The 144,179-nt window shown below is 45.7% G+C and overlaps 2 protein-coding genes across 2 annotated transcripts; both read right to left on the bottom strand.

Annotated features, from left to right (window-relative positions):
- Positions 1 to 62,548: 62,548 nt before the first annotated feature.
- LOC137570444 (C-C motif chemokine 3-like) lies at positions 62,549 to 69,834 on the bottom strand. Its single transcript, XM_068279113.1, has 4 exons — positions 69,727 to 69,834; positions 67,551 to 67,662; positions 65,905 to 65,982; positions 62,549 to 63,971 (listed from the first exon to the last, which is right to left on the bottom strand). The coding sequence occupies exons 1-4, from the start codon at positions 69,794 to 69,796 to the stop codon at positions 63,893 to 63,895; spliced, it is 339 nt and encodes a 112-aa protein (XP_068135214.1). The 5' UTR covers positions 69,797 to 69,834; the 3' UTR covers positions 62,549 to 63,892.
- A 13,409-nt stretch (positions 69,835 to 83,243) lies between these two features.
- Positions 83,244 to 133,442, bottom strand: LOC137570443 (C-C motif chemokine 24-like). The gene is made up of 6 exons (XM_068279112.1): positions 133,374 to 133,442; positions 132,655 to 132,859; positions 89,675 to 89,861; positions 86,757 to 86,868; positions 85,675 to 85,752; positions 83,244 to 83,540 (listed from the first exon to the last, which is right to left on the bottom strand). The coding sequence occupies exons 3-6, from the start codon at positions 89,742 to 89,744 to the stop codon at positions 83,483 to 83,485; spliced, it is 318 nt and encodes a 105-aa protein (XP_068135213.1). The 5' UTR covers positions 89,745 to 89,861; positions 132,655 to 132,859; positions 133,374 to 133,442; the 3' UTR covers positions 83,244 to 83,482.
- Between the last annotated feature and the right edge of the window lie 10,737 nt (positions 133,443 to 144,179).

Here is a 144,179-nt window from a genome sequence, read left to right as displayed (position 1 = left end):
AAGGCCTTCCATTGTAACTGGTCAAAAAACCTTTCAAGTTCAACATCTAGGTTGAAGAAGTCAGGTACAGCTGTGGGGCTAAAGGAAGGTTCCCTAGATTTCTATATACATGAAGCTAGTGGGTACCACAGACAGGAGCAGCAGGAGGAGTAAGTAGATGCACCCTGGCGGTGGGAGCAGCACAGGCAGCAGGAGAAAAGAGGTGGAGAAGGAGTGTAACGTGTGGCAGGCAGCATAGATAGACCACAATGGCACCTAGTTTTTGTACCACGGCACAGTTAAAACATTACAAATGAGAGGTTCCAGGAAGCGGTCGTACTGCCACAGTTGGGGCCTCCCCACAACTTGGACAGCACAGTTATCAGCCCAGACACTTCCCAAAAAATTACACAGCAATTGTGTTTAGATAGTCCACCATGGCACCTAGTGTTGGTACCATGGCACAGTTAAAACATTACAAATGAGAGGTTCCAGGAAGCGGTCGTACTGCCACAGTTGGGGCCTCCCCACAACTCGGACAGCACAGTTATCAGCCCAGACACTTCCCAAAAAATTACACAGCAATTGTGTTTAGATAGTCCACCATGGCACCTAGTGTTGGTACCATGGCACAGTTAAAACATTACAAATGAGAGGTTCCAGGAAGCTGTTGTACTGCCAAAGTTGGGGCCTCCCCACAACTCGGACAGCACAGTTTTCAGCCCAGACACCTCCAAAAAAATTACACAGCAACTGTGTTTAGATAGTCCACCATGGCACCTAGTGTACCACGGCTCAGGTAAAACATTACAAATGAGAGGTTCCAGGAAGCGGTCGTACTGCCACAGTTGGGGCCTCCCCACAACTCAGACAGCACAGTTATCAGCCCAGACACTTTCAAAAAAATTACACAGCAATTGTGTTTAGATAGTCCACCATGGCACCTAGTGTTGGTACCACGGCTCAGTTAAAACATTACAAATGAGAGGTTCCAGGAAGCGGTTTTACTGCCGAAGTTAGGGCCTCCCCATAACTCGGACAGCACAGTTATTAGCCCAGCCACCTCCCAAAAAATTACAAAGCAATTTTGTTTAGATAGATCATGGCACCTAGTGTATTGGTACCACGGCTGTAAAAAATTTTTGAACCAGACTTATTAGTCATGGAGCCAGAAGGTTGTGGTGGTAAAGGGTGGTAAGGCAGGCATAGTGATTTCCAGCCACTTCATGTCCCCCTCTTGCCAACAACAGGGGCCAGGAATTCACCAACCACCCAAGCCTGGTTTATTTTGAGAAACATCAGTCTTTCCACAGACTGGGTGGACAGACGAGAGTGCTTCTCGGTTACCACGCCACCGGCAGCACTAAAGCACCTTTCAGACAGCACGCTGGAAGGGGGGCAAGCAAGGACTTCCAGGGAGTACTGCGCCAGCTCACTCCAAATATCCAGGTGCTTGACCCAATAATCCAAGGGGTCCAAAGGGGTGTCGTTGTCAAGCCCGCTGTAGGACCCCATGTCGTCTGCCACCATCCAGGTAAGGCACTGGTTCTGGCTTGGATAGTCGGCAGCTGCACCGGCGTGGAGTAGAGCACCTTTGTGAGAGACAGCAGGTCTGTTGTGCGCCTGCTGATGCTGGATGCAGGCACCTGCTGCTGTGCTGGGTGGACTGTGACAGCAGGAGGGGTGGAAGTCTGGGGGAAGGCTTCCTCTAAGCGCCTAACCAGGGACCGCTGCAAGTCCCTCATTCGGCGCACAGGGTCCCTCCTGCAGGCAGGAACTGATGCAGCTTCCCCTTTAGCCATGGGTCCAGCATCAGGGTGATCCAGATGTCCTCCCGAGCACGCATCTGCTTCACCCTTGGGTCACTGCACAGGCACTGCAGCATGTGCACTGCCATGGGGAAGAGGGCTGCCATCTTTGCTGACACATAATCATCACCCCCAAAGCCGACAGTGCTGTCCTCCTCCTCTGATTCCTGAGCCTCCTCCTGCTTTCTCCACCCCCGCACCACTGCAGCTTCACTTGACTGTGCCCCCTCATCTTCAAGGTCAGGGACCTCCAACTCCTCCAACTCCTCAACCTCATCCTCCTGACGCACATAGGTGGACTATGAAGGTGGCTGCTGCTCTTGCTGGATCAAGGCTGTTTCTCCCACTTCCAGCAGAGCATAGAGGGCCTTGTCCAGCATGCACACCAGGGGCACCCACTCACACAGCGACGCACAGTTCCAGCTGACCATGTTGGTGGCCTCCAGGAAGGGTGCCAGCACCAAGCACACCAGCTTCATTTTTCCCCATTCAGCATTGAGGATGATGTCCGGGAGGTGGGTGGTGCCTGTCCCGAACACGGTGGCGTCTGCGGTGGCTTTGGCCAGGTACTGGTTGATAGCCTGCCTCTGTTCAACCAGACGTTTCAACATGGCCAGGGTGGAATTCCACCATGTTGGAACGTCTATGATCAGACGGTGCCGTGGCAGGTTCAGCTCCTTATGCACGCCTTCCAGGGATGCTGAGGTACCACCCGAGCGGCGGAAATGACCCACCGTTTTCCTAGCCGCTTTCCTAGCCATCAGCTGCATCACAGGCTCGGCGTCTTTCTCCTCCAAATTTGCACTGCAGACCCTGCTGAAAAATGGCCACTACACGCTGCTGCGCCTCTGCAGCGTGACTCCCCCTAACAGCTGGACGCCCAGTGCGTCCACGGCCAATGGCTAGCGACGGAATGGACACTGGTGCGGAAGAACTGCTGACGGTGCCAGCAATGTTCCCTCTCTTCTTGGCCTTGCTGCCCTTCCCCCGGCTTTCAGTTCCAGCAGACATAGTGCAAGTTTGTGTGATGATGATGTCACCAGATGGATGTGGGGTACATGCACTTTATTGAAATCGGTGAAATCGGTGTTGGACTTTAATGATTCAGCAGGGAGTGACAGATAGCAGAGTAGAAGACAGTGTGCACACTAACGGTCTATCTGTCATGCACACTGACACTCAGCAGCGCAGCAGAAATGCAGTAATCTGTAGTAGTAAGCTAACACAGACGGTACTACTCTAACAACTAACAACTAGCACTGCAGTACTAAATAAATACTATTCCCTAACCCTATACTGAAGCTAAGGCTAATATAGCACAGGCCTGGCCTGTGTGCACAACAGCACACACAGACACCTAACTAGCAGAGCTGCTGCAGCACAGGGACTGTCACACACACTAACTAAAATAAAAATACAAGCTAGCTAACTATTGTTTAAGTGTAAGGGTCGTACCCAAGTCGGCTTCCCATGCTATCATTGTTGGGATCTTTACAATTTCTAGCGGTTGGGATATAACTGAGTAGAGGTAAGAGATAAGTCCGCCCTCCAGAGTTCTCTGGTCGCACCAGTGTTCATAGGTAGTGCGTGGTGAGATAGGGAGCGTGGATTGGCTCTATGTATTTAAAAAATGATACATTTGTAGGGCCCTAAAATATTCTTTAGGTGGGAATGATGTATAGGAACAAAATGTTGTCCAATTTGGAAGGCGATTGTCAACCAGGAAGTTGGAGATGGTTAAAAAGTTGTGTGAAATCCACCACTGGAAGGGTCGTGATTCACAACAAGGCGGAAAGTTAGGATTTCCAAAAATTGGCATCTGTAGAGGGACGACAGATTGAAGATTTTTGACAAATCTGAGTTTCTTCCAAATAGTGAGAGAGTAGGCCGACAAAGGTGATTGTGTTTTATATTTAGCTGGAGTGAGTTGAGGAGACTACTGGAGGGCAGCTAGATTAATTGGAGCCAGGAGATCATTCTCAATATCTGCCTAAACAGGGCGGTTGTTGGTAGAGTGTAACTGTGCCAGTTGGGCAATTTGGGCTGCTCTATAGTAGCTAAATAAGTCAGGGACACCCAATCCTCCCCTCTCCCGGTTAAGATGCATGATGTTCTGTTTTATTCTCTGCAGCAATATTTTTGAATCAGATGCCCCATGGTCTGACCCGGGGAAGAGAGAGAGAGAGAGAGAGAGAGAGAGAGAGAGAGAGAGAGAGAGAGAGGAAAGATAGGAAAAAAAGAGAGAAGGTGAAAACAGTGAAGTGAGTCCCCTTTGGATTCCAATGTAATCTAGATGGTTAGTGTCCTGGTCTTTCCTTTACCCCTTTGGCTGCATGTAGTGAGTTTTGGATTATGCGCGTGGGTCTAGCCATGGGTGAGCATGGGAAATTGCACGGACCCTTCCGAGTATCTTTATCAAACCTGCATTGAGGAACCCCCCACACCACCAGTCAAATCTTCATCACATCTCAAGTGTGGCATGCCATGAAGAGTTGAAGATCAACAGACATATTTTAATTTCTCAAATGAACATGGTGCATTCTTACATCAATAATCATTCTTTATGTTAATATTTGAAGATAAGCAACATAATCCTTTAGAGAATGGACATGCAATATAGCCCAATGTAACCATTTTACAGACTAACCAGCAAGCTCATGGTGACCCAGAACTCATTGGAGTGTGTAAGGGACTACAATGGTCCTAAAAGCCCCCTTACTAAGATGTTACGAAAAACAAAAGTTTGCTTTCCTAAAACAGAAAGAATTTGCGATAATTCAGGTTGGAGTGAGCTTGAGATGTCTCCCAGAGCAACACTGCTGAATATATGCAAATTAACCATTGTACCCTTAGAAGCTAAACACACCTCCAGAACCGCTGGAATGCAATGATGTGTCAGCTTGTTAATTTATACAGAGCCATAATAATCCAACATGCATACAGACTGTTTCGGATTGTTTGATCCTCATCAGTGCATGGCATGGATTAATTTGGCTCTATGGAATAGGGCTTGTGAATCCGAGAGGCACAGACTAACCAGCAAGCTCATGGTGACCCAGAACTCATTGGAGTGTGTAAGGGACTACAATGGTCCTAAAAGCCCCCTTACTAAGATGTTAAGAAAAACAAAAGTTTGCTTTCCTAAAACAGAAAGAATTTGCGATAATTCAGGTTGGAGTGAGCTTGAGATGTCTCCCAGAGCAACACTGCTGAATATATGCAAATTAACCATTGTACCCTTAGAAGCTAAACACACCTCCAGAACCGCTGGAATGCAATGATGTGTCAGCTTGTTAATTTATACAGAGCCATAATAATCCAACATGCATACAGACTGTTTCGGATTGTTTGATCCTCATCAGTGCATGGCATGGATTAATTTGGCTCTATGGAATAGGGCTTGTGAATCCGAAAGGCACAGACTAACCAGCAAGCTCATGGTGACCCAGAACTCATTGGAGTGTGTAAGGGACTACAATGGTCCTAAAAGCCCCCTTACTAAGATGTTAAGAAAAACAAAAGTTTGCTTTCCTAAAAACCATTTTAAGCAGGTCAATGCATTTAATCAAATGCATCTGTACAAAAGGCCAAAAAGATGGGCTTAAAGAGACACTGAAGTGAAAAAAAAAATATGATATAATGAATTGGTTGTGTACTATGAATAATTACTAGAAGATTAGCAGCAAAGAAAATATTCTCATACTTTTATTTTCAGGTATATAGTGTTTTTTCTAACATTGCATTATTCTACAATATGTGCAGATTACACAACACTCAGCATTCAAAATGATTCTTTCAGAGCAGTCTGTGAAGTAATGACCTCTCCTCTAGCAGAGAAAAAGTAAACAGTTCACTTACAGTTGAGATAATAAAAGTCAGATAACAGCCCTCTCCACGACTAACTTAGTCGGAGAGCTTAATGGCTTGTTTGCATAGAGATAACAACTGGAGTTTCTCAACTCTTCCTGTACTGGAAACAATTAGACTGATGTATCTGATCTTAATGTTTTATTTCTTAGCTGTATTACACATACAAATCATAATATCATCATTTTTTTTTCGCTTCAGTGTCTCTTTAAGAGGATGTAATAGCAACAAGAGATTTGTTACCAAAGAGAGACAGTTAGGAGTTATACTGATAGGGGGGCTTGTTCAAACTTGTGTATTACATGCAGTATCTGCGCTTTTTTGAGAGTGCTGAGGCCAGAGGTGACCTAGAAGACTGTCTTTAAATACTAAACAGAGATGGTTTCCTGTAAATAAAAAAAAACGGTGCACAATACTAAGTCACACATCTTATTCACACAGCCACAGTCTAAGTAAGTTCCTCTTCTTGGTGTTACTTTCTACACAACATAGTGAAGCTGATTACTGCTTGTGACCACAGAACAGACATGTCTGGAAAGAGAGATTGTTCTTGGTGTGCCTAAAGGCTTAGTTCAGGGGCACTTTTTAATTAATTTATAGAAATTTCTAGGGAAAAAAAATCCTTTTTTTTAAAGCGTCCATAAGAACGCAAAATCCTTGCAAAACGGATTCCCAGGTCCATCCCTTTGTGTTGTACTGCCGCATGGTTGCTCCCTTCTCCCTGTATATGGGAAGTTTAACCCAACTGGGTGTGACTACTAAGCATAAGCTATCAGTCACACAGGAGACATGGCTACAGTGGGCAGAGCAGTTAGCTACCACCTACTTAACTTGTACCAAAGTCACAACAGTCTAGATAAGACTAAAGGGAATGCCTGCACTGAGCAGGCATAGACAGCTTGTGCAGGCTTAAGGACTGATACCACTGCTGTTGACAATTGATGGTTACTATTGGCATATATCATATGCCAAAATGGTGATGGAAAATGTGTATGGGGCTAGGTGTATCAGTTGAACTTAAAGCAGCCCGAGCACCTGGGCCTGAAAAATTATAAAATTATCCTCCCCATAAGAGAGGATCATAAAAGGTGGTAGGTAAAGAATGCGGTGGGTCAGCAATGCTGTGCAAGCTATTGATTTATGTGCATATCAACATGTTAAATCACAAATCCGGTAAACGTGACATCACACATACCTGTGCCTAGATGGAGGTTTGTGGTGGGTGTGGTGGACGAGTAGCCTGATGGCTGTTTTGTGCTTATGAGATTCCTCAGGTGCTGTTTCTCTCATAATAGAGTGTACCATTGGGGAAATGGGGGTTGAGCGTCATTTCTTACATACATTGGACTTCTACTCTAGCCCACTGTCCACATGGGATTCACCATCTTCCCCAAATACCAACCGCAGTTTGAAGCTACTGGCGGTGTTGCATGCTTCTGGCCACCACAATGCATGCTGGGAGATGTAGTCCCTCGATATGAGCACATCTGGCATGCATTGCGGTGGTCTGAGGTGCATGACACCATGGCGAGAGCTTTGAACTGCGGTCACTCCCTGGGGGACATGGTAAACCTCATAAAGAAGGGGGGCCAGAGGAGCAGCTTACCATAGGTAGGTAATGATGCTCACCCCAACCCACTTCCCCTACACTGTATTTGTTTTCTTTTATAATTTTTTTAGGTCCAGGTACTGTACTTGTTTGCTTTTAAAGAGATACTGAAGCGAACAAAAATTGCTATTTTTACCTGGTAGTTCGCTTCAGTACTCTCAGTAGATCTAAACCGCCACATCCCCGAGCTAAAACAAGGACTTTAGACCCCCCAAATCTACGGGGGGCAATCCGGGCAGCGCTTCCTGAAAGAGGCAGAGCTTTCTGCTGTAGCTCTGCCTCTATTGATGTCAATCACCGCGGTTCGCTGCCTCTCCCCGTCCCTCTAAGTCTTCCTTCACAGAGAGGGGTGGGGAGAGGCGGAGATCCGCATGGGATTGACGTCAGTAGAGGCAGAGCTGCAGCTCAAAGCTCTGCCTCCCCGGGCAGCAAAATCCACGACCAAGAAAGTTGTAGATGTTTGCCCCGGGATTTGGGGGGTATAAAGTCCTCGTTTTGGCCCGGGGATGCGGCGGTTTACATCTACTGAGACTACTGAAGTGAACTACCAGGTAAAAATAGCAATTTTTGTTTGCTTTCGAGTCTCTTTAAGAGTGGAAGGGTTAGTGTTAGTAACTTTGCTTATTGGGAGTCATCACCCAAACTCATGACGCCAAATTCATACATGCCCTGCTGTGGTCCCAGCAACTTGTTCCTGTATGCATGTATCATTGCCCATCATTTAGAGAGATTGACCATGATCTAAGAGTGCTCAAGACATAAAAAAAATAGGCAAAAATTGACTATATTATTCGTTTATAAGTATATATAAGTACCGAAAGGGTGCGTTAAATAACGGGAGTATCGGAAGACAAAGGGGGAAAAAAAACCAAGCCTTTCACCACTGTGCCATCCGCCCGTTCCTGACTCCAACCTGCTGGTCCGTGATTAGTAAATGTATATATGTGTTTAAAAAGCCGTTCAAAGTAATGAATGATTGCTGACATCAGTGAGATGCCTGTGGTCATTCACCAAGCGAAAGTAAAAACATACACAGCACTTCCTGTGTACTGTTCACAGTAGTTGGGATTAAGTGTGGAGACATATAATGGTCAGTAAGTAAAAACACATTCACATACACTAAAATACATAAAAAAAAAAAATTAAATCCTTCTTTAGTCATCAACACCTTCAACCCCCCTCCCCCATAGTTACTGGCCGTATAAGAAAACACACATCATCAATGAATCTCACACTAGCATGTTCCCAGTTAGTCTCGGGTATGTGCATAATGAGGATTTTTTGGCAGAAATATGAATTCAAATGCCATTCTGCTTTAGTTTTAGGTACCGTATTTTTTTTTTAATATAATACACACTGGGGGGGGGGAGTAGGTTTGCCTTTAATACCAAATATACAGTAAAAAGTGATGCAGAGTGCACAGGGAAGCACATACTGCCTCCTGCTGCCGAGCTTCTCTCTCGTCGCTCCGGTCCTGCTTCTATACACGTGCCTCTCCTCCTCTCTGGTGTCTGCATCTTCTGATATCCGGGTACACTGCGGCTGCCTGTCGGAATACAGCTTTGGTCATATGTATTAGTACACCGCCTGGTCTGTTGGGCACAGGGCGAGCCGAATGATGGCTCACCCTGCTGCTGCTGAATCACTGGACGGCATTAAATACCATTCTCCCACCGAGTCATAGCAACTCTAAAGGAAGAAGTAATTCAGGGTCTGGCGATTGCCGGAATCCCCGAATTACCCTTACGCAGGGACCAAACTATGGGGTTTAAACTATAGCTGTGTCGTCATCTGGCGCTACACACCTCTGTGCATGCGCCAAGACAACCTGCTTCATAGCTCCGGTCCTCCTTCCTGGTCGGCTCGCACTTACGCATTAATGGTTCCCTCATACTGCGTGACCCTAGCAGTGCACATGGATGCCGTATTTATATGAAATTTTCTCCCCAGGCAATATTTTCACACCATATCTATAACAAACATTTTAAGCCCTCAGCAAGAAAGAAAATACTTAAAGGGGTTCTTCCGCGAATGAGGAAAAAAAATCAAAATGGTTTATGCATAATCTATTAAAAATCCTTCTAAAATAGTGTGAAAAGTTTTTTAAAAAAATGAATGGTTTCACCAATACAACATGTAATGTATACAGTGACGGCTGAGGTGACTGTGAGGCTAATCCATTTGTTAGAGGTGGTTTTTTTGTTACTGTCATTTCACAAGCTGCTCCCTACCTAGTTTTCATTGCTGTAATGCAGGGCTATGATGAAGTGCTGTGCAATGGCAGTTACAGCTGAATAACGGCTGTGCTGCTCTGTAGTTTCTGCTTGTACTTCCTTACAGAGCTGACTCCCCTCCCCCCCCCTCTCTGTACTGTACTGTACTGAACTGTAGCTCAGGCAGCTAACTTGCCGTGCAATGGATAGGAAGTCCTCTGCACAGACGCTGAAGTCTGGTTGCCCGGCAACGAGGTAAACACGTGATTTGCTCCGAAGAGCTGCCCGACCTCTGCCTACAGGGAGAGGCGGGGGGAGGGGGGTCAGCTCTGTGAGGAAGTACAAGCAGAAACTACAGAGCAGCACAGCCGTTATTTTAATAGCTGTAACTGCCATTGCACAGCACTTCATCATAGCCCTGCATTACAGCAATGAAAACTAGGTAGGGAGCAGCTTATGAAGTGAAAGTAACAAAAAAAACACCCCTAACAAATGGATTAGCCTCACAGTCCCGTCAGCCGTCACTGTATACATTACATGTTGTATTGGTGAAACCATTCATTTTTTTGAAAAAATTTTCACACTATTTTAGAAGGATTTTTAATAGAACATGCATAAACCATTTTGATTTTTTTTCCTCATTCGCGGAAGAACCCCTTTAAATAAGTATATTGCCTTTTTTATTGACATTTTAGTACTTTTTTCGGTTGCCAAGTTCTGAAAAGTTATTTTTGTAGAGAAGATAAAAATGATCACCTAGTAGAAAATATGAGAGAAAGTAAATTGCGTAAAGACCCTGACCCTGATCTCTCATTGTCTCTCCTTACCTGTTCATTTTATGATGTATCTCTTCTAAGTTTAAGTGGAAAAAAATAGGTTTGAAGAAATAATTCATACATTTTGGAAGGAGTGAATAAGGGTTATGAATTTGGTCTTGCTGTATGTGTCCACACACTTCCTGTTCCTTGGACCTCCATGACTTTTATTTGAACCTCGGATATCTCAACGATAGGAAATGATGAGCAACAGTGGCATATGGACCACCATAGCAGCTGCTATGAGGCCCATAGCCAAGGGGGGCCCTGTGTTAGTAGTCAGCAGCGATAAGGGGGTCTGCGGTGAGCCTCATGGAGACCCACAGCAGGACACGTGAAGTATAGGTAACCAGATGTTAGTCTTTAATTATTGTTAAAGGATACCAGAAAAGGCTCTGGTAAAATGAAACTTGCAATGGGTAGGGAGAGAAAATTAGATACTTACCGCGTCTGTCGTTTCCCGCAGTCAGCAGTCAATCTTCTCCTATTCCTCCCAGTGTCCTGGCGACTTGGCTGGCCTTTAACCTGGATAATCTTCGCTTCTGCCCAGCGCATAATGATGGGCAGAAGTACACACACTCCCGCGCCTCCTCTGCCCTAGCATCTGCGCTCCACTGAAAAGCAAGCATCAGGCGCTGAGTGATTAGCATCTGAGGTTTGCTTTTCAGTGGAGCGCAGACGCTAAGTCGCTAGGACATTATGCGCTGGGCAGAAGCAAAGGATTATCCAGGTTAAAGGTCAGCCAAGTCGCCAGGACACTGGGAGGAATAGCAGAAGACCAGCCGCTGACTGCGGGGAATGACAGAAGCGGTAAGTATCTAATTTTCTCTCCCTACCCATTGAAGGTTGCATTTTATTAGTGCCTTTGGGTATCCTTTAATTGGTTGTCCTTTGATTATTAATAAAGTTTGATATTTTTTCAAGTAATTATTGTGCTATATGGACTATTTTGTCTTATATATACATGGTTTAGGATGTCCATGGCAATATTTATAAGTGTGACTTGGCTCATAAATTTTGGTTTTAATGACTTCTCCAGGAAAATTTTCGGGAGAGGGGCAACCAAAATGTTGTTATTGGGCCCCATGATTTCTAGCTGCAACCTTGATGAGCAACAATAAAACGTGACAGTTCATACTTCTAATTCTTCTCCACTCTATAACTCTATCATTTCTATTGAAGAAGAAATGTATACACTTCTTGTCAGGGTGTGAAGTGAGGAAAATTCTCTGATTACAGACAAGATAAAATCCTCAAAAACATCTAACCTCCTCTTTTTTTGTAGAATAACCAGGAGTTGGGCTACACCTCAGACCGCATTGCTGAAGGATCTCAGCCTCCAGCCTGTTTAGCATCAATGCAAATTAACATTTATAAAGATCAAATACGGCATTTATATATAGAATTGCCTGTGCAATTTACTAGAGACCCGGGCCCATATGCAATTAACTTTTTCTCCTCCATTTTCTCCTAAGAGATATTTTCAGACTTGTCAATAATACATTTAAAACCACCAGCAAGCAAGAAAATGCTCAAAGTAATTTTGATACTACATTTTCAACTACTTTGTGGAACTTTTTAAATTGGAAAATGATGAAAGGTTATTTTAAATAGATGATAAAAAATGTATCTTGGAGAAAAAGTTAATTGCACATAAGCCCCAATTAACTTTTTCTCCGGAGTTTTCTCCTAGGTGATATTTTCACAGCTTGTTGTCATTATAAAATGCATTTCAAACCACCAGCAACTGAGAAAATACTCACAATAATTTTGATAGTACTTTTTCAGCTACTTTTTGGTACTTTTCCAATTGCAAATTGCTGAAAAGCTATTTAAAAAAGAAGTTGAAAAATGATCTCTTAGGAGAAAACTCAGGAGAAAAGAAATAATTTCATATGGGGACTGTGTTTCTGAGCCACTGCAATGTATAACTATGAAAACTAAAGTTACTTTTTGTGTTACAGTTTATACATTTGTACTTGCAAGGTTTCATTTATCACCTACTATGTTTTTTTTTTCAACCATCAGAAAACCTTTAAACTTTCCATGCTGAGCTCCTACATGTAGAGGTGTTATTCCACTAGTGTTGTAATATATGGTGTTGCTTCTTAACAAAAGAAGCAAACAGAAAACAAAAAGTGTAAAGTCCAATATTGCCTAAACATAGTGAGGAAACACTTCTTTGACAATTAAATCTGTGCAGTGACACCTTGTGGTACTCAAGCATTATTGCATGCAGAAATACAGAATAGTTTATTACATTTTTGTAGAACAGAATGCTCTGCAGTGTGCAGTGTTGGACTGGGAGGCGGAAAAGCTGAGGAAATCCACTTGCTGGCCAAGCAGAAATAATCAGGTGTTGCTGCTCACAGTGAAGACTTGCTACAGGTTTCTATTGGGAGTTATAACGCAGGGTTACTGCTGCTTGGCCAGCAGGTGGATTTCCTCAGCTTTTACACATCCCAGTCTGTTTAATGACTCTGTAAAGTTTTTGTACATATTGCTATACCCTTTCAGAGATACTGAGGACTGGAGTAGGATGCCCCTAATGTACATCTTTATTAAATGCAGTGTTTAGTGCGGAGTACCACCAGCCTCCCCCTGCTCCATGTGTGTAAGTTAACATCATCTCAACCAACTGAATGAAACTAGATTTCTGGTGCCCCTCTGGACTTCAAACTTCACTACACACCATTTTTTTTTTTTTTTTTGCAATAGTGAAGAACAGCAGCAAAATGGAGGCCTTACACAATACAATCTTGATGGTGCAGACAGCGGAGTAACTATAATTCATGGGGCCCCTCAGCAAAAACTTTGATGGGGCCACCGATGTTCACATCTTTCCCTTGTCTACCCCTGGCAGGGGCAAACGCAGGATTTTTAAGGGGGGGGGGGGTTCCTGAAAGGTCCAGAAGTACGTATGTCCCCAAGTGCTTCCGAATACAGGTGGCTCCATACTGCCCATGCACAAAAGTGCGCTGGCATATTACGGAGCTGCCTATCTTTGGAAGTACTCAAGGACACGAGTGTTTCTGAGGGCTTCTGGTAGCAGCAAATGTGAACGGGGTACAGCGCTGGAATAAACTCCCCAAGAGAGGAACAGGAGATAGACTTAGTTTGGACAATTCAGTGGAATATGCTACATAGTGTCACAAAGCGCAAGCGATACCCATATGATGCAGGGATATATGCATCTGCGGAAGATGGCGGCGCTATATAAATACTAAATAATAATATTTTGCCTCACCAGGATTGCACTTTTATTTAGTTTTCCTGTATGACAATAACACACAGCCAGCTCTAGGGAAAGAGGGAAACAAAGGTGAATGAAGGATGCTGGTGCACACCAAGAGTGCTTCTGAGCGTTTTTCAAATCAACAGTGATTTGAAAAGCGCTTGACTAATGTTACCCTATGTGGGTGTTCCCACAGCAGCGTTGTGATTTTTTCAAAATCGCAGGTATACTGCATGTAGCATGTTTTTGAGCAATTCATTCAAAAATCGCTCTGAAAATCACTTCACAAAATCACACTCACAAATTGCTAGCGATTGCTATTGTCATTTTGGCGTGCACTAGCCCAGAGAGAGGAGTGGAGAAATTGAGAATAGCCTGAGATGGAGCAGAGAGCTTATCTGTATTGCAGTCCCACATCAGACAGGCTACTTGCCTGTAATCGGACTCCTGTCCCTGTCAGTCTCTCACACAAGTCAGAAAGAAGCCCTCCTGGAGTCTAGGGCCTGTCAAAAACTTTTCAGCTTGTTAAACACCTTACTCACACATGCAGTCATTATAACAATGGGGAGAGACCAGACAGATGTTTGCCCACGGACCCTGAGTCCAGGCAAGCTCTGCATCATGCTGTGCATATTTACCAGCTTGCCTGCACTCTAATTTCATCATGTTGGACACTTCTGTGCTGTGGAGAGTCCAGGACTCCATAATCAACATTCTCTCACTACAGGCTGCATCTTCTTGTGAGGGAAGCTGGGCTGCCTCTCTCATTCTATTAGCTGGAGGGAGGCACCAGAAGTAAGAAGGGAGGGAGAATGAGGCTGTTTATATTATGCGGGCTTCCCTGGCTGAATACACAGCTCAGTGCAGGGGGGAGGTTCCAGACACCCCGAATAGCCCCCTCAGTTCGCCAGTGCCTGGTGACCATCACAGTCAGGTGGCCCATCTCACAACAGTCATAAAACAAGTGTGGACATCATATTCTTTACACCCACAACAAGTGTAACTTCAAAAACACCTGATCTGAAGGATGGACTCTTGTATCTTAGGGCCTGTCCCACTACACGCATATTGAATGCAAAAAAACTGACTCCAATTAATGTCTATGGGCCTGTTTCCACTAAATGCGATTTTTCTGATGCAGATTTTCCCATAGGCATTCATTGGAGTCAGTTTTTCTGCATCCATTCTGCATCCAATCTGCGTGTAATGGAAACAGGCTCTTAGGGCCAGTGCACACCAAACACCTCTAGCAGATCTGCAAAAGGCTAGAGGTTTTTGAAGCAGATTTCAGAGAGATTCTAGGCATGTTTAGAGACATTTTCTAAACATGCCTAGCATTTTTTGCAGTGTTTTTGTGTAGTAGATTACAAATATTGTTAAAGTAAAAGCTGTTACTGAACAGCTTCAGTAATAAAACGCCTGGAAAACTGCTCTGATCTAGCGTTTTTCAGAGCGGTTTTCCACTTTCCTATACTTTAACAGTGAGGCAGAAATGCCTCAGAAATCCAAAAAATGCTGCAGCCCCCAAGTTTGCGTTTGTGGAAAAAACGACCCGCTTTGATGTACACCAGCCCATTCACTTTCATTAGCCAAGCGGTTTTCCCCCTGCAAGCATTTTAAAAAATGCTCCAGAACCGCTCTGGTGTGCACCAGCCCTTAAAGAGTAAAGTAGTAGCTGGTACGCCCTTACAGCTCTTGCCCCCTCCCCCATGCAGTGGCAAGATTAATCAACCTAGATTGTATGGTGTATGGCCAGCCTTACAGGTATAAACATTTTAGATGCCCTCAATAGAACTGAAGTAAGAGGTATACGGAGGCTGCCATATTGATTTCCTTTGAATCAATACCAGTTGCCTGGCAGCCCTGCTGGTCTATTTCTCTGCAGTAGTATCTGAATAACACCAGAAACAAGCATGCAGCTAGTCTTGTCAGATCTGACTTTAAAGTCTGAAACACCTAATCTGCTACATGCTTGTTCAGGGGCTATGGCTAATAGTATTAGAGGCAGAGGATCAGCAGGGCTGCCAGGCAACTGGTATTGCTTAAAAGGAAATAAATATGGCAGCCTTCGTGTACCTCTCACATCAGTTCCCCTTTAAATAAAAACTCTGTCTGAACACTGAATAGTGTAAAAAGTATAAGCTTATCAAGGGAAAATAATGCACTGCAAACTTTAGTGTGAGGGCAAGTATTTGGAAACATGCAACCTCCGCAGGGCTGGATTTACCATAAGGCACTGTAGGGGCATGCCTATAAACGCCTTATGTGGCAGAGGCGGCTCTCCTTTCTTCCCAAATGTCCCCTCTCTTAGCAGAGCTGGAGGATGATGTCACTCACCACCCGACTCTATTCAAGAGTGCCTCTTGTGAGAGTAACGTGGTGGGCAGTGTCGATATTGCATCCTCCTCTCTGCACCGCCCCAGCTGCAGCACAGATCAGCTTTGCACTTTGGCCACACACACTGCCCATAATTATTGCAATTTTTATTAAAGCAGGATGATTACCCATACTATGCCAGGGGGAAAAACACATATATCAGAATCAGAATCAGAAAAAGTAGATAAATACTTCAAGTACTTACATAACATACTTATTGTACTGTCCACATTTTGATTTCAGTGAATTTTATATAGTAAATGAAGAGAATTCTGTTCCTGGTGGGAACCATGTCTTTTGCTCATAGTTTGAGGCTAAATCCTGATGTCATTTCTGCCCTTTACTTTTTTCTTTTCTCCTCCAATCGCTAAGCCACCTCAGCCTTGCTTGTAAACACAAGTGAGCAGAGGATCATGTTTCAGCTAGGTAGCTAGGCAGGTAAATAAAGGGAAGAGGAGAATATATTATAGATAAAAAGAACTCCCAGCATGCTACTGAATGGCAATGGCTATTAAAGGGCCAGTGCTCCTAAGGTATGTGATATTCCAAACCAAAACAGCAGAAAAAGTTTTGAACATTTTGAATACAGGATAAGTATCTTTATCACTTAATACACTCAGACCAATTGCTGTTGAAATTAGATTTTTATGGGGACAATCCCGCTTTAAAGTTGAGGGGGCCTTTTCCAAGATTTGGCTGGGCAGGTCCACTCTTTGATTTACACCACTGCTAGGTTCATGCACATTTAGCTCTTTATGTGATATAAGAAAATAAGGGCCTGGATTGGGGTGTGTGGCCTTTGTTGAGGGGCGGGGTTTAGGGCACTAAAATCTCTGTGCCTACAAGCTCCTGAAGTGTAAATCCGGCCCTGAACCTCCGTATTGTAAAAGTTGCCTACAGACTTAGAATCTGAATTATAATAATGCTGTAATTTCTTTAGGAATGGAAATTTTACAGCAAAAAAGTTCTGCTTTATGACACCTGATGTCCTGTAGCGGTACTGCAGGCTGTCAGTGCGCGGTGCCCATGGAGGAGTCAGCTTTCCAGGCTCTCTTTGCCTCTGTGTTTTCCTGGACCCCCTGGATGAGCGGCTGGTCACTAGTAGAGTTGAGCCGAAATTTTCGTAATTTCGAATTACTATAATTACGCATGCGAAATTTGCGATTACGATGCGAAATTACAGTAGCGTAATTGCCATTAAAATCGTAATTGAAAATACCGTAAGCGTAATTTTCAACGCGTAATTTCGCGTTTCGTTCATGCCGTAATTTCGCATTAAACGCTACCGTAATTTCGCGTTAAACCGTAACGCTCCGTATAATATAAAAAAGCCGCCGACTTTAAGGGTTAATAGCAAAGCCCCCTTAAATGCTAAGAGCCTCAAATTTGGAGAATATATTAAGGAGATCAGGAGGAATAAGAGGAGAAATTGTTTTTTCAAAAAGACCTTATAGTTTTTGAGAAAATCGATGTTAAAGTTTCAAAGTAAAAATGTATACATTTAAAAGCCCGCCGACTTTAACGGTTAATAGCAAAGCCTGCTTAAAGTTTAGGAACACCAAATTCCTAGGGTATATTAAGGGGATCAGTGGAAATAAGAGGACATTTTTTTTTTCAAAAAGACCTTATAGTTTTTGAGAAAATCTATTTTTAAATTTCAAGGGCAAAAATGTCTTTTAAATGCGGAAAATGTCCGTTTTTTTTGCACAGATAACAATAGTGTATTATTTTCATAGATTCCCCCAAGTGGGAAGAGTTTTACTTACTTCGTTCTGAGTGTGGGAAATATAAAAAAAAATGACGTGGGGTCCCCCCTCCCAGACCCCTTTAACCCCTTGTCCCCCATGCAGGCTGGGATAGCCAGAATGCGGAGCACCGGCCGCGTGGGGCTCCGTACCCTGACTATACCAGCCCGCATGGTCCATGGATTGGGGGGTCTCGGAAGGGGAGGGGCAGCCAAGTTTTCCCCTCCCCCTCCGTGCCCTTGTCCAATCCAAGGACAAGGGGCTCTTCTCCACCTCCGATGGGCGGTGGAGGTGGAGGCCGCGATTTCCTGGGGGCGGGGGGGGGGTTCATGGTGGAATCTGGGAGTCCCCTTTAAAAAGGGGTCCCCCAGATGCCCACCCCCCCTCCCAGGAGAAATGAGTATAGAGGTACTTGTACCCCTTACCCATTTCCTTTAAGAGTTAAAAGTAAATAAACACACAAACACTTAGAAAAAGTACTTTAATTGAACAAAAAACATAACCACGAAAAAAGTCCTTTAATATTCTTAATTAACCATTAATACTTACCTGTCCCTTTAAATAAATGATCCCTCGCAATATCCTCGGAAATGTTCTATCAGTTACAATGTAACAAAGTTATTACAATGTAACAACTTTGTTACATTGTAACTACGCCGCACCCGACGTCACTCGCCGCTCACCCGCCGCACGGACCCGACAGAGCTCTGAGCTATATAGCTCAGAGCTCTCTAAGCATCTTTGTATTTGGGCTCCAAGGAGCCCCATTGGTCCTTAGCAGACCCATGGGGTTCCGTCTGATTTGAAGGAACCCCATTGGTCTGCTAAGGACCAATGGGGCTCCTTGGAGCCCAAATACAAAGATGCTTAGAGAGCTCTGAGCTATATAGCTCAGAGCTCTGTCGGGTCCGGACTCCGTGCAGGACGCTAAGTTCCGCCGGCTCCGCTGCCCTCCCCGCCTCCCCCACATGTCACCCACATGTCACCCACATGTGGGTGATATGTGGGTGACAGATGTGGGCGGGGTGGACAGCGGGGGCCAGCGGGGACTTAGCGTCCTGCACGGACGCGTATGCGGCGGCTGAGCGGCGAGTGACGTCGGGTGCGGCGTAGTTACAATGTAACAAAGTTGTTACATTGTAATAACTTTGTTACATTGTAACTGATAGAACATTTCCGAGGATATTGCGAGGGATCATTTATTTAAAGGGACAGGTAAGTATTATTGGTTAATTAAGAATATTAAAGGACTTTTTTCGTGGTTATGTTTTTTGTTCAATTAAAATACTTTTTCTAAGTGTTTGTGTGTTTATTTACTTTTAACTCTTAAAGGAAATGGGTAAGGGGTACAAGTACCTCTATACTCATTTCTCCTGGGAGGGGGGTGGGCATCTGGGGGACCCCTTTTTAAAGGGGACTCCCAGATTCCACCATGAACCCCCCCCCCAGGAAATCGCAGCCTCCACCTCCACCGCCCATCGGAGGTGGAGAAGAGCCCCTTGTCCTTGGATTGGACAAGGGCTCGGAGGGGGAGGGGAAAGCTTGGCTGCCCCTCCCCTTCTGAGACCCCCCAATCCATGGACCATGCGGGCTGGTATAGTCAGGGTGCGGAGCCCCACGCAGCCGGTGCTCCGCATTCTGGCTATCCCAGCCTGCATGGGGGACAAGGGGTTGAAGAGGTCTGGGAGGGGGGACCCCACGTCGTTTTTTTTTATATTTCCCACACTCAGAACGAAGTAAGTAAAACTCTTCCCACTTGGGGGAATCTATGAAAATAATACACTATTGTTACCTGTGCAAAAAAAACGGACATTTTCCGCATTTAAAAGACATTTTTGCCCTTGAAACTTAAAAATCGATTTTCTCAAAAACTATAAGGTCTTTTTGAAAATTTATTTTCCTCTTATTCCCACTGATCCCCTTAATATACCCTAGGAATTTGGTGTTCCTAAACTTTAAGCAGGCTTTGCTATTAACCGTTAAAGTCAGCGGGTTTTTAACTGTATACATTTTTACTTTGAAACTTTAACATCGATTTTCTCAAAAACTATAAGGTCTTTTTGAAAAAAAAAAATTTCCTCTTATTCCTCCTGATCTCCTTAATATATTCTCCAAATTTGAGGCTCTTAGCATTTAAGGGGGCTTTGCTATTAACCCTTAAAGTCGGCGGCTACCTAACATTGATCCATGCGTCAACTTTTCCGCTTGGGAGCATGGCCATACGCATTAATTTCGTAATACCTACTGTAATGCGAAAATTACGCGAAAAAATTACGCTTACGCGAAATTTCGCGAAATCCTTCTTCATTACGATTATGTACTTACGGCCATAATCGTAATTACACTAATTACGCGAAATTTCTTGTGACCACTTGTGACCTGTGGCTGTGTGACTGTACCTAAAGAGTAAGGGTTTGTGAGTCCAAGGGGGTGGGGGGGAAGGGGGCACAATTTTTACACCCTCGGCCTGGGTGCAATTTAGCCTAGAAACTGCCCTGTGTAAACTCACAGGATAGTTAAAGCACTAAACAGTTTGGCTAACAACCTGCAAATTGAGGTAGGGTAATGTGACAAGAAAGGTGAGGACCCCCAAAACAAAAGCAGGTTTAGTTGCATTCACATACAGACTTTTGATTTATGGAACAGTCGTTTGTCACTGTTAGATCAGAAAGTGTCTGTATGGCCATTGGGCATCCTTTTTCCCCATCTTTTTTCAGCTGATTAGCAATCACCCAGGGTGGTCTTGCTGGCTGATTGCTTTGTTCTGGCATGCCAAAGGGAGGCCACTTCCACTTTCAGCTCCATCAAGCAGTATGCTGGAGGAGCCCAGCAAGCAAGCATTTGCAGACACTGATCAATGTCAGTCTGATGGCCAATAGGATCACCAATGATGGTTTTGATTATCAAAAGGGAGGCATGGTCATGCTCACATTCACAAGGTAGGACATCTTAGTGCAGGGCACATGTGGACAGAACACAGGCCAATCAAGGCATGGTCCCCTTCCACAAAAGCACTTCATTCGAACACACAGGAAATTTGGGCACAGGTGTCCTAATTTAGAAGTAAAAACATTTGTATGAAGTTCATATCTTTACTTCTCCCTTATTAAGATCAGTATCAGACTCATACTGAGTAAAATATTTGTGTGGGGGCAGTGTGTGTGTGTGTGAGAGGGGTGGGGGGTAGATTTGGGTGAGCCAACAGGAGGACAAGAGGTTAGTAGAGTGTGTGTGTGTGTGTGTGTGTGTGTGTGGGGGGGGGGGGGGAGATTTGGGTTAGCAGAAGTTAGTAGTGTGTGTGTGTGTGTGTGGGGGGGGATTTGGGTTAGCAGAGGTTAGTAGTGTGTGTGGGTGGGGGGGGGGGATTTGGGTTAGCAGAAGTTAGTAGTGTGTGTGTGTGTGTGGGGGGGGGGGGGATTTGGGTTAACAGAGGTTAGTAGTGTGTGTGTGTGTGTGTGTGCGGGGGGGGGGGGGTTGTTGTAGCAGAGGTTAGTAGAGTGTGTGTGTGGGGGGGGGGGGGATTTGGGTTAGCAGAGGTTAGTAGAGTGTGTGTGTGTGTGGAGGGGGGGGGGATTTGGGTTAGCAGAGGTTAGTAGAGTGTGTGTGTGTGTGGAGGGTGGGGGGATTTGGGTTAGCAGAGGTTAGTAGTGTGTGTGTGGAGGGGGATTTGGGTTAGCAGAGGTTAGTAGAGAGTGTGTGTGTGTGGGGGGGGGGATTTGGGTTAGCAGAGGTTAGTAGCGTGTGTGTGTGTAGGATTTGGTTTATCCACCAGGAGAGGTTAGTAGAGTGTGTGTGTGTATGTGTGTGATGTGGGCGGTTGGGGGGTTAGGCACCAGTGGGAGAGTTACAGCTACAGGCTCCTATGTAGATGTGCCTCCAAAGGTTGTGACGCTGCTACTGAGAATGCTGTGTTCTCAGTAGTAGGAGATGTTGCCCGTTGTTTATCCACTGAGCAGAAGCAGGCTCTCCATGAGACAATCCTTTATTGAGCCATATGTTTCCACAAAAAGTTTAGGCTAAACTTTTTGTGGAAATATATGGCTCAATAAACGAGCGTGTTTGATTGAACTATTGGCGTGCTGATACATTGGATTGCTGTACTTGATGGTGGCATTGTCTATGCCGCAATATCAAGCACTCTAAATACATTTGATGGAGTGCCTAACCACGACCATTGGATCTCAATGAGACAAAGGGCCCAATCCAATTCATCTTTTCTCCTAAGTTTTCGCCTAGGTGTTATTTTCACATCTTATCAACAGGGATGTTCAACTCAGGATTCGGATTTCATCCGGTTAAATCAAATCACCTGTGCGGGGTTGGCGGGGGTTAATATTACCCATCTGACGTCTTCTAAGGTCCATCCCTCGGCGCCTCCCACAATGTGGTCCACGCACATCACGTGACTACAAACACTTCCTCCATCAACCCGGAAGGAGGAAGTGTTTGTAGTCACGTGACCGCCGCGTGAGCCGCGTCGTGGGAGGCGCCGAGGAACGGACCTAAGAAGACATCAGATGGGTAAGATTAACCCCCCTGCCAACCCCGCACAGGTGATTTGATTTAACCGGATGAAATCTGAATAACAACTATTCGGATTTAATCTGAATCCGGAGTTGAGCATCCCTGCTTATCAATAAAAATGCCTTTTAAAGAGACTCTGAAGCGAACAAAAATTGATATTTTTACCTTCTAGTTCACTTCAGTAGTCTCATTATGTAAACTGCCACATCCCCGCCGCAAAACTAGAGCTTTAGACCCCCTAAATCCCAGGGCAAACATCCACGACCATCTTCGTCGTGTATTGTGCTGTCCTGAGTGGCAGAGCTTTTTTGCTTTAGCTCTGCCTCTCCTGACATCAATCGCCGCGCGGATCTCCGCCTCTCCCCCGCCCTTCTCTGTGAAGGAATAGTGAGAGGGGCGGGGAGAGGCGGAGATCCGCGGCAATTGACATCAGTAGAGGCAGTGCTGCAGCTGAAAGCTCTGCCTCTTTCAGGAAGCGCCGGCTGCATTGCCCTCTAAAGCCCTCGTTTTGTGGCGGGAATGCGGCGGTTTACATCTAATGACAGTACTGAAGCGAACTAGAAGGTAAAAATAGCAATTTTTGTTTGCTTCAGTCTTTCTTTAAGCCACCAGCAAGAAAAAACACTACTGATTCAGTAATAAATACACAGTTTTATACTCGTTATTTTAAACCCAAGATGGAATTTTATCTTCTGGGCTAGAATTGAATCGTGCCCAAAGAGCTTACAAGCCAGGAGCAAAAATCAATGTTGAGTTAAGATGCTGGAGCAGAGAGCACCTTAAGCCTTGAGCAAGGGGTCATCCCTAAAACAACGCTGTCGGTAGCTATGTGTTTGTCAGACTTTGATTTGCTCCTGGCTTGTAAGATCTCTGACTGTCATGGAGGACATTCACTGCTATTTCTGGCTTGTTGTTACAATATGCTTTTGATGTGAAGAGGAAGTAGCATTAAGGGCCTGTTTGCACTATGGCAAATTAACATGCATTATTTGCATGCAAATTTGCATAGCAAAGTATTTCAAGGGCTTATTTCCATTACAGACGAAATTCGCTTTCCCTGCAGGTGAAAAAAAAAAATAACCGCCTCTGTAACAATTTTCCTCGCTGTTTACACGTTTTCGCGTGTGGAAGCCAAAAGTAATGAATGGCGGTAGAAAATTGACAAAAAAATCAAACCGCTTACGCGTGCAAAATCACATGGAGAAAATGCTCACAAATGCATGTGAATTTGCATATGCATGTGAATTTGCATATGCATGCGAATCTGCAAGCGTTTTTTTCTATGCGAATTCACCTAGTTATAGTGGAAAGGTAGCCTGAGTGTTTAACTTATTATAACAATATATATTTGCACTTATGTACATTGTATCTAAATATTTCCTGTTTGATACAAATGTGTTTATTGTAGGCCCTCTAGTGCAGGGGGGCCCATTAGGTAGATCGTGATCTACCGGTAGATCACAAAGGACTTCATGCTAGATCCCGACCCCACTACATTTTCCGTTCTGTATATACAATTTTGCTCTGAAAACTGTACACAGGTAGATCATTTTGACTTGCTAATTATTTAAAGTAGCTCACAAGCCGAAAAAGTGTGGGCATCTCTGCTCTAGTGGATGTCCCCAAAACAGTTTTGTCTTTGTTTCTGTATAATTCAATGCAACTTATACTTCTCTTGCAAACTTGTTAATGCAGTTTCTTGTGGTATGAATGAATTAACTTTCCTTATATGGGTGGCTGAAATACACCCTTTACATTTTTAGCACAGGTTTACAGACTAGAGATGGCCCGAACGGTTCGTTGGCGAACGGTTCCCGGCAAACTTCCGGGGTTCGCGATCGCGGAGAACCGCAAACTTTTCCAGAAGTTCGGTTCGCCTCCATAGTGCATCATGAGGGTCAACTTTGACCCTCTACATCACAGTCAGTAGGCCCATTGTAGCCAATTAGGCTACACTCCCTCCTGGAGCCCCACCCCCCCTTATACAATGCAGGCAGCTTCAGGCTTTTCACTCACTCGTGTGCCTGCAGTAATTAGTGAAGGGATAGCTGCTGCAGACCCTCATAGGGAAAGCTTAGTTAGGCTCTTGTTAGGCTTGTTAGCTTGCTTCTTGCTGATTCTTATTGCTAAAAAAGCACCCCACAACAGTTCTTTTGAGAGCTAATCTTGTTCTTGTGATCTATCTTTTTTTCTGTGTGTCCCACTGACACTTGTGCTGCATAGACAGCCTCGGTAATTCCTACTGTGTGTGCCACTGCCATGCCCTGTGTGTGTGACAGGTGCACATTGTAATACCCACTGCATTTACCTACCTGTTGTTCAGGGCCGTTTCTTGCCCCGTTCAGCCGGTTCTGCTGAACGGGGCGCCGATGAGTGACAGATTGGGGGGCGCCAGGCCGTCCCTGTGGCCGCCGCCACTGCTCCCCCTCCCTCCCTCCTGGCGCCTCACTCAGACCTCGATCAGGCGGCGACCAATCGTGCGGGCGCTAGGACCCAGCGCCCGCACTATGCGGAAGTGACATCACTTCCGCATATAGAGCGGTTGCGTCCGGCGCCCGCCGGTACTGGTCGGGTCGCCGCTGATCCTGAGGTCTGCAAGGTAAGGGGGGAGCGGGAGCGGCGGCTGGGGGCTCCCTGTCACTTACTGCTCAAACGGGCTCCCTGTCACTCACTTCCTAAAGGTACTCCCTGTCACTCACTTCCTAAAGGGGCTCCCTGTCACTCACTTCCTAAAGGTACTCCCTGTCACTCACTTCCTAAAGGTACTCCCTGTCACTCACTTCCTAAAGGGGCTCCCTGTCACTCACTTCCTAAAGGGGCTCCCTGTCACTCACTTCCTAAAGGTGCTCCCTGTCACTCACTTCCTAAAGGGGCTCCCTGTCACTCACTTCCTAAAGGTACTCCCTGTCACTCACTTCCTAAAGGGGCTCCCTGTCACTCACTTCCTAAAGGTACTCCCTGTCACTCACTTCCTAAAGGGGCTCCCTGTCACTCACTTCCTAAAGGGGCTCCCTGTCACTCACTTCCTAAAGGTACTCCCTGTCACTCACTTCCTAAAGGGGCTCCCTGTCACTCACTTCCTAAAGGGGCTCCCTGTCACTCACTCACTTCCTAAAGGGGCTCCCTGTCACTCACTCACTTCCTAAAGGGGCTCCCTGTCACTCACTCACTCACTTCCTAAAGGGGCTCCCTGTCACTCACTCACTTCCTAAAGGGGCTCCCTGTCACTCACTCACTTCCTAAAGGGGCTCCCTGTCACTCACTCACTTCCTAAAGGGGCTCCCTGTCACTCACTTCCTAAAGGGGCTCCCTGTCACTCACTTCCTAAAGGGGCTCCCTGTCACTCACTTCCTAAAGGGGCTCCCTGTCACTCACTGCCTAAAGGGGCTCCCTGTCACTCACTGCCTAAAGGGGCTCCCTGTCACTCACTGCCTAAAGGGGCTCCCTGTCACTCACTGCCTAAAGGGGCTCCCTGTCACTCACTGCCTAAAGGGGCTCCCTGTCACTCACTGCCTAAAGGGGCTCCCTGTCACTCACTGCCTAAAGGGGCTCCCTGTCACTCACTGCCTAAAGGGGCTCCCTGTCACTCACTGCCTAAAGGGGCTCCCTGTCACTCACTGCCTAAAGGGGCTCCCTGTCACTCACTGCCTAAAGGGGCTCCCTGTCACTCACTGCCTAATGGGGGTCCAGGCTGGCTACATGTACTGGGGAAACTGGCTGTTTGTCATTATGTGCATTTACTGGTGAAAAGCTGTCTCTTATTATGTGCATTTACTGGTGAAAAGCAGTCTCTTATTATGTGCATTTACTGGTAAAAAGCAGTCTCTTATTATGTGCATTTACTGGTGAAAAGCTGTCTCTTATGTGCATTTACTGGTGAAAAGCGGTCTCTTATGTGCATTTACTGGTGAAAAGCGGTCTCTTATGTGCATTTACTGGTGAAAAGCGGTCTCTTATTATGTGCATTTACTGGTGAAACGCTGTCTCTTATGTGCATTTAGTGGGGAAATTTTGTCAGTAAAAATAATCTTTTGTCAGTAAATTTTTAGGTATTTGTCAGTAAAAAATAACGTGAAAGGTTGGCAACACTGGCAGGCTGCGCGGCGCAACGGGAAAGATACAGGCAGCCCACCTCACGCTTGGGCTTGGCGGGGGGAGGAGCCGACGACAGCGAGCGAGAGTACGGTGGCCGCAGGCAGCCATAAATACGCAGTGTGTGACTGCGTCGCACTCGCAGAGCCTCTCAACCTGAGTCAGTCCAGAGACTAGCAGACTGCCAGGCAGTCAAAGCCAGCCAGGAGCAAGCCCATGGAAGAGGGGTAGGAATGGGGTACCACATGCATGCGTAAAGAGGTGGAAGGTATGGGTGTGATTAGGCAGGACATGGGTGTGGTTATGTGGTTGGGCGCGGTTAATTTAACCACTCCCATAGGCGCCAGAGAAAATCTTGCTGCCAGGTGCCAGGCACCCCAGGCTCACCCCTGTGTGCAGCAGCAGTGTGCGGCGGAGCCCAGCCCCAGAAGGTGGAGTCTTTTTGGCCAGTTGGACTCGGGCTCCTCGCTGCCACTGCTGCTAGTTGGTGCCTTGGCCCTTGCTGCCGCTGCCCGCTAGCACCTCCATGGTCCCCTGCCCGGACCCCCACCGTTCCTGGCCCGGCGCCTTCTTCCAGTTCCACCTGCCATGAGATGGACCTCATGGTAAGTAGGCAGTAAGGCAGGCAGTCTATGTACAGCACTGCCTCTCTCTTTCTGATGTGGCTGCTGGGGGAGGGGGGCGCTCTTTTTGCCCTGGGCTGGTGGTCAGAACCCACCATGGTGATGGTCTAACAGTGTGACTCCCTGGCTGGGGGTAGGGGGGCACTCTTTTTGCCCTGGGCTGGTGGTCAGAGTCTGACCACCAACCAGCCCAGGGCAAAAAGAGTACCCCCCTTCCCCAGCCAGGGAGTCACAGTCAGACCATGGTGGGCTCTGACCACCAGCCCAGGGCAAAACGAGCACCCCCCCTACCACCCACAGCCAGGGAGTCAAAGTCAGACCATGGTGGTCTGACGGTCAAACCACCATGGTCTGACTGTGACTCCCTGGCTAGGGGGGGAGAGGGTCACACTTTTTTTCCCTGGACAGGTGGTCAGACCACCATACTGTGACTCCCTGGCTAGGGGGCGGAGGGGGTCACTCTTTTTTTCCCTGGGCAGGTGGTCAGACGCAGAGTAAAAAAATTAAAAATAAAATAAAAATGGTGAGTTGGTTTCAAGAAGCCTTTTGACATGATTTCACTTAGCAGCTTTGATTGGGGGGGGGGGGGGGGGGGGGGGGCAATTTTTTGACTCTCGAACTGGGTGAAATTTAGCCTAGAAACTGCCCTGCTGTTGTTCACTGTGCACCCACCTACCTACGTGAGCGCACGCAGTTTCACTGTGCCTGTCCGGTACCTGTCTGTGTGTGACAGGTGCACATTTGTAATACCAGTCATTGCATAATTGTTAGGAGTACCTGTGTGACCGCACACTGTGTAATATACCACTCCGAGCATACCTGTTAACTGCACCTGTGTAACAGCTGCACATTGTATTGTAATACCAGTCACTGCATACCTTTCACTGCATCTGTGACTGCACATTGTATTACACCTGGCAGAGTCAGTGCATACCTTTCACTTGAATGAACGGCAGACTTGCCCTCCATAAGATTCTCGTTGTAGGAACTGCACAGGCAGGAAAAAAAGTAAGAAAGTAATATGGAAAGTTTGTCAGTCACACAGTTGAATGAATGGCAGACTTGCCCTCCATAACATTCTCGTTGAAAGTACTGTAGAGCCAGCAGAAAATCTAATTTAAAAAAAATTGATGTAAGCTTTAACAATGGCAGAGAAAGAACCATCGAAAGTTGATAAGGCAGTCAGACATTACCTGACATCACTGAGGAAGAGCAATCTCGCCATGGTGCGCACGGTCATCACTACACAAACAGCTTTTTGTAGTCACTGCATACCTTTCACTGCATCTGTGACTGCACATTGTATTATACCTGGCAGTCAGTGCACACCTTTCACTTGAATGGATTGCAGACTTGCCCTCCATAACGGATTGTCGTTAAAGAATTTAAAGTTGATTCGTCTCATATACAACAGGGCCTCGAAAGTCCTCCTGTATTGTTATTTTTCATCACTACCTCCCTGAGTCGGGACTTGCAAGCCATGCCTGCTGCCTTCCTTAGATGTGCGGTGGAAGCCGTTTCTGCTCCTTTGCCCACAGCGTGCCTGCTGCCTTCCTTGGGTGTGTGGTGGTGGTAGCCATTTCTCAGGCTCCCACTCCGGACCGGAATCGAACCCTGATTCCCAGGCCATTACCCGTGGTCACCATGGTACTGAGAAAGTAATATGGAAACTTGTTTATCAGTCAAACAGTTGAATGAATGGCAGACTTGCCCTCCATAACAGATTCTCATTAACCACTTGAGGATCGTGGGCTTTAACCCCCTTAAGGACCAGGCACTTTTTTTCCATTCAGACCACTGCAGCTTTTACGGTTTATTGCTTGCTCATACAACCTACCACCTAAATGAATTTTGGCTCCTTTTCTTGTCACTTATAAAGCTTTCTTTTGGTGCTATTTGATTGCTGCTGCGATTTTTACTTTTTATTATATTCATCAAAAAAGACATGAATTTTGGCAAAAAAATTATTTTTTTTAACTTTCTGCGCTGACATTTTTCAAATAAAGTAAAATTTCTGTATACATGCAGCGCGAAAAATGTGGACAAACATGTTTTTGATGAAAAAAAACCCATTCAGCCTATATTTATTGGTTTGGGTAAAAGTTATAGCATTTACAAACTATGGTGCAAAAAGTGAATTTTCCCATTTTCAAGCATCTATTAGAGTTGGGCGAACAGTTCGGCTGTGTTAGCCGAACTCAGCCGAACTGTTCGGCTGCCCAACCTGTCATTTTGCTGTGGCTCTTACTACTTCCGGGTCGCAATGACCCGGAGTAGTACGTCTGCGCTGGCCCGGCGGAGCGCGTCCTAGATCGCGCTCCCGTTGCCGGGCACTCTCTGCGCATGTGTGTGACGTCATGAGTGACGTCACACACATGCGCAGAGAGTGCCCGGCAACGGGAGCGCGATCTAGGACGCGCTCCGCCGGGCCAGCGCAGACGTACTACTCCGGGTCATTGCGACCCGGAAGTAGTAAGAGCCACAGCAAATTGACAGGTTGGGCAGCCGAACAGTTCGGCTGCAGTTCGGCTAACACAGCCGAACTGTTCGCCCAACTCTAGCATCTATGACTTTTCTGACCCCCTGTCATGTTTCATGAGGGGCTAGAATTCCAGGATAGTATAAATACCTCCCAAATGACCCCATTTTGGAAAGAAGACATCCCAAAGTATTCACTGAGAGGCATAGTGAGTTCATAGAAGATATTATTTTTTGTCACAAGTAAGCGGAAAATGACACTTTGTGACAAAAAAAAAAGTTTCCATTTCTTCTAACTTGCGACAAAAAAAAATGAAATCTGCCACGGACTCACCATGCCCCTCTCTGAATACCTTGAAGTGTCTACTTTCCAAAATGGGGTCATTTGTGGGGTGTGTTTACTGTCCTGGCATTTTGGGGGTGCCTAATTGTAAGCACCCCTGTAAAGCCTAAAGGTGCTCATTGGACTTTGGACTCCTTAACGCAGTTAGGCTGCAAAAAAGTGCCACACATGTGGTATTTTCGTACTCAGAAGTAGTACAATGTGTTTTGAGGTGTATTTTTACACATACCCATGCTGGGTGGGAGAAATATCTCTGTAAATGACAATCTTTTGATTTTTTTTACACACCATTGTCCATTTACAGAGAGATTTCTCCCACCCAGCATGGGTATGTGTAAAAATACACCCCAAAACACATTGTACTACTTCTCCCGAGTACGGCGATGCCACATGTGTGGCACTTTTTTGCACCCTAACTGCGCTAAAGGGCCCAAAGTCCAATGAGTACCTTTAGGATTTCACAGGTCATTTTGCGGAATTTGATTTCCAGACTACTCCTCACGGTTTAGGGCCCCTAAAATGCCAGGGCAGTATAGGAACCCTGCAAATGACCCCATTTTAGAAAGAAGACACCCCAAGGTATTCCGTTAGGAGTATGGTGAGTTCATAGAAGATTTTATTTTTTGTCACAAGTTAGCAGAAATTGATTTGTATTGTTTTTTTTTCCACAAAGTGTCACTTTCAGCTAACTTGTGACAAAAAATAAAATCTTCTATTATACACTTTGTATGCGGCGATTGTCGGGTTAACATCCCGCCGGCGTTTCCGTATGGCCGGCGGGATGTTGCGGTGGGTGAGCGGAGCGAGGCGGCGGCGGAGGATCGCGTCACGGATGACGTGATCGCTCCGCCCATGCCCTTACAAGGACCGCCGCCTTTGGGCATGAGCTGGTCCTTGTGGGCTCCACTTCCTGGCCGCCCCTGTGCGTTAGGCGGTCGGGAAGTGGTTAAAGGCAAGTGGTGTCATCTCTGGCACACAGCACTCGGTCAAGGGTCCATCTGACCACAGATGTCTGGTCTGCAAAGCACAGTCAGGGCAGGTACATTACTTATACATAAGGATGCTCATTCGGATTCCGTGGAAATGAAATTTCCGAAATTCTGATCAGAAATTGCATTTCTGCATTGGCATGCAGAAATCGGTAATGCAAGTGCGATAGGCGGATCTCCGCCGGAAATCGCACAAATTTCCGCCGGAAATTGTGGAAATTCTGCCAGACTTTAACATCGATTTTCTCAAAAACATCCCTACTTATACAGCACAATGGGTCCTTCCTTGGTGTGGTGGTAGCCGTTTCTCAGGCTCCCACTCCGGACCGGAATCAAACCCTGATTCCCCGGCCATTACCCGTGGTCACCATGGTACTGAGAAGGTAATATCAAAAGTTTATAAGTCACACAGTTGAATGAATGGCAGACTTGCCCTCCATAACAGATTCTCGTTAAAGGTACTGAACAGCAAGCAGAACAAGTATTTAAACAAATAGATGTAAGCTTTAACCTCCCCGGCGTTCTATTGAGATCGCCAGGGAGGCTGCGGGAGGGTTTTTTTTTAATTAAAAAAAAACTATTTCATGCAGCCAACTGAAAGTTGGCTGCATGAAAGCCCACTAGAGGGCGCTCCGGAGGCGTTCTTCCGATCGCCTCCGGCGCCCATAATAAACAAGGAAGGCCGCAATGAGCGGCCTTCCTTGTTTTGCTTAGATCGTCGCCATGGCGACGAGCGGAGTGACGTCATGGACGTCAGCCGACGTCCTGACGTCAGCCGCCTCCGATCCAGCCCTTAGCGCTGGCCGGAACTTTTTGTTCCGGCTGCGCAGGGCTCAGGCGGCTAGGGGGGCCCTCTTTCGCCGCTGCTCGCGGCGAATCGCCGCAGAGCGGCGGCGATCAGGCAGCACATGCGGCTGGCAAAGTGCCGGCTGCGTGTGCTGCACTTTATTTGATAAAAATCGGCCCAGCAGGGCCTGAGCGGCAGCCTCCGGCGGTGATGGACGAGCTGAGCTCGTCCATACCGCTCAGGAGGTTAACAATGGTATAGAAAGAACCACTTGAATGAATGGCAGACTTGCCCTCCATAACAGATTCTCGTTACAGGTAGTAAAGTGTATCAGTGTCATATACAGCAGGGCCTCGAAAGTCCTCCTGTATTTTTATTTTTGATCACTACCTCGGGATGTGCATGCCATGCCTGCTGCCTTCCTTGGATGTGTGGTAGCCGTTCTGCTCCTTTGCCCACAGCGTGCCTGCTGCCTTACTTGTATGTGGTAGCCATTTCTTAGACTCCCACTCCAGACCGGAGTCGAACCAGGATTCCCAGCCATTACCCGTGGTCACCATGATACTGAGAAAGTACCATCTAAAGTTTCACACAGTTGAATGAATGGCAGACTTGCCCTCCATAACACATTCTCGTTAAAGGCAAGTGGTGTCATCTCTGGCACACAGCGCTGGGTCAAGGGTCCATCTGACCACAGATGCCTGGTCTGCAAAGCACGGTCAGGGCAGGTACATTACTTATACAGCAAATGCGTCCTTACTTGGATGTGCGGTGGTGGTAGCCAGTTCTCAGGCTCCTACTCCGGACCGGAATCGAACCCTGATTCCTCGGCCATTACCCGTGTTCACTCACAATGGCAGACTTGCCCTCCATAACAGATTCTCGTTGCAGGTACTGAACAGCCAGCAGAAAATGTAATTTTAAAAAATAAGATGTAAGCTTTATCAATGGCAGAGAAAGAACCATCGAAAGTTGATAAGGCAGTCAGACATTAACTGATATCACTGAGGAAGAGCAATCTCGCCATGGTGCGCAGTAGTCCAGCACGGCCGTCAAAACACAAACAGCTGTTTGCGGTGCGTTACACAGTGAGATTGGTGTGTCAGTGTGTCAGTGTGAAGCAGTACTCTAATTACACTCCCTGATTGATGTATAAAGATGCAAGATATTTTAAAGCACTTTAGGCCTGCAATTCAGCATTCAATGTGATTTCAGCCCTTAAAACGCTGCTTTGCGTCAAATCCAGATTTTCCGCTGGGACTTTTGGCGTTTATCTCACTCCGCCCTGCCCCCCTCCAGGTGTTAGACCCCTTGAAACATCTTTTCCATCACTTTTCTGGCCAGCATAAGTGTTTCTAGTTTTCAAAGTTCACCTCCCCATTGAAGTCTATTGCGGTTCGGAGGTTCGGGAAATCTCTACTATAGACTTAATATTGAGAGTGCATGCAATTTATGTACATTCTGGTCTAAAATGATCTAAATGCAGTGTAATAATCAGAGCACGCAGCATTGTGTGCTCTGATGAACTGTGTGCTCTATGAACTGTATATAATCTCTATATTGTGTGCTCTATGAACTTTATATCATCTCTATACAGTTCAGAACAGGCAGCAGTAGTCCCTTCCCTTTTTTGCATAGATAATAACTGGAGTTTCTTAACTCTTCCTGTACTGGAAACAATATTAGACTTATGTCTCTGCTCCTAATGTTTTATTTCTTAGCTGTACTACACATACAAATCATTATATTTTTTTTTCGTTTCAGTGTCTCTTTAAGGCAGGCATGTCTACCGAATAACAAACCTAGAGATCATTCTCCCCAAGGTACAAAATTAGGCAAGAGGTCCCCCAAATAACCAAAATAGTCAGCCATGTCCCCCAAATGGAGTATGTGCTCCAGATAGCACTGCACATAAGGCATCAAGTCCTCCAGACAACAAATTGATACAGACACTTACATCAAATATCCACTCCAATATACCCATGTGCCTCCAGACCAGTACACCTCTACTAACCATCATAGCCATGTGCCCCCAACAGATCCCCCAGTATAATGGTTTATCCCTTATAGACTATCAGCATAACTATGAGCCTCCAACAGACTTCCCCAGTATAGCTATTTGCCCTCAATAGACTTCTAACTATAGTCATGTGCCGCCTTCGCCCAATTATAGCTAGGTTTCTCAACTGCAATAGATTTTACAGTATAACCTAACCACTTGCCCCCAAATGTCCCCTAACTATAGCCATTTCCTCCCTAACTGTAACGCATGCATCTTCTTGCACACTTTCTCTAGACAGTCTCTGTGTCACATATGCAGGGCAGGAGAACAGTTTGTTAATAATTACCACTATTTACAGCACACATAGAGGTGATCATTACCAGGACCAATAATGAGCTATTGCAGTGGCTGAAGATGGGATCCACGTGGGCCCCTCAGGTCCAGGGATGCTGGCACGATCGCAACCTCTACATTCACTGTTGCTAAGCCACTGACTTGCAATCTAGGAATAATGATCATCCGTGTTGCAAAAAAAGCAAAAATGAAATGAACAAAAGATTCAAATTGAAAATCATAAAATTCAAAATAAAGAAATTGAGTTTTTCAACTGGAAATAGAAATGATCTGATAGGCCTGTACACAAACTTATGCGACATACATACAGTACATTAAAGAGGGGCAAACCTTAGCGGACAAACTAAACTTAGAGAGCCACAGGCCACAGGAAATATGATTGGCACCAATATACAGACAGTCCCCTAAGTTGTCTTCATGTACAAAATGTACATTTTTTTTACATGTTACAGTATTGTATAAACTGTTTTAAGTAGTTATAAAAAAAAAGTTAAAAGCACATTGAAAACAACAATAAAAACATTGTGTATACTATATGTCTAGATCCAGAGTTGTCTGAAAGTAAATCATTTATCGACGTTTCACTGTGTATAAAACATGACCCCTTAGGATTAGGTATCCAGCTCCTCTGGCTACTTATACTGGGGAAGGTAGGGGGTCTAAGTCTAGCTACCTATACTGGGGGTTCCTCTGGCTACCTATACATTATAAGGCTCCATCTGGCTACCTAACACTGGGGCCTCCTGCTCTTGGTAGCTCGGCTCCTGCTACCTATAATGGGGAAGGCAGGGGTCTACATCTAGCTACCTAGTACTGTGGGCTCCTCTGACTACCTATACTGCGGGAGGTAGAGGGACTAAGTCTAGCTAACTAATACTGGAGGCTCCACTGTCTACCTATACTGGGGTCACATCTAGCTACTTATAGTGGGAAGGGGGGCTACCTCTGGCTTCTTTGTACTCAGGGGTATCTCTGAGTACTTATACTGGGGGACACCTCTGGTAAACAGCAGCGCAACAGTGTGCTTGAGTATTTACAGTCTGTAAACTGTAGTCTGTGCTTGAGTCTGTAGTCTGTAGTTCTGGCAATCACATCTTTGGGGCGAGGGGGGTGTTAATTTGCAAGCTACTGTAAATACAAGTTTGTGAACATTGTAGCGACAGACATTTTGTATGGACATTCTTATAAATTACCTTATTTGGCAGCTTTAGAATCATGTAACCTAAATGTTTTCTAAATCCTTTCTAAGTTTCTAAATCCTTGGTAAATGTCTCTCAAAAGTGTGCATACTAGTTAAGCCAGTAGGTGGTGCCAAAGCTCTATCATATTACAGTTACCTTCTATACTACAATATTTAGGATGATGTTGGATGTTGGAAAAATCTTTATATTCAGTCTAACAGAATAATCGAATGAAATTATCTAATTAAAAAAATGAAAACAATTGTACCATATATGGGCACCATTAGCATGATCAAGAAATCACTAGCACCTGGTATTTAAAAATGTTTGCACTTATTAATTCTTATTCTGAAATATGTACTGTATACTGTATAGACCAATTGAATAAAGGTAAGTGCAGGATATATAATAGAGAGGTATAACAAGAGGAAGGATATAGAATTGGTAGATGTAACGATCGGTGTAACACAGAGAGGGTCTGATTACCGGTGATCTGCAGTATCACCGAGAATGCAGAATATACCTGATTATTGATGATCTGCAGTATCACCGATAATCAGATATATATTCTAACCTCTGGACACCTGAGAGATAAGAGTGTTTTGGTGTAACAGTAATACTTTGAGTATAGCACCTTAGGAGAAGGTACAGAAGCAGTTAGGAGTACTGCACAGAAGTAAGTTCCTTCCGTATGCCTAGACTCTCTCGGGGGAGGAGCTAGGCTGAGGGTAGGAAGGACAGAACGTGAGTGACACCAGTGAGGGGGTGTCAGTAACAGATCTGGGAACTGCCTGTAACTATCGGTGTAACACAGAGAGGGTCTGATTACCGGTGAACTGCAGTATCACCGAGAATACAGAATATACCCGATTATTGGTGATCTGCAGTATCACCGATAATCAGATATACAGTATCTACTAACCTCTGGACACCAAGATAACAAGTGAGTGTTAAGATGCAACAGTATACTTTGAGTACTACTCCAGAAGTAGGTTCCTTCCTCTAGCCTAGACTCTCCAGGAGGGAGGAGCTAGGCTGAGGAGAGGAAGGACAGAGCGTGAGTGACACCCAAGAGAAAGGGTGACACTAACAGGTCTGGGAACTGCCTCTAACAGTAAGGCCAGTTCTCGAGGTCGGGCAAGCCAGGTCGTTATCACACAGACAGATAAGGTACAGATTCAGAAGGCCAATACAGAGTCCAGGAACGAGCAGAGATTGGCAACAGGGTAACAGAAATAGCAAGGTACAGAATCAGAGTTCAGAGGAGTGGTTGGACAGGCAAAGGGTCATAACAAATAATACAGTTCAATATTCCTAATGCTAAGGTGTGAGTTCCTTGATCATCAACACCTTTGGAAACTGTGCTAGAACACAGATACAGACAAGGTCTGAGTGCTACCACGTAGTGATCGCAACGGCAGACAACCAGAGAATGACCAGCACCCAGTATATATAGCAAAGCGCTCTCCAGCGCCTCCCCTAAGTGCTGGACCAATGGCAGGTGGTGAAAATGTCAGCTGACCCGCCTGGTCAGCTGACCCTTTTCTGGCTGTCATATAAGCTCTGCCTCTCAGCGCGCGCGCGCGTCCTTCTGAACCTGTGTGGACTAGCAGTCCCAGCCACACCAGACATGTCTTGTACTGTGACCACTGACTCAAGCGCGGAGACCGCCGCCCCGCGCTCTACGCGAGCGGCGGTTTCCCTGCGTCCAGCCGCAATGCCAGCTGCTATGTCATGCATACAATCCGCCGCCTCCAACGCGGACTCCACCACTCTGCCCATGCGGCATGCGGCGGTTTCTTCGCGTTGTGCCGCCATGTTAGATGCGGAATCAGCCGCCTTACTCTGAGCCCTTGCGGCGGCTTTTCCGCGTTTCCTCACACTGCCTCTAACAATAAGGCCAGTTCTCGAGGTCGGGCAAGCCAGGTCGTCAACACACAGACAGATAAGGTACCAATACAGGAGACAGAAACGTAATCCAATAGACAGGCAGAGTTTTGCAACGGGGTATCAGAATAGCGAGGTACAGAGTCAGGAGGCAAATACAGGGTTCAGGAACGAGCAGAGTTCGGCAACAGGATATCAGAAATAGCAAGGTACAGAATCAGAGATCAGGAGGATAAGTCAGGCAAGCAGAAGGTCATAACAAATAATACAGTTCAATTTCCTAACGCTAAGGTGTGAGGTCCATGATCGTCAACACCTTTGGAAACTATGCTAGAACACAGATATGACAAGGTCTGAGTGCTACCACGTTGTGATCGCAACGCCAGACACCAGAGAAATGACCAGCACCCAGTATATATACATCAGCGCTTCCAGCGCCTCCCCTAAGTGCTGGACCTTTTCTGGCTGTCATATAAGCTCTGCCTCTCAGCGCGCGCGCGTCCTTCTGAACCTGTGTGGACTTGCAGTCCCAGCCACACCAGACATGTCTTGTACTGTGACCACTGACTCAAGCGCGGAGACCGCCGCCCCGCTCTCTACGCGAGCAGCGGTTTCCCTGCGTCCAGCCGCAATGCCAGCTGCTATGTCCTGCGTACAATCCGCCGCCTCCAACGCGGACTCCACTGCTCTGCCCATGCGGCATGCGGCGGTTTCTTCGCGTTGTGCCGCCATGTTAGACGCGGAAACAGCCGCCTTACTCTGAGCCCTTGCGGCGGCTTTTACGCATTTCCTCACAGTACCCCCCCTGAGGAGTGGACTCCGGACAGCTCCTACCAGGCTTCTCAGGATGCAACGCGTGGAACTCCCTTCTTAATTTGTCAGCATGCATGCGACATTCAGGTACCCATGATCTCTCCTCAACACCATACCCTTTCCAATGAACCAGATATTGCACTGAGTTCTGAACTATGCGAGAGTCTAAAATCTTCTCTACTTCGTACTCAGGTTGGTCATCTATCATCACAGGAGGAGGAGGAGTGGGACCTACATGAACTGCTGGCTTAAGCAGGGACACGTGAAAGGATCTTACGCCGCGCATACTGGCAGGGAGGTCAATGGCATAAGTGACATCGTTGATCTTTCTGGTCACTGGGAATGGACCCACATACCTGGGCCCCAACTTAGCCAAGGGCTGTTTCAAGGTTAAGTGACGTGTGGACACCCAGACTAAATCTCCTGGCAAAAACCTCCACTCTAAGGAACGTCTCTTGTCAGCTTGACCTTTTTGACTTTGAAACGCCTTCTCCAAATTATTTTTCACAATCCACCATATATCCTTAAATGACCTTTGCCAGGCCTCCAGAGCTGGAAACGGAGTGGAGGCAACTGGCAATGGGGATAATTTAGGCAACTTCCCAGTCACTACCTGGAACGGACAAAATCCTGAAAAGGAACTTTTCAGATTATTGTTCGCAAATTCTGCGAAGGGCAAAAACTTGACCCAATCATTTTGCGCTTCTGTAACGTAACACCTCAAAAACTGTTCTAATGATTGGTTGACTCTCTTTCCATCTGGCCATTGGTCTGTGGGTGGTAGCCCGATGAAAATGACAGTTCCATGCCCATTTGGTGACAGAATGCCCTCCAAAATCTGGAAACAAATTGGACTCCCCTATCTGACACGATGTTTTCCGGAATGCCATGCAATCGGAAAACGTGGATGATGAACAAATTGGCCAATTCCTGGGCCGAGGGGAGTCCTTTCAAGGGCACAAAATGGGCCATTTTACTAAAGCGGTCGACTACCACCCAAATGACCGACATGCCCTCAGACCTGGGGAGCTCACCCACAAAATCCATGGACAAGTGGGTCCATGGCTCACTCGGGGTGGGCAAGGGCTGCAATCTTCCCACAGGTGCCAGTCGGGAGGGCTTACTCCTCGCACACACCGCACACTCTCTGACAAATTCTTTGCAATCGGCTGCCAGAGACGGCCACCAAGCGCATCTGGCTACAAGGTCCTGTGTTCTGGAGGCCCCAAGGTGTCCCGCATTCCTGTGTGAATGGAACATCTGTAAAATCTGAAGGTGAAATGGCAGTGGAATAAACATAACCCCTTTGGGCTTCCCCTCTGGGATGTCCTGCTGAAAAGGACCCAAAGTCTCTGTCCAATCTTCCCAAGTCTCAGTTGTAGCTAATACCAGTTTCTGTGGGACAATGGTCTCTGGGAGGGAGGGCTGTGCTGTCTCTGGCTCAAAGCATCTAGACAGGGCATCTGCCTTAATGTTTTTGCTCCCTGGGGTGCACGTAATTATAAATCTGAATCTCGAGAAAAACAATGACCATCGGGCCTGACGGGGGCTTAATCTCTTGGCTCCCTCGATGTATTCCAAATTCTTGTGATCAGTGTAAACTGTAATCGTATGTTCTGCTCCTTCCAACCAATGACGCCATTCTTCAAAGGCCAATTTGATGGCCAGGAGCTCCCTGTTGCCTATATCGTAGTTTCTCTCTGCCGGAGAGAACCTACGAGAAAAGTAGGCACATGGGTGCAATCTACCCTGCAACCCTGACCGCTGGGACAGCACAGCCCCTACCCCGACCTCTGAGGCGTCCACCTCAACAATAAAGGGATAGGAGGTGTCAACGTGTCTTAGGATGGGTGCAGAGCAAAACAAGTCTTTCAAAGTAGCGAATACATGCAGAGCCTCTGGAGACCAGTGGGTAGTATCTGCCCCTTTCTTAGTGAGACTGGTGAGGGGTGCAATGACAGTGGAGTACCCCTTTATGAACCTTCTATAGTAATTGGCAAAGCCTAAAAATCTCTGAAGAGATTTTAACCCCACTGGTTGAGGCCATTCCAACACAGCAGAGACCTTGGCAGGATCCATAGACAGGCCCGAGGTGGAAATTATGTACCCTAAAAAGGTGACAGATGTTACCTCGAAGATGCATTTCTCCAATTTAGCGTAAAGCATGTTTTGCCTTAGTTTATCCAATACAAATTTGACATGTGTCCTGTGCTCAGAGAGGTTTTTGGAAAAAATAAGTATATCATCTAGGTATACTAACACGAACCTGCCCAATACCTCCCTGAATACCTCATTAATCAGTTCCTGAAAGACGGCCGGGGCGTTACACAGCCCGAAGGGCATCACCAGGTACTCGTAATGCCCGTTGGGCGTGTTAAAGGCCGTCTTCCATTCATCGCCCTTTCTGACCCGCACCAGGTTGTATGCACCCCGTAAATCCAATTTTGAAAAAGTCTTAGCGTCGGTTATCTGTGTAAACAAGTCATCTATCAAGGGCAACGGGTAGCGATTCTTTACTGTGACTTTATTCAGGCCCCGGTAGTCAATGCAAGGCCGCAGGCCTCCGTCTTTTTTCTTAACAAAAAAGAAACCTGCGCCAGCAGGTGACCGGGAAGGGCGAATGAACCCCTTGGCTAAATTTTCACGAATGTAATCCTGCATGGCCACTTTCTCTGGACCAGACAAATTGTAAAGATGGCCCCTAGGGGGCATACAACCCGATCGGAGATCGATGGGGCAATAAAAGGGGCGATGTGGCGGTAACTTATCTGCAGCCTTGGGACAGAACACATCAGAATACTCGGAATATTGTACTGGTACCCCCTCCACATGAATCCTGGTCTGGCCCAATGTCACCTTCCCTAAACACTGCTGGAAACAATGAGTTGACCAACTCGTTAACTGCCCAGTGCTCCAATTGATCTGTGGGGAGTGAAGATGCAACCATGGCATGCCAAGGATAACTGTGGAGGTGGTCATGTGCAACACAAAAAACTGTAATTTTTCGGTGTGTAGTACCCCTATAATGACTTCCACCTCTGGTGTCTGAGACAGCGGATGATCACTTTGCAGGGGGGAATCATCAACTGCCATAACCTGAATGGGTGGTTTTACTGGGGTGAACGGAATACCCAATTTCTTCGCAAATTCAAAATCCATAAAATTAGCTGCAGAGCCTGAATCAATAAAAGCCTCAGTAACCTCAGTTTTATCTTCCCATGTGACTGTACAGGGAAGGAGTAACTGTTTATCTTCTAGGGGTAAAAGCCGCGTGCCTAGGGTGCTACCCCCTACAACTCCTAGGCGATAGCGTTTCCCGGCTTGTTAGGACAATTACGTACTCTATGACCACCCTCTGCGCAGTAAAGACACAGCCGTTCAGACATCCTGCGTCTTCGCTCCACTTGGGATAGTTTCGACCGACCAATTTGCATTGGTTCGGGTGGAGGCGAGACAGGAGGAGGTGGAGTTACTGGAGGTGAAGCGTAGGACACCATTCTTACATGACTACTACCCCGGGTCTGTTTTTGATAGCGTAGTGTGCGATCGATTCGAATGGCCGATGAAATGGCCTCATCGACTGTCTTAGGTTCAGGCAAACTTAAAATAAGATCTGAAACCTCATCCGACAACCCTGATAAGAAGCAATCTAATAGGGCATAGGTGTCCGTGTCCCACCTGGCTGAAACTGACCACCTCCTAAATTTGCCTGCGTAATCTTCGACTGGACCCCTGACTTGACGCAAGAGCTTGAGCTTCCGCTCAGAGGTCGCGGCAAGATCTGGGTCATCGTAAATTACTGCCATGGCTTTAAAAAATTCATCCACTGAAGAGAGGGCCAAATCCCCGGTGGGCAAACTGTACGTCCACGTCTGAGAATCGCCAAATAACAAAGTCTTGATGAATGTGACCCTTTGGGCCACAGTTCCTGAAGATCGGGGTTTCAACTCAAAGTAAGATAACACTCTACTTCTAAAATTTCGGAAGTCTGATCTGTGACCAGAAAATTTCTTAGGCACAGGCAAATGCATGTCAGAGCTAGGAGGGGATCGCACCTCATTCACTGTTGTCTGGAGGGTTTGTAAAGAACCAGACAAGGCTTCAATCATAGTCATGTGACTACCCAGCACTTGATTGATGTTGTCCACCGAAGTGGCAAGTGCGCCCAGGCGATCAGTGTGTGCGTCCATTTGTATTTTTTGGTCTGCCGTTCTGTAACGATCGGTGTAACACAGAGAGGGTCTGATTACCGGTGAACTGCAGTATCACCGAGAATACAGAATATACCCGATTATTGGTGATGTGCAGTATCACCGATAATCATATATATCTACTAACCTCTGGACACCAAGATAACAAGTGAGTGTTAAGATGCAACAGTATACTTTGAGTACTACTCCAGAAGTAGGTTCCTTCCTCTAGCCTAGACTCTCCAGGAGGGAGGAGCTAGGCTGAGGAGAGGAAGGACAGAGCGTGAGTGACACCCAAGAGAAAGGGTGACACTAACAGGTCTGGGAACTGCCTCTAACAGTAAGGCCAGTTCTCGAGGTCGGGCAAGCCAGGTCGTTATCACACAGACAGATAAGGTACAGATTCAGAAGGCCAATACAGAGTCCAGGAACGAGCAGAGATTGGCAACAGGGTAACAGAAATAGCAAGGTACAGAATCAGAGTTCAGAGGAGTGGTTGGACAGGCAAAGGGTCATAACAAATAATACAGTTCAATATTTCTAATGCTAAGGTGTGAGTTCCTTGATCATCAACACCTTTGGAAACTGTGCTAGAACACAGATACAGACAAGGTCTGAGTGCTACCACGTAGTGATCGCAACGGCAGACAACCAGAGAATGACCAGCACCCAGTATATATAGCAAAGCGCTCTCCAGCGCCTCCCCTAAGTGCTGGACCAATGGCAGGTGGTGAAAATGTCAGCTGACCCGCCTGGTCAGCTGACCCTTTTCTGGCTGTCATATAAGCTCTGCCTCTCAGCGCGCGCGCGTCCTTCTGAACCTGTGTGGACTAGCAGTCCCAGCCACACCAGACATGTCTTGTACTGTGACTACTGACTCAAGCGCGGAGACCGCCGCCCCGCGCTCTACGCGAGCGGCGGTTTCCCTGCGTCCAGCCGCAATGCCAGCTGCTATGTCATGCATACAATCCGCCGCCTCCAACGCGGACTCCACCACTCTGCCCATGCGGCATGCGGCGGTTTCTTCGCGTTGTGCCGCCATGTTAGATGCGGAATCAGCCGCCTTACTCTGAGCCCTTGCGGCGGCTTTTCCGTGTTTCCTCACACTGCCTCTAACAGTAAGGCCAGTTCTCGAGGTCGGGCAAGCCAGGTCGTCAACACACAGACAGATAAGGTACCAATACAGGAGACAGAAACGTAATCCAATAGACAGGCAGAGTTTTGCAACGGGGTATCAGAATAGCGAGGTACAGAGTCAGGAGGCAAATACAGGGTTCAGGAACGAGCAGAGTTCGGCAACAGGATATCAGAAATAGCAAGGTACAGAATCAGAGATCAGGAGGATAAGTCAGGCAAGCAGAAGGTCATAACAAATAATACAGTTCAATTTCCTAACGCTAAGGTGTGAGGTCCGTGATCGTCAACACCTTTGGAAACTATGCTAGAACACAGGTATGACAAGGTCTGAGTGCTACCACGTAGTGATCGCAACGCCAGACACCAGAGAAATGACCAGCACCCAGTATATATATGTTATAATTTAAGTAGGCCTCAGTTATTGGGACTGAGCTTTAGGTAAAAGGCTTGTTCGCAGAATATACCTTTAAATAGAGTTTCTCGTGATGCAGGCAGAAGCATCTCAGTGTCTGCTTGAAGCAAATGATACAAGCAGATACTGAGAAGATGTTCCTAGTCCAAGGTCTTAGGCCTACACTGCCCCAGACAAATGGACTACGGGAACAATCAACATGGGCCATATTTATAAAACATAACATTCTTGCAACTAGGGCATAATATCTTATTGAATATTAATCGAGTAGGTGTGTGTCCTGACATCACAAGGGATCTGAACCAATCATAGATGGCTCAGATGAGGTCACATTTAACTCTTTCTGGTTCATATAAAGAGGGAGCACGGAGGGAAAAGGGTCTACACTCTACTTTCCAGCTGTCCGGCTCTCTATGCTTCCTAGTTACAATACTAGCTTCCTGTATGTATGATGTAAATATATGTGATGTACATAGGACATAGGAAAGACTATTTATACTTTGAAGAAATCAAACTGTAACACAAGATGCTTAATAAACCCCTTTGAAAGGTGAAGAAGGCTGTCTCCGCTCTATCTCCTGTATGCTGTCGCTGTGAGTTGCAGCTCTGATGAGTTGCTGGTGCCGGAGCTAAAGGTGATTTATTACAGTTGGTGCCGTTAAAACCCTAGGCCAATCCCAGGTCGTTGATTGGTGATCCAGGTGGGCACAAGAGTCAGTCTAATTGAGACTTCTCGAAGCAGCGACTTAGATCTCTGTGAGGCAAGCACAAGAGAACAGGAGAAGCTCAGAGCGAGCTGAGCTGGAAGAGTTAAGAGCGGACTACGGAGGCCAGAGACGAGAAGTGCAAAGCTTATCAAGCAGAGATAAGCTCTGTGCGGAGTGAGTCGGGAAAATCCCAGCGGCAGGGTCGATGTGGGCGCCCTAATTGGAGTGGACGTACGCCACACATAGGGGAAGGCAGTCCAAGAGAATGGGTTTGGCCAGATCCCATTAGGACCTTCAGCGCATCCGACGCCTGTGAGGAAAACTTGGGCCAAGATTGCTGGGAGACTCAGAGCTCATTTCTGGTACAGAGGCCACACACCGCAAGAGGTTTTGATAAGGCGAGTATGGTGTTATACATGTTTTCTTTTACTTGTCAGTGCGGCGCCCCCCCCTGCAGCAGAGGCGGGGGGCTGTGCGTCTGTGTGTGTGTCTCTCTCTCTCATGTTCTATGGGTTATATTCCTCGGAGTTTGGGAGAGAGAGAGACAGAGAGATGCTGTTGTTTTTTTACCCTTTGCCTTTCTGTGAAGCTGCAATACTGCATGTCATTTTTTACGTGTTTTTTTCAAGCTTAGTAAGGCGTGCATAACAGCGAAAATGTTTTCTTGTCCATGAGTTATCTGTTTAGTGAGGTTTTTTGTTTCGCATTCCTGAGAGAGGGATATGAAGCTGCGCTGGTTCAGAGTTTTTTCCTCAGCTGTGTGTTACATTCAGTTGTATTGTTGCAATGTGATATGCTAAAGTGTGCATGCAATGTTTTTTCTAACTGTTTTATTCTTTCCATACATGCATAGAGTTTGCTATGGGAGATTGCATAGCGGCCATCTTGTCTGATGTTCCATGACTCAAAATGGTGTCCCAGGCTTCAGGGGGGAGGATCCCAGGCAGTCATGACGTTCTAATGGGAGAGTCTTCTGAGCCCAGGGACGAACCCTCACCCCCGCCCCCAGTGAGGAAGGTAGGAGTGGAGGAGGAGAGCGTAGGAAATTCAGTAGGGCCTGTGGGAATGGTACCACCCATAGGTGTTTGCTGTTTCCTATGCTGAGTGCTGGGCTAATACAGAAGCACCCTGACGAGCAAGTGAAGCTGGGATATAACTCCACGGAGTGTGGCCACAATTTGAGTGGGAGAACATCAGACAAGGGAAGCACAGTAGCTGTCAGATGGCTACTGGTGACATAGGAAGCGGCTCCCTGGGTATGCATTCATATAACTTAGAGCATATCAGGGGGGTGCCGGTAGTGATTTTATTCACTGTAACATGAGTTCCCCGATAGAGGTCAGGGGGATAAAAGGGTACAGAGCAATGGAAAAAAAAAGAAAATAATACAGAAAAAGGGTTGACCAATCGAGCCGTCTGTCGGAACGTTACAGAGCGGTAAGCGTTTTTCGGTTTTTGTCCGGGACAAAGCCAGAGTTTGACAGAGGTCAAGGCTGGGCAGTTTGTGCAGTTTTTGCGTCTGCGGATTGGTCAAAAGGTATTTTTTTTTCTTCTTCCAGCTCGTACCAAGCGTTCACACAATGCACAGGACTGACAGCAGTCCAAGGGGCGAGATTGCCGTGTATAGTGTGACAGTGTATTTGGGGGGTGGTAGTCCTATGTTCAGTCTAGGATCCCCTACACAGTCAGGAGTCAGAGACTCCCATGCAGTTGTAGTAAACTGTCATGTGAATCCCTGGATGGGGTTCTGCTTAGTTAACAGAGAAAGCACACCTTCCTACAGGAAGTAGCTGTGTTTGTTTTTGGGGAAAGTCCAGAGGTAGTAGCATTGCCGATTGGTTCACAAATAGGACTTCCGGCAGAACTGGTTGCGATATATGAAGTCCTAGGTAAGTACCCTAAAAGGGGTAAGAACATTTCAAGCTCAACTGCGCGTTGCAGTAGTGGGCAGGTGGTCCCTACTCAGTACATACTGCGGTCAGCGTTGCGGCCGAAGTATGTACAGGGGGGATGTAGAGGTCAGTGCTTCAAAAGGTGAGATCCGAGGGAAGCACATTGTAACAAGATAAGTACTTATGCTATGGTACATAAAGTAAGGGAGAGAGCTTTAGAGCCTTCCCATAATCAAAAAGTTAATAAAGTTCAAGTAAACTATAAAGAAACAAGATCAATTACGGTAGATATTGATCCATTTAAAGTGTACAGAGTACAAGCCGCAGGGCATAAACCCAAACCATTAATAAGAATTGATTTGTTTGTATTTCGATTTCAGGAGTTTGGCAATATGGAATCGAGACAGCGGCAGTGCTGACAGCAAAGATGGAGATGTCAGTCGGATAAGCGAAAAGTTCCAGATGCCAATCTGAGTTTAGAAAACACGAGATTCCTGAAATTGGAAAAAGACTAAAAAAAAGAGATTCCAGAGATGGGAAAACGACTAAAAAAACTGACTGAGCAAAGCATAGTGCAAATTGCTAATGTTTTTCTTTCCCAAGGTGGTGCTTTTATAATGAAGAGTACCGTGCTGATGGTGATCATAGGTTGCCATTTTGTCCTAGGAGAACGAAGAGAGGACATTCTCATGTATAATAAGGGGTTAATGAGAATGCAAGGCCCAAACATGTTAATGTTGGGTGACAAAGGTACTGATCCTTTCACACCTCCCTCCGCTTGGCACAGATGGACTAAGCGGGGAGGGAGGAAAAGAGCACTTGTGCCAGGAGAAAACAAATTTCATGGCACAATGTGGGTGAAAGGTCTGAAGGGTCAGGTGTGCGGGCAGTGGGAATTGAATGGCAGTGTAAATCTGCTATTGAATGCCACACTCCCAGAATCGAGGCACCGATCCAAAGTTTTGTTAAAAGGTACATTGCAGTACAATGTGTACATGCAAAAGGTGGAGTGTGTGATTCAGGGGTACCTTGTCTTGGTTATGCAGAGTGAGATGGTTCCAGATTGGAGAGGAACGAGCAGGAGGCGTCAATTTCTTCTACCAGAGAGACGCAGGGGACAACATCACACTCTGGAACTACCAACAGAGAGTGCCTCTGAAACAACTATACACACGTAAAGGCTGGAAAGCCAAGGGGTGGTGGTTCTCGAAACAAGAAGTAAAAATCAAGATCGAGCCACATTTCCAGGTGACAAAGAGGGTGGGGAGAGCGGTCCCGGGGGAGGGAAAGCCAACACAGGGAACCCCATCCACACTACACGGGTCACAACAGGGGATGATATTACACAGTCCATATGCAGCCGCTTATCCTCATGCTAGTTGGGTAAGTGAAGAGGTACTCTTAATTGAAAGATTGCAGAGAGTACAGTCTTACCAACCTCTGGTACATATTGTGCCTCAGGACATAAGGGGGGAAGAGGTCCAATCAGGACAGTTGGGGACTTATTTTGTCAGGGAGATGCTAAAAGATCCTGTACAACTGAGATTGGACAAGGAGAGGTTTATCGAGTTTTCTGGAGAAGGATCTTTTGCATGGAAGCTTCGAGATGTTTGGGTGAACAAATGGAAAGGGTGCAACACTTATTTAGGCACCGCCACTTCCTTAGTTCCCACCTCAACACATGTCTTACACCGGGACCTGAGAGGTCAACATTTTTTGGTGCTAGACGGGGAGGTGAAACAAGGAGAGTTGTCCTCATACGGGCAATTCTCACAGAGGTACCTGTGTTTGCCAGGGCAAGTCAAATTTAGTGAAGAAGCCTGCTGGCTCAATAACACAGAATGCGAGGCTACCATTCAAAAGATCTGCCCTGAAGCCAAACCGATAGTTCCGGTGGCTGAAGGAAAGGTTTGTTTTTTTAACATAATGTCTAATGACACATTCAAGGTACATTTTCATAATTGTTCTGATAAGGTGGATCTTTCAAGGGGAACATATTGTATGAGCGGAGATCCCATATGGATCAAGTCATCCAAGTTTGATGACGTTATTCCTCAAATTGTTAAGAGAACTCTAAAGTTCAAAGTTTCACGGGAAGTTCCCCTACTGAAAGATAACACGACATGGGACAAATGGGAACAGGTTTTGACCCAAGACGACCACACTTTGTTACAACGGTTAAACAAACAGAACACTAAGTTAGAGGTAAGATTTCACCATGATCCAGGTGATCTTAACAAGGTAGAACACAAATATAAGCAGGCGAGTTCCAGTCTGACCTGGTGGAAAAGGTTTCCGGCGATGTTCCAGGGACACTCGGACTGGGCCTCTGCAGTTCAAAATTTCTTTCTACACCCACTGGTCATCGGGATGGGGATGACAACTTTGGGCATCATTATCCAGGTGAGGTTGTGTTAAGTTACGCAAAACAAATTAACCTGGTCAAGAGATTGGTGCCTCATAAACAATCTCATTAACCAATATTTCCAAATTAAGGGATATACAGGGTTATGGGTATAGGTGTAGTCGTATCTGGGATGGAGCTGATTGTATAAAGGCGCTCTTTTAGAAGGCACCTGGCACTGCTCCATTGAGTAACAAACAACGAGTTTCACTTTTCTGTGCTCAAGCAAGTTTGTGAGTGATACGCAAGTGACGCAAATGCTGAGAATGTGGTTAGAAGTAGGGCCTCCCCAGAGAGCCGGGTTACAGGAAGACCAAGAGGTCTTGCCCTCTCTCCCAGGGATAACCACCTAGAGCAGAGAAGGTGTGTGAGCACGAGCATCGAAAAGTGAAACATAAAGGAAAGAAACCAGGTACTGCTGGGTTCCAAAGCTGGGATCTGCGGATAAAGCCATTTTAGGGGGGATTGTTATAATTTAAGTAGGCCTCAGTTATTGGGACTGAGTTTTAGGTAAAAGGCTTGTTCGCAGAATATACCTTTAAATAGAGTTTCTCGTGATGCAGGCAGAAGCATCTCAGTGTCTGCTTGAAGCAAATGATACAAGCAGATACTGAGAAGATGTTCCTAGTCCAAGGTCTTAGGCCTACACTGCCCCAGACAAATGGACTACGGGAACAATCAACATGGGCCATATTTATAAAACATAACATTCTTGCAACTAGGGCATAATATCTTATTGAATATTAATTGAGTAGGTGTGTGTCCTGACATCACAAGGGATCTGAACCAATCATAGATGGCTCAGATGAGGTCACATTTAACTCTTTCTGGTTCATATAAAGAGGGAGCACGGAGGGAAAAGGGTCTGCACTCTACTTTCCAGCTGTCCGGCTCTCTATGCTTCCTAGTTAGAATACTAGCTTCCTGTATGTATGATGTAAATATATGTGATGTACATAGGACATAGGAAAGACTATTTATACTTTGAAGAAATCAAACTGTAACACAAGATGCTTAATAAACCCCTTTGAAAGGTGAAGAAGGCTGTCTCCGCTCTATCTCCTGTATTCTGTCGCTGTGAGTTGCAGCTCTGATGAGTTGCTGGTGCCGGAGCTAAAGGTGATTTATTACAATATACATCAGCGCTTCCAGCGCCTCCCCTAAGTGCTGGACCAATGAGAAGTTTTGGAAATGTCAGCTGACCAGCTTGGTCAGCTGACCTTCTTCTGGCTGTCATATAAACTCTGCCTCTCAGCGCGCGCGTCATTCTGAACCTGTGTGGACTATCAGTCCCAGCCACACCGATCACGCTTTGCAATGTCTCTGCTGGCCTGCACGCGGGGTGGGATGCACCGCTAACAGCACATGCGGTGGCCTCCCCGCGCCTGGTCATACTGTCAGTAGCAGGCCTATGCGCGTAAACCGCCGCGTCAGGCGCGGCGGTTTCTCCGCTTTCCGCTATGCCAGCCGCGGAAACAGCCGCCTCATCCTGCGTCCATGCGGCGGCTTTTCCGCGTTTCTTCACAGTAGAGGAATACAATAAAAAGAAGTCAAAAATTGTACTGAGCTTAACAGATAACTCAAGAAATTGAGCAAAAATGAAGAAAAAAAAATGAGTATCCAGTCAGTTGTCAAATGTCAATTTTAACACTTTTTTTCTCTTGAGAACACAATGCGCGGGCCTTTCTTGGTAGAGGAAATAGTGGTCAAGCTGCTGGCAGAGACATCTGTCTTCACAGCTCCTTGCAATGCATGTGTGGTCTGACTGCTCGGAACTTCCTCTCCGCATATTGTTCAGTAAGGGGAAGTTGTAGAGAGCGGCTAGCGCTGTCAGCAGCCTTGCTAGGCAGCATGTCACAAGCTATGGACAGGATATACTACATGATACAAATAATTTAAGCTTTTTTCTTTTTATACTTCATCTTAATGTAGCGTTTCTGTAATGACTACTGTTATTCCATTACTCCACGAGTGGTGTGTAATTTTTATACCTTAACTAATTGTTGCCTTGAATAAGCTTGGTGCACATGTTCATTTATGATTGGCCAATCACATTTATGATTGGCCAATCACTGACCAATCTTACTACCTCCATGTAGTATGAGGATCAACTTATATTGAATGCTATGAGCAAATTATGTAAGTAAACTCTCATACTACACAGAGGTATTAAAATTGGTCAGTGATTGGCTAATCATAATTAAAAATGTGTACCAGGCTTAAAGGATACCAGAGCTGAATGAAGTAGGAAGAACAGGGTGAGCGGGCATGTTCTGGAAGCTGTCCTGATGTTCACCACTCCCCCCATTCTCCTCTGACCCAATCCTTTCCTACCTAAATGCCCCCTGGCAGCTTCTTCTAGGTTGGCCGAGTCATGCATTAGAGCACAGACACTGGCCCGGCTGTGCGTGTCTCCAAGGCCGGAAACGGATCACTGCGCATGCGCATGATGTCATGCCACTTTCATTTCAGTATTCTAAAGCCTGGTACACACACCTTCAATTTCGATTGGCCAATAATTGGCTAATTACCTCCATGTAGTATGAAGTCCACCAGATTTTGAATACAATGGTAGAAAGTCTCATACTAAATGGAGTTGGTAAAACTGGCCAATCAAAATGTTGATGTGGATGTGCATACCAGGCTTTGTTATGCGGCTTGAACTTTGACCAACATAAATTGACAGGAAGTTATTCTGATTGGTCCAGTTTCAAGTTGCATATAATTTGTAATGGAATGCAAGGAGAAATAATTGGCACCTCATTGATCATCCCTATTTATAACCATGAGTTCATCTTTCAGAGCTTTGAGAGTGTGGTGTTCACACTGACATTTGGATGTCCCTTAGTACTGCCATGATCCACTCCCTTAGTGTGCCCACAGTTCTGCCAGATTTTTTTACATTTTACTTCATAGTCCTTAGACATATCTGGATTATGACACGTATAGCACATAATCTGAGTACCATACATGCCGTATCACCAGCGCTAAGCACAGGGCAGGGGGCCTGCAGGCAAGGAAACTCTTTTGGGACAATTTTGGGCTCATTAGCATCATTCAGTTAGTTAGCATGGGGCTTTGTCCCTTGAGCAATACAAGCCCACATGTCCCCTTAGGTTGGATGATACCTTACTGAGATGGGGCAGTAAAGCCTTTCCCCTTTTGAGAAACTCATTCCCACCTCCAAAGCCAAAGGTGAGGTGAGGGTTACTACCTCCGTACATGCAGCTCATTGTGGAAGAACCTTTGCATATGTACTTTTGAATCTCGCGCTGATCTTTCCTGTTGGTCTGTTAAACTGACCAATGAGAAGAAGAGAGGATCTTTATTCCTCAGTTCAACTGACCAATAGAAACCCTGGCAGGAAACTGAAAGATGTTTTTATTGGTGTTTCCTAAATGTTTTGTATTTCAGATCAGAGAGGTGAAAAAATCTTTAAATTCCCCAAAAAGGATGTCCCGCTACACCAAATGGCTGGGTTCCCATAGAAATCTGTATTCCGACATCATGATACACACATTAAGAAAATCTTTGATATGACTTCTGAGGCTTCCCACTGATACCCTGATTTGACCAGTGAATATCCTCCTCAGGAAGGACAAATTAGGAGCTTTGGAAGGAGATTTTTGGCTTTTTCAGTATTGCGGTGGTAGTGTGGCAACTGTGGACCCACATCATGGGGTTATTTTACAAAGATCAGGAGAATATTGGCATGGGATCACAAAAAAGTATTGTATTACCGTTAAATAAGAGTACAGTGGGATGCAAAAGTTTGGGCAACCTTGTCAATCATCATACCGTACATACTCAGCTATAAGTCGAGAAATTTAGGACTGACTCAAAGTATAAAAGTGGGAGGGTCGACTTATAGTGGCATAGTCCTAAATTTCTCAACCTATAGCCGGGATTGGGGAAAGGGGGGCCGCCACTCTCTATCCTTCTTGCAGCAGCTAAGTGTTGTGTAATGATCCCCCCTTCCCCTCCATTGTGGCCAGCGTTGTGGTTACTATTAACTTTCCCCCTCCATTGTAGGCAAAGTGGTATAGTCACCCGCACCACCGGCGCCCCTCCCCCCCCGCGAGCTTCAGTGGCCAGCGTGAGCGTACCTTCCCTTTGTTTATTTATATGCACAATGAGGCGCTGTAATAAGAGATCCGGAAGCCTCCATTTATGAATTTCACACCGAGCACAGTGTCCTGTCACTCGCTCTCTCTCTCTCACGCTGGTCTGCCTGTGTCAGCGTTGCTCCGGCTCCCAAAGTCACGTGAGTCAGAGGTACGCTAACACAGGCAGACCAGCGTGAGAGAGGGAGCGCGAGTGACAGGACACTGCGCCCGGTGCGAAATTTATGAATGGAGGCTTCCGGATCTCTTATTACAGCGGCTCATTGTGCATATAAATAAACAAGGGAAGGTACGCTGGCTGCTTTTGCTCGCGGGGAGGGGGCGGCGGTGCTGCGGGTGATGTGATGAGAGTGATGTTTTATCTTCTTCCCACAATGGAGGGGGAAAGTTAATACAACGCTGGCCACAATGGAGGGAGGAGGGGGTAATTTAACAGCACTGGCTACAATGGGGGTGGTGTGGGATATTTACATAATGCTGGCCACAATGCAGGGGGGAGGGGATGTTTAATTCACAATACATGCCACAATGGGAGGGTGCAGGGAGATTGGCTGCACTGAAAATGGACCTGAACTCGTGCGCAAGACAGAAGGAAAACATAGATAAATGCACCCTGCATGTATGCACCCTGCATATATTTAGAGAGTTTAGCCTGGTTAATTACCTCTTATTTGTGTCTATTCACAAGTTGTCATTTAATCTTTCTCCTGTGTCACCTGACTGCCATGGCAGAGATGGCACATAAGCACATTTGAAAGCACAGTAGGTTAACACTACGTTTGCTTCCATTAATCAGGAGGTAGAAACACTGCAGAGAGGACATTCTGAGTTCAGGTCTGCTTGAAAAGGGGAAACAGATATTTGGGGACATGGTAAGCCAAAATGATAAGGGATGCAGGGGCCTGGAGGAGTTTTTGGCTGCACTTGGGTGTCAGGAGGGGTTGATGGCTACAATACTGTATGCAGTGCAGCCATTAACCCCTTCTGGTCCCCAAGTGCAGCCATTAACTTTGCTGGATAGACTTATACTTGAGTCTTTAAAAAATTCCAGTTTAAGAGAGTCAAATAATGGGGTCGACTTATACACGGGGTCGACTTGTATTTGAGTATATACGGTAATTTTCCTGTGTAAATCATTGGTTGTTTTGATAAAAATGTCAGTTAAATATATCATATAGGAGACACACACAGTGATATTTGAGAAGTGAAATTAAGTTTATGGGATTTACAGAAAGTGTGCAATAATAAACAAAACACTTAGGCAGGTGCATACATTTGGGCACCACAAAAAAGAAATGAAATCAACATTTAGTAGATCCTCCTTTTGCAGAAATTACAGCCTCTAAATGCTTCCTGTAGGTTCCAATGAGAGTCTGGATTCTGGCTAAAGATATTTTGGACCATTCCATTCCTCTTTACAAAGCATTCTCTAGTTCATTCAGGTTTGATGGCTTCCGAGCATGGACAGCTCTCTTTAACTCACACCACAGATTTTCAATTATATTCAGGTCTGGGGACTGAGATGGCCATTCCAGAACATTGTACTTGTTCCTCTGCACGAATGCCTTAGTCCAATAATATGTTAGAATGAACCAGACTCAGCGGCTCGATCCTGTACTAGGAGAGCTGGTGCCAGCGCACTCCTCCACGCAGGTACACCACCCCTGCTCCACACAGTGATACTTGAATTAGATAGAAGGAGGCACTCCACAGGCTTGAACTAGCGTTCAGTTTATTGCATGTCGATACACGAATGCCTTAGTGGATTTTGGGCAGTGTTTAGGGTTGTTGCCTTGTTGAAAGATCCAGCCTTGGCGCAGCTTCAGCTTTGACACTGATACCTGGACATTGGTAAGGTCGGTTTAAGAGGCTCGGGGGCCCTGAGGCAAAGGTAAATTGGGGCCCTCCCCCACACTGCACCCACACAGAGAAGTCAGCCCTCTGGGCCCCCAAACTTACTGCTGTACCACTGGCCATGTTGCGGTCAGCAATAACACCCCCCCCCCCCCCACCGCAGCCGGCTTGCAGCATCTCACTTACCGTGTGGCGCGCTGGTGGTGGAGGTGAGAACCGTAAGGTGGCAGCTCAGCGGACAGGGGTGGAAGGCAGGGATTCTTACTTTACCTGCTGGACCTCAGCGACACTCTCCCTGACATGACATCACATGCCGGGGAGAGTGCTGCTGCGGTCCAGCAGGTAAAGTATGAATCCCTGCCTCCCACCCATGCCCGCTGAGCTGCCACCTTACGGTCCTCACTTCCACCAAAAAGATACAGAGCGGCCGCAGACCTCCTCCTACACTGCGCCCTGAGGCTGGAGCCTCTCTTGCCTCTGACTCTGCCTGGCCCTGCGTCCCCCTCCTACACTGCTCCCTGAGGCTGGAGCCTCTCTCGCCTCTGCCTCGGCCCGGCCCTGGCCACAGTGCCCATCGGCAGCACGATCACAATTTAAAGCAAAATAGGAGACCCGTTAGGGGCCCCTACAGACTCTGGGGCATGGGAGCAATTTCCCCCTTGCCTTAATGATAGTGCCAGCCTATGTTCAGAATCTGCTGATACTGAGTGAAATTCATGCGTCCCTCAACTTTGACAAGATTCACAGTCCCTGCACTGGCCACACAGCCCCACAGCATGATGGAACCACCACATTTTACTGTAGGTAGCCGGTGTTTTTCTTGGCATGCTGTGTTCTTTTTCTTCCATGCATAACGCCCCTTGTTATTGCTAAATAACTCAATTTTAGCTTCATCAGTGCATAGAACCTTATTCCAAAATGAAGCTGGCTTGTCCAAATGTGCTTTAGCATACCTCAAGCGGCTCTGTTTGTGCTGTGAGCGGAGAAAAGGCTTCCTTTGCATCACTCTCGCATACAGCATCTCCTTGTGTAAAGTGCGCCGCATGGTTGAACGATGCACAGTAACTCCATCTGCAGCAAGACAATGTTGTAGGTCTTTGGTGCTGGTCTGTGGGTTGACTCTGACTGTTCTCACTGTTCGTCGCTTCTATTTATCTGAGATTTTTCTGGGTCTGCCACTTCGAGCGTTCGCTTGAACTGAGCCTGTGGTCTTCCATTTCCTCAATATGTTCCTAACTGTGGAAACAGACAGCTGAAATCTCGAAGACAGCTTTCTGTATCCTTCCCCTAAGCCATGATGGTGAACAATCTTTGTCTTCAGGTCATTTGAGATTTGTTTTGATACCCCCATGTTGCTACCCTTTAGTGAAAATTAAAAGAGGAGGGAAACCTAAAATTAACCCCCTTAAATACTCTTTCTCATGATTGGATTCACCTGTGTATGTAGGTCAGGGGTCACTGAGCTTACCAAGCCAATTGGAGTTCCAATAATTAGTTCTAAAGGTTTTGGAATCAATAAAATGACAACAGTGCCTACATTTATGCACCCGCCTAATTTTATTTAAACAATTATTGTGCATTTTCTATAAATCCAATAAACTTCATTTCACTTCTTAAATATCACTGTTTGTCTCCTATATGATATATTTAACTGACATTTTTTATCGTAACAACCAACGATTTATACAGGAAAATCATGACGATTAACAAGGTTGCCCAAACTTTCGCATCCCATTGTATATAGTGTGGTAATGACTCCTTTGTCCATAGCCACAAGAGTGCTTACCCACCAATCTTATGGACCATGTGGGTATGTATTGCAGTGTTCTCCTTCTTATACCTCCTGCTGGAAGTCACTCACCTGTCCTGGTGGCTGCTCCATTCTGTTCTACATCTTCAGCTACACTGTCTGTTTCTTCTGTATGCCTGACACATGGTATGTGTAAATAACATGTGCCGGGCATACAGAAGATGTAGATCGGAAAGGAGCAGTTGCCAGGATGGGTCATTGAGGCCCCTTTGCCTCAATGAAAATGCCAGCGCTGGGGAGCAGAGGAGGTGGCAACAGACAGTCGGACCCGGGCACCATGGCAGAGGTTGAGGTGCAATCACCGAGGGGGTTTTCTGCGAGTACATTTGAAATCGGCGCCGGTAGACTTGGGCGCAGGACACAGCCAGTATATGGCTGATCCTGCTTCTGCACAAGTCCGGGCCGATTTAATTACTATTCCCCCTCCAGGCCACCATGGATAGTGGGGGAATGAAATAATTCGGCTTCCAGCGATTGCTGGAGGCCGAATTATTATGTTTTTAAGCAACCTCGGCTCCATCTTCTGACGGAGCCGACGTTACTCACTGAGCGCTGCAATAGGAATGATTCCTATTGTAGTCTATGGAGGCGCCGGCTGCGCCCAAATCTAGCAGCGCTGAAAAGCACTGCTCCGTTTTCTGCACCCTCATGGCTCTGTGCCCAGAGGCTTGCACCTCTTGAGCCTCTGCCTCGGCCCAGGCCTGGTTATCCTTTAAGTCTGTCCTGATTTTACATAAAGAGGAAAGTGACCATAAAAACAAATGAGCTCTTCATACAATATGTGCTAATATTGATCTGGATATCAGTGTATCCATTTTTTTTACTTATCTAAAATCTTTTTCTTTTTAAGCCAGATATATTTTAACCAATAGCATGGTCTGCTGACACATGTCCTACCATTCTGGTCAGAGTGCTTCATCAGGGTCCACATGCACTCAGATCATGCAGCTAAACAAGACCATAGCAAGTTACTATATATAAGCCCGTGGCCAGATAAATCATTTTCAGTAGAGATGGTTGTTAATATCCTTGTTTCTTGTTGCTTGCAAATTTTATACAAACTCTAAGCAGCTTGAAAATAGGCCAATTCAAATCAGCAGGAGGTGCAACTGACTGGCCCAATTCCAAGCTACTGTATATACTTTGCATAAAATTCACATGCAATCTAGAACAGATAGAACTTCATAGACCACCTGTCATTTTTATATCCACACCAGGATTCTCAAAAGAATTGTGTGTGGAGTGCGCACACCACAACCATTACACTAAGCCACCCTCCACAACTGTGCCACCCACATAAAGCCACTGCACGCACTAAGCCACCCCCATGACAGAGCAGAGTGTTCTGTACACGCAGATAGGCACCCAGTATAACAAGTTAGAACTCTTTACTGAAGGAAAACATTCAGAGATATATCATACACCATCAGGAAATGTAGCATACTTACAACAGAGAGGATCACAGAGGGAATACAGGAAATCACAATACCATAAAGATCTTCACATTACTCTACAGACAGTAACATCTTGTGGTTGCTTTACTATACTGCACTTTTGGTAATAATGTTGGTAAACGTCTAACCAGGGGCGTACCTAGAAATCCCCGGGCCCCCTGCAAAAAAAAAAATCCCCCCCAGGGCCCGCTCAGGGACTTTTGGGGGCAGGAGGGGTCGCAGCATAAGAGGAGAGTGTGGCAGATCGGTGGGGAGGAGGGAAATTGCCCCCCCCCTCCCTCACCTCGGGCTCTCCTCTCAGCACTCCCCCTCCTGCAATCATTGGTGGCAGCGGGCAGGCAGCAGCAGCAGCAGCGGTGGAGGCAGGATAATACATTACCTCCTTCTCGCTGGAGGACTTCCGTTCTCTAGGAGCAACTTCCTGTTTACACAGGAAGTTGCAAGAAGCTCTTAGAACGGAAGTCCTCCAGCGAGAAGGAGGTAATGTATTATCCTGCTGCCACTGCTGCTGCTGCTGCTGCCTGCCCGCTGCCACCAATGATTGCAGGAGGGGGAGCGCTGAGAGGAGAGCCTGAGGTGAGGGAGGGGGGGATTTCCCCCCTCCCCACCGATCTGCCACACTGTCCTCTTATGCTGCAACCCCTCCTGCCCCCAAAAGTCCCTGAGCGGGCCCTGGGGGGGCCCCGGGCCCCCCTGCGACGACAGGCGTCGCATCCCCTATTGGTACGCCAGTGCGTCTAACACACCGCACTAAGCTGCCGACTCCAACTGCACCGTCCACACTAAATGGCCACCCACAGGTGCTTCCGGGTCCGTGCATATGTACAGCCTGCAGTTAGTGTACACGATAATCAACTGTAAAGTCACTGTGTTGTTATCTAATTCTAGATTTCAGATGATTAGAGATGGACAATAAAATGCTATTCGTTTGACCATGCGTGCAAATTTAATGTACATTATATGAAACTTGAAAGTGAGCCAATGAAATGCACTTCCTGTCCTTTTTGATCAGCCCAGTTCCAAGCTGCATACAATTTGCATTAAATTTGCACCCAAGCCATAATTATTAGTATCTCAATGACCATCTCTGCAGATGAATACACAGAAGTGTCCTTGGAAACACTGATCATTTTGAGTAGTATGTTTAAAAGACAACTGAAGTGAGAAGAATATGGAGGCTGCCATATTGATTTCCTTTCAAACAATACCAGTTGCCTGGCAAACCTGATCTATTTATCTGCAGTAGTGTCCAGATACCACCAGAAACTAGTATGCAGCTAATCGTGTCAGATCTGACAATAATGTCAGATAGGGGCATTGCTAGCCCCAAAGAACAGTGGCACGTGCCCCGAAACTATTCTGGGGTACCCCAAATGTCCCCCAGGCAGAGTCAGCTGTGGTGCCTCAATGTCAGACATGCTGGGAGCTGTGGTGCATCAATCAGAGGTATGCTGGGTGCTGTGGTGCCTCTATCTGTGCATACTGGGTTCTGTGGTGTCATGCTGGGAGCTGTGATGCCTTTATAGGGGTACTTCTATGGGGCATGTTGGCAGTCGTAGTGCCTTAATGGGAGGCCCATGGGAGGGAGTCCACTAGAAGGTCAGGGAATGCTATGGGGGAACTGCCAGATAACCTGGCAGCAGGCCAGACCAGCCAGCACACAAACCAGGTAACTCTGCCTAGTTGTTTGTACTAATGGAACATTATTACAGTATTAATGGAACATCCAGCATTTTGCTGGGCAGGCCTATTTAGACCGCTGTTACGTTCATGTAAATTTGGCCCCACCCATGACCACACCCCCATTCTGGTGCATGGTCACACCCATTTTTTTGGCTGAAGTGGCCAAAAGTGCCCCGGATTTTTAGGATCCTAGCAACGCCCCTGATGTTAGAAACACCTGATCGGCTGCATGCTTGTTCAGGGCCCATTCACATTTGGGTAATTAGCAGGAGTTTACCGCTAATCGCCGAATAGCCAGCGATCACAAGCCCTTTTTAAAACTCTAGTGCAATTAAAAGTATATGGCAATGATCTCACTGCTGCGATAGTCAGCAATTTGTAATTATCGCCAAATGCAAACGCGGTGCATTTTTGAGCGATGCCGATTACAATGTTAAGGGAACGCTAATCACGATCACTTACAAATCACAAAACAGTACAGTGAAAAATACACGTTTATCGTGTACAATCTCTCATTGCTAGTGTTTTGCGGTTGTAAGTGTAAGTGTGAACTTAACTTAAGTGTTAACTTAACGGGGCCTTAGGGTCTATGAGTAAAAGTATTTGAGGCAGAGGATCAGCAGGGTAGCCAGAGATCTGGTATCGCATAAAAGAAAATAAATATAGCAGCCTCCAAATCCCACTCACTTCAGTTGTCCTTTAAATGCGGAGGTAGCTGCATAGCTTATCTTAAGTTCTTTGAATCTAGCTAGCAGACCACAAAACCACTTCCGGAATATTGCATCGCTTTAACTTCCTATCAGGCAACCACACTTTAAACTTTCTACAAAAATAAGAAAGAATAATAGTGCAAAACAAAAAGAAAAGAGATGTAGTTGATCCAAAAACGGCATGGATTACGATCATACGTCCAACCCCAGGCATAGATTTATATGCATCTGATAATGCTACTTTTTATGGTAATAGATTTGTCTAGGGTGCATTCACACTATACACCTTGCTTTTCTCTGCATCACTGCACACTGTGCTGCTACATGTGGATGCACTGCCTATACCAGGGATCCCCAAACGTTTTGGCTCGAGGGCCGGGTCAACATACTTCAGACTGCTGGGGTGCCGGAGTATACATAAAATGATGTAGAAGTCTTTGCGGGCCAGACACTGAAGCATACCCAGGTGACAACCGGCAGTCCAATTGGACAGCAGTGTCACCTGATGTAGAATTTGATTGGAAACCAGCAAATTACTGCTTTCTAGCTTCCATGTGGATGGATGGTGCCAGCACTGCTATTCTATATGTGGACCACCAATATTTAAAGATGTAGCTGACCGCATCTATAAGTAATACATTTTGGGCTTGATTCACAAAGCGGTGCAAACTGTTAGCACGCTGGTGAAAAGCCCCTTAAGTTTAGGCGTGATAAGATTAGGTGTGATAAGTTTAAGCATGATAAGTTTAGGCATGATAACTATAGCACCAACTGGGTTAGCACCGCAGTGCACAGCTGATCAAAGGTTTTGCGCTAGCAAAGTCTGGTGCGCGAAACGTCGCATAGAGTTTAATGGCGCTGCTTTGCACACGGGACTTTGTGATCTAAACTTATCTAAACTTATCACACCTAAACTTATCATGCCTAAACTTATCATGCCTAAACTGAGTTTAGGCGTGATAAAATGGTTATCACGCCTAAAGTCTTTAACTGGGTTATCACCACTTTGTGAATCGAGCCCTTTGTGTGTGGGGGGCCAGTAAAAAAGCCTCAGGGGGCCACATTCGGCCCGCGGGCCATAGTTTGAGGACCACTGGCCTATACAATTGTATGAGCACATTTACATTTCTGTATTGAAATGGACTAGGTTTTCTAAACACACCAGTTTCAGCATATTGTGTGCAATAAAACACACACTATCATAACAACCTTCATGATCTGGAAATTAACGTGCACGTTATTACATGCACAGAGTGCCCATTGGCTTTATGGCTGCGTTGTAGCACGGGCAAGGGTAGTTTCCAGGCTAAATTGCTTACAGGACGAAGGTGTCAAAATTGCGCCACCCCCATATGTGAGCTCGAGAACATTATTTGAAATGTGGTATTTAGCCCCCCCCCCCCCAATATAGGTAGTCAGGTATAGGTATCCCAGTACAGGTTAGCCAGGTATAGGTGCCCCAGTATAGGTTAGCCAGGTATAGGTGCCCTGGTATAGTTAGCCAGGTATAGGTATAGGTGCCCCAGTATAGGTTAGCTAGGTATACAGTAGGGTTCCCCTAGTATAGGTTAGCCAGGTATAGGTGCATTCCCCCCTGGAGGGGGAGCAGCAGCACACTGGGATTTAGTTTCGGGGAGAAAGCTCGACTCCTCCCTCTCCTTGCCCCCTCCCCCCCGCTGTACGCCTCCCTCCATTGCAGGTAAAGAAGATATATAGCAGTGGGAGCAGTGTAATAAAGACTCACCTTCCGGACTCCGTGAAGAGTTGCCACCTCATCCTTTTAAATTCTGACACATCTAAGTTATACAGATTCTGGGGCTACTCACATCTAATCAGTACCTACACTGCATGTAACTAGCCACAGGCATGTATAATTCATATGTGTCAATATTTAAAGGTATGAGGTGACAACCCTGACTCCATGCGAAGTGCACTGCTGCCCTGATGGTCTGTCTCCAGTGCCACTTACTCTACTACTTCCTGAATAGCAGTTACTTACTACTTCCTGATTAGCAGTAACTTATAACTTCCTGATCATCAGTAACTTACTACTTCCTGATTATTAGGAAGTAGTAAGAGTAAGCGGTGCTGGAGACAGAACATTCCTGTGGGAACCTCGCATGATGTGGTTCTGTAAGATTTATTAGCTATATACTTGCTATACACCAGCAGTTCTGGATGTGAGCCCGGCTTCAGAGGCATAAAGAGATAATTTCACATGCAAAATCAGGAGATTCCCTGAACATTGACTATTATCTCAGCTCACCAATGTAACCCATGTAAAAATGTATGTAGTCCCCTTATTGTCGAATAATTAAATGGGGCTCATATTCAGCAATAAATATTTTACTTTTGTATACAGTACAGAATACAACTTTCTTATTGAATTACAAATTACAATATCCAAAGAACAGAAAACAAATACTGATGTCCTTTGTAAAGTCTGTTAAATAATTATTAAATAAGCTCATGTTATCTTTACATCGGGCAGGAGGAGGTTTCACAAATATAACAAAATACATACAATACTTTCAGAATAAAAATAAATTAAAATTACATTTTGCACAAAGCAGACATAGAGAACTTGTGAGTAGTGGTGACGAGCACTATAGTACTTAGCTACACATAATCAAAATTTAAATTAAATAGCACTGCCCGTGGCAGAAGGGGGTTAACTTACCTATGCCGCTGCCTATAGCCGATGTGTTTCACTCATGGTTCATGTAACTCCACTACTTCCTCCTTCAAACCCGGAAGGAGGACGTAGAGGAGTGGAATGCATCAGCTATAGGCAGCGGCGTAGGTAAGTAAACTCCCCCACCCCCCACAAGTAGTGGTGAGCACTATGGGCTTGATTCACTAAACCGTGATAACTCAAATATCACACCTTATGAAAAGATATCACACCTTATGAAAAGATATCAGACCTTATCAAAGTTATCACACCTTATCAAAGTTAACACACCTTATAAGAGTAGCATAGCGAGCGCTACAAACCTGCAGGGGCTCAGGGCAGGATGAGTGCCATTGCCAATTAGCAGGCATAAGTTTGTTGTGCTTGCCATGCTACTCTGATAAGGCATGTTCGCTATGATAAGGCGTGTTAGCTTTGATAAGGTGTGATATCTTTTCATAAGGTGTGATCTTTGATAAGGTGTGATATTTGAGTTATTACGGTTTAGTGAAACAAGCCCTATCGGTAGCTAATTGTAGAGCTCACCACTACTTGTGAGCTTACAATCTAAATAAGTATATGCATATTCTATCACTGACTGACCATAAAGATGTTGGCGCTATATAAATATACAATAACAATAATAATAATACTAATAATATAGTTATTAGGGTGACTAGAGCGTGCAGTGATGCTGAAGATAGTGTGGTCACTAGTGGGTTTTAGCAGCCTCTACAGCTCTGGCATTTCTAGGCACATGGCTTGGGAGCCTAAAGATAAATCAGGCCACCGACTGCAGATTGTCTGAAATTCAATCAACTTATTAAGTGACTTGGTAAAGGAGTTTCAATACTTATTTTCGCTTCATTTACACATATCTGCCTATGTTTCCCGAACATTACAGTGCCTTGTGCTTCAGCGTATTTGTAAACCATGACTTTAGCTGCATATTTTAAGTACATGATTTTTAGTCTACTTTAAAAACAAGTACAAAAATAAATAAATTGCAATTCTATAGAATTGCTGCCCAGTTAAATAACCACAAAATGTAAACTGTAACTATGTTGCTGACACAACTTCTGCTATTTTCGTCCAATCAATGCTTTATACGATTTGACGTCTCAAATGCGGACTGTTGGGATAGGCGTCGTGCTGTTTTTTTGACTGGTTTCAGTTGTTTCAGGTGCTTCTTTTCGCAACCTGAAAAAATGAAAAAACTCATAGTTAAAACATTGATATATTATGCTATAAAATATATGTTTATATGCTTTGCTTTGTAAGATAACCGATAAGGTTTCTGTCTGGTGGCAGGAGATCAGTGGATGTTGTCCACAAGCAAAAACAAATCAAATAATTAGCCATTTGCACATTTAACCACTTAGGGATGAGCTGCCACATTAAAACACCCTGTTGGAGCCTTTTAACGGTTCCAGGATGTTTTAATGCATCCCTTGCCCCCACCACCGCGGTGCTTGTGCACCCCCCCTGCTGCTCGTACCAGAACTCCACGATTGGGGAAGGGGAACAAGCGTTCCCCTAACCAATTACAATCCCTGGAATGAATGGACATGACTCCGATTAAGCGTCACCATCTGGTCCGTTAGGGTAAAAATCCCTTGGGGGTAAAGTGGTTAAAGGAAACCTTAAAGTAAAAAAAATGCTCATTTACTTACCTAGGGCCTTCTTCCAGCCCCCTAAAATCTTCCTGGTCTCTTGACATCATCCCGCTCTCTGCCGTTCCTCGGGTGTCCCTCTTAATGCTGGATGCAAGGCCCCATGCCGTGCATCCTCTATCACGCTCCCCATTGCCGGGAGCATTCTGCACTTGTGCATTGAGGAAAAAATTGCTACCATGCATGCGCAGAACACTATCGGCCGCGGTAGCGCAATAGAGGATGCGCAGTCCAGAGTCACTGGCCAACTCATCAGTCGGCCGGATTAAGTAGGGAGACAGAGGAGGAACGGTTGAGCATGGGATGATGGCAAGGGAGCAGGAACTAATAAGATAGGGACGGTAGGTTCATCCTTAACCTGAATCTGTTCTTAAAGCGGAATATAACCCTGCATTTCAACTTTGCTCTAAAACATTATTTACAGCATATTATATGCAACCAGCATTTTTTTTTTTTACTAGACCAGCATTGGAAGGGTTAAACACAGAGGTTTAAAGTTCTGTGGAGAGATATGCAGAAGTTCAGATAGATACATTTAACTAAATAGAATGTAACAAGTGATAAATGTTACACACTCTTTGGCTGTCCTCCAGCTCCTTCTCAGTCAGAGAGAGTGAGTCACATTCAACACTTAGATACATTTATGTAAACAAAATGTATCTACGTAAGCTTCGGATGCTTCTGCAGTTCTCTCCAGGAACTTTAAAGCTCTGTGTAACCCTTCCAATGCTCGTCTAGTAAAAAAAAAAAATGCTGGTTGCATATAATATACTGTAAATAATGTTTTAGAGCAAAGTTGAAATGCAGGGTTATATACCGCTTTAAGTTGAAACATTCTGCCATCTCTGTCCCCTGTACCTCCTCTATTCCCCCGTGCCTCCATTGTCTCCCCCCCCCCCCCCCCCGTGTCACCTCTGTTCCTCTGTGCCACCTTTGCCCTCCCCTCTCACTGTGTCATCACTGTCTCCCTGTTGCCTCAAAAAAATGTCATTTTAACGAGTTTAAAAACCTTTTTTTCTTTGAATTTTTTAATATCTACTTTCTCAAAAACTACATTTTTTTTTTACTTGTTCCCACAGAATCAAATTTCCCATTTTTGGACCGTTCTTATTGGTGTGCCATTCGTAAGTTGGGTGTTCGTACTTCAGGGACTACCTGTAGTATAATGGTTCAGCCTGCGCTAGATCAGGTACTGCATGTTCAGACACATTTACGGTGCCTTTAAATTTGCTGAGAAGCTTTACCCTGCAGACAATTTAAACAGCCAGGTGCTGCTTGGTAAGCAGTTGCCCCTCCTTGTGTTTGTTTTGTGATAAAACATTATTATCATGGAACACCAAATGCATTAACATCATTACACAGCAAGCATAAGAAAATGTTCTTTTTAACAAAACACAAGATCTATCGATAAGCCTCAAAGAACAAAAAGGTGATTCGTATAACTCAGCGGCTCAGCCTACCTGATCTCTTTCACCTTCTTCGTAACCCAGGGTACATTCGGTTTAGAGCAAAGAATCTTCCCCTCCTTTGTAATAAACCTAGAAAAAGTACATGTTGTGTTAGACATGTCATGCTGTTGGCATTATGCAGACACAGCTGTGCACTTAGTTATGACCACAGAAGAGTTGCCCCTCAACAATGTGTGTCTTAGATAACTTCATGACATTTTTGTGAGATGAGCAGTTATATTTGTAATTAATATATGTACAGTATGTAGTTTTGTTTTTGAAAATGTAATAGCTACCAGTGGTGTGCCTAGACTATTTGACACCCAGTGCTGATTATTTAAAGACACCCCCCACCAATCAAACACATTTTTTTTAAGGGGGCTTCATGGGGTGGAGCATTAGTGGTACCCCCATTTGACATCTCTGGCGGTCTAGTGATATTCGCCAATGTCACATGCCTGGCGGTCTGCTAGTATCCCACATCCCCATATAGCTTGCCTGGTGGTCTAGTGGTACACTCCGAGGATGGGAGCCGATATTTCTCCCACCCTCTCCACCTCCTGTGTCCCCCTGCAGAGTAGCACACAGAGGTGCGGCTTGTGAGGGAAACTCACCTGATCCTCAGGGCCTCCATGCTCCCCGACTGCTGGCCGCTCTCTGACCACCCAATATCTGCATGTCACGTGTAATTAGGTGATATGCATGGGAACAGGTAGCAGAGAGAGCAGATGCTTTGGGATCAGGTGAGATGAATTCACAAGCCACACTGCTGCACCCTACTCCGCAGGGGGACATGGGGGGGAGGGCATGGAGAGGGAGGCAGGAATTATGTCATCCCCGGCTGGCTGTAGCCTGGATTGTGTCTGCCCAGATGTCACACCTTCCATGGTGACACCCAATGCACTCCCCCACACACACACACTTCACTTAGAATGCCACTGATAGCTTCAAAAGTTTTAAATATTCCCCAAAGTGTATTTCTAAACCACTGCCTAACTTCTTGGAAAGAGACAAATTCTCTAAAATGGATACAATAGATTGGGTGGATTTACAGTATGTTTGATTGGGATCATCACAGACACACTGAAAGCAAATCCCCCCACCCCCCAACAAAAAAAAAACATACATGCAGCTGTTACTCGTGTAGCAGAACCCATGGAGAAGCATGACAGATTTGTGAAGGTGCCCATTAATTTTGAATGAAAGATTATTTTTTTCTGGGATTGAATGATTTAAATTGTATTGTATAAAAACTAAAGAAGCTGATGAACCTTATTCATCCTGGCCAATCGCATTATTGATTGATCGTTTCCTTATTTTTACATATGATTGCAACTAATTTCTATATTCTGAATAGTTTGGCTCCATTAATGTTGTGGATCAATTAAAAATGATCTTTTCTTTGAACTCAATTATCTGAACTAAACAATGATCATTCACTAAAAATTGCACCATTATTGGACACCAACTTGCTATGCTTAGCACTTACTGCTAAGAGAAGTAAAACATGATTTGTCACCAGCAAATCAGAACCTTTCTGCGTTCTGCGATGAGTAAGTCTATGAACGGTAAGTTCTGAGTAAGTTCTCAGATGAGTAACTCTATAATCTTTCCATTGTGTGTACTAACTAATCATGATGGATGAGCTCAATACTTACATCACTGCATCAACGCAAGGAGGATCTGCTTTCTGGATGAGGAAGTCCTCAATGTGAACCCTGGGCTTGGCTGATGAGACCTTCGTGCAGCAGGTGCTAAACTTGCCAGTGTCTGAAATTATTGAAAGGAAGGCAGGAATTATCACACAGAAGTATACTTCAATAAAAACCATCCAATTCATGCTTAGTTCATCTTACATTCTCACAGCTGTCCTCCTCCCCATCTATAATGAGGTTTAAAGGATAATATTAAATCAAATTGGCTGCCAAGTCATTGGCCAGTGGCCTAAACACAACCTATTTCAAGAAATCTTGCTACTACTGTCACCAAAAAAAAGAAAGAAGCAGGTTGTTGTTTTAAAGTTACATTGTTTCAGTTAGTTTGGTTTAAAAAAAAAGACATCTGTCCATCAAGTTCAACCAGGAAAAAAAAATCAGTGGATCTGAACTTTTGAACAGCCCACAATGAAAAATCTTTACTCCACATATAGTTGTTGAAGACATCCTCTGCTGTATCTCTGTGTTCAGATTACCTACAGTAGATCAAAGTGTTTAATTAGTTTTTATCGACAGCTGTGAATAGACTGCAAGAGCACGCACTGCACTCTCCCCAAGCAGTAAACCCCATCAGTGCTTCCTGTGAAACCAAGTTCTAAAGTTTTTTTTTTTCTTCAGGATTTCCATTAATTGTAAGGAAATCATTTTTAATCATAAAGGTTATCATGCTGTGGCTTATCTTTTATAGCACAGAAAGAATTGCGAGTTCTTAGCTCAGATAGGAAAATAAGAAACCACTCCAACAGAAATGTTTGAAATGTTGTGTTTTATCAATTGCGTTCAGATACACGTTTTCAGGTACAACTCCCTTCCTCAGGTGTATACTAAACAAGTTGTGTATTTGAAATCCAAGTTTGGAAAATCACTGTTGGGGTACCTCCTTGTTTTCCTATTTTTTCAACTGATTGATATATGTGGTGAACCACTGTAGGAATGGTCTCAGCTTTCTGCCCTGACTCAGATCAGAGAAGGGGCTCTCACCAGTAATACACTGAATTTGGCATTTCAACTCAGCAACGTTCAATATGTTGCTTTTAGAGCAATTAAAAAAAAGTTGCAGTCATCTTCAGAGTAATAGTGCTATACTGTGTACCATTCATTGATATTTCATTTTGTGTCTCATAAGGTGGGATTGGCTTATAAAGGTAACAAGAACTAAAACAAGACAATTATCAGAATCCTTGCTTTAGTTAATAACTGGAACCTGATTGTTGGATTTGGATATCTTCCCTGCCAGTGCTGCAGGTTTCTTAGCACCTGTTCTGAAAACAATAAAATACCCCCACTGTGTTGAATTGTGAAAAAGAGAACAGAGAAGTGGGGGAGTTGACCACAGCATAGCAATCACCTTTTCCAAAACAGTTTCAACTGTATTTCCATCTTATCAAAGAAATTACAGTCCTCACCAAATCACCTCTATATTTTTCAACTATTTTCACAATCTGTAGTGCAGCACAGACCTTCATGTGATAAATGTTACACACTCTTTGGCTGGTGCCTGATCAATAACACTGCTGCATTGTGCATTGTGAAATCAACCTCGCATGGCTGTCTCAGCTGGTTCTGAGATGGAAATTTGCATGTTTTGGCCACCTGTGAAATTAAATCCCATAATGCTTAGCATAACTTCTGACTTGAGGTAGTCTAGCCAATAGGGGTGGAGTTCACTGCGGCAGCCAGATCAGGTCAGAGGCCAGGTAGGAACAATGGGGTGTAAATGCACCACACTAGTTAACCCATGCCCTGGCTAACTCCATCCCTACTCCCAACTATGCATGCACTTTATACATATTGTATACCAGTGAGACATGCAGAGACAGATTTCTGTGTACCAACAACATCAAACCATATATTGCTGCTAAATTTTACAGCAAGCCTTCGAAAATAAAGTTATGACTGATGAAGATTGAAGCTAAAAACTAATATTGGTGTGGTGATGACTGATGACACATAAAGATATTTGCTGTAAAGCGGAGTAACCCTTTAAATACTAAAATAACAATCCTGAATCCAAATAACAGCTCTAAATAAATTTTTTCCCTGTTATTCATAAACCAACTTTTTAGACTGATCTTATTCATCGCTTTTCCTCCTCATTTCATCTTGAATCCCTACTTACCAGCAGATATGGTGGCGATTGCAGCTGCAGCAAGGAGAGCCATACACAGCATGATCTTGGCTGAGCACATGGTGCTGGGATGTCTTAGTTCTTCTTGGCTTGTTTCCTCTCCTGTATGCAGGGCAGCTGAGCACTGTGATACACATAGGGAACCGTCTTCCTTTAACCGCTAAAAAAGAGGAACTTTGCAGAAGGAAATGATGCTCATTTTTTCCATTCCATAATTGCAGCATCACCCCTGGAAGGTGAAACATCCTTTGCCCTATGATGAAAAGTCATTTGACTTGGGGCTAAATCTTTAAGTTTAAAAAAAGAACTTTTTTTTCAAAGATTCCTGTGAAGTTTTGCATACATCCTAATTCTTGAGTTGGCTCATAGGCTCTGATGAAGAAACACATTCATTTACATGTGCTTGTGCTGTTCAGAAATCCCTTTTTGCCTTTCGGTTTACTCTAGTGCACAACTTAAAGAGGAATGTTGCGGAATGTAACTGAATGATTCAATTACTAATATTTCTCCTTAAGGCTCGGTTCACATTGCGTTTTTGAGCCAAACGGATCCAGTAAGCGGATCCGGTCTCCACTTCATCAGATCCGGATGGCTCTGTGCACACTGCAGAATGGAAGTGAAAACGGATCTGATCAATGATTGATCGGATCAGTTTTCACTCAAGTTTCGCCGCAAATACATACCTAATGTTCTGCAGCAGCCGGCGGTAGAGCCTTTCTCTTCTTCCTCTGTGACTACACAGTGCGTCATGTGACTAGTCACATGACACATCATGTGGTCACATGACGCGGAAGAAGACGAATGCCTCTATCGCCGGCCGCTACAGAACATTAGGTATGTATTTTACCCTCCCTCACCCACCAGCCCGGCTGCTACATCCTCCCTCACCCCCCCCCCCCTCACTCAGATTCGCGTCAGCCCATGCCCCATCCCCCGTGGAACGGTCCGTTTCTTCATTAGTGTGAAGAAACGGTCCGTTTCCCATTACCCCAATACTGCAGCATTTTTTGTCTGGATCTGTTCCGCTGGGCAGAATGGTCCAGAAAATTAGGGCCCGCAGCAATTTTTAGATCCGGGGACCGGAACGTACGGAACGTATCCGTACCAACGGACGCATGTGAATGGATCCATAGGTTAACATTGGATCTTTACACATCCGTTCCGTTTGTACAGTATATGTTCTGGTTACGTTCCTCAAGAAACATACGTAGCAATTTTGTTGAGAATAGCATGTATGGGGGCTTTGCTTTTTATCACTAAAGCCTGCAGGAAATTACTTCCTGATTACCATTACAGATGAAATGAATTACGATGAATTACGATTTTTCCCCAAATTTTGCATTACGATTTTGCATTGTAATTGTGAATTTTGATGCAAAATTATGACATTGGCTATCATTCATAAAAGTGTGGTTGGTAAAGTAAATCTATGTGGGAAAACACCGCTTTCGGTATTTTAGACTTCTGGCTGCTTATTCATAAAAATGTTGACAGTTGCGATAGCAGTGCGGAGATTTCCAGAACTAGGCTGGCTGTAGACAGGCGATAGGCTTGCGGAAACACAGTGTTATGATCATGTCTGCAGCGTTTACTGCTGGCTGCAGTGGTATTGTAACCCAAGCAGTTCTGATGTCATTACATACATTTTCTTGCATAGTTTGGTTTGCACTTAAACTAGTTGCTGATTCCATCTGCAGTCGCTCTGAAGTTAATGACAGTTTAATATGCTTTTGTGTAAACAAACATTGTCTGCTGCTATGGAGGGGCAATCCCTTTCCTGCAGGCTGCATATCATTGTCTGCCTTTTCCTGCTGCCAGCCTATGATTAATTACCATTCACTTGTGTGGGAATCTGCAGGTCTGCTCCCATTGGATGACCTCAGTATAAAGAACTGCTTCCTGCAATGCTTGATGGGCTACCATAGTCTCAGATTCAGTCTGTTACTCTGCTCGTGCCCCACCTCGTTCCTGGTCCGTGTGGACTGCGCTGACTCCTGCGAAGGGGTCAGCGAGTCCTCCTAGTTCTGCTCTTGTTCTAGAAGTTGTTACTTTGCTTGTCTTGTGTCATATATTGGTTCATCGCCAATATATACGCATACTTGCACGTTTATTATTTTCCTTGTATTCGTGTTACGTTGATACATCAGTGTCGCTGATATATACGTACACGAACTGTTTATATCCTGTGTTCCGTTAGTCAGCGTTCCAGCACGCTGAGCTAGTTATCCTGTTCCTGGTCCTGTTTGTGGATTGCGTTCATCTCTGCGAAGAGATAGCGAATCCTTCTGAGTCCTGTTCCCTGTATTAATCCAGTCTTAGTCAGAGTTCCTGCTTATGTCATATATCGGTTCATTGCCGATATATACATATGTTAGTCAGACGTTACAAATAGTTTCATTGATAGCTGTAATTGTAATATGCTAGGAAATCATACTTATTGTATATTTATCTGTGTTACGTTCATCTATCTTGATCCTGCTATTTCCTGACTATCCTGTCCTGTCTTTGTGAGGCACGCCATTGCTGCAAACGCATTGGCTACCTCATTCCAGTCTGTTTTATTGTGGACGCTTGCTGTCACTAAGTAGTGGCTAGTTAAGCAAGCGTTCATTCTGTCTACCTGTCCTGATCTCCTCAGTCCTGGTTTATGCGCTCAGCGCTACTTTGCGCTGAGACGTTATTACGAAAGTGTTGTTTGTGGCTGTTCGGATCTGCACCGGCTCTGTGCACCACAATCTCCTATTGGAGTCAGTCCTCTCCTCCACTAGACTGGGGATATCCTGATCCCTTGTGCTGGTGTGTGTACCTCCTTCACGTCAGCTTATGTGTTGTATGCTGACTGTGGAGATTACACCTCCAAGCTTAACACACAGGAAGCTGCCGAGTTGATGCATTTCTCCGTGTTCTGCTCTACTGCAGCTGCCTGGGAGGTCTGTGTCTCCATTAACTTAACATGGTTATCGCCACATCCAAGGGAGCGGTATTTCCCGACCTCACACCGCTTGCAGAAATCTTTATGAATTAACATTTTGTTACAATAGTCACCGCACAAGGCGGTAATTTATCGCTCTGCTCGGTAATGTCAGCTTTTCATGCGGAAAGAGCCTTTATGAATGGAGATCTTGCTATGTGTTCAGTAATGTTGGCTGTTTTCAGCATTTCCGCATTCGGGAATGCTTTATGAATGATAGCCTATGTGACATTTGTGCTCATCCCTAATCACTGTGCTTACATTTCTCCACAGAAATCTTTCAAGATGACACTGTGGGATTCCCACTCCAGTATGAAATGTTTTTGGTATTTCAGATACGGAGGGGGTTCAGGGCAACCAAAGGAAGTAATAAACTGGTTACCATCATTTCAGCAGTAGCCCAGAAAACTGACTTACAGAACTGGATTTCATCCACTCCCCCCATGTTACACCAATTAAAGATCAAATGATATCATGTATTCTTGATGGATTGCGTAGAATCACCTTTATAAAAAGACACCAGCACCAAATGTTTCTTTAAAGTATGGTGGAGCTTCTTAGACACCATGTCTGTGCCCACTAAGCAATGAATCATCAAATCATTCAGCCTAATGCAATTGTTCAACAGATATTACTGCTAAATGATCCACCAGTTGTACCTAACACCAATTGATGGGATCATCTCTCTGCATTTTGAGCTCTCACACAAGACCCTATGTGTGTGTGTTTATTTCAAAGGTTCCTCTTAAACTCTATTGATTATGTAACTTTAATTAGTTGGATATGTTTTGACCTATTTACAAGATTCACTTTTGCGGTCCTTTGACAACTTGACTGTTACCATGTACTTTATATATCTCCTTAAAGAGAATCTGTAACCTAAAAACCTCATATAAATAAACACACCAGCCTGTAGGTTTTCATCTCCTGTCCCCCTCTGTCACATATTCGCTGCTCCCCACCAGGATCCTGGCCCCAAAAAAGCAGTTTTATAAACTGTTTTTGTAAACCAAAAATATGGCTGTCAAACAGGAATAGGTAACAGGGAAGGAGACAGGTGGCACCTTGATACTGTCCGTTACTGCTGACCCATACACGCGTGCAACTTTCTCGGGGTTCCCATTACATGGGCCCCGTATGTAAGTTTTGTTTTTATGCTATTTTTAAGCTGTTTTTACCATGAAAACCCTATATTAAACGGTTTACACTTATGGTTGCCGTTTGTTTATTTTTTATGATGTTTACTGATATCCATTCGTGAGATGAATCATTGCTGAATTGGTGGATCCTGGACGGACTGTTGATTCCTGATGTCCTACCAAAGCCTTGATACAACCTTATAATGTGGGTTGTCACCAGCTGGTAAGCCTCTTTCCTTTTTTGGGTATCCATGATTGCAGAGCTGTGCCGTGAACCTAATATTTATTGTGGTGGAGATTTACCTGCTCCTATTCTTTGTTGAAGACTCGTCTTTTGTTTTTGGACTCTGCGCTGATCATATATAATTTACCTGTATGTGAACTCTGGACATTGTTCTTCTCTCAGCAGCGGCCACTTTGTTTCCTTGGTGCTGATACACATATGCAAACCTGCCAAACAGGAAGTTCATCGTAATATTGCATGTTCCTGTAAACTACATTACAGTTTCCATGAAAGATTATATAATCGAACAATAAATTCAGCCTTTAAAGTTTATTTCATAGTTTAGAAGAAGTTTTACCTTGTAAAGAATGCTGCAAAATTTAGTAGTGATTACTGATAGCAGGTCTGTGTCTGCATTCTGCAATAGTGTATGAGCTATGCTTCTCACAATTATCAGCTTTTATCAGTAGATGATACGGAGTTACTGAGAGCAGGGAATGTGTGAGCTCTGCTTTTCACAGTTTTCAGTGTGTGAAAGACTCAAAAAGACTCAGAGCAGGGCTATCAGTGTAACCTCCACCTGTCTGTAAACAATTACAGCGACTTCCTCTTTGGGCCAACAAGCCTGACAAAGGAGAGTAAATTTGATTTATTACAGCAATGGAGCAACTTCAAAAGGCTGCAGTAAGCCAGAGCACTTTAGAATAGATATAAGAACTTGTACGATAGTAGAACAAAGGCTGAACATTTTGTTACAGAGTCTCTTTAATATGTATACCGTATCTATTGCAATTCATTAACTTTTGTTATGTAATGTATATGTTATTCTTATCTTTTGGATGTAAAACAAATGTTTAAAAACTACAGATTGCTGATAATGCGTTTTATTCTGGGGTGGAAATATAACTAATTCAGTCTTGTCCATGTTGAGTTTTAGAAAATGGGAGAATATAAAGGAGGAGAGCTGTTAGAGTAGCCAAGTCAGGAGATAAAAAGTAGATTTGGGTATTGTCAACTTATAAGTGATATTGAAAGCCAAAGGAATTGATAAGCTGACTTAGACCATAAGTATAGATAGAGAAAAGGAGAGGTCCGAGGACTTTGCCTTGAGGAACTTCAACAGTGAGGTGTCGTGGAGAGGAGGTGGTGCCAGAGTGATGCGGAAGGTCTTATCTGGGAGAGGAGGAAAGCCAGGAAAGAGCAAGACCCTGAATGCCGATGGATGAGAGGATTTGGAGAAGGAAAGGATGGTCAACTATGTTGAAAGCAGAAGAGAGATGTAGGAGGATAAACATAGAGTAAAAGCCTTTAGATTTAGCAGTTACCAGGTCATTGGTTACTTTGAGTAGGGCAGTTTAGGTTGAGTGGCTTGGGTGGAATCCAGATTGGAGATCATTGAACACAGTATGAGCGGTGAGGTAATGGGCTAAGTCTAAGTAAACATTGCGCTCAAGTAGTTTGGAAAAAAAAGGGAGTAGAGAGACTCCCTGGAGTCTAGTTGGACAGGGAAAAACAGTGAAAAAAAGGTTTTTTAAGTTTAGGCATGATGAATGTTTGCTTGCATGTCAAAAATGCCTTTAGAGAGAGAAAGGTTGAAAAAGGAGATCAAGGCAGGCGTAATGGTAGAGGATAGGTGAGTATTAAGATGAAAGGGAAAGGGGTCAAGTGGGCATGTAGTGGGACATGGTTTAGAGATGATGTAGGAGACAGTGAGTTCATGTAGATAGTGGTGAGAATACAGTTAAAGAGACACTGAAGCGAAAAAAATATATGATATAATGAATTGGTTGTGTAGTACGGATAATTACTAGAACATTAGTAGTAAAGAAAATATTCTCATATTTTTACTTTCAGTTATATCGTTGTTTTTTTTTATAACATTGCATCATTCATTAATAGTTACAATTTACACACTATTCAGCATTCTAAATGATTTTATGCTATGTGACTTTTGAACCCTACTCTGCAGAGAAAAAGAAAATACAATGACTAACAGTTGAGATAACAAGCTTCAGAAGACTGAGCTCTCTGTGACTTTGAAAGTCGTGGAACTCAATGGCTCTTTTGCATAGATAACAACTGGAGTTTCTTAACTCTTCCTGTACTGGAAACAATATTAAACTTATGTCTCTGCTCTTAATGTTTTATTTCTTAGCTGTACTATACATTCAAATCATTATATCATAATGTTTTTCCGCTTAAGTAGCTCTCTTAAAGGAGTATATAAGGTTTGGGGTTTGTATGAAGAGGTGAGGCTGCTGGGTAAAGCATAATGTAATATAGTTATATTTCTGCCTCTTCTCCATTAACCTGCCCTGTGACTGTTGTGTACAAAAACGGACTCACTAGTTAATGGCCACACAATTCAGCAAATCTGTTAAACAATAACATTAAATTGTGCTCTTCCAACTTGCAACAGCTCCAGAGGAGAGCTTTTCTGTTTCAAAATAACAATACCCTGATGCAAAACCACGCTCAGGCCTCTTACACACTACATGCGATTCCGATTTTTTTAACTGATCCAATTTTTTATTCCAATTAAAAAACGTACTGCATGATGCTACATTTTTTAATTGGAGTCAAGAATCGGACATATAAAAAATCGGAATCGCATAAGGAGATAACCATACAATGTAGGCTTTTCCAGGTCATAGCATCAGAATGGGGAAATTTCAGGCCCAGCATTACCTTACAAGAGCCTATAGGCACAGATGTCCTGGCAGCCTAGACTTCTCCCTCCATGAACCTACAAACCCCCCACCAAACTGTACTGCAAGTGTGCTGGCTGTCCTAGCTGTCCCTTCTCCCTTACCTCCTAATCTCCCATGCCTGTCATAGGCAGCTACAGGTGCCCCTTAGCATTAGGTAGCTAGAGAAGTGCACTCAATATCAGTGGCGTAGCTAAGGAGCTGTAGGCCCCGATGCAAGTTTTACAATGGGGCCCTCCAAGCACTCTATACATAATTGATACGACGCACCAAAACCTGCCAATGGCAACTACAGTGTCAGAGGTGCAAGAAGGGGATGGTGAGGAGTTTATTAATGATTACCACTATTCAAAGTATCTATAGAAGTGATTATTATGAGCACAGGACCAATAGAGAGCTAATACTGAAGTTGAGGGAGGGCCCTTCGGGGCCCCTTTGGCCCAAGGGCCCCGATGCGGTCGCAACCTCTGCAACCCCTATTGCTACGCCCTTGCTCAATATTAAGAATCTAGAGGTGCCTCCAAGTATTAGGTAGTAAGAGGAACCTCAGTATTAAAATACTAGAGGTGCTCCTGACTGAAGGGAGATCTCATCAGTAGAATGCTGATAGCAGAGTGAGTAACTTCTCATTTACACTCTCATCAGGACTCTTCACAGGGAAGGAGGGAGCAGTGGCATACCTAGCGCGTTTGACACCTGGTCTGGGCTATTATAAGACCACCCCCTTCAAAAGAAAAAAGGACCCGGTGCTGGGTATTATAAGACACCCCCCTTCCCAAAAAGGAAAGGAGCAAATACAGCATACTAAGCAAGCCACGTCAGGTAAAGCCAGATATAGGTGCCACTAGTATAAGGAATAGAGTTGCTCCAGTAAGCGTCGCATAGTTGCCTCAGTATATGTAATACAGTTGTCCCCAATATAGGTAGATAGTATAGTTGCCCCAGTATAGCTAGTATAGTTGTCCCAATATAGTTTCCCCCAGTATAAGTAATATAGTTGCCCTCAGTGTAGGTAGTATAGTTGCCACCAGTGTAGGTAGTTTAGTTGCCCCCAGTATAGCAAGTATAGTTATCATTACTGTAGGTAGTATAGTTGCCCCCAGTATAGCTAGTATAGTTGCTCCCAGTGAAGCTAGCAGTGGCGTGGCAATAGGGGTTGCAGAGGTAGCGACTGCATTGGGGCCCTTGGGTCAGAGGGGCCCCGAGAGGCCTCTTGCTCAAGCACAATTTTAGCTCTCTATTGGCCCTGTGTTGGTAATAATCACTTCTATAGATGCTTAAAATAGTAGTGATCATTAACAAACTGTTTCCTATCCCCTTCTTGCATCAGATTTTGGTGCGCCATATCAATTGTAATGTATAGAGTGCTTGGGGGGCCCCATGCAAAACTTGCACTGGGCTCCTGGGTGGGAGGGGAGTGAGCCACCTTTATATCATCAGGCCCCTGTAGGCATGTACCTACAGTGCCTTATGGTAAATCAGTCCCTATGGGAATTATTTACAAATACTGAACCTCAGAGGACTGGATAAGTGAATGGAACAGGCAGCATCCAGCACAGCTAGTTGTGTAATGATGCTGGGCAAAGATGAGGTAAGTTTAAAAGAACACAACAATTTCCTGTTAAACCAGACAAGGCTTCTTGCATTAATGGCATGTTTGCAGTTTTATGCTTTTTGAATCTTGCTAGCGTGCCACAAAACCACATTATTACTGTATTGTCTTTCTATTAGCTACCTAAACATTGCACAAAAAGTCCCCTAAAAACCACGGGGGTTGTGCACATTCTCATTGTAGCAAATTAAAGGGACTTCAAGCACCTCTCATGGGCATGCCTTTAAGACTCCGACCAGTACTGCAAAGTACTTAAAGATGCATACCTTTCTGTAGCTTGTGCACCCCTCTTTCATTTGATGCCTGAATCGCTGTTCTACACCAAATGGTTTTCATTCGATATCAGTTTAAAAATCGTGGCTGCCATCTTGGCTATGTTATAACTTCCACGTCAACACTGTCCTCTCTGTTAGAGAAGTGCATCACTGAATGAAGCAGGAAGAGGAAGTGACACGCATGGCCATTGCAAGAGGCTCCTCCAGAGGGGTCATAGCACGACTTTGTTGGAAGTCGTCTGGCTTAAAGGCATGCCCATGAGAGGTGCTCGGAGTTCCTTTAAAGTGGATCTGAACTCGCACAGGACAGAAGGAAAACAGAGAGAAATGCACCCTGTATGTGTTTAGAGAGTTTAGCCTGTCTAATTCCCCTGCATCTGTGACTAATCACCATTGTTATTTAAACTTTCAGCTGTGTCAGTGCAGGAATCTCATCTGCCACGGCAGAACATCTAATTTGTAAACACAGGATGTTACCCTTATGTCTGCTTCCATGAAAGCAGGAAGTAGACACACTGCAGATTAAGGGCTGGAACCCACTAGAGCGATTCTGTGAGCGTTTAGGGAGCAATTCAAACCAATATCGATTTCCCTAAATGCTCAGCTAATGTTAATGGATGGGCCAAATTCCACTGGAGCGGTTGCGATTACCAAAATCGCAAACGCAGGACATGCAGCATTTTTGAGCATTAGCGTTTCTGCAATGTAAAGTATATAAACGTTGGCATAATCGGTCAACAAAACCAACACAGAGCGATTTTGCTAGCGTTTTTACATTACTGCACACTGTAACAAAATTAAAATTAATTGAAAGGACTAATCCGAATTAAAAACGCTAATCGCTACACAAAGGCTGACAAATTGATTACACTTTTTAAAATCGCTACCGAAAACGCTCATGAAATCGCTTAGAAGCACTCATACAAAATGCTAGCGATTGCGATTACCGATTTGTAGTGGGTTCCAGGCCTTATTGCAGGATTTGTATCAGCTCTAACAAATAAATGTTTTCCTGTAAAGGTAATTTTGATGTTGCTTATCTTTTAGGTTTCTTGCACACAGGGACGTTACAGGTGCACGTTAGTGCAGCCTGTAACGCTCCCCCACCGCACAGCAATGTAACACAAGTGGGCTGTTCATACTGCCCACGTTGCGTTACATTGTAACGCAGCAAAGTGCTGCATGCTGTGCGTTCTCCGTGGCTAAGCCGCGTTAGACTGTTTGCACATGCTCAGTCATGTTGGGGAGGAGGGGAGAGCGGCCGGGCACATGGCTAATTAATATTCACTGCACTCAGTGACGTGCATTGTTTACTTCCTGGAGCGGCCACTCTGTGCGGCGATTGGCCGGGCGGTACCACGTGATGCCGCATGCGTCCAAGAGTACTCATCACGGCATCATGGACGCCAGAGCTGCACAACGCGGCTCACTCCGACGTCCACACCAGAGAGCACCAGGCGTTGCGTTAGAGGCACGTTATATGCCCTATAACATCCCCTAAACGCAACGTCCTGGTGTGTTACTAGCCTTAGAGCAGAGAGGAAATTTTGAGTTCAGGTCCGCTTCAATGCTAACCAGATTGGTTCAATGCCTTTCTACACACCCGCTGTGATAAGTTGCATGCTGCTTGCCAGCACTGCCACACCCAGAGGGGTAGCAATAGGGGTTGCAGAGGTAGCGACCACATCGGGGCCCTTGGGCCAGAGGGGCCCCAAAGGGCCCTCCTTCAACTACAGTATTAGCTATCTATTGGTACTGTCACTGTGCTCATAAATATCACTTCTATAGATACTTAGAATATTGGTAATCATAAACAAACTGTTTCCCATCCTTTTCTTGCACCTCTGACACTGTAGTTGCCCTTGGAAGGTTTTGGTGCGCCATATCAATTGTTATGTATAGCGTGCTTGGGGGGCCCATTGTAAAACGTGCATCGGGGGCCCACAGCTCCTTAGCTACGCCACTGGCCACACTAGTATATTCTCCAAATATTTACCATCGCTGGCAGAGCAGATTTACTCTACAACAAGATCATGTCACCCAAGGATGAAACTGCGACCAAACATTGTCATAAAAATTTTATTGAGCCAGTCATAGTCATTTGAATTTATCACTGTGTATTTTCTGTTAAATTAAGAATAAATACTCTAATTTAATTGTCTCACCAGGATAAAAGGGATGTGTTTCATAAATATGGCATAATACATAAAATCATGATAAAACCCACAAAACTGAGTAAGGAGAAGGAACTACATTTGCACACTGCAATCATAAAGTAATTGTGAGCTTACAAATAAAACATTTGTAGGCAGTTTACATACTCTATGCCTCACAGAGATAATCAATGATGAGGGCAACTGTAGTGAGAGGGGTATGGAGGCTGCCATATTTTTTTCCTTTTAAGCAATACTAGTTGCCTGGCTGTCATGCTTATCCTCTGCCTCTAATATTTTTAGCAATAGATCCTGAACAAGCATACAGCAGATCAGGTGTTTCTGACATTATTGTCAGATCTGACAAGATTAGCGGCATGCTTGTTTCTGGGCCAAATAGATCAGCAGGTCTGCCAGGCAACTAGTATTGTTTAATGGAAAATAAATATGGCAGCCTCCATATACCTCTCACTACAGTTGTCCTTTAACGATTCAAACTTGCATTGAAATGTAATGCAGCTTGTGTGCAGCTAGGCCAATCAAAACTGATTTGCATTATATTTTAATAAAAGGAAGTATTAAATAACATCTCACTGACCGTCTTTTTTACCAAAGAACAGAAAACATAACGTAAATAGCTTCTTTGAAGATCATGTTTAGGCAAGTATTTTGCAACTACACATTATAGAAATGCAATTATCAAAATGTGCATTTAAAATAAGATTGTGAAAATGATTAAGGGAGCACATTTTCATTGGGGACCGGGTCTGCACCACCGACTGCCTACTGCTCCCTTATGCTGCCCCTCACCCCTTTCTTCTAGCAGGATGAATAGGGGCTTATTCACTATGCAGCAGTAAAACTGCTATGCACAGAGAGTGCTCAGCAATTTAACCAGTATTTGTGCATTGTGCAAGTAGCGCGACCTGTGTCACTTCAGTAAAGCCTACATTGGCCGTGTAGTGATCGCTACACAAGTAGCGCTGCTTGCAGTACCTGGGCAACGTACGCCTCACCTAGGTAACACACATCGTGTCACATACTTCTCGGTGAAATTGCTGTGGGTAGGGCAGTTTAACTGCTGCATAGCGAATATGCCCCATAGTAACTAGATAAAAGGGGTAAGGGTTGGTTCACACTGTGAGTGATAGCGCTCATTTTGCAGATACAGCACTACAGCAGTGTAACCCTATGAGGGTGTTCTCACTGCAGTGTTTCCATTTTGACGACACACATTACTTTAAAAATTGCTCTGAAAGTCGCTTTGCAGAATCCCAAATGCTTAGCGCTTAGCGATTGCATTTTGTAGTGTGATAGAGGTGGAGGAGGTGATGAGAACTACAGTGCAGAGGGTTTTTTTTCTAGCAATTGAGTGAACCAGTTTTAAGAGATAAGTTAGCTGATACAATTAGTTGCAGAAAAAAACTAAAACTAAAATAGACAAGATGATAAGATTGTATAATTATATGAATAATCTTTACTGTAAAACCTTTTCAAACTACAGTAAATGTGAATATGTCAAGTACCTTATATACTCACGTATAAGCCTAATTTTTCAGCACAAAAAAATGTGATGAAAAGTGACCCCCTCGGCTTATATTTGAGTCAGTGGAGCAGAATGGATGGTGGGGCAGGTTTTGTTACTGGCAGAGGAGGATAAGGATGGTGCACTAGTGATCCCGCTCTTGCCAGTTGGCTCCCTGCTGTGTCTGTGCTCCCCAATCCCCAGCAACATAGTGTTCAGAGTGCGCTGCTCCAGACTACTAGTGGCCTCTGGCTTGTAGAGCAGAGCGTGCCAGTAATGTGTCAGGGGAGCAATAATCCTGTGTAGCATGCGCTGTGTCTCATATCTATGATGCCATCTAGTGGCATCTTGAGACACAGCTGTATCATCCTTTGAGCACATCTGGCTATAGGGAGGGGGGCGGACTTGAACGGGGGGCACATCTGGCTACTGTGGAGGGGGCTACACTGGGGCGGGAGCTTATCAATCAATTTTTCCTGGTGTCTGAGGGAAAAGTGGGCACCTTGGCTTATACACGGGTCAGCTTATATGCGAGTATATACGGTATTCAATCTTCAGCTCATTGGTTTCCATAACCAGGATTTGAGCCTGAGTGGACTGAACCTTTTGGAGTGAATGAACTGGTGAAGGGGTCTTTTGGAACATTTCTGGGTCACAAAGAAGCCATTGTTATGTATTCTGTTATGTATTCTGTATCTATTCATCTATTCAGTATAAATATATATATATACCGTATATGTATATATATATATATATATATATATATATATATATATATATATATATATATATATATATATATAATATATATATATATATATATATATATATATATATATATATATATATACATAGATTGCATTGTTATTTAATATAAATACACATTTATAACTCACAACCCTATCTACCACTGCTAAGCTATAATAAATAAATTATTTTTTTTACCATACTTAGTCCCCTTCAAAAACATTTACAAAAATAAATAATTTGCATTACAAATTGCAACTCACTTAAATAACCCTAAACTATGAACTGTAACTGTAGTTTTGCTGCCGTCTTGCAGACACATCCTTTGCCATTGTGATATTACATAGATCAATGGTGTTGCGGCGTGGCCAGTGCAATACATGGATGCCGATTATTACATCACGTTATCTTCATCACCGGAAGCTTTTTTTAGTAGTGCGACTTTCTTTAAACTGCAAAAACAAATACACACAGTTAATAACGCAAATAATGCTTCCTCAGAGATGCTGTTCATTTAATTTTAGAGGGTGGCACTTTCAGCAGAAACATTGTTGATGTTGTTTTTATTGCTCTGCACATGACTCCCCAAGTATCCTGCAGCAACTCATCTTTTGACAATTGGACATTTTATACCCCTCTGCTGATTGTAAACTTGTATGGTAGGAGCCCTGATGCTACTGTTTCCTGTACTGAAAGTGAACCTGAGATGGTACACTATCGCTAATTTATACTTACCTGGGGCTTCCCCCAGCCCCATGAGCAGCACTGAGTCCTGCGCCGTCCTCTTAGGGCCCTCCATTCAGCTGCTACGACTCCCTGCAATCCACGCAGGTGCGGGCTTCTGCACATGCGCAGCTGGGCCATGCACACACCCCTCATCGCGCTCTCGTCTACTGGAGAGTACTGCATAGGCGCAGAACGCTCCAGGGGATGGGAGTGTGGATGGGGCACGCGGCCGAGCTGCACATGCACAAAGGCCCTCGGCTGGCGGGGACTGACCGGATTACCGGGAGTCGTACTGCCAGAACGGAGGGGCTGAAGAGGATGGCGAGGGACTCAGTGCTGCTCAGGGGGCTGGAGGGAGCCCCGGGTAAGTATAAATAATAGTGATAGTGTACCATCTCTGATACACTTTAAAGAGGAACTGTTATGTAACAACATACAGTAGAATGCAGTGAATTATTCAGGATACCCACTTTTAAGTTAAAGAACACCTAAAGTGAGAAGCATATGGTGGCTGCGGTATTCATTCACTTTGAAACAATCCCAGTTACCTGGAGGTCCTGCTGATCACTTTGGCTGCAGTAGTGTCTGAATCACACACCTAAAACAAGCATGCAGCTAATCCAGTCAGACTTCAGTCAGAAACGTCTGATCTGCATATTTGTTCAGGGTCTATGGCTAAAAGTATTAGGAGGCAGAGCATCAGCAGAGAAGCCAGGCAACTTGTATTGCTTAAAAGAAAATAAACATGGCAGCCTCCATATCCCTCTTACTTCAGCTTTAAATATCCTGGATCATGAGGATCAGCATCAGAAACAATTCGTATAACTATATATTGCTATATATTGGTATGTAGCCCCGCCCTCCCACTGAGACTTAGCCTAAGCTGTTCTCTAGATCCAGATCGTGGATTTTGCTGCCCGGAGAGGCAGAGCTTTGTGCTGTAGCTCTGCCTCTACTAAAGTCAATCTCCGCGGATCTCCACCTCTCCCCGCCCCTCTCAGTGAAAGAAGAGGAGAGGCGGCGATCGGCGGAGATTGACTCCAGTAGAGGCAGAACTACAGCGCAAAGCTCTGCCTCTTAAAGGAAGCGCTCCTCGATTTTTGCTCCAGGGATTTGGGAGGTATAAAGCCCTCTTTCTGCCGTGGGAATGCAACGTTTCAGCACTGCTAACATTGCTTAACCTAAATAGCAGGTAAAAATAAGTATTTCAATAGGCTTCAGTCTCTCTTTAACCGCTTTTGAACAACAGTGATTGAAATCCATGTCGTTTGGAGGCTGTTTGCCTGCCAAGGCATAGATTTCACTCACTGCCACCGGTTGTGTTGTGCTCTCCCCACTGCAGCTCACTCTCCGTGATGTTGGTATGACAGCAGAGCTCCATGAGCCGGTCAGGAGCCAATTTCATTGGATCCTGACCCTGTCATCAATGTGAGCAAATGTCATTGGCTTACACTAATGACAGGGTCAGGAGCCAATGAAATCAGTACCTGACTGGCTCACAGAGCTCTCCCGTCATAGAGAAGGCAGAGTGGTGTGAACAGCGGTAGCGGGGATTTGTCAGCATGCACCGGTTTCTGGTACCAGCGGTCTCTGGTCCTTATCATTATTTAATTTGTTTGATGGATTTTAGCTAGGCAAATCATGTTAGCATGATGCCTATTGTTCCATTGTTTTATTCTTTTTCATAGGTACGGTATATTCAAATCCAGTGATTGGGAGAACTGATATGATGGATGTTACTTATACAATGTAAGTTACAGTAATATGAGAAGCCATTTGTATGAGGCTATTTGGCTCTCTCAAAGTCTCAAAACAAAATGCTAACAAGCCACAGATAGTTTAAATAACAGTTCAACTTACCTGAGTTCCTTCACCTTTCTAATAACCCAGGGCAAATTGGGATTGGAGCAGAGAATCTTTCCATCCTTTGTGATAAACCTGGAAAAATACATATTGCTGAAAATTAGGACTCATTTAAACAAAACTTCGTCCAACCAATTATATTGTGAATTATTTTTTAAAATGGGCAAGGCAGACTTCTTGAAGAGTAGGAGGGAATTGATAGAGGACCCCTGCACTGCAAAAGCATCCAGTCAGTCAATCCTTTAAGGATACATTAGTACTGTTCAAAAATTTAAAAATTGGGGGGGGGGGGGGGGGGGGGGAGCACGTGTAGGAAGCTCTCCTCAAGCCCATATTACAAATACGAAATTCATGAGGTAGGTCATTTGTTTTTGTTAAAAAATGTGATTCATCACAAAACTTCCTTTATTTACAAAGATAGGTGACAGGTTAAAAACAACTAAATATTTATACATTTTTAGGTAAATGTTTGGGCAAATGGCGACTAGCACCTGTCCAGCTATTATCTGCAATTCCTCTGAATTTTCTGTTTTCATTATTCCTATATCGTGGCTCTTAAATATCAATACTCTGAACACATATCTTCCATGCATAAAGCAGATCTGATTGTTTCCTATTACCACCTCTCTCTCATCCTACCTTACCCTTCTCACTTAAAAGGCATGACAGTGACTAGAATGGCATTACTACTTATACAAGTGGGGTATGTATAGTGGCGTAACTATAATTGATGGGGTCCCCAGAGAAAACGTTGATGGGACCGCCCCATGTTCATACCCCTTCTCTTGCCTCCCTTTGATGCTCTTCACGGCCTGGGGGCCCACCTCACAAGGGTCATAAAACAAGCAGAGCCAGCATGATCGTCACACCCATAACATGTACAGCCACAAAACACCTGATCTGGAGGATGGGCTCCTATATCAGAGGAAGGGAATGTTAGCAGTTGGGGGCCCCCCACAGCTCTACGCCTCTGAGATCTTAAGGCCTGCTCCCCTATCGGTACACCCCTGGGTATGTACATGAAGAGCACCAACTCATAAACAACACACCCTTCATCTTAGATTTATCACAATACTCACATCACAGCTTCAACACAAGGTGGATCTGCTTTCATGATGATGAAGTCCTCAATGTGATCATTGCGTCTGCCGGATGAGACTCTGGTGCAGCACGTGCTGAACTTGCCAGTGTCTGAAAAAATGTGACATACACATAGGAATCACCATACATATGTATAGATCAATATGAAAGCTTCCATGTAATACTTAATCCATCTCACATATGCAATGATTTTTTTCTAAATATGTTTTATACAATTCAACATAATCATCTTCACCCAAACTTAAAATTTTGATTTTTGTAAACTCTGGAATTTTTAATTCATAAACCTGCCTTTTACTTTTATCAAAACAGAACTGGCACGCAGAGATGGGCATCAAGATGCTAATGATTGATTTCTGCTTGCATCAGAGACAGATTAAGGTGAAATGGAGGCGTACGTACAAGAAGGGGCGCCCGGACAAAAAGGGCGCGGGGTGTAAACGCTAATTAATAATTAATCATTAATAGCGTTTATAAAAATAGTGTGCTATATTTCGTTTACAAATAATGTTTTACAAAATTATAAATCATTAAATAATGTTTATGAAATCGGCAATTGTGAAAACGTTAATCTTCCCTGTTTCAAAAGTTAAATTTATAATTATGTTTATTAAAAAAACAATAATATATGTTTAATTGTTATAATTGTATATTATTGTGAATAACCTTCATTTATGGTTTGTTCTTATAATAAAATCTGAAAATATTCTTTATAACAATGATATAAATATTACTACGTTCGTAATAAGTGTTGAAAAACATTAGTAAGTATTACTAAAATTTTACTAAAACTATACCTAAGCCTACTCTTACACAGAACCCTCCCTGTACCTATCCCTAACCCCTAGACCCCCCTGGTGGTGCCTAAACCTAAGACCCCCCTGTTGGTGCCTAAACCTAAGACCCCCCTGGTGGTGCCTAAACCTAAGACCCCCCTGGTGGTGCCTAAACCTAAGACCCCCCTGGTGGTGCCTAAACCTAAGACCCCCGTGGTGGTGCCTAAACCTAAGACCCCCCTGGTGGTGCCTAAACCTAAGACCCCCCTGGTGGTGCCTAAACCTAAGACCTCCCTTTATTATGTGGATAATAATGTTTTACTAATTGTGGCTGCAAAAAATATATTGCAATTTATGTTACGTACTGATCGCTTTATTTTGTGAATAATAATGTTTTACAAACAGTAAGGGATAAAACTTTAAATAATGTTTTAATTAGTTAAATTAGATAAATAGGTTTAGTATTTTTATAAACGTTAATTCGGCACGGGTGCATTTTATAAACGTAAATCACCACAAGCACACTTATAAATCATTAAAAAATCTCCGGGCGCCGTTTGTAAACGTTATTTATGTCCAGCGCCCTTTTTTCCTGCTCGGCGCCCATTAAACGTTATTTATTATGGGAGTGAATGGCGGCGCCCTTTTTGTCCACTAGCTGCCTGTGCCCTTTTTTCCCGCTTCCGAAATGGAGCCCTAAGCAAGCAACAACTTTGGGCCCACCCTTGATGGCCACCTGGCTTTTTTGGTAAGATTTATTGGGGGCTGGCATAAACTGGGCCCCTAGACTCTCTTCAGGCCCTAGGCAGGTGCCTAGGGCCTGAAGAGAGTCTAGGGGCCCAGTTTATGCCAGCCCCCAATAAATCTTACCAGAAAAGCCAGGTGGCCATCAAAGTTGTTGCTTGCTTAGGGCTCCATTTTACCTTAATCTGTCTCTGATGCAAGCAGAAATCATTAGCACCTTGATGACCATCCACCTGTCTGAGTTGCCTTATGGATAATGCAGCTCTGGCTTGTAAGAAAATTTTATGTAAATTGTGCAGCTTGGTGCTGGGCCAATCAGATGCCAGTCCTACCGATTTTGATTGGCCCAATTTTGAGCTGCATGCGATTTACATTAGCTAAGCATGCAAGCTGGAATAATCAGCATCTTACTGACCATCTTCCTGTTGTAGCTAGGGATGAGCGCACAGATTTATTGGAATTCTGAATTCCAGCTTCCACATCCGAACTTTGAGTTGAAACTCAGAACTCATGTAATTCTGAGTAAATTTGATGCAAGTGTTTTTTCACATTATTAAAGAAAAATGCCTACTGAGCATTGCTCACCAGACCTAAACAGGAAAATTCTATGTGAAAAAGCAGAACATTCAAAGCAAAATTGTAGCCTACTATGAACATCTTATTTTTGCAAACTCACACTAACCATAAGTAATGGCCATAAGTAATCTTATAGTTAGAGCAAGAACATACACGCAATAAACTGTGAATCTGCAAAATGTGGAATACGCTTGAAATGACCGTATTCAATTTTGGAATTTAATTGGATTTGGAATTTGCCAAATCCCTATCAGTAGCCAGTTATATTTATTTACTAAATTCATTATATACCCATTTATCTTACTTGAAATTTGTAGAATATGACACAGAATATCTGCAAGTATCTATAAAACCTTTGCCGTACTGATTTATCAAGACTGGTGCTAACAAAACGTGAGCCAATGATGCAGTTACCCAAGGCAACCAACAACAGTCCTTCTTTCATTTAATAGATGAAACCATGGTGCTTGCTCTGGGCAGCTGCACCGCTTGGCTGCAGTTTGCCTTGCACCTTGCAACTGCAATATTCTAAATTTCATTAACAGTTATAACACTGCTATTGTGGCGTTCCCTGTGGGTATATTGCCATGTCTGCTTGAATAAGTTGGCCTGAGTTTTGAGAAATATTACAAAGAAACAAGAAGCAGTTGCCCACAGATATGATCACATTTCTTGTGGTAGAGCAGACTGCAAGTCAACATCTATTTTTCCTTTAGCTCTGAAATTATTCACAGCTATTTCAATATGCATCCCTTTCACTGGCTGGAAAACCCCTAGTGTATCCCCAGTTCCCCACTCACCAGCAGATACGGTGGTGATTGCAGCTGCAGCAAGGAGAGCCATACACAGCATGATCTTGGCTGAGCACATGGTGCTGGGATGTCTTCGGTCTTCTGTTTAGGGTTGGTTTCTTCTCCTGTATGCAGAGCAGCTGAGCAATGTGATACCCACTTGGAACCATCTTCTTTTAAAGCCCATAAAGAGGAACTGTAGAGCAGAAGGAAATGATGCAGGGCTTTTCCGTGCGCAATCTGCCGCATCAGCACTTGCAGGTGCAGTGGCTCTTGCTCAATTATTATTAAAAATCATGCAGAATAAGTGAAGCTTACAGTAATAGTTTTCTTCATTGTAACAGTGGATATGAAAGCCACCATTAAATATTATTATGAAAGATCAGTTCTACTAAGATTAAAATGTATCATCCATTGTCCTCTTATATGTTTGGGAACTCTGGTAGGAGAAACACTTCACTGCAGACAGGTTTGGGATAAGGTCCCCAATGTAAGGTGGAGATGCTGAAGGGTGCCCTCTACCCCTCCATTCATCAGACCTTGATTGCAAGCCAGGCTTTGGTTCCCCCTCCTCAATCACTTACCCAAGCTGATACTGAGAGTTGATCCTCGACGCACCCCTTTCCTTTCAAATCAGACTGACTTGCTGGCTTAGTTAGGATTTCTGAATGTGGTGTTCCTGGTGGTCACCCTAAAGGTTGCCACGTACCATGCAATTTTTAAATATCTGTTCAATTCAAGAATTGCAATACATTTCTCTGACTGATTGTAACATTCAAAAATCTGACCAATGTACCACACACCTGTGTTCAATTTTTCCTCAATTATGATAAAAATGATTGGAAACTCTGAGAAAATTGCTTGGGTGTAAATATTAATAAACTGACAATCTACCACACACCATTCAATTTTCATAAAAATTGATCAGAAAAATCCAGCACTCCCGATCAACTTGTATCGAATAAAAACGGCAAATCCGATCGAATTTTGTGCTCAAATGAGCTTTCAATTTTTTGGGAAATCCAATCTTTTTTATCGAATTGCTGTAAAATCGGATCATTTTATTGTATTGTGTGTGGCCACCTTTACATGGGATGACATGTTTACTCACTCTCCAGGCCTTCTGATTGTGAATAGGAAGCACCCTGGCCCATATGTCACCTGTCAGCCCCAGCTGCTTGTTTTGATCAGAATACTGATGGGGATGAGAGCTCAGTTGGGCCAGCAGGGATGGAGCCATTCAGTGGCGTATCTAGGGAAAAGAGCACATATGGCAAGGAATGAAATTGCGCCCCGCCCCCTAATATATAGCTTTTTAAATCTAACAATTTTGCCTGCATGTACCCCCAAATAACACCCTCAGGCAGCGCATAGCCCCAAATCGAACTCTGAGGCAGCGTGTTGCCCCACATAACAGTGTGGCAGTGTGTAGCTCCACGTAACACCTGAGGCAGCAGTTAAACTCTAATGTGCTGTCTCCTCTCCACCACTACATACCACATTTGTTTTAAACTCCGAATTTAATATTGTTTCCTCACCCTTACTTTCAGAACTTTAGTACAGGTGGCAATATCTTTACTCCAGAAAACACAAACACAACACACCACACACACACATAGAACACACACCATACAACACACACCATACAACACACACACCATACAACACACACCATACAACGATATGTCACAGCCCAACTACACCTGTTTCACCACGTTACTGTGAATGCAATTCAGCAGCTACCAAAACAAGTGTCACATAATAGTTTTCAAGATGTGCATCACATCACTTTCAGGCTAAAAAGGCTTTTTTAATAACATCAATAAAACGGGCTAATAGCAGAAGCAGAAAATTCACAATGCAGTCACATCACGTTAAGGAAAAACTAGTACATTCTTTTACAAGCTGGCGCTGCCACTTCTATTTGCTATTCTAATTCCAGCAGCCACCGCCAAAAACACCTGTTCTGTGTGTTAAAAAACAACTTCTTGCCTCTGTCCAGTTTGTGTAGCCCATCGTCTTGCGTGGTACTGTTGATGTGCTCCTTCCCCATCAGCCGACAGCCGCACAAGACGCCCGCACTGTGCAGCCTATCACAGGAGGGGACGGCTAGCCAATTAACTTCAAGAGACTTCTTCTAGGAAGCGGCGAGCAGCGCCCACGAACGAAGCTGGAGAGAGGGGACCTGGATGCGCATCTATCATAAGACAAAGAGCACCTCCACGTTGCCAGCCTTTAGAGAGGTAATGTATCAGGGACAGAGCACCGGCAATGGCGCAGGCAGCCGATCTAATGGGGAGGCGGGACCTGGGACAGCGCGCCTTTGGTGAACAGTGAGAGGGCACCGCAAAATTGCACCCACTGAGAGGTAAGAGACAGGGGCGCCTATGGCACTTGCCATGTGTGCACCCCATTAGATACGCCTCTGGAGCCATTCTCTTCTTTGCATTTGATCTCAATCATGGTTGCATTTGATTTATGTGCATCCCAAGGCCAGATTTATACATTTTGTGCCCCTAGGCTAAGTATGTTTTTGCTTCCCTTTTATCTGGAGCAGCGCCCCTCCCATTCCATGTGCAGCCCCTTCTTCCATGTGTATCATCCATGTACTGGAGTCCCTCTTGTTCATGTACAGCTCCCTAGGGCTTTAGTTTCCCTTTTTCATCTGTTGCTCCCTATTTTCAGCTTCCTCTTTCACATTTAGCAACCCCTCTTTCATTTACAAGTATCCCCTTGGGCTGCAGCTGCCAAAGGCCCAGCCCTTTGTAGCCTTTCTAGAAATCCGGCCCTGGTGCCTCCATAACTTCTTACCACTGCACCCAAGGCTGAAATCTCTCTCACCTGTGTCTAGGCTCGGCCCTGTGTGTACATCACACCTAAAAGAGGATCATTACAGGAAGAATGAATCGCAAGGGCTCTGGTTCCAAAGAGGGACTGTTCCTCCAAAAGAGCGAAATCTGGGAGCTTTGGCTTAAGGGGTCCTGTTCCTGTACAGCTACAACACACCTTAGCTGGATATCTCTTCTCATGTGATATTAGTGAATACAGGAACCATGGTGTGCTTAGTATATTTCTCAAAAAGTAAAAATTGTCTGATGATGGCTTTACCACCTTGGCGGTATGGACGAGCTCAGCTCATCCACTACCGGCGTGGTGAATTTCTCAGCCCCTGGTGGGTGTTTTTTGAATATTTAAAAAAAAAAACACGCAGCTAGCACTTTGCTAGCTGCGTGTTTCACTCGATCGCAGCCGCTCTCCGCCGATCCGCTGCTACTCGCCGCGAAAGAGGGCCCCCCCCCCAGACCCATTGCGCAGCCTGGCCAATCACCACCAGGCTGCGCTAAGGGGTGGATCGGGACGCCATGGCGACGAGGGAAGCCCTAACAGGAAATCCCGTTCAGAGTGGGATTTCCTGTTGGGTATGATTGCTGGCGGCGATCGGAGGGGTGGGAGGGATGCCGCAGGGAGGGGGAATCATGTAGTTAAAAGGGTTCTGGGTGGGGGGGGAGTTGAAAATAAAAACGGACACTTACCTGGTGCTTCTACTGGCCCTCTGCAGCTGTCATGTCCTACGTCGTCCTTCGTTGGTCCTCGCCGCCGGTCCCGGTCTAATTCCACATCTAATCCAACCGCGGCTGCACGGCAGTGGCCGCGCTCGCTCCCGCGCATGTCATCAGGAGCTTTCTGCGCACGCGCAGTGTAACAAAACTTTGTACTGGGCTTGCGAATAGATGAATATCAGACCAGGACCAGCATCGGAGATCCAAGGATCGTAGGAGGACGGCGCGGGACATGACAGCTGCAGGGGGGCAGTAGACGCCCCAGATAAGTGTCCATTATTATTTTCAACCGAACCTCCTCCCCTCCCCTCACAGAACCCCTTTAAGAAAGTTCAGTTGTTATCTGTGCAAAAGAGCTTATCTGAGCTCCACAACCAACTTGGCCATTGCTTTATGGAGCATTTATGCATCAAAGAAACAGTCAGGGACAGATTTAGATAACATTTTTACTCCTGGGAAGTTGAAAGGGTCGTTAGCTCTGCTTGTGTTATAGTTTAAGATACAGAGTGTGTCTAAATGCAAATATTAAAGAATTATGCAAAGCTTTATATATAAAAATTTAAATATTATACTATTTTCTTTGCTACTAATGTTCTATTAATTATCAGTACTACACATACAAATCATTACATCATAAGTTTTTTTTTTATCACTTCAGTGTCACTTTAAGTTAAAATATAAAAAATGGTATTACTTACAGCTAAATAACAGTCTAACGTAATATGCAATGCAAGAAGAACTGTTTCCCAAATGTTTAAAGTCTATAGTGTAACTATAAAGACCACATAATTATAGTCTTTATAGTTACACTTAGTGGTGCTCAAATACCCCTTTTTAAAATTCGAGTTTGGTCGAATTCGAATAGTAAATTATTCGAGGTCAGTCGAATATTCGAGTCGAATAAATTTTACTATTCGATTCGACCTCGGACTTCGAGCTCACTATTCGAGTCGGTATTCGAGCTCATTATTCGAGCTGACTATTCGAATTGGCCTTAAATAGCTTCCCAACACTTGTTTTGAGGGTGAATGATGCAAGAAACATATTTTTTTCCAAGTAACAACAGCAAGTGATTATGTGGGGATGTTCCTTTAAAAAAAAAAAGGTGAAAAGAGAAGTTGTGTCCAGAATTTTGTTCAGTACTGTATATACTTCTTCTTCTTCTTCTTCTTTATCTTCTATATCTTCTTCTTCTTCTTCTATATCTTCTTCTTCTTCTTCTATATTGTCTTCTTCTTCTTCTTCTTCTTCTTCATCTTCTTCTTCTTCATCTTCTTCATCTTCTTCATCTTCTTCATCTTCTTCTTCATCTTCTTCATCTTCTTCATCTTCATCTTCTTCATCTTCTTCTTCATCTTCTTCATCTTCATCTTCTTCATCTTCTTCTTCTTCATCTTCTTCATCTTCTTCATCTTCTTCTTCATCTTCTTCATCTTCATCTTCTTCATCTTCTTCATCTTCTTCTTCTTCTTCTTCTTCTTCATCTTCTTCTTCTTCTTCTTCATCTTCTTCTTCTTCATCTTCTTCTTCCTTATCTTCTCCTATATCGTCTTCTTCTTCTGCACTTATTTCTCTTTTCATTTTTTTTTTTTTAAAGAAATGCAGCTATTTTTGAGCGTAACAACAAATAGCTGGTGGCGCAGGCATGTTGGAAGCGCCATTGTATGTGCTCCCTGGCAGTGGAAACACACAGACAGCAGGAGGTAAATTCAGCAGCAGGAGGAGGAGGATGAGTGTGTGGCAGCATGCAGTCAATGAGTCAGGCAGCGTGACATAATAGCCCTGGTACCTAGCGGTGATACCAGGGCTGTAAATAAACACAACAGGAGGTCCCAGACAGCGGTCGTGCAGCCCACATTGTGTCCAATACACAACTGGGACAACACAGTTTTCAACCCGGGCACCTCAGAAAAATTAAACCTTTTTTTGTAATGGTTTTGTAGTTTTGGTTTTACAACCAATTACACAGATATATAGCTATTTTTTGACGTAATAGCTGGTGGCAGAGTGGCAGCAGAAGGTAAATCTGTGTACCCTGGCGGTGGGAAACACAGACAGACAGCAGCAGGAGGAGGAATGGAGGAGTAATTATGTGAGCAGCTATTGTTTGACGTAATAGCTGGTGGCAGTGTGGCAGCAGAAGGTAATTCTGTGTACCCTGGCAGTGGGAAACAAAGACAGACAGCAGCAGCAGGAGTAATGGAGGAGTAGTGTGAGTGTGGCAGCAGGTAGACACCTTGACATAATAGCCCTGGTACCTAGCGGTGATACCAGGCCGTAAATAAACACAACAGGAGGTCCCAGACAGCGGTCGTGCAGCCCACATTGTGTCCAATACACAACTGGGACAACACAGTTTTCAACCCGGGCACCTCAGAAAAATTAAACCTTTTTTTTTTTAATGGTTTTTTGGTTTTGTTTGTAAAAGAAATTACACAGATATATAGCTATTGTTTGACGTAATAGCTGGTGGCAGAGTGGCAGCAGAAGGTAAATCTGTGTACCCTGGCGGTGGGAAACACAGACAGACAGCAGCAGCAGCAGGAGGAATGGAGGAGTATTGTGAGCAGCTATTGTTTGACGTAATAGCTGGTGGCAGTGTGGCAGCAGAAGGTAATTCTGTGTACCCTAGCAGTGGGAAACACAGACAGACAGCAGCAGCAGGAGTAATGGAGGAGTAGTGTGAGTGTGGCAGCAGGTAGGCAGCGTGACATAATAGCCCTGGTACCTAGCGGTGATACCAGGGCTGTAAATAAACACAACAGGAGGTCCCAGACAGCGGTCGTGCAGCCCACATTGTGTCCAATACACAACTGGGACAACACAGTTTTCAACCCGGGCACCTCAGAAAAATTAAACCTTTTTTTTTTTAATGGTTTTTTGGTTTTGTTTGTAAAAGAAATTACACAGATATATAGCTATTGTTTGACGTAATAGCTGGTGGCAGAGTGGCAGCAGAAGGTAAATCTGTGTACCCTGGCGGTGGGAAACACAGACAGACAGCAGCAGCAGCAGGAGGAGGAATGGAGGAGTAATTATGTGAGCAGCTATTGTTTGACGTAATAGCTGGTGGCAGTGTGGCAGCAGAAGGTAATTCTGTGTACCCTAGCAGTGGGAAACACAGACAGACAGCAGCAGCAGGAGTAATGGAGGAGTAGTGTGAGTGTGGCAGCAGGTAGGCAGCGTGACATAATAGCCCTGGTACCTAGCGGTGATACCAGGGCTGTAAATAAACACAACAGGAGGTCCCAGACAGTGGTCGTGCAGCCCACATTGTGTCCAATACACAACTGGGACAACACAGTTTTCAACCCGGGCACCTCAGAAAAATTAAACCTTTTTTTGTAATGGTTTTGTAGTTTTGGTTTTACAACCAATTACACAGATATATAGCTATTTTTTGACGTAATAGCTGGTGGCAGAGTGGCAGCAGAAGGTAAATCTGTGTACCCTGGCGGTGGGAAACACAGACAGACAGCAGCAGCAGCAGGAGGAGGAATGGAGGAGTAATTATGTGAGCAGCTATTGTTTGACGTAATAGCTGGTGGCAGTGTGGCAGCAGAAGGTAATTCTGTGTACCCTAGCAGTGGGAAACACAGACAGACAGCAGCAGCAGGAGTAATGGAGGAGTAGTGTGAGTGTGGCAGCAGGTAGGCAGCGTGACATAATAGCCCTGGTACCTAGCGGTGATACCAGGGCTGTAAATAAACACAACAGGAGGTCCCAGACAGCGGTCGTGCAGCCCACATTGTGTCCAATACACAACTGGGACAACACAGTTTTCAACCCGGGCACCTCAGAAAAATTAAACCTTTTTTTTTTTAATGGTTTTTTGGTTTTGTTTGTAAAAGAAATTACACAGATATATAGCTATTGTTTGACGTAATAGCTGGTGGCAGAGTGGCAGCAGAAGGTAAATCTGTGTACCCTGGCAGTGGGAAACACAGACAGACAGCAGCAGCAGCACACAGCAGCCCACTGTAGGTGTAAAATGTGTGGCTGCAGGCGACGTAATAGTCAAAGTGAACCAGGCTGGCTTAGTGAGCAGGAGCCAGGAGGTGGTAAAGGGTGGTAAGGCACATTAACGATGGTTCTTAGCCAGTTCATGTCCCCCTCTCGCCGACAACAGGGGCCAGGAACTCGCCTTCCACCCACGCCTGGTTCATCTTGAGAAACGTCAGCCTGTCCACAGACTTGTGAGACAGACGTGAGCGTTTCTCGTTGACCACGCCATCAGCTGCACTGAAGCAGCGCTCGGACAGCACGCTGGAAGGGGGGCAGGACAGCACTTCCAGGGCGTACTGCGCCAGCTCGCTCCAGATCTCCAGGCACTTGACCCAATACTCCATGGGATCAACAGGGGCATCGCTGTCAAGCCCGCTGTAGGACCCCATGTAGTCAGCCACCATGCGGGTCAGGCGCTGGCTGTGACCGGAGGAGGATGCTGCTGCATGCACCTCCTCTCTAGTCACTGCTGCCAGAGCCTCTACAGTCCTGTAGAGCTCGTGGCTGAGAGACAGCAGGTCTGTGGGGCGCTTGCTGCTGCTGGATGCAGGCACCTGCTGCTGCCTCTGTGCTGGCTGCTGGACAGTGGGGGTGGAAGGCTGGGGGAAGGCTTCCTCCAAGCGCTCAACAAGGGCCTGCTGCAAGCTCCTTATTTGTTGCGCTGGGTCTCCTCCTGCAGGCGGCAGGAACTGGCTCAACTTCCCCTTGAGGCGTGGGTCCAACATCATGCTGATCCAGATGTCCTCCCTCTGCTTCATCTGGATCACCCTGGGGTCCCTGCGCAGGCACGTCAGCATGTGCGCTGCCATTGGGAAGAGGCGGACCACATCTGCTGGCACATCGACGGCAGTGCTGCTGTCCTCATCCTCCTCCTCTGCCTCGTCAGCCTCATCCTCTCTCCACCCCCGCACCAACTCAGCTGCACTGTGCTGCTCCCCCTCATCAGCAGCAAGGTCAGGGACCTCCACCAAGTCCTCCTCCTCCTCCCCCTCAGAGGTGGACTGTGCAGCTGCTTGCCGCTCCTGCTGGTCCAAGGCTGCCGCTCCCTGTTCCAGCAAAGCATCGAGGGCCCTGTTCAGCAGACAAACCAGGGGCACCCACTCGCAGACCATAGCATGGTCCCTGCTCACCATGTTAGTGGCCTGCAGAAAGGGAGCCAGCACTAAGCACACCTGCTGCATGTGCCTCCAGTCATCATCGGGGACGATGGACGGGATGTTGCTGGTCTTGTCCCTTCTCTGAGCGGCGGAAACAGTGGCCAGGGCAAGGTACTGGTTGACAGCGTGCTTCTGTTCAACCAGACGCTCCAACATCGCCAGGGTGGAGTTCCAGCGAGTCGGAACGTCAAGGATCAGCCGATGGCGTGGCAGCTCCAGCTCCTTTTGCACGTCTTCCAGGCTCGTACAGGCTGCAGCGCCGGAAGTGACGCACAACGTTCCTTGCCGTTTCCAGCAGTTCGCCCATCCCCTGGTAGGTGCGCAAGAACTTTTGCACCACCAGGTTCAGCACGTGGGCAAGACAGGGGATGTGGGTCAGGTTTCCCCTGTCTATTGCGGCAACCAAATTGGCCCCATTGTCGGCCACCACCTCTCCGACTCTGAGGCCTCTGGGGGTCAGCCAAATCCTCTCCTGCTCCTGGAGTTTGGCCAACACATGGGTTGCCGTCAGCTTGGTCTTCCCAAGGCTGACCAAGTGCAGCAGCGCTTGGCAGTGGCGGGCCTTCACGCTGCTGCTGAGGCGGGGGGTTTGGCCAGGTGTGCCGGAGGATGGCAGAGGATCGGAGGAACCTGCTGCAGTTCCCCTGACCCTGCGGGGTGGCACCACCCACTGTGTTGCTGCTGCTGCTGTGCCCGCTGCTGCTCTCCCATCCTCACCCCCTTCCACCAAGCTGACCCAGTGGACAGTGAAGGACAGGTAGCGGCCTGTCCCGAAGCGGCTGCTCCAGGAGTCCATGGTGACGTGGACCCTTTCACCAACCGCGTGCTCCAGCCCTCTCTCCACATTGGCCATCACAAAGCAGTGCAGTGCAGGAATGGCCTTGCGGGAGAAAAAGTGTCTGCTGGGGAGCTGCCAGTCTGGGGCTGCGCAAGCAAGCAGCGCACGAATGTCGCTCCCCTCCTGCACGAGCGTGTACGGCAGGAGTTGGGAGCACATGGCCCGTGCCAGCAAGCCGTTCAGCTGCCGCACGCGATGGCTGCTGGGAGGCAGAGCCCTAACCACCCCCTGGAAGGACTCGCTCAAAAGGCTCTGGCGTCGCTTTTTGCTGGCACGGGAATCAGCAGACACAGCGGAGGAGGCCACTGAGGACTGGCTGCCAGAACAGGCCTCAGTGTCGGTGGCAGGAGTTGCAGAGGGGGGAGGAGCAGTGCGTTTCCGCACTCCTGCTGGTGCTGCTGGAGGAGCAGGAGGGCGGGTGGCTGCTGTTGCTGCTGCTGCTGCTGAAGGCTGTGCAGTGATGGGTGTGGTGCCACTGCCAGCACCAGATTCCTTCAGCCTCTGGAACTCCTCATGCTGATGGAAATGTTTCGCAGCAAGGTGGTTGATGAGCGAGCTGGTGCTGAACTTTAAGGGGTCTGCACCTCTGCTCAACTTCCGCTGACAGTGGTTACAAGTGGCGTACTTGCTGTACACAGTGGGCATGGTGAAATATCGCCAGATTGGTGACAGAAACATCCCCCTACGGCATGGAAGCGCTGCTGCCTGTCTCCCTGTGGTGGTTGGGGGGGGGGGGGGCTTGGGGGGCTTGGGTGCGGCTGGTGGTGGTACTGGCAGATGCTGCTGCTGCTGCTGCTGAGCCTGAGACACCAGCAGGCTGTGGGACCTATAAATACATGTGCACATAATAAGGTCATAAGGCCACCATAATAATACCAATCAGTTCAATTTATTAATACCTATTAGACACAGTCCCCTCAATACAAAACCCTCAATACAACCCTCAATATAACATATCCCCTAATCATTAAAACCAGGAACAATGCAGTGCAATTTAGCCATAACACATAGAGCAATTTTCTGCAGATATCCAGATAATCTATCTCTGGCCAGAGAGTTTAATAAACATACCATCCATCCGCCCGCGCATGTATTCAACATCCACACTGCCACACTGTCTCAAAGTCCTGGGGGCCCCCACTGATCACCTATTAGGCAGGACTACCTTTAGCATCCAATCAAGGACAATACTCCGTATGTACAAAACAAGATCCGACTTAAGATGCAAATTCCGGATAGCTTGTATATTTCCAGCCTTAAGGATACAAGGTACCACTGTGGATGGGTCTCACCCGTAAGGACAGTCCCCGTTTTTGTTAGAATGGCTCCACACTCACTTTAAATGCTGTTATAACCATGGTCTCACCAAGCGTGTTGCGGATTCTGTCACCTTATATACTGACATATTGCCCGCCGCGTGTGCTTCCGTATCCACGCCAACCACGCTGGTTCCTCTATCCTCTATGGGCGTTTCATCAGGGTGATGAAACGCCCAATGTGGGCGTGAAACGCGTCGGTGGGCGGTGCATTAGCCGACACAGCGGATGCTAACTCAGTGACACAACATCCTGGCCGCACGATCCCCGGATAGAGGAACCAGCGTGGTTGGCGTGGATACGGAAGCACACGCGGCGGGCAATATGTCAGTATATAAGGTGACAGAATCCGCAACACGCTTGGTGAGACCATGGTTATAACAGCATTTAAAGTGAGTGTGGAGCCATTCTAACAAAAACGGGGACTGTCCTTACGGGTGAGACCCATCCACAGTGGTACCTTGTATCCTTAAGGCTGGAAATATACAAGCTATCCGGAATTTGCATCTTAAGTCGGATCTTGTTTTGTACATACGGAGTATTGTCCTTGATTGGATGCTAAAGGTAGTCCTGCCTAATAGGTGATCAGTGGGGGCCCCCAGGACTTTGAGACAGTGTGGCAGTGTGGATGTTGAATACATGCGCGGGCGGATGGATGGTATGTTTATTAAACTCTCTGGCCAGAGATAGATTATCTGGATATCTGCAGAAAATTGCTCTATGTGTTATGGCTAAATTGCACTGCATTGTTCCTGGTTTTAATGATTAGGGGATATGTTATATTGAGGGTTGTATTGAGGGTTTTGTATTGAGGGGACTGTGTCTAATAGGTATTAATAAATTGAACTGATTGGTATTATTATGGTGGCCTTATGACCTTATTATGTGCACATGTATTTATTAATCCAATGTATTGAGTGTTGGCCCCACCCTTTATCTTGGAGGGTATATTGACCAATTATCCAATGGACAATTTTGCTTTTCTTATTGAGATTTTCAGGCTGTGGGACCTGCCTACTGCTGCCAATGCTTGCAATGATGCGCCTCCTTGCAAGGCCCACAAGAGCATCCTCCTCCTCCTCCTCAGAGCTGCTGAGGACGACATCCCCTGGAGGTGGTGGCACCCAGTCTCTGTCTGTCACCGTGTCATCACCATCATCCTCCCCCTCCTGAAACATGTCCTGCTGGGATGATGACCCCCCAAACTCCTCTCCTGATGCATGGATGGGCTGCTTGACTGTCGCCACAGTCTTGCTGTCCAATCCCTCATCCCCCAAAGTGCCCATCAGCATCTCCTCCTCAAAATCGCCAACAACAGCAGATAATACCCTGATGGTGCCTGGGGTCAAAAGACTGCTGAGTGACAGGTCGGCGACTGACGGTGAACTGGCCTCCTCCCCAGGCCCTGCTGGGCGGCTGCTGCAAACAGGGGTGGTGGTGGTGGTGGTGGTGAGGGTGGAGGCCTCGGATGCAGAGCTGATGGCGGGCTGCTCATCCTCCGTCATCAGTTGCACCACAGTGTCTGCATCCTCTTCCTCAATGGGACGTTTCCGACCCGGCTGGAGGAAAATCGGAGCAGGTGCTACACGCTGCTGCTGCTGTGTCTCTGCAGCGTGAGTTGCAGATGCTCCTGCTGGGCGGCGCCCAAGGCGTCCACGGCCAGTGGCTATGGGAGGAATGTTAGCCACTGACGCTGCTGCTGCTGCTGCGGAACTGTGCATGGTGGCGCGGCCGCGGCCTGCCACAATGCTGCTCCCTCTCCTCCTGATTCCCTTGCTGCCCTTCCCCTTGCCCAATCCGCGCTGGCTGCCACTTCCAGACATCTTCGATGTTTTGGGCGTATAGACAAAAGTTTTTTAAAAGGGCGGGTGAAAAGTGGGGTACTTTAATGGAGTGGGTTGGTGGGTGAGGTGACTGAGTGAGTGTCCCTAGTACAGTAAGTAAGTAGTAACAGTCAGGAAGTACAACTAACTAATTACAATAAGCAATCAGTTATCAGAAGGAAATAGAGTGTGTGTAGTGTGTGTACACAGACAGTGAGTGCACACACGCAGGAGCTAGTAGCCTATGAACAGTGACTGAGTGTCCTAGACTCCTAGTACAGTAAGAGTAACAAGTAGTAACAGTAAGTAACTAACTAATTGCAATAATCAATCAGTAATCAGAAGGAAATAGAGTGTGTGTAGTGTGTACTCAGACAGTGAGTGCACACACGCAGGAGCTAGTAGCCTATGAACAGTGACTGAGTGTCCTAGACTCCTAGTACAGTAAGAGTAACAAGTAGTAACAGTAAGTAACTAACTAATTACAATAATCAATCAGTAATCAGAAGGAAATAGAGTGTGTGTAGTGTGTACACAGACAGTGAGTGCACACACGCAGGAGCTAGTAGCCGATGAACAGTGACTGAGTGTACTAGACTCCTAGTACAGTAAGAGTAACAAGTAGTAACAGTAAGTAACTAACTAATTACAATAATCAATCAGTAATCAGAAGGAAATAGAGTGTGTGTAGTGTGTACTCAGACAGTGAGTGCACACACGCAGGAGCTAGTAGCCGATGAACAGTGACTGAGTGTCCTAGACTCCTAGTACAGTAAGAGTAACAAGTAAGAACAGTAAGTACAACTAACTAATTACAATAATCAATCAGTAATCAGAAGGAAATAGAGTGTGTGTAGTGTGTACTCAGACAGTGAGTGCACACACGCAGGAGCTAGTAGCCGATGAACAGTGACTGAGTGTCCTAGACTCCTAGTACAGTAAGAGTAACAAGTAAGAACAGTAAGTACAACTAACTAATTACAATAATCAATCAGTAATCAGAAGGAAATAGAGTGTGTGTAGTGTGTACTCAGACAGTGAGTGCACACACGCAGGAGCTAGTAGCCGATGAACAGTGACTGAGTGTCCTAGACTCCTAGTACAGTAAGAGTAACAAGTAGTAACAGTAAGTAACTAACTAATTGCAATAATCAATCAGTAATCAGAAGGAAATAGAGTGTGTGTAGTGTGTACTCAGACAGTGAGTGCACACACGCAGGAGCTAGTAGCCTATGAACAGTGACTGAGTGTCCTAGACTCCTAGTACAGTAAGAGTAACAAGTAGTAACAGTAAGTAACTAACTAATTACAATAATCAATCAGTAATCAGAAGGAAATAGAGTGTGTGTAGTGTGTACACAGACAGTGAGTGCACACACGCAGGAGCTAGTAGCCGATGAACAGTGACTGAGTGTACTAGACTCCTAGTACAGTAAGAGTAACAAGTAGTAACAGTAAGTAACTAACTAATTACAATAATCAATCAGTAATCAGAAGGAAATAGAGTGTGTGTAGTGTGTACTCAGACAGTGAGTGCACACACGCAGGAGCTAGTAGCCGATGAACAGTGACTGAGTGTCCTAGACTCCTAGTACAGTAAGAGTAACAAGTAAGAACAGTAAGTACAACTAACTAATTACAATAATCAATCAGTAATCAGAAGGAAATAGAGTGTGTGTAGTGTGTACTCAGACAGTGAGTGCACACACGCAGGAGCTAGTAGCCGATGAACAGTGACTGAGTGTCCTAGACTCCTAGTACAGTAAGAGTAACAAGTAAGAACAGTAAGTACAACTAACTAATTACAATAATCAATCAGTAATCAGAAGGAAATAGAGTGTGTGTAGTGTGTACTCAGACAGTGAGTGCACACACGCAGGAGCTAGTAGCCGATGAACAGTGACTGAGTGTCCTAGACTCCTAGTACAGTAAGAGTAACAAGTAGTAACAGTAAGTAACTAACTAATTACAATAATCAATCACTAATCAGAAGGAAATAGAGTGTGTGTGTACAAGACTGTGAGTGCACACACGCAGGAGCTAGTAGCCTTAGCCTTAGCCTATGAACAGTGACAGTGAGTGTCCTAGCCTAACTACAATACTAAATACAGAATCAATCAGTAGTAAAGGACAGCAGCAGAAATACTGGTATAGATGAGAGAAATATACTAACAGAGGACAGGAGAGAACAGCTGCCCACACAGGCAGGCCCTGAGGCCTAAAGCTGTGTAAGCCTGCAGCAGCTGTGTCTCTGTCTATGTAACACAAAAGCTACTAACTAAAATACAATGTCTATCTAACTAACAACAATATAGGTGTATATAGGAGGTGTATGTGAGCAAAAACGCTAGGTAAATGAACACAATAGAGCTCTTGCTAAGCCAAAGCACAAAGGAGCAACTCTCTCTCTGTACAAGTCTCAGGCAAGCACGGAGAAACCTAACATGGCGGCCGCTATTTATAGGGTAGGGGCTGGCCAGGGTCCCCCTCTGTGATTGGCTGCCGTCAGAGGGCCTGGGAGCCCTCTGATTGGCTCTAAGGACATCAATCTGGGCTATGACGCTATTCGAGCTCGGTACCGAGCTCGAATAGCGCCGTTTTGCTCGAATAGTGAATGGGCTATTCGAGTGTACTCGAATACCCCATTCGAATAGCTCTAGCTATTCGGAGCTCGAATACCGAGCTCGAATAGCTGAGAAAGAGCTCGAATATTCGAGCTACTCGAACAGGGCCGGATTTACCATAAGGCACCCTAGGCACGTGCCTACAGGCGCCTGATTGGGCAAAGGCGGGGTTTAATAATGTCCCCGTCACAATTAAAAACCTTTAGAAGGCAAGCGTCCATAACAGAGCCGCTCGCCCCGCCCACTAGCGTCATGATGCAGCGGCCGCAACTACAGTGATTGGGCGGGCGGCTAGTCACATAGTCACAATCCGTCCATCCCGCTTTCCCCACTCACTGGCCGCCGTAATTATGCCCGCACGCAGCACTGCAACTTGCAAGTGAGCAGGAGCTGCGTGCATAGGAGGCAAGGGGCGGCGCGCTTGTCAGCTTCTGCTGCCGGCTCGGGACTCAGAAAAAAACAAAACACGTGGGCGGCCAGGGGGAGGTGGGCAGTGAATTTAGCATCTTGTCTGCATGTGCTCACAGCTCAGAGCCATGAACGAGAGTGCTAGAGAGACAACTAGTGAGCAGAGGTAGGCAAAAAGTCCCCCCGCCCCGCTGTACAATGAATACAGAAAAGCAGCCAGACAAGATGTATATTGAAGTGACAGGTGGGGAGGGGGGCGGACGAAACAGCCTGGCCTGTAGGAGAGATAGCCCTGCTCTCTGTATATGCTACAGCTCCGCCCCTGGCCCCTGTGTGTTGCTGGCTTGAGACACGTGCTGCTGTTGCTGGCTTCTCTACAGGGGGGCTTCATTCATGCTGCGACGACTCCTCACACAGAGACAGCATGTTTAGTCACACCACCCGCGAACCGCGATGGACTGGCTGTACCGGGCTGAGCTTTGTTAAGTGTAAATATAGCTACTGTGGGAAGGAGGAGGGGGGAGGATTTGGCTGCCTTGTGTGCTTTCATGATTTAGTTTCCTGCTCCTTGGGGGGGTTGGGGTCGTTAGATGGCTGAGCAAAAAGTTTGCATTCAATTTTGCCACTCTGCTAGGGGGAGGGGGGAAGAGAGTGTGTGTGTGTGTACAGTGAGTGTATGTGTGTACAGTGTGTGTATGTGTGTACAGTGTGTGTGTACAGTGAGTGTATGTGTGTACAGTGTGTGTGTGTGTACAGTGTGTGTGTACAGTGAGTGTATGTGTGTACAGTGTGTGTGTGTACAGTGAGTGTGTGTGTGTACAGTGAGTGTGTGTGTGTACAGTGTGTGTGTGTGTACAGTGAGTGTATGTGTGTAGAGTGTGTGTACAGTGAGTGTGTGTGTGTACAGTGTGTGTGTGTGTGTGTACAGTGTGTGTGTACAGTGAGTGTGTGTGTGTGTACAGTGAGTGTATGTGTGTACAGCGTGTGAGTGTATGTGTGTACAGTGTGCGTGTGTGCAGTGAGTGTATGTGTGTAGAGTGTGTGTGTGTACAGTGAGTGTATGTGTGTAGAGTGTGTGTGTGTACAGTGAGTGTATGTGTGTAGAGTGTGTGTACAGTGAGTGTATGTGTGTAGAGTGTGTGTGTACAGTGAGTGTGTGTGTGTACAGTGTGTGTGTACAGTGAGTGTGTGTGTGTACAGTGAGTGTATGTGTGTAGAGTGTGTGTACAGTGAATGAGTGTGTATGTGCACAGTGTATGTACAGTGAGTTTATGTGTGTACAGTGAGTGTGTGTACAGTGAATGTGTGTACAGTGAGTGTATGTGTGTAGAGTGTGTGTGTACAGTGAGTGTATGTGTGTAGAGTGTATGTACAGTGAGTGTGTGTGTACAGTGAGTGTGTGTACAGTGAATGAGTGTGTATGTGCACAGTGTATGTACAGTGAGTGTATGTGTGTACAGTGAGTGTGTGTACAGTGAGTGTATGTGTGTAGAGTGTGTGTACAGTGAGTGTATGTGTGTAGAGTGTGTGTACAGTGAGTGTATGTGTGTAGAGTGTGTGTACAGTGAGTGTGTGTACAGTGAGTGTTTGTACAGTGAATGTGTATGTGTGTACAGTGAGTGTGTGTTTTGAAGGTGCTCTGTGGTTGTATTCATTGCTTTTTTTAATTGGGGGGAGGGGGGGGGGGTCTGTGGTTAAAGGAATATCTAGGCAAAAATTAAAAATGATTTTAACTTACCTGGGGTTTCTTCCAACCCCCTAGACTCGTCCTGTGCCCACAATGTTCTCCTGCTCCCCTCCAGCTAGCTGCGGCAAACACCGCAAAGCTGGCTGGTCGCCAACAGTTGGTGGCTACTGCACATGTGTGGCCCCGAGTCGCACGCACCCTGATTATACTCCCGGGAGCATTCTGCACATGTAGTGGTTTCGGTGTACTGCACATGCACAGAATGCTCCCGGCCACAGGAGCGCAGTCAGGGTGTACGCGGCTCGTGCCTGCTCTTGCGCAGTAGCCGCTGACTCTTAGCAACCAGCCAACTTTGCACAGTTCACCACAGCTGGCCAGAGGGGACCTGGAGGATGTTGCGGGCACAGGATGAGTCCAGGGGCTGAAATAAGTCCCAGGTAAGTTTAAATCATTTTTATTTTTAGCTTAAAGGACAATTGAAGCGAGAGTGATATGAAGGCTGCCAAATGTCTATCTTTTTAAGCAATGCCAGTCCTACTGATCTTCTGCCTCTAATACTTTTATCCATAGACCCATAACAAGTTTCTGGAGTGATCCAGACACTACTGCAGCCAAATAGATCAGCAGGGCTACCAGGCAACTGGTATTGCTTAAAAGAAAACAAATGGCGGCCTCCATATACCTTTCACCTCAGTTGTCCGTTAAGTATTTCTTTAAAATGTTCCTTGAAGGGAAAAAAGTGCCCCTGGGGGGGGTACTATCTCAGGAGGGGGAAGCCTCTAGATCAGACGGTCCCCAAACTTTTTCAATCAAGGTCCGGGTCAACATACTTCAGACCACTGGGGGGCCGGAGAGTATATAAAATGATGTAAGAAAAAAAAAACCTTTACATTGAGCCTAGATATTGTAGACAGCGACTATTAACATGGGCAGCCCTCATGTCTTCCATTTATCCAGTGCCAATATTATTCCACCAACATGGCATGTGTAGATAGTATGCCCCCCAACAGGGCTTTCTGGCTTCCACGTGTAAGGTTGGTGCCAGCACTGCTATGCTATATATGGGCCACCAATATTTAAAGATGCAGCAGGCGGCATCTATAAGTAATACATTTTGTGTGTGTGTGTGGGGGGGGGGGGCTAGTGAAAAAGCCTCAGGGGGCCCCATTCGGCCCGCAGGCTTTAGTTTGATGACCACTGCTCTAGATCCTAAATAGACTTCCCATCCTCTTCAGCATAAGGGATCCCTGCATTGTCTAGTGCAGGGAGAGCCATCTCTCTGCTTCTCCCCACTTTCCAACTATTTTTACTGAGAACTCAATAACATGGGCGACAGGCCAGCGTTTACCTGTATACTTGCATTCAGGACAGACAGCTGGGCCGGTCTTTTGTACACTACCCTATAGTTTATAGAGGCAGGGGTGAGGTTGTTGCCTGCTTAGCATTAAAATCTACTGATCACTGTCTAACTTCCACTAGAATTGACCAATCACTGCCTGCCTGTTTGCCACTAGACTCAACAGATCACTACCAGCTGGCTATTAGAATAGCTGATTAATCAAGGTACTCAAGTCAGGTTAGTAGGTATAAGCTGACTGAATCTGATTTGCCATGTGCAAAGTAGTGGTACAGCCCCTGCTAAAACTGTGTGGTTTTGATTTTTCTTAGTTGAAATGATCATTGGTTGATGATGTTAGGTGAAAAACTAGTGTGTACAGGTGTAGCCCAATGCTAAGACCTCTCCTCCAACAACAGATTGAAATTGGACCAATCAAATACCATTGCAGCTGATTTTGATTGGGTTCACTTTCAATCTACAGACTAATCGTATTTACATCAAATCACTAATCATCCATATTCCCTATCACCATCTTCCTTTTACTAGAATCTACCGATCACTAAAATCTACCTATTATTGCCTCCTTGTGATTAGAAACTATCACAATTTTTGTGTTATTAGTATCATTTTTTTTTTTGTGATTTGTATTATCTACTTGTTGGTACTATCAGTCTATATTTGGTTAATTTAGCATGTCATTGGCAATATCTGCATAATGTTGGCATTCTCTACTTGTCTTTGGTAAAATCTGTATTACCTTGCATGGTTTTATTTTATAAGAATAGATGGCGTGAGTTGGGGGTGTGGCCTGTAGTGAGGGGCGGGGCTTAGGGCACCAATACTTCAGTGCCTATAGGCTCCTGAGCTGTAAATCCGGCCCTGTACTCGAATATTCGAGCTCTGCTGAGCACCACTGGTTACACTTCAGGCTCGCCAAAGTAATTTAAGGTCCTTTCTGTACAACACATAATTGCCTCCAGAACCTTATGCAATTAGTGCTGACTCATGTCCAGCTTTCCAATACCTCCTACGGGGCATGTGCTGTGCCCCACAGTATGTGTAGTGTCCAGATTTCTCATCAAACTTGTGTATCATCTTTCTAATTTGACCTGCAGTGTGCCCCCAGTATTGCAGGGCCCACCGTAAAATGTCCACAGCTTTCCAGAACTTGCTAAATAGGGCTGCTCAAATCCGGATTTGGGAGATACCCGGATAGTTGCTATCCGGATATCTCCCAGTAAACCTGGGCGGGGTGGGCGGGGGGGGGGGGTCAAGCTTACCTGTCTGACGTCTTCTTCGTCCGTCCCTGGCACCTCCCATGATGCGGTCCACATGCATCACGTGACTACAAACATTTCCTCCTTCTGGGTTAAAGGAGGAAATGTTTGTAGTCATGTGATGCGTGTGGACCGCATCATGGGAGGCACCAGGGACGGACGAAGAAGACGTCAGACAGGTAAGCTTGACCCCCCCCCGCCCACCCCGCCCAGGTTTACTGGGAGATATCCGGATAGCAACTATCCGGGTATCTACCGGATCCGGATTTGAGCAGCCCTATTGCAAAACAGAAAAAGAGACCAGGACCATTTGTGACTAAGCACAAAAAAAAGGTTCACACTAAGGCTGCTCACGGAGACTAGGGAACTGCCTGCAGTAGCCAAGAGAGATTGGGGGACCATCTGTGACAGAAGAGAAATTACAAGAATGTCTGTGACTGCTTACAGAAACCAGGGTTCAGCTGAGATTGTTGGCTGTGTTTGGGGGTCACTCAAAGCCGAACTAAACCCAGGACTTCCTCTCTGCTCTAAAAGATAAGCAACAGCATACGTACTTTTGCAGAAAATCACGTATTTGATACTGCTTACAGAACTCCTACTGAGATGGTGCAGAACTGTTATTTCCTGGTTTGCTGGAAGCACATACAGGGTTAAACCTCTCGTGTTTACATATAGGCTCTATGAAAGACAATATGACAACACCATGGCACAGAGCAGAGAGAGGTGACAACGCAAATTGCAGTGACTTATTACTTCCAGATAAGGGAACATTAGACAGCCTTTTATCTCTAAATGCAAACAGGGTTAGGTTTTTCTGTGTTTTTCTTCTCTCCTATGCATAAGTTTAGGTCCTCTTTAGGTCTAATGGTTTTGAATGATGTGTGGCACCTATGAACGTTACCTGTGGTCTCAATAACAACAATTAATGTCAATAACCTCTGAAAAAAAAATCGGATGATTGTAGGATTTTAGCACCTAAAACCAACCAAATCGCAGAGAACAACAAGAAGTTATAACCAGAGAGAGGGTCTTCTTTTACACTTAAAAAATACTTTATACTTTTAAAATTATTTATATTGGAATGCCTAGATGTATAAGTTCATATTGAGCTGAGCTTAGCGTAACTGATTAGACCCCAATAAAATGGAAAGTGAGCTGGATTGGGATTTGCAGCATCCAGCGATCGATAGATGAATTACATCTTCCTCTGAGTTGCTACAACTCGGAGGGGGAATAGTATTTAACGCCGCGGGGATTTTAGTGGCAGCAGGGAGAGCCATCATTCAGCTCACCCTGCGCCCAGCTCACCAGTGGCACAGCAGCCCCTGCATCCGCAGAGGGGGGGGGGGAGGCACAGGGCCATTTTGGGGGGCAGGAGAGGTCGCAGCATGAGTGGAGAGCATGGCCACCTACATCAGTGGGGAGGGAGGCCACTCCCCTCCTCCCTCCCTTTGGGCTCTCCCCTCAGAGCTCCCCCTCCAGCATCAATCATTGGCAGCAGGGGCGGAGGTTCAGCTCTCTAAGTGTCTGACGCTATTTCCTGTTTATCTGGAAGTAGCGTGAGGCACTTAGAAATCGGATCTCCGCGGTGGAACACATGGAGGTATGTGTTCCTGCCCGCTGCTGCTGCCAATGATTGATGCTGAAGAGGGAGTGATGAGGGGAGAGCCCGAGGTGAGGGGGGGAAGTGGCCATGTTCTCCCCTCATGCTGCCACTCCTCCTACCCCCCAAAACGGACCTGAGCGGGCCCAGGAGGGCAACCAAATTTTCGCAAATGGGGGCCCCCGTGATTATTAGTTACGCCCCTGCGTACACCATATTGGCATCAATGCACTGTCTGTTTAGGTTATGATTAATATTATATAATCAGGGATTTAACAGAAAAAAATCAGGAAACCAAAAAATGTGATTGAAGATTTTGCATATAAATTTCTGCACCTTTTTGGATTATTAAAAGAAAAAGTATATTTTGCAATTTTTTTGGTTTCCTGATTTTTTTCTGTTAGATCCCTGATTATATAATAGTAATTGTTGTGGTGATTGTGGTTCAACTAAAGGGATTCTTGTTATTGTCTGTTCTCCCATATACAATATCACTAGGTTATGAATAATGGCTTACTAAGCCTGAAGCATGTTAGCCTTTTGCGCTATTTGTTACAAAAAAATTCTTCTGCAGAGTTGGCTGAGGCTGATATCAACTTACACAGCTTGAAAAAGTCGCTGCTGGACACATGATGATCATGCTGCTTTTAAACCAATAAAAGAGCTTTATATACACTTCTGATGGTGCTGACTCAACTGTGGAAGATGTTCTGGAGTGTCTGAGTGTGCAGAGACACAGGGACGGATTTAGGCCAAGGCCACCTAGGCCATGGCCTAGGGCACCACAGGAGCAAGGGCACCAAAGCACCAAAGCAGCAAGCTAAACTGGTGCAGCATTTGCAAGCTTGCAAATGCTGCATTGCAGGGAGATCAGGTGAGCTCCTGACTGTGGTACTCTGCTGCTAGCTGCCTGTGCAGCAGCCACCTTGCTCTCTGTGCACATTTGCATTGTGGCGGGCGGCATTGAAGACGGAAAGGAAAAGGAAGCTTCTGCACTGAAGACAAGTGGAGGAATGAGTGACACTGATGGCTGCTGCAGTGTGAAGGTGAACCTATACTGAAATGGGGGGGGGGGGGAGAATGGATTAAGGGAGTCATCTGGCTATGGCTACCTATACGGAAGGAAAGGGGGGAGGGGTCATCTGGCTACCTATACTGGGGGTAGGGGTCATCTTGCTACCTATACTGAAGGGGGGCAGCTGGTGACAGTGGCCTTGGGCGGTAAAGAATACAAATCCGGCCCTGCAGAGACACTAGGAGTCATAGCACATCACACATCCATTCCTTGGGTGGTTGCTGTACACTGAAGGTTTTGGGGGTGGGGGTGCTAGATTCTTGGTGGAGGTAGTCATTATTGAGTTTCCTCTAGCGTGTCTACAAGGCTTTAGTCATGGAGCAGATCAGCCAACATCAAAACCAGACATGTTGGTTCAGGTAATACCTTACTCTGCAATGAACTCTGCCATTGATGACTTCACATCCATGAAAATAGATGTGGTACAGTCTGCCATAGTGTGAATATAGCCTAAGGGCTCAAACCCACTAGCAGCCTTTTCAAAGCGCTAGTGATTTGAAAAAAGCTCTTGCTAATGCAATGCTATTGCTATGGGGAATTTTCATAAAATGACATTGCTCAAATGGGATCACACTAGAGATGTCCCGAACGGTTCCAGGCGAACTTCGGTGGTTCGCGTTCGCCTACCAAACGCGAACTTTCCCGGAAGTTCGATTCGCCCCATAATGCTCTATGGAGCAAAACTTTGACCCTCTACATCACAGTCAGCAGACACATTATTGCCAAACACACTGCTCTCAATGCTGGAGGCCCTCCTCCAAGCAAGGTCCTTATACCATTTGACTCACTTGTCTGCCTACACTAATTAGTTAAGGGACAGCTGCTACACACTCTGCTAGGGAGATTTTAATTAGGCTCTTGTGGGCTCCACCCTCCAACCTTCTACCTTTTCCCTCCTCCCAGAGGGAGGAGGATCTCATCTGCCAAAGAATTATATTATTTCAAAAGCCAGTTTACATACCATAGCTGAGAATTGAACCCAGGTCTCACTGTGTGGTGAGCAAGTACCTTAACTGCTGTACCACAACAGTAGCTGGCCTAGCATTTACCATTTATGCTCAATCCAAGAGAAATATTAGACAAGATAGCAGCATTAGGAAGACTTGCCTAAGGTCTCCTACTGAATAGGTGCTGGCTTACTGAACAGACAGAGACAAGATTTGAACTCTGGTCTCCTGTGTCAGAGGTAGAGCCCTTAACCATTACACCATGCAGCCACTGCTTACAGTAGCCAGACATGGCCTTGTATTTTGTGTTCAACAGTTGTCAAGAGAAAAATTAGACAAGGTAGCAGTGTTAAGCTGGCCACTAACGGTCCAATTTCTAGCGAAAAATCGTTTGAGCGATCAGAAGTTCTGATCGGATTGGTTGTAAATAATCTCCATTGGTGGACACAATCGATTATGAACGAGTGAAAAAAATGTCGCCCGAATAAAATTTCGGTCGAACGAAAATTTGGATTTTCTTGGTGGTCGTGATAGATAGGAAGCAAAGATTGGTTAGTTGATGGTGTAGTGAACGATTTTTCGTCCGATCAGAATTTCTGATCGCTCAAACGATTTTTCGCTAGAAATTGGACAGTTAGTGGCCACCTTTAGGAAGACTTGCCTAAGGTCTCCTACTGAATAGGTGCTGGCTTACTGAACAGACAGAGACGAGATTCGAACTCTGGTCTCCTGTGTCAGAGGCAGAGCCCTTAACCATTACACCTTCCAGCCATTGCTTATAGATATGTAGCCAGGCATGGCCTTGTCTTTTGTGTTCAACAGTTGTCTAAAGAGAACCCCAGATAGCCAGGTAGATTTCTCTCTCTCTCTCTCTCTCTCTCTCTCTCTCTCTCACCAACACTACATGCTGAAGCCAGCCTAGCATGTACCATTTATGCTCAATCCATTTATGCTCAAAAATACAATTCCGTGGAAAGCGGTGACCATCCCTACTAGAGAGAGAGAGAGAGAGAGAGAGAGAGAGAGAGAGAAAGAGATATGAATCTACCTGGCTATCTGGGGTTCTCTTTGGACTACTGTCAGGGGCGGACTGGCCTGGGGGGATGGGAGGCGTTTGCCCCCCGGGCCGCCGCCTGCTCACACATGGAGGGCCGGTGGGGCAGCATTAGTCATCACAGACAGCTGCCACTGTCCGCTGGTAGTATTTACAATACCAGCGGATCTGCAGCGTCCCTGCTGTTGCGATGGCTACAGAGTGCAGAGAAGTGTAGGGGGCGGATGCTTCCAGTCGGCCGAGATCACATGGGGCCGGGCAGCCAATGAGGAAGCAGAGCCGCTCATACCATGTGATCGGAGGGCTCCGTAAGCTGGAGTCAATTGGCTTGTGTGCTGTCCTGCTCTCTCTCTCCCTGGCGCAATATTTAACTCTGTGGCCTGACAGGGAGAGAATGTGAAGAGCAGCTGCAGAAGCCTCGCAGAGAATTCCTGGCAGCACAGATGACAGTGCAGCTTGTGCTGCTGGAGTTAGGCTGGATTGCACAGGGAGACTGCTGTGAATACACAGCACGTCTGAATCCTGTGTGCAGGAGACAGGAGTTCGCTATAACTGCAAGGATGTGCAGTGAAGGCTGGTGATAAAGTTGTCATTCTTCTGCTTTTTTTTCTCCCCCTTTCATCTCCTGCTCTGTCTCTCCACCCCCCTCTGTTTTCATACCCCCCCCCACCTCCCCCTCCATCTCGTGTTCTCTTTCCCTCCCCCCTGTGTTTTCATATCCCCCCTTTACATCTCTACAGCACACTCTCCCTCCCCCTCTTATCCTATACATAGTAATGTGACTCCTTGTCCTCAGAGGAGCTCACAATCTAATCCTACCATAGTCATAGCCTAATGTCCTACCATATTATTATTATGTATTTATACAACAGTGACATCTTCTTCTGTAGCACTTTACAGAATACTTAATCATGTCACTGGCTGTCCTCAGAGGAGCTCACACTCTAATCCTACCATAGTCCTAGTCTAATGTCCTACCCTATTATTATTATGTATTTATATAGCAGTGACATCTTCTGCAGCACATTACAGAGTACATAGTCATGTCACTGACTGTTCGCAGAAGAGCTCACAATCTAATCCTACCATAGCTATAGTCTAACGTCCTACCATATTATTATTATTATGTATTTATATAGCACTGACCACTTCTGTAGCACTTTACAGAATACTTAGTCATGTCACTGACTATCCGCAGAGGTGCTCACAATCTAATCCTACCATTGCCATAGTCTAATGTCCTACCATATTATTACGATGTATTTATATAAATAGCACTGACACCTTCACCTTCTGCAGACTTTACAGAGTACATAGTCCTGTCACTGACTGACTTTAGTCAATTTAATCTTTGTAATCTTGTAATCAGTAACCGTAACCTGATACTTAATTTCATCCGCTTTTCTATAATTCTGCTCTCAAATTCCTAGCATCACCCTAAGTTGCCCAAAAGCCTAGCCTTTAATCTTTTCTAACCGCCTTTATGTTTCTTTTACCTAACTTTAACTCCCTTTTTTTTTGTAAATCCCTAAAGGCCCATACACACGTCGGATTTCCGCGAACGACGGGTCGTTTGAACGTCCCGTCGTTCGCCCGCGAAATCGGGCGTGTGTACAGACTATCGTTCGTTTGATAAGAGTGAATTTGAGCGATCCGCCGGGCGGATCGCTCAAACTCACTCTTATCAAACGAACGATAGTCTGTACACACGCCCGATTTAGCAGGCGAACGACGGGACAGTCAAACGACCCGTCCGCGGAAATCCGACGTGTGTATGGGCCTTTACCCAGATCTATCAGTTTCCCTAACCTCCCCCCCCCCCCCTTCTGATGACTCTATCCTAACCCTGCTGTTGTCATGGGGTGGCTGGTGATAGTGGTACAAATCTGGCCCTACTGCCGGTAGGCACACAGGGATCCTTCACAGCATGCCAGCAAGCCAGCCCTGAGCCCAGCATCACTGCCAGCTTGGCCTGCATCATTGCAGCATAACCACCAGCCAGGCTGCAGCATAACTGCCAGCCAGGCCAGCACAGCATCACAGCCAGGCCAGGTAGCCCAGCAAGCACAGCATCACCACAAACCTAGCACAGCATAACTGCCAGCCGAGCACAGCGCCCAGGCCAGCTGAGGATAAGACAGAAGCCAGGTGAGAAAAGTCTACCTATTTTAAATACTGCGTATTTATCATATTTAAGTTACACCATTGCTAGGTTCATGTACATTTGACCCCACCCATGACCACTCCCACTTTCTTGCTGCATAACCACGCCCATTTTTGGCGCGCTACGCGCGCCACACGCTTCCTCTCCCTTGGTGCCCAGGATCTTCCAGGATCCTAGCAACGCCCCAGCAGTGAACCTGGGCACTCTGGCTGTCGCTCAGTTCAATGGGGGGCATAAGGCCACCACCCCTTTTCAAGCAAAATATTTGATTTCACTGGAAAATTTATTTAAAATATGATTGAGCAGCAATGATGGAGCATCAGTTTCCAGCAGATTTGATCACAGTGATCGAATCTGCTGTGGAAAATCAATTAGTGTATGAGCAGTGCACTATATACATTTGGGCTCGAGAAAGATATGGATTGGGGCTGGGACTACCGTGAAAGGGCCTCTAGGTTGTGTTTCCCCCCAGGCCAAAAGGTCCCAGTCCTCCCCTGACTACTGTTGAACACAAAAGACAAGGCCATGTCTGGCTACATATCTGTAAGCAGTGGCTGCATGGTGTAATGGTTAAGGGCTCTGACACAGGAGACCAGGGTTTGAATCTCGTCTCTGTCTGTTCAGTAAGCCAGCCCCTATTCAGTAGGAGACCTTAGACAAGTCTTCCTAACACTGCTATCTTGTCTAATTTTTCTCTTGACAACTGTTGAACACAAAATACAAGGCCATGTCTGGCTACATATCTGTAAGCAGTGGCTGCATGGTGTAATGGTTAAGGGCTCTGACACAAGAGACCAGGGTTTGAATCTTGTCTCTGTCTGTTCAGTAAGCCAGCACCTATTCAGTAGGAGACCTTAGGCAAGTCTTCCTAATGCTGCTATCTTGTCTAATTTTTCTCTTGGATTGAGCATAAATGGTAAATGCTAGGCCAGCTTCAGTTAGTACTGTTGTGGTACAGCGGTTAAGGTACTTGCCCACCACACAAGTGAGACCTGTGTTCAATTCTCAGCTATGGTATATAAACTGGCTTTTGAAATAATATAATTCTCTGGCAGATGAGACCCTCCTCCCTCCGGTAGGAGGGAGGAAGGGAGGAGGGAGTCCTAAAATAGGGGTCTGTGTGAAACCTAGATGTTAGCCTGGGACATTTGATGTGTATTTCACTCAATCATGTCTGCCTCCAGGTATGAGAGCCTTTGAAACATGTTTTCTATCATTTTTCTAGGCATTCGAATTTTTTCTATTTTTTAAAGTTCGCCTCCCCATTGAAGTCTATTGCGGTTTGCGAACTTTTTCGCAAACCGAACCTTTCACGGAGGTTTGCGAACCGAAAATTGGAGGTTCGCGACATCTCTAGATCACACCCACAGCATTACATTAGCAAGAGCTTTTCAAATCACAACTGCTTAGTAATGTACTGCTAGTGGGTTGAAGGCCTAAGACAGCCAAAAACAGGCTGCTAAGATTAACCTCTCTCAAATAAATAAATGGCGCATATATAAAATTGTTTTTAAAACCTTACAACATATGAGTGCATTGTCCTAGTAGACGTGGGTCATGATTAATATTAGTTGCTTTTGCAATTTCTGCTGAACTTAGGAGAAAAGGGGGTCAACTCTGATTCAGTTTACCACAGAGCTAGAAGGGAAACCCCACAACAAAGAATTTGTGTTCAAGGCTCTAAATAATTATAAATAATGAGTTAGGGCGTTAACATTTCAGCGCTTATAGAATTCCATTGAAAGCTGCTTTTGTCATAAAAAAGCAAAAACCACATTGTCATGTGAACAAGATCAGACAAAAACCACAGAGTTTTACATCATAAACAGCACTAACTTGACTTGTCTTTTCTCTGACTAAGGCCCTGTTCACACTTGGAATCACAAAACGCGATCACAATCGCCTGGCGATTGCAATTTTGCATTGTGATTTTTGCATTCCAATGGATGAGAATCTCAAATTCATTTGCCAGGAAAATTGGTGGAAATCGCAATTGCACCGCAATCTCTACAGTGTGAGTAATCCCAGAGGATTACTTGTGCTGCAGCACTTTACTTTACTGATTGCCGATCGTCACTATCGGCAATTAGGGATGGCCCTGCCTAGGAGAACTCACGAAGGAACATGTGATCAGTCCAGAGCTGGGACGAGGTCCTCCAGCACCCAAGGCTGAGACACCAAAGTGCGCCCCTCCATCCCTCCCACCCCAGCTGTCACACACTGATTGCTATTAGACTAAGAGGGCCACAGGGCCCACAACCTCCCAAATACCTTAATATCTAGTTATCTGGCTTGCAGTCACTGCTATGTATTCCCTTTTCTTATTTCTTTCTGCTTCATACACAATTAGGAATGACAGCTGAATGAATTGTGCGCCCCCTCCTACACTGTGCCCTGAGGCTGGAGCCTCTCCAGCCTATGCCTCGGCTCGGCCCTGGTCCTGGATCAGTCTGATCAGCTAAAAGATTTTTAAGGCTCCAATTTGCTGGTCATGCTTATGTGCTAAACCAGGAAGTCATCACAGCAAATCAGAACCTTAAAAATCTGTCAGCTGATCAGACTGATCACATGTTCCTTCGTGTGTTCTCCTAGGAAGGCCATCCCTATCGGCAATGTGTCACATATGGTAAGCATGGAGTTTGAAAATATATTTCGTATATAAATTATATAACGTCTGTTTTTAGCTTTTTAGCTGAATCCTTCTGGTCACCCTGGTCACATACCAGTAGGATTGCTACTGCAGATCACCAAACAGCTGGTAGATGCCACTCATGATCAGCATTACCTGAAATACTGATTGGAGAGTACCACATAGTATACATTACTGACATCTCCATTTTAATGACAGTATATTTCTGATAGGGAGTGAGTATATCCAGTGCTTGATACAGGGCTATACCATAATGCTGCCAGTGTTAGACTGGTTCCCATTCTCAATTACAGTTCGCCATTCTTAATTACAGTTCTGGTTGAGAGATGGTATTTCCCAATGCTTATAAGACCTCCCGGATCAACTGGGGAAAAGAAGAAAAAAACAGGAGCCAAATGGTGCATTATGTCAAGATATCTTGGGTAGGATAAATAATTAAATTTTATGCTCACTAAGGTAGGTTGCAGGGATTGAAACCACCGCTAAAGCCTGAAGATGTCCACCCTGGTTTGGTTTTCCAGGTACTGGGATGCAAGAACTAAATGGTCACGCTCACGCTCCTAAGTATTTTTCACGGGCCAACTAAAACAACTAAAACCTCCCAACTGCAGTGTTTATAGGATACAAGAACAAATTCGGAAGCACCCGATAGTTGTAATGTAGAAGAATGTAGAAAAAGCGGGTGAGGTCCTTAGAAACGCAGTCCTTTAAGTGCTTAATAAAACATATACTCCCAGTTATTGCTGGCCCTTTTCCACGTGAGAGGTAAGACCACCGCTTGTTCTTGTATCCTCAATCACATTTCTATTCAACTTCACCCTAAGAATCAAAGGGATATTATTGATTTCTTTTGCAGGAGACAGAAGATGCCAGGCAGATTCATTTGAAATTACTGCATCTTCAGTTTCTGTGTGACCATCTTGAAGTCCAACTCCGAGCACGGTTCTTTATAGTTCTTTATATACTGTCTGATATTCCTTCGCTATTATCAATTATTGTTTCAACCAAGGGTACTGCGGTAAAAATTTTAACCATTTGGTAATGTGATGCTATAGTAGCCATGGGCAAAGTTCGACCCACAGACCTTACCCAGCCTGTGTGGCCGGATTTACAGTATCTCCCTATCTGCGTATGTATTGTTGCATTGCTGGTGAGTTGAGCGCCGGGAGAGCCGAATGATGGCTCTCTCTGCTGCCACAAAACTCCCCAACAGTGGTAAATACCAAATTGTCGCAACTCGGAGGAAGATGTAATTCGGGGTCCGGCAGCCGCCAGAGTCCCGAATTACCCTTATGCTCCTGGCACAGCATTACATTGCAGCTATGGTTCTCCTGGTTTTGGACCCAGCGGTGAGCTCTGTGGACCGAAGCCACCTGCTTCGCTCTACCTCTCTATACAGAGTTGGGAGTGGAGTGTACGTGAAAGGTTACATACTCGGCTCTAAGATCAGTGCCATTCTTTCTTTAGACGCACGTCTAGTGTCCTATCTCCATGGCTACAATGGTGTTATTTGTTATTTTGTTATTTTTGGCAGTACGTGCCAGTGGGTCACATAACAAACAAGATGCTGTGGCCATAGATAGGATGCTGGACGTCTGGCTGAAGGTAAATCGGCACTAGAGGCTGAGCGATGGTGAGTATCCAGCCATTTACTCTCTGTTCCTAGCTCTACATATACTGGTGAGGTGGCTGTGCAATACTGGGGCACACCTGGCTACCTAATCTGGGGATGGTGCTGCCTAATAGGGCTGTTCATAAGGGTGTGTGCAGCTGGGGGTGCAGGGGTCAGAGGAAAAACCATTACTTACCTAAGTGGTGCTGACCCTCTGGCTCCCTGGCCAGTGCAACATGCGCCTTCTTTTTCTCCTGACCATCAGCTTCTGTGAGAATTTGTAATTCCTGTCACACACTGCGATGCATGCCGGGAGATGTATTTCGGGAAGTCTGTGCTGGTGAAAGTGGCCAGTGTCTGGGCTCCTGACCAGGAACTTTACCCCTTTAACAGCCAATGTATTTAGAGGCTTGCAAGTGCTCCAGGCCAATTTATTTTAGCACTTTTTAAATTTCTTATGTGTTACATTTCCCTGCTTCTAATTAGTACTGCTGTAATGTGTACTTATGACCACTTGTCTCTAGAGGGCTGTGTGAGATAATAATAGAGGACTCCTGCTTTCAGTTTTTTTATTTTCTGCTAGTAGATAGAAAGAGATCAAAGCATTCCAAGAATTTATAGAACATTGAGTTCTACAGACTGAAGTCAAAAGGAGATAACTCTATTGAATTTGCTAATGGGTTAAAAGTGATTATTTGCCATCATTAAATCAAACAGAGATAAAAAAACACGCTGTGCCATTGAATGCGTACACAAGGCTAGCTCATCATATGCGCCTGTATTTGTGCATTTGATCTTTAGTGCACAAAGGAAATTATGAAGAAGCTAGAAGTGAAATTTGTTCTGAGTAATAAATGCCATAAAGAGGAACTGAAATCCTTTTATTCAGTTTTTCACGTCATCATTAAGCAACATTGGCCGGGTCACTATTGTTTCTGGTAACAACGGCCATACCTTCTGAGGCCACCAGGCTATTTAGAGAGAAAAACTTACATCTCTATTCAGTTTAAATATCTGATCCGGTTCAAGAGACTGAAGGTTTCTACACAGTGACGTCACAATAAAATGATCCGTTTTTGTGACAGTTCCATAAAAACAATCGGTTCTACAGAAAAGCTTTTCATTTTATTCAAGCAGGAAATCCAATCAGATTTCCCCTTTTTTTTCTACATATGTTGATCAGGTGGTATTTTTCTTAGCAATTTTTTTCAGAGTTTTTATCTTTTTTTCATAATTGGGGAAAAATTCAACACACATGTGAGGTTCATTGGTTAGATTTTTCAAATTTTACAATCAGAAATATAGATTTTAATTCTTGAAAAATAGATTTTAATTGAAACTGAGCAGAATAGTTGCAGTCATTCAGCATTCTTGCTTACGGTTTGTGAGGTCATTTCAGCAGTTATTCCCAATGTTGTTAATATTGATTTTATTTTAAACACTTCACATCTAGATCTTGTTTCCCACTTATGGACCAGAGCAGTTTTGACAGTTTAGCTATATCCTTATGTAATCTGAAATAACTTTATCCCTACTTATGACACAGAAATTAAATATATATTGTTTTTTTCAAGACAAACTAGGCTTTCATTGTATGCCATTTTTTTCCTCGAACAATTTTGTTTTCTATGAATTTTAATGGGTAAACAAGGAAAAAAATAGAAAAAAACACATTATTTCTTAGTTTTACCAATTCAAGTTTAATAATTAAAAGTGTTACTGTAGATAAATACACACATTTTGTTTGACTATTCTTACCGCTTATCACAAAACTTAGATTATATTCCAATTTATGGTGAAGATATTTGATTCTGAAATAATTCCGAACAGTGGCCCTAAATTCAAACATCATGAAGCTCCTTGAGCGGCTGGTCCTTGCCCACCTGAAGAGGTACACGGACGCTCACCTCGACCAGCTCCAGTTTGCTTATAGGGCAAACAGATCCGTGGAGGGCGCCATCAGTGCCAGCCTGGCATACATCATGGAGCACCTAGACAATCCTGCCTCCTACGCTAGGATCCTGTTTCTGAATTTTAGCTCAGCGTTCAACACGATCTGCCCAGACATCCTGCTCACCAATCTGGAGCAGCTCGGAGTAGACCCCACCCTTCGAGTATGGATCAAGGACTTCCTGACAAACAGAACGCAACAGGTGAAGCTCGGCAACTGCTACTCCAGCATCAGAACCACCAATACTGGGGCTCCAAAAGGCTGTGTACTGTCACCACTATAATTCTCCCTCTATACCAACAATTGCATATCATCCGCTGACTCTGTGAAAGTCATCAAATTTGCAGACGACACCACTATCATTGGCCTAATTGGCAGCAGCAACGGAGAGTATGAGTACCGCAGCGAAGTCGAGCGAATCTGTAACTGGTGCAGAGACAACAACCTAGTACTCAGCGCCGCAAAGACTGTTGAACTAGTCATAGACTTCAGGAGGAACCCTCCCCCCCACCTGTCTTCATTGGGGGTACCGAAGTCTCTAGGGTCACATCCGTGCGGTTCCTTGGCACGACTCTCACTAACAACCTGAAGTGGAGGCTGAACACCTCCAAAACTCAGAAGAAATCTCAGCAGAGATTGTTCTTCCTGCGCCAACTGAAGAGATTCGGCATGCCCAGGGAACTGCTGACCAGCTTCTATACTGCCACTATAGAATCCATCCTCTGCTCCTCAGTCATTGTCTGGTATGTGGGCGCAACGGCCAGCGAAAAACATAAACTGCAGAGAGTCATAACTGACGCAGAGAGAATCATCGGGGCTCCTCTCCCACCACTTGATCTCTTCCACTCCGCTAGGATGATGAAGAGGGCCACTGTGATCTCCCGTGATCCCTCTCACCCAGGCAGTCGCTACTTCAAGCTTCTGCCATTGGGCCGCCGCTACAGGTCTATACCATGCAAAACCACCAGACGTAAGAACACCTTCTTCCCCCAAGCTGTCCGGCTGCTGAACTCCAACCTCCCCCCCGTCAGGCCCGCCTACTGGCATGCCCTAGCGGGGTCTCTCAGTTCTCGCCGCTGCCCGCCCTCGTTCACACTGCCCAAGGTCCGTACGGGGGCCACCATCATAAGTATTATTAGTATTATTATCATTAATATTATTAGTATTATGGGACTGCTACCTGCCCGGCAGGAAGGAACACTAATCTGTCATATCTGTCATATATTCCATTGCTGCAGTTCTAAACTGTCTGTGCTGTGCGTCTTGTCTTCCTATACTATGTCTATGCCATGTGTACCACAAATAATTCCGACTATAGCTCTTGCTGTATTTGGCGAAATAAATCTGATTCTGATTCTGATAATGCTACAGAGTGTATTTTTCACTATGAACTGAGAAAATAAAAGTATTTTTAATGGTAACAATCAATCTAATTAGCTCAGGAAACATATATTCCCATACACCAATTAGTGCTGCATCAGATAGTGCCAGAAATGTGCACAGGAGCAAGCCCAATCCTGCACAGCACTGCTTCTGCTACAAGACGTATATCTACTGACTCGTGGCTTAGATGAAGTCACAGAGGACGTAGATATACTGTAGTGGTGGATAAAGTGGTTAAGTTTTCAAGTTCTGAAAGAGATTTTGGGTAAGCTGGTGGTTTCTAAGTAGCACAAGCTCTGAAAAGCGATTTTGTGGCGATCCAATATTTAACATTAATTTACAATCGTAAGCAAAATGGTACAGGCCCCATGATTACAATTTGGCCAAAATAATATTGTTCCAGTGGGCTCACATCCACTTTCATTGGCATAGCAATTTTTGGAGTCGCCACTCGCCAGCGATCTTCTGCAATCTCCAAAGTGCTGCTGAAAGCGCTCTAGTAGGTCCTCCTTAAAATGGACCTGAACTCTTGCACAGGACAGAAGGGAAACAGAGAAATGCACCCTGTATTTAGAGAGTTTACTCCGTCTATTCCTCCCATCTGTGACTATTCATTAGAAATATTTAGGATGTTAACCCTATGTATGCTTCCATTTATTGCAGGATTTCTATCAGCTGTAACAAGGAAATGTTTTTCTTTAAAAGGTTATTATACTGTTGCTTATCTTTTAGAGCACCTCAGAGAGAGGAAGTTCTGAGTTCGGGTCTGCTTTACAGACAAATAGACATTTTTGGAAGTCTTTAGATCAGTGGTGCCCACGCTTTTTCGGCCAGCGAGCTACTTTAAAATTTGCTGAGTCCAGGGGATCTACCAATATTTAGGTAGCAGGTATACGTGTCTTCAGTATAGGTAGATAGGTATAGGGGCCTTCAGTATAGGTAGCCAGGTATAGTATAGTTAGGTATAGGTGCTTTCAGTACAGATAGCTAGGTGCAGGGGCCTTCAGTATAGTTAGCCAGGTATAGTGTAGTTAGGTGTGGGTGGCTTCAGTATAGTTAGCCAGGTATAGTGTAGTTAGGTGTGGTGCCTTCAGGATATGTAGCCAGGTATAGTGTAGTTAGGTGTGGGTGGCTTTAGTATAGTTAGCCATGTATAGTGTAGTTAGGTGTGGGTGGCTTCAGGATAGTTAGCCAGGTATGGTGTAGTTAGGTGTGGGTGGCTTCAGGATAGTTAGCCAGGTATAGTGTAGTTAGGTGTAGGTGCTTTCGGTACAGATAGCTAGGTGTAGGGGCCTTCAGGATAGCCAGGTATAGTGTAGTTAGGTGTAGGTGGCTTCAGGATAGTTAGCCAGGTATAGTGTAGTTAGGTGTGGGTGGCTTCAGTATAGTTAGCCAGGTATAGTGTAGTTAGGTGTAGGGGCCTTCAGTATAGTTAGCCAGGTATGGTGTAGTTAGGTGTGGTGCCTTCAGTATAGTTAGCCAGGTATAGTGTAGTTAGGTGTGGGTACCTTCAGGATAGTTAGCCAGGTATAGTGTAGTTAGGTGTAGGTGCTTTCAGTACAGATAGCTAGGTGTGGGTACCTTCAGGATAGTTAGCCAGGTATAGTGTAGTTAGGTGTGGTGCCTTCAGTATAGTTAGCCAGGTATAGTGTAGTTAGGTGTGGGTGGCTTCAGGATAGTTAGCCAGGTATAGTGTAGTTAGGTGTAGGGGCTTTCAGTATAGTTAGCCAGGTATGGTGTAGTTAGGTGTGGGTGGCTTCAGTATAGTTAGCCAGGTATAGTGTAGTTAGGTGTAGGTGCTTTCAGTACAGATAGCTAGGTGTAGGGGCCTTCAGGATAGTTAGCCAGTTATAGTATAGTTAGGTGTAGGTGGCTTCAGGATAGTTAGCCAGGTATAGTGTAGTTAGGTGTGGGTGGCTTCAGTATAGTTAGCCAGGTATAGTGTAGTTAGGTGTGGGTGCCACTCACCTCCCTCCAGTTCCAGCGGCGGTGTTTGGGGCTCCTCCTGGTCTCCTCTCCTTCAGCCGAGCTGCGAGTGCAGATGGGCACTCTAATGAAGACTCTGGGCGGCGGGCAACGTGCATTGACGCATTGTGTCCAGCGCTGCCCCCAGCTTTGACGTCGCGGCGGCGTCTTCCTCTCCCACTGTAGTACCGCCCCTCTCCTCTCCGATTGGCCAGCGGCCGGCAGCAGATTCTGACAGCTGTCGGCCGCAAAATTTTACATGACACGGCCGAACCGGTAGATCGCGATCGACCTATTGGGCACCCCTGCTTTAGATGATGGCCTGTTTGTTGTTTTTATAGGCAAAGTACAATCAAAACATCAGATACAATGTGGTATAGACAAGTAAAAAAGTCAGTAAGGCCGCTTTCACAGTGCGACGTTAAAGTCGCACATTGGAAAATGTTTTAATGCAGACTAACGCACAGCATTACTAAGTCTGTGCGACATTTACAGTGCACACGTTGCGTTTGTGTGCAATGTGTAGCGTTATTAGAAAGTACTGCATGCCGTGCATTATACACGTTTTTAGGTGCGTTGGACTGTTTGCACATGCTCAGTAATGATTTGGAAGCATACTTTTCATTGCCTGTATGCTCTACTATATGCGACGATAATGGGGCATTAAGTTGCGGTGCGACTTTTTTGGGAAGTTGCGTGGTAATTTGCGATGTGACTTTAATGTTGCATCAAAATGCAACGTCCTACTGTGAAAGAGGCCTTAGACAAGACAAGTAAAGAAGTCAGTAAGATAAGATAAGTAAAGAAGTCAGTAAGACAAGACAAGTAAAGAAGTCAGTAAGACAAGATGAGTAAAGAAGTCAGTAAGACAAGACGAGTAAAGAAGTCAGTAAGACAAGACAAGTAAAGAAGTCAGTAAGACAAGACGAGTAAATAATTCAGTAAGACAAGATGAGTAAATAAGTCAGTAAGACAAGATGAGTAAAGAAGTCAGGCAACACAAGTAAAGAAGTTAGTAAGACAACACAAGTCAAGAAGTCAGTAAGACAAGCAGGGGCATAACTAGAAATCACTGCCCCCCCCCTGCAAAACTTTGGAGGGGATGGGGCCCCCTTCTTGGCTTGGTTGGCACCCCCCCCCCAACACACACACACTTTCTGCATAGGTAAACTGAGAACCAATGTTATTCAACTGTCTACTAGTGTTGGGCGAACACCTAGATGTTCGGGTTCGCGAACGTTCGCCGAACATCGCCGCGATGTTCGGGTGTTCGCGCCGAACTCCGAACATAATGGAAGTCAATGGGGACCCGAACTTTGGTGCTTTGTAAAGCTTCCTTACATGCTACATACCCCAAATTAGCAGGGTATGTGCACCTTGGGAGTGGGTACAAGAGGAAAAAAAAATATTTGAAAAAGAGCTTATAGTTTTTGAGAAAATTGATTGTAAAGTTTCAAAGGAAAAACTGTCTTTTAAATGTGGAAAATGTCATGTTTCTTTGCACAGGTAACATGCTTTTTGTCGCCATGCAGTCATAAATGTAATACAGAGAAGAGGTTCCAGGAAAAGGGACCGGTAACGCTAACCCAGCAGCAGCAGCACACGTGATGGAACAGGAGCAGGTGCAGGAGGAGAAGGCCATGCTTTTTGAGACACAACAACCCAGGCCTTGCATGAGGACAAGAAGCGTGCGGATAGCATGCTTTTTACCGCCATGCAGTCATAAATGTAATAAAGATAAGAGGTTCAATAAACAGGGACCGGGCGTCAACGCTAACCCAGCAGCAGCAGACGTGATGGAACAGGAGGAGGCGCAGGAGGAGAAGGCCACGCTTTCAGGTGCAACTCAGGCCTTGCATGAGGACAAAAAAATGTGTGCGCAAAGCAATGCAATGAGTAGTTTTCAGGACACAATGGGCTATTCGGAGGAGCTATTCCCACCCCCACAAGCTTCTACCTGTGAAAGGTCAATGGAACAGCCACAAATGTTGTGCCCGGATTCACAACCTTTTTCTGTGGAAAATGCACCTCGCACTGAAATGCAAGGCGAGGCCGAGGATGAACATGACGTCAACAACTCAACATGACGCAAAATGGGGGCGGAACAGAAAGCTGCTTTCAATGTTTTGAAGGCCTTAATTGCCTCCGGTGGCAAGTTAGATGCATCATTCATCACACCCAAATCCCAGAGCAATGTGTGCAGGAATTTGAATCGCAGGAGGTGTACCAAGATCATCTGGACAAGTGACCAAGTGACCAAGTGACAAGTGACCAAGTGACAAGTGACCAAGTGACAAGTGACAAAGTGAAAAGTGACAAAGTGACCAGTGACAAAGTGACAAAGTGACAAAATGACAAAGTGACAAAATGACAAAGTGACAAGTGACAAGTGACAAAGTGACAAGTGACAAGTGACAAAGTGACAAAGTGACAAAGTGACAAGTGACAAAGTGACAAGTGACAAAGTGACAAGTGACAAAGTGACAAGTGACAAAGTGACAAAATGACAAAGTGACAAAGTGACCAGTGACAAAGTGACAACTGAGAGGTTGTTCTGGGGAGCTCCACTGCACTCCGTCGCATATGAGGAGAGGTCTCGTCGGGACTGCTGATCCTCCTCAGCTTGCTCAAAGCCTTGAGGGTTCCTGAAGATCCTCTGCTTGGAGTTCGCCGGGGTTCAGCTTGGTGTCGGGGTCGGCGGCGTCCTCCTCACTCCAACGTGGCAGATCTTCTGTTGAAGGAAAAAAAAAAAAAAACATTGTTAAAAGTCCAGTACCGCTTCTGAAGGACTCACCAAGAGATGCAGGAGCGCTTCAATCTAGCGCACCATCGCTCGCTGGGTGATGTCCCTCCCTACGCGCTGGAATTCTACGCTGCACATGCTAGCACGCTTTTGCGCAGTGCCGAGGCGCATTCCAGCAGCTAGCTACCAAGCTTCTGTGGATCTGATTGGGCCACCATGTTGGATCTCTGCCAAGTCCTCCAAAATTTTGAGCAATCCACGTTGCGTGACTGAGCAGTGACAACTCTACAGTCAGCATTACAATACCACTGCTGTGTTTACTGAAGAAATCAATGTTGAAGATGGAAACCGCTGGCATGATGCAAGTGGGGGATTCTGAAGATGAAAACGATCAGCGTGATGATACCAACATCAGGCAACCTGCCTCAGGAAACGCTGGTCCCAGCTATGACAAAGAACAGGACGAGGAACAGCTGGAGTTGGAGCAGGAATTGGATGCCCCCACTGCCGAGGGACAGAGCGGTGCACATTGGACTTCCACAATTTAGCGGGAATAGACAGCAGAAGAGGAAGAAAGTGATGCTGGTGACGAATATGGTGCATCACAACAATCACAACGCTCACAAGAACATGAAGACAGAGGAGTCTGGCAGGACTCTCTGGCACACATGGCTCAATTCATGCTAGACTGCATTGAACGCGGCCCGCGCATTATTCACTATTCATTATTATTCATTATTCTGGAATCTGGACAACACCAATTACTGGGTTTATACCCAGTTTATACAAACACAATGTTAAAAAACTGATTGAAGAAAGTGTCAGACAGGTCAAAAATGGAACAATTCCAGCAGGCCCTTGAGGATGGAGACTTTAGAGAGGAGATTGACATCCTCCTCCTTCTCTAGCCAGTTGTACGCCAACAGACTGACTTCAGCAAACCCAGGAGGACCAGGAGGGCAGCAAAGAACACAAGCTGCTGCTAGTGCCCAAAAGGGAATGGTATTGGCAGTGTCCTTGGAGTGGGAACATTTTCTGACACCCATGCAGCAGCCCACAGAACAGCAATCGGGCAGTTCCACGTCCTCCAACACCAATCGCCTGGAGAAGATGGTCCAGGACTACATGTCAGATGGCGTAGCTGTGTTGAACAATCCATCTGCAGACAGACGGTGAGTGTGACAGGCGGCACAGAAGGACCATGGCAACTCACTCATAGTACCACAGTTTGATAGTGCTGCCCAAAAAATTATATGGATCCGTGGACCCGGGCACTGCGGGCAGTACTGGGAAGTGGGAACGCAGATTTTAGTACCTAAACACACGATACAACATGTTATCCGGGGTCGGACTCTGAGGCACATACAGATGGTCCCGATTATCATCCTCATCATACAACTCTTCTCCTGAGTCTGACCCACCCACCACCTCTGCCACCCCAACATCCCCAGACACAGACCCCTCATCGTCCTCAACATTAACTTGGGATGCTGGCCTGAGCCAGACCTCCTCCTCCACATCAGGCCCCATCATCTCCTCAATGGCAGCCCTCATTAATCGCTCTGGCGACGGACCGATGGACACAACGTTCTCCTCCGGGGAGGGCTGCTGCTGACCACTGGCTGCTGGGGTGGATGTTATAGCTTGCGTGGGGCATTGGCTGTTGCTGTTGTTGGGAGTGCTGCTCACAGCGGAGGTCTCTGAGGAACTCATGGTGAGCTCATATAGTGGTTGGCGGTGAGTGGAGTATTACTGATCCCAGCAATATACACACTGACTGGCAGAGTACGCAATGCTATATAGTCTGGCTGAGCGGTGTACACAGAGTGGCAGTACACACAATGCTATATAGTCTGGCTGAGCGGTGTACACAGAGTGGCAGTACACACAATGCTATATAGTCTGGCTGAGCGGTGTACACAGAGTGGCAGTACACACAATGCTATATAGTCTGGCTGAGCGGTGTACACAGAGTGGCAGTACACACAATGCTATATAGTCTGGCTGAGCGGTGTACACAGAGTGGCGTACACACAATGCTATATAGTCTGGCTGAGCGGTGTACACAGAGTGGCAGTACACACAATGCTATATAGTCTGGCTGACCGGTGTACACAGAGTGGCAGTACACACAATGCTATATAGTCTGGCTGAGCGGTGTACACAGAGTGGCAGTACACACAATGCTATATAGTCTGGCTGAGCTGTGTACACAGAGTGGCAGTACACACAATGCTATATAGTCTGGCTGAGCGGTGTACACAGAGTGGCAGTACACACAATGCTATATAGTCTGGCTGAGCCGTGTACACAGAGTGGCAGTAAACAATGCTATATAGTCTGGCTGAGCGGTATACACAGAGTGGCAGTACACACAATGCTATATAGTCTGGCTGAGCGGTGTACACAGAGTGGCAGTACACACAATGCTATATAGTCTGGCTGAGCGGTGTACACAGAGTGGCAGTACACACAATGCTATATAGTCTGGCTGAGCGGTGTACACAGAGTGGCAGTACACACAATGCTATATAGTCTGGCTGAGCCGTGTACACAGAGTGGCAGTAAACAATGCTATATAGTCTGGCTGAGCGGTATACACAGAGTGGCAGTACACACAATGCTATATAGTCTGGCTGAGCCGTGTACACAGAGTGGCAGTACACACAATGCTATATAGTCTGGCTGAGCGGTGTACACAGAGTGGCAGTAAACACAATACTATATATAGCGTGGCTGAGCGAGGTACACAGTGGCAGTACACACAATGCTATATAGTCTGGCTGAGCCGTGTACACAGAGTGGCAGTAAACAATGCTATATAGTCTGGCTGAGCGGTATACACAGAGTGGCAGTACACACAATGCTATATAGTCTGGCTGAGCCGTGTACACAGAGTGGCAGTACACACAATGCTATATAGTCTGGCTGAGCGGTGTACACAGAGTGGCAGTAAACACAATGCTATATATAGTGTGGCTGAGCGAGGTACACAGTGGCAGTAAACAATGCTATATATAGTGTGGCTGAGCGAGCGGTGTACTACTGTTCCCAGCAGCGACACACAATGACTGGGGGGGACCCTGGCTAGCGTGGCTGGAGAGCGAACTACCCTGCCTGCCTACCCAAAGCTAAACCCACAGACAAATGGCGGAGATATGACGTGGTTCGGGTATTTATTTACCCGAACCACGTGACCCGTTCGGCCAATCAGAGCGCGTTCGGGGTCCGAACCACGTGACCCGTTCGGCCAATCACAGCGCTGGCCGAACGTTCGGGGAACGTTCGGCCATGCGCTCTTATTTCGGCCATGTGGCCGAACGGTTTGGCCGAGCACCATCAGGTGTTCGGCCGAACTCGAACATCACCCGAACAGGGTGATGTTCTGCAGAACCCGAACAGTGGCGAACACCGTTCGCCCAACACTACTGTCTACTAGTGCACACTTGAATGTGAATGTGTTATCCCCATGTAGACAGCAGTGAAGCTCCGCACAGATTTTCTCTATCAATTACATTCACTTCTGTGATAAAACATGCATTTTTTCACACATACAGACACACATGGGGCTTGATTCAGTAAACCATGATAACTCCTAGCATGGCCGTGCTAGCGTTTTCATGCACAATCAACAATTTTTGTGTGTGAAATTTGTGATTGTGCATGGAAATTTGCGATTGCAAAACGCTAGGGCGGCTGTGCTGTGGGTTTTCACAGTTTAGTTAATCAAGCCCATGGTGTGCAGAAAATGCATACAGAAAACTGACAGACGGGTGTGCTATCAGCCTCAGCTTCTTATTACACTCACTCTGTCCATCTCTGATGGAGCAGCACTGGCTCTGCAGACTTCTCTAGCATCACTACAATACAGAGCACATTGGGGTAGAGAGGTTGCAGAGAGCAGAAAGTTTTTTCTCTCATTTCCCTTAGTTGTCAGTCTCTCAGGATGGAGCCCCCTGTGGCTTCTGGGCTCCCCTGCAGATGCATCCCTTGCAGGGTCTATTGTTACGCCCCTGAAGACAAAACAAGTAAAGAAAACAGTAAGACAACACGAGTAAAAAAAAGCCAGTAATACTTCATTAATGATCTTGCATTTGAAGTTTGGATTCTGCTTGATAAATCATTTCTACATTTCTACAGCATATAAATAACAGATATGCTATTTCTGTCTGTGTGGAAAATGTAAGTAGTAATACCTGGCCTTGTCCCAACTAGCACATTTGCAGAAAAGCATCCTATATAATAATAGCCCTGTGTCGCTGCGTCCACCTTTGTCACTGTGTCCGCGTTTTTTGACACTGCGCATGTGCGCAGCACGGACAGCCATGGAGGACGGGGCAGACGGGTGGCCTCAGCTCATGGCAGAAGGGTGAGCATGCTGCGGATGGGTGCGCGCACATGCGCACTGACTGGCAGCGGTAAGAGAGAGACCTAGAGCCCGTTTTTAAACGGGCTAAGGTCTACTAGTTTCTTATAACTGTCTGTATGCATGTCTCTGACATTGACTATGAGGGTTGTTTTGCTTACCTTCGTGCAGAATTCTTTCACCTGTCATTTTTAAATTACCCAGAAACATTTTGGGGGATTTAAATGTGGCTTCGAGTTGATCAATTTCTTTCTTTTTTTTTTCAGGCATTCCTTGTTGGATTTACTGGAATGTTCAATGCCATTGTCATGTTGCAGGCTCCAGTTTGGTTTCTGTAAAATTGATCAACATTATATTCAAACACAATAAAGAATTCATAGTATATTTTGTGACGGTTAGTTGCCCAGACCCTAAACTTGCATAACAGCCTTTTACCAAACACATCTTCTGGTACCGTGGCCTGAAAAGTGTATTTTTTAAAATTCTGTCCATAGCACATTTTGCCTTTACCAAAGGGAGCAGATTGGTCCCAAAACAATTGTGGGTGTATGGTCAGATGCTTGTACGTGTGTGATGGTACACTGTTCCTAAATAAGTGTGTGTGCGGACCCCTCCTTTGATTTTGTGCATTACAATTGCCTTGGGATCCTGCACCAGCAACCGCTGGACATAGATGTACGATTCCTCTTTACACATGATCTTAACCTTCTAACCCAAACCAATATAGCTAACCGCTACCCTTTTCTCAATCCCAAACCCTAACCCTCTTAACCTCCTGAGCGATAATCCCGAGCTGAGCTCGGGGTATATCGCGCAGGAGGATTTCTCAGGCCCTGGTGGGCCGATTTGCATAATTTTTTTTTGTTACACGCAGCTAGCACTTTGCTAGCTGCGTGTAACTTCCGCTCGCCGCCGCTCGCCGCCGATCCGCCGCCGCTCGCCGTGCCGTGAAGTCCCCCCCCTCCCCGACCCCTTGCGCAGCCTGGCCAATCCGTGCCAGGCAGCGCTGAGGGGTGGATCTGGACTCCCTCCGACGTCACGACGTCCATGACGTCGGTGACATCATCCCGCCCCGTCGCCATGGCGACCGGGGAAGCCCAGCAGGAAATTCCGTTCTGAACGGGATTTCCTGCTTACTCTGATCGCCGAAGGCGATCGGAGTGGGTGGGGGGATGCCGCTGCGCTGCGGCTATCATGTAGCGAGCCCCGGGCTCGCTACATGATTTAAAAAATTAAAAATTTAAAAAAATAGTGCTGCGCCACCTCCTGGGCGATATAATTGTATCGCCCAGAGGGTTAATCAATGCCTGACCCTTGCCAGTACTCACCATTTCATAGTGTTTTCTTTTTCGCTTCAGCACCAATCCCTGATCCATCATAAGAGATGGCTTGAACCTCCAATTTTAGGTTCGCGAACCTCGAACGCGAACTTCCGCAAAAGTTCTGGTTGGCGCGAACTTTGCGAACTGCAATAGACTTCAATGGGGAGGCGAACTTTGAAAACTACAAACATTTATGCTTGTCACAAAAGTGATGGAAAAGATGTTTCAAGGGGTCTAACACCTGGAGTTTTGCATGGCGTAGTGGGATACACGCCAAAAGTCCCGGGGAAAAATCTGGATTTGACGCACAGCAGTGTTTTAGGGGCAGAAATCACATTGCAATGCTAAATTGGAGGCATAAAGTGCTTTAAAACATCTTGCATGTGTATACATCAATCAGGTAGTGTAATTAGTGTACTGCTTCACACTGACACACCAAACTCACTGTGTAACGCACCGCAAACAGCTGTTTGTGTCGTGACGGCCTTGCTGGACTGGTGCGCACCATGGCAAGAGTGCAGGCCATGGCGGTTTTCAAGCCCATATGGTCGCCGAGCTGCGGTAGCTCAATGATAGAACAACAGTGACTGTCCAGCTGATCGAATTTGGTCTGTCCACAATGAAGCAACAACCTTATTATCTTGGGTCAGGTGTGCCCCCCCCCCCCCCCCCCGACACACTCATATATAGCCGGCGGTCATTGCTTCATTGTGATACGCAATCCCCTTCACCGCGGCAAGGTAACGATCATGAAGGGGAATTGACACATGTACATGCCTTTTGTTTTGTTGTTGCAGCTGCAGTGCAGCCAGAAAAATTAGGCAGGCATGTACACACACCAGAAAAATTATTATAGCAGCTGCTACTAGCAGCGGCCTTACATTCAGAAATCCACCTGGAGTCCTGGACCCTGGTGGTGGTGGCGGAGAAGGTAGTCAAGCGGCCTGCAGGCAGAGATGCTGTGTGGGGACTGGGGACTGACTTAGTCTTGGGGCAGGCAGTCACACGGCGTGCAGGCAGAGGTGCTGTGTGTGGGGACTAGAGATGGGCCGAACCTCCGATTTTAGGTTCACAAACCCCGTTCGCGAACCTTCGCAGAAGGTTCTGATCGCGGAAAAGTTCGCGAACCGCAATAGACTTCAATGGGGATGCGAACTTTGAAAAATAGAAAAAATTATGCTGGCCACAAAAGTGGTGGAAAAGATGTTTCAAGGGGTCTAACACCTGGAGGGGGGCATGGCGGAGTGGGATACATGCCCAAAGTCCCGGGGAAAAATCTGGATGTGACGCAAAGCAGCGTTTTAAGGGCAGAAATCACATTGAATGCTAAATTGCAGGCCTAAAGTGCTTTAAAACATCTTGCATGTGTATACATCAATCAGGGAGTGTAATTAGAGTTCTGCTTCACACTGACACACCAAACTCACTGTGTAACGCACAGCAAACAGCTGTTTGCGTAGTGACGGCCGTGCTGGACTGGTGCGCACTGTGGCAAGAGTGTAGGCCGTGGCGGTTTTCAAGCCCACATGGTCGCCGGGCTGTGGTAGCTCAATGATAGAACAACAGTGACTGTCCAGCTGATCAAATTTGGTCTTACCACAATGAAGCAACGACCTTATTATCTTTTGTGTGCCACCACCACCCGAGACACTCAAATAGCCGGCGGTCATTGCTTCATTGTGATACGCAAGCCCCTTCACCGCGGCAAGGTAATGATCACGAAGGGGGTTGGGCACATGTACATGCCTTTTGTTTTTTTGTTGCAGCCGCCCGCAGTGCAGCCAGAAAAATTAGGCAGGCATGTACATGCACCAGAAAAATTAGTGTAGCGGCCGCTGCTAGCAGCGGCCTTAAAAATTCAGGAATCCGCCTAGAGTCCTGGACCCTGTTGGTGGTGGCGGAGAAGTAAAGTGGCCTGCAGGCAGAGATGCTGTGTGTGGGGACTGACTTAGTCTTCGGTCATGCAGTAGCCCTCCGTGATCCATTCCTCATTCATTTTGATAAAGGTCAGGTACTGAACACTGTCGTGACTTAGGCGACTTCTCTTCTCAGTGACAATGCCTCCAGCTGCACTAAAGGTCCTTTCTGACAGGACGCTTGCGGCAGGGCAAGAGAGAAGTTGTATGGCAAATTGGGACAGCTCTGGCCACAGGTCAAGCCTGCGCAACCAGTAGTCCAAGGGTTAATCGTCGCTGCTCGCAGTGTCTACATCCACACTCAAGGCCAGGTAGTTGGCTACCTGCCGGTCCAGGCGTTGGTGGAGGGTGGATCCGGAAGGACTATGGCGAGGAGTTGGACTGAAGAATGTCCGCATGTCCGACATCACTCTGAGATCGCTGGAGCGTCCTGTCCTTGCCTGCGTGGACTTGGGAGGAGGAGGGTTACTGCCAGTGGTACCTTGATTGTGCAGCCACATCACCCTTAAACGCATTGTAAAGTATCATCGACAGCTTGTTCTGCAAGTGCTGCATCCTTTCCGCCTTCTGTTGAGTTGATAACAGGTCGGCCACTTTGTGCCTGTACCGGGGGTCTAGTAGCGTGGCCATCCAATACAGGTCATTCCCCTTGAGTTTTTTGATACGGGGGTCCCTCAACAGGCTGGACAACATGAAAGAGGCCATCTGCACAAAGCTGGATGCAGACGTACTCTCCATCTCCAAACCGCTGAGTCCCCCTGGGGTGATGGCGCTACGGTGGCATCAGCAGCTGACGTTGAAGGGCATGTTGGCTGGCTGTCCATAGCTGGCGATACATGGCGCCGGACACTGCCCCCAGCTTTTTCTGAGGACGAGCTCCCTCTGCTTTTATCATGGAATCGTCTCCTCCTACTCCTCTCTGACTCCCCCTCTGAACTGTCCCCCTGGTCATCTCCTCTACTGGGAACATACGTGGCATCCGTATAATCGTCATCATAATCCTCCTGCCCAGCTTTGCTTTCCTCAGACACCTCCTCAACTGCACCAACTTCAGGTGGTTCATCATCCCCCTCCTCACACGTTACGTCCCTACTATCGCCACCTAATTCAGACGTATGAGGTGGTGTACCTGCGCCTTCTTGTTGTTGTTGCAGTAGTGGCTGGGAATCAGTGATTTCACCACCACCACCAAATAACTCCTGCGAAGTGTCAAATGCAGCGGATGTGGTGTGTGGTGCTTGTTGTAGCGCTGGTGGCTGCGGGAGATGAGGTGTTCTGTGCTAAAAACTCAAGCATGTCCTCACAATTATGGGAAGTGATGGCACGTGCCTTCTTCTGAGCACTGTATTTTGGGACAGTCCGCACGAAATCACAGCAACACCACCTCGCACAGACCTGCCGGTGCCTGGTGGCCTTCCTCTTGGTCTGCCTCTACCTCTTCCTCTACCTGGTTTAACCATTTTGTCCATCTCGAGGGGATGCTAGGTATATGCAGTGAGCTGGGTTCACTCAACACAACAGGTAGTTATATGCAGTGAGGTGGGTTCACTGAACAGTAAAGGGACTTAGATGCAGTGAGGTGGGTTCACTCAACACAACAGGTAGGTTAGATGCAGTGAGCTGGGTTCACTGAACAGTAAAGGTACTTAGATGCAGTGAGGTGGGTTCACTCAACACAACAGGTACTTAGATGCAGTGAGGTGGGTTCACTAAACAGTAAAGGTACTTAGATGCAGTGAGGTGGGTTCACTCAACACAGCAGGTAGTTAGATGCAGTGAGCTGCGTTCGCTGAGCAGTAAAGGTACTTAGATGCAGTGAGGTGGGTTCACTCAACACAACAGGTAGTTAGATGCAGTGAACTGGGTTCACTGAACAGTAAAGGTACTTAGATGCAGTGAGGTGGGTTCACTCAACACAACAGGTCGTTAGATGCAGTGAGGTGGGTTCACTGAACAGTAAAGGTACTTAGATGCAGTGAGGTGGGTTCACTAAACAGTAAAGGTACTTAGATGCAGTGAGGTGGGTTCACTCAACACAACAGGTAGTTAGATGCAGTGAGCTGGGTTCACTAAACAGTAAAGGTACTTAGATGCAGTGAGGTGGGTTCACTCAACACAACAGGTAGTTAGATGCAGTGAGGTGGGTTCACTGAACAGTAAAGGTACTTAGATGCAGTGAGGTGGGTTCACTCAACACAACAGGTAGTTAGATGCAGTGAGCTGGGTTCACTCAACACAAAGTTAGGTATATGCAGTGATGAGGTGGGTTAAGTAAACACAACAGGTACTGGGTATATGCAGTACTGGGTAGTACAATGTGCAGCTCCCTGTCACACACACAGGTAGTCACTGAATGTGCTGGGCTGCTGGCAGTGGCACACACACTATGAATTAGCAAGGCTGTGCATGCAACAAAAGTGTCAGTTTGACACACAGAAAAGAAAAAAAAGTACAGGATGAGCTCTGAAAAGAGCTGTTGAGGGGTGCTATAAAAGAAATAATAATTAGCCAGATAGCCAGAAGCAAGCTAAGCAACCAAGAACCTAACTAATCTGTCCCTAGAAGAACAAGTCTGCAGCAGCTGTCCCTAGTCTGTCTCTAGCAGGCTAGCAGGCACACGAGTGAGGCTAATGGCCGCCGGAGGCTGCCTTATATAAGGGGGCGTGGGGCTCCAGGGCTTAGTGTAGCCTGAATGGCTACAATGTGCCTGCTGACTGTGATGCAGAGGGTCAAAGTTGACCCTCGTAGTGCATTATGGGGCGAATCGAACTTCCGCAAAAGTTCGCCTGGTCCAGGTGAACGCGAATTACCAAAGTTCGCCTGGAACCGTTCGCCGGCGAACCATTCAGCCCATCTCTAGTGGGGACTGACTTAGTCTTCGGGCAGGCCTGGCCGTGCTTTAAAGACCACGTGGTCAGATAGACCATTGACCCAATGCTGTGTGCCAGAGATGACACCACTTGCCTTTCAACATCGTGGTACAGTTTGGGTATCACCTTTTTTTGAGAAATAATTACGGCCTGGCATCTTCCACTGCAGTGTGTGGCTTTGCTTTTGTGTGCTGCTTTTCCTCAAGTGGTCATCCCATTGCAGTTTGTGCTTTGTCATCATATGTCTTCGTAAGGAAGTTGCCCCTACGCGGGTTTTGGTCTTTCCACGGCTCAATTTTTGGTGGCAGAGAGTACAGATGGCATTGCTCTCATCTGAGGCAGACACACCAAAAAATGTCCACACCACTGAGCCCTGGGATGATGGTACTTTGGTGGTCGCGGCCGACTGAGTGTTAAGTCGGGGGCCAGAATCAGAGCAGGAGGAGGAAGATATGTCACGGTTCTGTGCGGAAGCTGAGGAAGATGAGGTGTTGTGTGTTAAATAGTCAACTACGTCCTGACAATTTTGGGGGTTGATGGCACTTGCCTTCTGAACACTGTACTTTGGTCCAGGGCTGCACGAAATCATGACAGCACGACCTCGAACAGACCTGCCAGGTGGCCTTCCTCTGCCTCTGCCTGTTTTGCCCATATTGGGGGAATGAAGTGAAAGGAATGCACTGACTTGACTAATACAATGTGCAGTCACACAGGTGCAGTGAACAGGTATGCAGTGACTGGTATCAATACAATGTGCAGCTATCACACACACAGGTACCGCGAACAGGTATGCAGTGGCTGGTACCAATACAATGTGCAGCTGTCACACACACAACTGTGAACAGGTATGCAGTGACTAGTATTACAAATGTGCAGCTGTCACACACACAGGTACCGTGAAGCTGTCTCACACACACAGGTACCATGAACAGGCATGCAGTGACTGCTATATAATTTAACACTGCGTGCTGTCAAGCAGGTGCACTGAACAGGTATGCAGTGACTAGTATTACAAATGTGCAGCTGTCACACACACAGGTACCGTGAACAGGTATGCAGTGACTAGTATTACAAATGTGCTGCTGTCACACACACAGGTACCGAGAACCGGTATGCAGTGACTGCTATATAATTTAACTGTCACGCAGGTGCACTAATTTTGCTGTCACGCAGGTGCACTGAACAGGTATGCAGTGACTGGTATCAATACAATGTGCAGCTGCCTGTCACACACACAGGTACCATGAACAGTTATGCACAGCCGGACTGGTATTACAAATGTGCAGCTGTCACACACGTGCAGTGAAAAGGTAGTCACTGAATGTGCTGTGCCTTGCACAGTATAGGAATTAGCAAGGGCCAGCTGCGACTGACTTACAGGGCTGTATATGCAAGTGTCAGTGGGCCAGACAAAAAAAAAAAACAGATCACAAGAACAACATTAGCTCTCAAAAGAGCTGTTGCGGGGTGCTTTTTAGCAATACGTATCAGCAAGGAGCAAGCTAACAAGCCTAACAAGAGCCCAACTAAGCTTTCCCTATGTCTCTGCAGCAACCTCTCCCTTCTCTAATTACTGCAGCCACACCGAGTGAGATAATGGTCGATGGAGCTGCCTTATATAAGGGGGGAAGGGGGGGAGGGGCTCCAGGAGGGAGTGTAGCCTGATTGGTTGCCTTGTGTCTGCTGACTGTGATATAGAGGTTAAAAGTTGAGCCTAATGATGTAGTATAGGGGGCGGGTTGAACTCGCCGAAGTTTGCTCTAATAAGTTCGCGGTCGAACCGTTCGAGCCATCTCTAATTTCTGTATTGTACTCTTTTTAGGTATACTATCAAATAAATTGCCAAGCCAAAGCAGCCGCTGTTGCCATGTTTAGGTGCACAGGTAACCAAATTCTTTTGGACCAAAAGACAGCTACTGATCAACTGTTCCAGGCCAGCAGAGAACCCTAAGCCAACACCAGTCCAGCAATGCAAATCCACTCCAGCACTGAGCCATTACTAAGCCAGAAGGGGCAGAACCAGCACAGCCAGACCAGCATCTGGTCAGTACCAGCCAAGCAAGGCCAAGCAAGCTCAGAAAAGCAAAGCAAGGCAAACACCAGTGTGACAATACCTGACTAGCAAGATTAGGCCAGACAGACAGTACAGAAGTGCAACATGCCTGTTTTCTCAGCCAAAAGAACCTGGGAAAGTTCTCAATGGAGCTACACATACATGTTGTGTATTGATGTGATGTAGCTATGGTTTCTACCAGTAGTGTATGATAGGATATAACATCTTATGAATGTGTTAAAGAGAAACTCCGACCAAGAATTTAACTTTATCCCAATCAGTAGCTGATACCCCCTTTTACATGAGAAATCTATTCCTTTTCACAAACGAATCATCAGGGGGCTCTGTATGACTGATATTGTGGTGAAACCCCTCCCACAAGGAACTCTTGAGTACGTACTCCTGGCAGTTTCCTGCCTGGGATCCTTGCTGCATTGTGGGAAATGGCTGTTTCCAACTGCTGAAAAAACATTCAGCAGCTACATCACCTGCCAACAGTAAAAATGTCACCATGTAATAATTGACAGAATGTAAATCAGGGATTTGAAAGATTTTACAATGGGCAAACACTGACTAAATCCATTATACATAATTATTGTAAAAATGAAGTACTTTTTGTATTATATTATTTTCACTGGCGTTCCTCTTTAAGTGCGTTTTTGTGGTGAATGACTACACAGTACAGTATGCACAAATAGACAGTGGAAATGTTATGCCCTTTGTGCACAGCTAGCTTTATGAATAGGCCAAAAATATATACATTACTGTGTTGCAATGTAAAGGAAGTAGCATCATGTGCTCCTCTCAGCATCCTGTAGTCAAATGAAAACTCAGTTCTAAGTATTGGGTTCCTGGAAAGAGCTAAAGTAAGCAAAGAAAAAGCTAAAGTAGTTCATTTTTGAAATTTAATTTTACAAAAGTGAGCTGATAACAACTGAATAATGTAGAGGTAATACTTCAATTGAACTTGTTTCTTGTGCAAATCAAACAGACAAGCAACATTTCTTACCATAACCATCACTTCTGATCACAATTACAGGTATAGTCTTGTGCAAATACATTGTAGAAATGCAAAAACAGATTGTTCTTTAATGTCAATTCAAAGTTAATTGCAACAGTGAAAGGTTATTTTAGTAACAAATATGCCCCCCTTTAGCTCTCAATATGTCTTTTACACAATTTGGCATTGGGTCAATAAGTGTACCACATATGTTTTTGATTTCAGGATGATGATACCACACCTTGGTAACTGGACATATAACGTCCTCTTTGTTTGTGCAATCCAATGTAGACAGTTGTCGTTTGTAAATGGCCCAGAGATACCTGATCCTGTGAAATGCCAGGCAGGTTGCTTTGCCAGTTGTAAAAAACGGTAAAGCTTGGGCTATTCATCTACATGATGACACGTACCCTCGTACGCATCATCGCGGTACTTCTGCGCTCTCTTGATGCGACTTCAAATGTGAGCAGGAAGTGCGTCAAGAGATGGCGGAAGTACCAGATGGTACTAGCGCCTAGCATCTCCGGCTGCCTGCTTCCTGCCCTCCTCCTCAGGTACTTTTGGGGGGCTTAAATTTAACATTATAGGGAACCGGCAAAAGGGAGAGCTTAGCGGGGAGGGGTGGGGGGCATTTCCGACCCCCCCCGCGCTCGGGGCATGTTCTCCCTTTATGCTGGGACCCTATAGGGGGCTATGTTTGGCCGGACACGGCTGTGTTCGGCCGAACAAAGAAGGCCTGTTCGGGTTCGGGCAGCGTGCCCGAACACCCTCCTGAACACCATGAGGTGTTCGGGGGGTGCCGAACCGAACCCGAACAGGCCAAAATCCGGGCGAACCCGAACAGTGGTGAACACTGTTCGCCCATCACTATTACCAACAAATCAATTAGTTAAAAACATAAGCCTGGCAGATAGCTTCATAAGTCAGCTGTTTGAAAAACATATTGCAATGCATGTATGGCACAATGGCAATCACACACACATCACTTGCCCGCGCATTCACATTAAAGTGCACCGTGCCCAGCAAAGTGTTCAAAAGGTTGCTTTGCCAGTCCAGCACGCAAACACCATTGCCCTTGAAAAATATCTGTGCTTTAACCACCTTAGCGGTATGGACGAGCTCAGCGCCATTACCGCCAGAGGGTGCCGCTCAGGCCCTGCTGGGCCGATTTTAATGAAATAAAGTGCAGCACACGCAGCCGGCACTTTGCCAGCCGCGTGTGCTGTCTGATCGCCGCCGCTCCGCCGCGAGCAGCGGCGAAAGAGGGTCCCCCCAGCCGCCTGAGCCCTGCGCAGCCGGAACAAATAGTTCCGGCCAGCGCTAAGGGCTGGATCGGAGGCGGCAGACGTCAGGACGTCGGCTGACGTCCATGACGTCACTCCGCTCGTCGCCATAGCGACGAAGTAAGCAAAACACGGAAGGCCGCTCATTGCGGCCTTCCGTGTTACTTTTGGCCGCCGGAGGCGATCAGAAGAACGCCTCCGGAGCGCCATCTAGTGGGCTTTCATGCAGCCAACTTTCAGTTGGCTGCATGAAATAGTTTTTTTTTAATTTAAAAAAACCCTCCCGCAGCCGCCCTGGCGATCTTAATAGAACGCCAGGGTGGTTAAAGTGGATCCAAGATAAACTTTTACTCATTGCATAATTGTGTTCCTTACATATAGTTTATAGGGCATTCCTCAAGCCAAATACTTTTTTTGTTTTGTTTTAGTGCTCTAATTCCCTATAAACTAAACAAGCCTCACCCACAGCTCACAGTACCTTGGCAATCCATGTAACAAGGGCTCATGGGAGCTCAGTCTGGGC

Source organism: Hyperolius riggenbachi, chromosome 4 (assembly GCF_040937935.1).
Source record: "Hyperolius riggenbachi isolate aHypRig1 chromosome 4, aHypRig1.pri, whole genome shotgun sequence".
Lineage (NCBI taxonomy): Eukaryota > Metazoa > Chordata > Amphibia > Anura > Hyperoliidae > Hyperolius > Hyperolius riggenbachi.
This window is presented reverse-complemented; position numbering and strand designations above follow the sequence as displayed.

Bases quoted from the DNA above. Each gene is read 5' to 3' on its own strand.
- LOC137570444 (XM_068279113.1), bottom strand. From the start codon at position 69,796: ATGTGCTCAGCCAAGATCATGCTGTGTATGGCTCTCCTTGCTGCAGCT. The intron at 67,663-69,726 runs GTAAGTAGGGAT...CAATAATTTCAG, and splicing joins AATCGCCACCATATCTGCTG to ACACTGGCAAGTTTAGCACC. The intron at 63,972-65,904 runs GTAGGCTGAGCC...TCATTTTTTCAG, and splicing joins AAGAAGGTGAAAGAGATCAG to GTTGCGAAAAGAAGCACCTG.
- LOC137570443 (XM_068279112.1), bottom strand. From the start codon at position 89,744: ATGTGCTCAGCCAAGATCATGCTGTGTATGGCTCTCCTTGCTGCAGCT. The intron at 86,869-89,674 runs GTGAGTGGGGAA...ACATTTTTTCAG, and splicing joins AATCACCACCGTATCTGCTG to ACACTGGCAAGTTCAGCACG. The intron at 83,541-85,674 runs GTAAGTTGAACT...TTGTTTTTGCAG, and splicing joins AGAAAGGTGAAGGAACTCAG to TTTAAAGAAAGTCGCACTAC.